Here is a 108671-nt window from a genome sequence, read left to right as displayed (position 1 = left end):
AAAGCTCCCGGAACCCAGTTCCGCTGCCCTGGCTCTTACTGTGTGGTCTCAGCCAGTTAACCGGAGGACCAGAGTCTCGTGGCTGCTCTTGGCTGGAAGGTCTAAGGGATCATCTTTCTCCTGCTCTAGACTTGCCTTCCTTCTGCAAAGGGTAGAGAAAGGCAGTGATGGCGGCCCTGGCGTCCGCCCGGGGCACAGGAAAACAACTAAGAATCCCTAGAACAGCTAAGCCGAGGGGACCCTGAATTCTGCCCCTTGTCAGGCGACCCCTCCGGCTCGCGACGCTCCTCCGGGCGCCGCATCCGGAGCGCCCGGGAGGTAGCAGCCGGCGGGCCGGGGCGAGGGTGCCGTCTTGCAGCAGCCGCAGGCCTTTGCCCGGCCCAGCCCGGCTGAGTGGGCTCGGGGAGGGACCAGCTTCTGTGCTCCTCCCCAGGCCTGCCCCGACCCGGCTCGGCGCGCCCCGGCGTGCGCCCTTTGCGTAAAGTCCTCCTCCCGGGCCAAGGTAGAGGAAGTTGGGCTCCCGCCTGGATGGGCGGGAGGGAGCCCAGCTCCTGTTGTTTTCCGCCAGCGGGAGTGGGTGGCGGGCGCAGGGGGCGGGGTGCGCCCTCCCACCCCGGGCCGGGCGCTCGGGAGAGAGAATCGCGCTCGGAGCCCAGCGCAGCTCCCAGACCCTGACATCGGGCTCACCCCAAGCATCCTTCCTGGGGGTTGCGGAAAGTGGAGTTACTCCGTCGTTCCGAGGACCTGGGAGGAGCACTCAGTACTACCCCAGGAGCAGGAGTCCTTGGGGGCGCACACCCAGCCAAGCCGGAGCCTGCGTTTCCCGAGGGGCCCCTGCCCGCATCTGGGGCGAGATGGCCGCAGGCGTCCGGGCGTCCGAGCCCCGGGTCCTCGTCTGCCTCGGGGCGCTACTGGCCCGCTGGGTCGCCGCAGGTAAGGGGCTGCGATCTGGAGGGAAAAGTTGAGTTTTGCCAGTCAACGGTGGGGAGGGAGAGCCGGGGACCGAGTTCCCTCCGACTCTGCCGGATCCAGTTGTGCCGCGGCCCCGAAGTCGCCCCGGGAGGATCTTGAGTTTCCTGCTTGCAGCTTGGCTTTTTGCAGGAAGGAATTTTCCCGGACGCTTGATAGAAGGCGAGACATCCCCACCCTTGGAGTGGGCAGCCGGCGAGGCTCGAGGGGCCTCCGGAGAGGTGATGGGAAAATTGGGGAAATCGAAGATGGGAGTTTTGAAGATGGGAAAATTGAAGAGGCGTAAAATATTTATTTTTATTTTTTTTAAGCGTCGGATGTAAATTCGCGTTCTGGTTTTACGTGCTGCGATGGTTCTCAAATTCGAGGCTCCTTTATTTTCCTCTCCTCCCTCTGCCCAAGGTTGAACTTGCACCTGTAACCTGTGAATTTCCCTACACACTCCTGCAAGCCGACCTGTGTGGACTGTCGCAAAGTTGTGCTTTTCTCCTTCACTTAAATAACAAAACAAAACAAAACTTTTACTTTGAAATAATTTCAGACTTACAGAAAACTTCCCCTACACTTGACATCACCTCTTACACTTGACATGATTGGCGAAAGGTCTTAAACGGTTCATCTCTGCTCTGCCTTGTAACAATAAAGAATAGAGGGTTGCTTACAAAAACACATAGAATTTTAAAAAGATTGAAAAATTACTTTTGAATTTAATTCACCAGCGAATGCATGTGAGAGGACTCGGGTTGAGGGAAAGGAGATGCAGTTTCCCAGAATACTTGCAGAGTCCTATTTTCAGGGTTACCCAGTCCACCACACCCAGCTGATCTCTTGTATGTTCCTAGAGGAATTGCCTGCCCTACCCCGAGCTTCCTAGCAGCAAGTGCCCAAACTTCCTAATTGTGAGGCTCTCCCATGTTTTTATTTTGCTTTGTTTTTAGCAATTATTTTGAAATAGTAAAATTTCTCATGAGCTAGATTTCTCGTTTAAATGGAAAACTCTGAGCATCTGGCAGCACATGGCCTGCTTTCCCACGTGGAACTGAGCAGTGGTTACCCATTTTCATCTAGGGCAGGTGACTGCAAATTGGTTCCCCCTCTCCCTGCTGCAGTACTTACCCCTGGCCCACTACAGCCATGGACATGACCTGCTGGCCCCTCCAGGCATATACTTAGTGGTCACTGTGCTGTGAGGAGGAGAAGCGGACACACGGCCTCCAACTGGCCGACCCTGAAAGTTAAAGGTGATTGTGTATTCCCTTTTCCCCAGCTGTGCGCAGCGTGTACCACACTGTGACTATCAAGGGCCTCGGGACATCAGAACCCTGAGCTGAAATCTGTACTGGAATGAACTGGCTGCAGCTCACCTCACAGGGAGGCTTCCTCCACTGCCATGCCCAGTTATTTTGATGCCCAGGCCAAGTTCACCTTTGTGTACAGTGCCAGGGGGCTTGCCTCGCTTGATGTATTTTTGGTTTTTTATTTATTTTATTTTTTAAACTTTTATTATTTTTTATTAATTTTTATTGGAGTATAGTTGCTTTACAACGTTGTGTTAGTTTCTGCTGTACAGCAAAGTGAATCAGCTCTAAGTATACACGTATCCACTCTTTTTTAGATTTCCTTCCCATTTAGGTCACCACAGATCATTGAGTAGAGACCCCTGTACTATACCTTTGTATTTTTGTTCTTTGTTTTTCAAGTCAGAAGTTGTCTGGGGGGAAAATATTGTCTTTCTCCTGTCACTTAACTCTGGACAATGTTCATGCCCCCCACTGTCACCTCAGGTTGTAAACCTGGGGTCATTCCTGGGGAAAGGTTGGTAGGGAAAAAAATAAATGTTTGAGTACAATGTCAACTCTGTAAATGATAATATGAAGGCAGCGCTGGGAAATGGTTGCTTCTATTGCCCCTTCCTTTGGTCCGTATTCTGCATCTAAGGTTGGGGGACCTTCGGGGACCCTCTGGGCACCTGGTGGATGACTTCTAGTAACACAAACTGTTACTGTGTCTTATTGTCTCACCCTTCTGGTTGGGAGACCAGAGTAAATTCCTGTGACCTGGAGCATTGAAGACCTGAATAGCAGTCCCAGCTCTCACAATGGCTTGTGTGGGACCTTAAGTAAATCACTTAATCTTTCTGAACCTCAATTTTCTCAACTGTAAAATGAGGGGGTTTAGGATGATCAATCATGGAACTAGTGCACCCTCAGGGACCACTCATTCCTTGTCCATGTCAGACATCACTAATTGATGACTGTAATTCTTCTCCACTGAGCCCTGACTCAGCCTGCCCTCACCTTTAACCCAGCCCTCAGGACTGAAGGATCTCTAAGGTCACTTTCAGTGGTTAAAAAGAATGGAGTGAGCAAAGCCAGGAGAAGTGAAATGCCTTAAAATGGTGTATTTTGTGGTTATGTCATTCTACTCCTTGGAGGAGAAGACGATGTTAGCTCAAGTTCCAAGACTAAAGTTTCGCCAGGGCTTTTGCCAAGGAGCCGGGGAAGGGACAGGTCTGCAGATCTCGTGAACACACGTTGCATCTGTAATTCTCCCGTACTTCTCTCCTCAGTGGGGATTGCCACTGAGAACTTGGGTCCCCAGGCCTAATTGTTTAAAAATAATTCTCACTTGCTTTTTAAAGTGATTGTTCAGAAGCGTTTCTTGCTTGTTTCAGAATCTCTAGCTTTAGGTGACATTTTCTGCCTTCCAGCAAGTGGCTTAGAATTTTTTTTTTTTCCATCTTGCCCTGGCTTTGGGGAATGGTGTGGCCAAAATGGGGAAGAAGTCAGAATGTCCTGTGGCTCCAGGCTGACTGATCTTTCAGAGGGAGCCCCTTCTAACCAGACAAAAGGCCAAATACAGATAACTGTTACTCTTTCTTTTATGAAAGGGAAGGTATTCCAAAGGCAGGTAGCAGTTAATTTTTTTATAACAACCTAATTGAGATATAATTTACATAGCATACACTTCACCCTTTTAAACTGTACAATTCAGTGGTGTTTAGTATATTCACAAGATTATGCAACCATTACCACTAATTCCAGAACACTAATTCATCACCGCAAAGAGAAGCCCACTACTTAAGTATTAACAGTCACTCGTCACTACCCGCCCCCATCCCCAGACAAGCCACTTCCCCAGCTCTAGACAATAGCTAATCTACTTTCTATCTCCATAGATTTGCCTATTTGGACATTTCATATAAGTGGAATCACACAATATGTTGTCTTTTATGACTGCCTTCTTTCACTTAGCATAGTGTTTTCAAGATTCATCCATGCTGTAGCATTCGGCCTTTTTATAGCCTAATAATATTCCCGTTGTATGGATATACCACATTTTATTTATCCATTCATCAGTTGATGGGCATTTGGGTTGTTTCCACCTTTTGGCTGTTATGAATAACTGTGAGCATGCATGTACAAGTTTTTGTGTAGATATGTTTTCATTTCTCTTGGATATACACCTAGGAGTGGAATTGCTGAGTCATATGATAATTTTAACCTTGTGAGGCATTTCCATGAGGAAATGCCAAACTCTTTACCAGTGTAGCTGCACCATTTAAAAATCCTATTAACAATGTATAATGGTTCCAGTTTCTCCACATCTTTGCCAACACTTGTTATTGTCATTGATTTTAGCCATTCTAGTGGGTGTGAAGTGTTAGGTATCTTACCATGGTTTTTTTTTTTTTTTTTTTGCTGTACGTGGGCCCCTCACCGCTGTGGCCTCTCCCGCTGTGGAGCACAGGCTCCGGATGCACAGGCCCAGCGGCCATGGCTCATGGGCCCAGCCGCTCCGCGGCATGTGGGATCTTCCCAGACCAGGGCACGAACCCGTGTCCCCTGCATCTGCAGGGGGACTCTCAACCACTGCGCCACCAGGGAAGCCCTTTACCGTGGTTTTGATTTGCCTTTCTCTAGTGACTAATGATGAGCATCTTTTCATGTGTGTATTGACCTTTTGTCTATCTTTTAGAGAAATGTCTATTCAAATCCTTTGCCCATTTTTAAAATGTATTATTTGTCTTCTTATTGTTGAGTTGTGAGAGTTCTTTATATATTCTGGATACAAATCCCTTCTCAGATGTGATTTGCAAATATTTTCTCCCAGTCTGTGGGTTATCTTTTCACTTTTTTTTTTTTGTATCCAAACTGTGTTTATTGGGATGGTTTCCCATTCATCTTGATTCAGGGCGCTTTTTTTTTTTTAATTAATTTATTTATTTTTAACATCTTTATTGGAGTATAATTGCTTTACAATGGTGTGTTAGTTTCTGCTTTATAACAAAGTGAATCAGCTATACATATACATATATCCCTATATCTCCTCCCTCAGGGCGCTTTTAATACTGCTTCCGTCTAAAGGAGCATCCTTCTGTAAGCCTTGCTTTTCCTCCTGTAGGCTGGCAGAGGACAGTGGAGGAGCCAAAACACAAAACTACTGTCTGTGCATATGGCTAAAGGTGGTGGTGATTTTATAGCACCCTGGACATTTCACGTCCATGAAATAGGAACTGGGACTCTGCACCAGGCGCTTCTTCTTGTGTTTCTTCTCTTCCAGAGAGGGATGAAGGAGATCCTTTGCGAGAAGCATGTTCTCATGGGTAGATCGTCACCGCTGGAAAGGTCTTTTCACTTTCTTGATGGTGTCCTTTGCAGCACAAAAGTTTTAATTTTGATGAAGTCCAGTTGATCTATTTTTCTTTTGTCACTTTACTTTTGGTATCATATCTAAGAAAACATCGCTTAACCCAAAATCACAGAGATTTATTCTTTTGTTTTTTTTTCTAAGAATTTTATAGTTTTAGCTCTTACATATAGATCTATGGTCTATTTTGAGTTAATTTTTTTTTTTTTTTGACCTTGCCACTCGGCTTGCGGGATCTTAGTTCCCTGACCAGGGACTGAACCTGGGCCATGGCAGTGAAAGTGCTGAGTCCTAACCACTGGACTGCCAGGGGACTCCTGATTTTCAGTTAATTTTTGTATATGATGTGAGGTAAGGGATCCAACGTCATTCTTTTGCATATGGAAATCTGATTGTCCCAATACCACTGTTGAAGGCAGTTTATTTTGTAATGAAATATCATCTTTCACAAAACCCCAATATATTCACGTACTTTGAAAACTTCTGATGTGGTGGGAAAAGAACTGAATGGAGAGATCTAGACTCTAGTTGCATGCTGCTCCCTTCTCATTGTAGGACTTTGGGCCAGCCCACTTCCCTTCTTTGCATCACACTTCTCTCATCTATTGAATGTGACAGCATGAGTAAGAGACCTTGTATTTGGGCACTGGTTGTGGAGGGAGCTGGAAAATTGTGACACTTCTCAGCAAAACTGGCTGCATTCGCTTCTGTTTACCTGGTGGCAGTCTTATGCCAAATCAATTGCCTTAGCATTTGTCAGTCTTTTTTTTTTAATTTTTAAAAAACGCTTATTCAGCTGTGCCAGGTCTTAGTTGCAGCACACGGGATCTTTTAGTTGTGGAATGTAGGATCTAGTTCCCTGATCAGGGATCAAACCCAGGCTCCCTGCACTGGGAGCGGGAGTCTTAACTGCTGGACCACCAGGGAAGTCCCAGCATTTGTCAGTCTTGAATGAGCATCAGAATCACCTGGAGGGCTTGTTAAAGTGCAGAGTTCTACCTTCCACCACCCACCCCTGGTTTGTTTCTGATTTAGATGTTCTGGGTGGGACCTGATAATCTGCATTTCTAACAGTGCTGCTGCTGATCCGGGCTTTTCCTTCTGCCTGGGAACCCCAGCTTCACCTTCACCTGGCTAATTCTTTCCTGTCCATCAGATCTCAGTATGGCTTCCTGGAGGAAGCTTCCCTGACAAAAACCACAGCTGGACTTAGGAGCCCCTTCTCTGAGCCACTGTTGTCTTATTTATCACACTGCATTGTAATTGCCAGTTTATTGTCTGTTTTCTCCACTAGACTGTGAGATCCTGGTGGTCTCTGTTTCGCCCACCATTAGCTCCCCAATGCCTGGCACAGAGCATGCCCCAAAGTCCTCACCGTGAGCTTGTTCTTGCCTGGAGCTGCTGAGAGGTCTTGCACTGGACTCGAGATGGAGAGAGACAGAGAGAGCAGCAGGAAAGAGGGAACAAAGCCAAAGCCCTCTTCCTTCCCCTCTTCTGGATTGCTAGGCAAATAAAACCACTGGGGTCCTGTATCAGTTATTTATTACCACAGCAATGCTGCATAACAAACAATGACAAAATGGCAATAAGTGCTTATTGCTCAAGGGTCTGTCATGGTTGGTCAGTTGGCTCTGCTGATCTTGCCTGGGCTCACTCACATGTCTGGGCGTCCACTGAGTGGCTGAAGACTGATCTAGAATGGCCACAGCTGGGAGGATTGAGACAACTGGGGACTGCACTATATAGTTGTCATCCTCCCCCTGGCACATAGCTAGGCATGTCCTTCTCAGGGTGGTGGCAGAAGGTGAGAGTGAGCAAGCCCAGTTACACCAGTGCTTTTTAAGCCTCTGCTTGAACCGCATTTACTAACACCCCTTTGACCAGAGCAAGTCACATGGCCCTGCCAGAGTCAGAGTGGGAGGGCACCACAGAGTGACATTGTGAAGGGCATGGATAGTGGGGAGAGGGGGTTATTAGGGCTGTTTGCAATTGTGATTCACCACAAGTTCATTACTGTCAGGTACTGGCCAATTATCCCGACAGGGTGGGGCTCTGTGTGTTATTGCATCTCAAAAACACATGCCTGATTTTTAAAAAATCTTAATGAAGAGGGACTGTGCAAAAAGGGAGATCAAGAAAGGTGGGGCTTCCCTGGTGGTGCAGTGGTTGAGAGTCCGCCTGCCATTGCAGGGGACACGGGTTCATGCCCTGGTCCAGGAAGATCCCACATGCCGCGGAGCGGCTGGGTCCGTGAGCCATGGCCGCTGAGCCTGCGCGTCCGGAGCCTGTGCTCCGCAACGGCAGAGGCCACAACAGTGAGAGGCCCGCGTACCGCAAAAAAAAAAAAAAAAGGTGGTAACAGCCTGACCTTTCCTCACTCAGGACTGGAGGCTGTCGTCATTGGAGAAGTTCACGAGAATATCACGCTGCGCTGTGGCAACATCTTGGGACCGAGGGGCCTCATAACCTGGTACCGCAATGACTCGGAGCCTGTCTTCCTCCTGTCCTCCAATTCCAGCCTCCCGCCAGCCCAGCCACGCTTCTCTCTGGTGAATGCCAGCTCCCTGCACATGGAGGCGCTGAGCCTGCAGGATGAAGGGAACTACACCTGCTGGGAGGTCCTGAACAAGACTCGGTGGTTCCAGGTGTGGCTGCAGGTGGCCAGTAAGTGGTGGGTGGGGACTGAGCCTGGCTGGCGTGGCGCTCAGAGCCTGGGACCCGAGGAGGCCTTTGGAGTCAATGGCCTGGGTTTCATTCTGGGCTCTGCTATCTGCAAGCTAAATGACATCTCATACCTGTTATTTCCTCATCAGTATAGTGGAGATAAAAGGGATTCTTGCCTCATAGAATTGCTGTGAGGAATAGATCCCAGTTTATCTATATACAGTGCTGTAAATGGCTCCTGGCATATTAGTTAGCTTGTTAATATCATCCTCACTATCAATCTCATTTTATTATGCAACAAAGTCAGAGTATAACATAATTAAGTCAGACTGACTGAGTTCCAATCCTAAGGCTAGGTCACCTTGAGTAAGTAAGTAGCTTAATAACTCTTTTTCAGTAGCTTTGGTTTTTCTTATTTGTTAATTGGGGACAATGCATTGCATACCTTATCAGGTATATGCTCTTATGCTGTAGCGCTAAATGCAGGGCTTGGTATGAGCTACTGTTACTACCGTCTTTCCTAAATCAGTCTGTCAATATATATGCATGAATTTAGAGCAAGGGTTGGCAAATCATAACCTGTGGACCATTTCTAGCCTGTTGCTATTTTTGCATGGCCTGCAAGTGACAAATTTTTTTTTACATTTTTAACGGTTGAAAAAAATCAAAAGAAGAATGATATTTGTGACATGTGAAAATTATATGAAATTCACATTTCGGTGTCCATAAATAAGGTCTTATTTGAACACAGCAACACTCATTCATTCCCATGTTATCTCTGACTGCCTTTAGTGCTACAACCTCAGAGCTGAGTGGCTGTGACACTGATTGTGTGTCCTGCAGGGCCTAAAATATTTACTCTCTGGCCCCTACGGAAAAATTTGTTGGTCACTGGTTTAGAGGGATATCCACATTCTATACCCAGGGTGTGTCATTGAGTAGAAATACCCATGTGATCACTATTACTCCCTGATTTTTCTCATCTATAAATTATTTACTCATTCCTTTAGTCAATATGTATTTATTGAGATCCCAATGCCAGGCACTATTCTAGGCACTGGGCCACAAGAATGGACAGGTCAGAGAAGGTCTATACCCGTGTGGAGCTGACATCCTAGTAGGAGAAGACAGACAATAAGCAGGTAAACAAATGCATCAGGCAGTTTCAGAGTGACAGGTGCTGTGCAGAGAATTGAGATGGGGTGATGCGATCAGATCCTCTGAAATATTTTACATTGGTGGGTCAGAGAGGAGCTTTTGGAAAGAGTGACATTGAAGCTGAATGATACATAGGAGCCAGTCACATGAAGATAAGAGAGAGGGATCCAGGCAGAAATTGAACTAGTGCAAGATGGGTTGAACATGGTGCATGTGTGGATGAGGAGAAGGCTGGTGTGGTGGGAACCCTGGGTGTGAGAGGGCAGGACGTGTGAGACATGGAAGGCAGGGCCAGACCATATGGGGCCGGGTAGGACTGGTGTTATGGGTTGAATTGTGTCCCCCAGACAGATAGGTTGAAATCCTAACCCTCGATACCTGTGAACGTGACCTTATTTGGAAATAGGGTCTTTGCAGATATAATCAACTTAAGATGAGGTCATTAGAGTGGACACTAATTAAAATTGACTGGTATCCTTATAAGAAGAGGAAAATGCATGCAAAGACAGAGACACAGGGAGAATGTCGTACTGTGGCAGAAGCAGAGATTGGAGTAATGTAGCTGCAAGCAAAGGAATGCCAAAGATGGACGGCCATAACCAGCAGCCAGGGAAGAGACAAGGAAGGGTTCTCTCCTAGAGCCTTCGGAGGAGTACAGCCCTCCTAGCACCTGATTTCATACTTCTGGCCTCCAGAACAGTGGTAGAATCAATTTCTGTTGTTTTAAGCCATCTGGTTTGACTTACTTTGTTAAGGCAGCCCCAGGACACTAATACACCTGGTCAAAAATTGGGATTTTATTCTGGGTGCAGGAGGAACTCCTGGAGCTGTAAGCAAGCAGGGATGTGGTATCATTTGAATTACACGTGGAGAATGGATGTGTGCGGTCTCAAGAAAGACTGGTAAAATAAGGAACAAGGAAACCAAAAGCAACTATACTCCATTAAGTTCTTTTAAAAGAACTTAAAGAAACTAAAAACAAAGAAACAAACAAAAAACCACACAAGGAAGCCAATCGGCAGTGTAAGATATTAGTGGCCAGAGTCAGGGTAGCAGCACTGACCTTGGTGAAAATGTACAGGTTCAGAAAATATTTTGGAGGTACACCTGCAAGATTTGCTGGTGGATTAGAAGTGGAGGATGAAGGAAAGAGAGGCTTCAAGGACACGTCTAGATTTTTGGATGGTTTGTATGTTTTCCACCAGCTCTTAAGGCTTATGGAATTTGCGAATGCAGTGTTTTTGGGTCTGGAGACGCCATGGATGAATTGCTGAATGGCCAGGAATGAATGTGGGTGTATCAAAAAATGTCACCCAATTTGGCCCAGTTCTGATTGGTTCTCACTGTGAGCCCATGGGCGGGTGCCAACAGGCCTCCCTCACTCCAGCTGTCAAACGGTAATTAATAATTCCTTCGGGAGAAGCCCTCCTGCAAGGCCACGAAGATGAGCCAGCTCTGCCTCTCTGCAGCCCTTCTAGTCTTCCTGGGCACCCTGGTGGCAGCACCTCAGGGGGTGAAAACAGCAACCAGGCCCAGGCCCTGCACCCTGCCTTCTGCCTGGAGCCTCCCTACATGGGTCTCTGCAGGGCCCTGTTCATTGGGTACTTCTACAATGCGAAGTCCAGGCTCTGCAAGACCTTTGCTTACGGCAGGGGCAGAAGGAAGCAGAACAACTTCCTGGATAAGGAGGACTGCATCAGCACCTGTGGTGGCCGCAACAGGGCTCAGGAGAGCCGGGCAACTGTGCTCCCCTGAGATGGCAGTCTTAGGAGGCCCCAGGGCTGGGCTGCTGCTGCTTCTGAAAGATTTGAGCCTCCTCCTCTACTTCCTTCTCAAACCTACCTTCCTCAGCAGGACGCTGCCTCTTTCCTCACTGCATCCTCACCTTCATACCCCTCTCCACCATTACTGCACTCCTTGGAGGGGGCAGCGATGGAATTTCTGGCATCCAGTTCTGAGCGTCAGTGGTGGCAGAGGTTTTTTTCAATAATGAACCCCCTTTCCCCCCCCCCACACACAAAAAATTCCTTCGGGACTTCCCTGGAGGTCCAGTGGTTAAGACTGTGCTCCCAACGCATGGGGCACGGGTTCGATCCTTGGTCAGGGAACTAAGATCCCGCGTGCTGCACGATGCGGCCAAAAATAATAATAATTCCTTCATGTCAGTCTTGTCAATAAGTGTCTTTGCTTTTGACCTCAGAGGAGTAAGGTGGCATTACAACTTTTGGGGCTTTTTTTTTTTATTATCACTCTCTGTGGTTTATGATGATTTTATCTGACACTGCCTTATTAATCATTGGCTAAGTTTATTGGAGGTTGGATTAGTTTCATTATTGCCCTGTAGGGAGATAAATGCAAGGTCTTCTTATGATGAAAGTGAATTTACATTAAAAAAATCACTAAACTCAAATGGTGTTTTGAGCTCCCTGAGTTACTGTGGTATGATTTGTGTTAAGGAAACTTCTTCATTTGGAAACATAGGGGGTCCCTGACTGGTGTAGGGCTTGTTCGTGAAAACAGGACACAGGCTGTCTTAGTCAGTTTGGGCTGCTATAACAAAAGTAGCATGGTCTGGGTGGTTTAACAACAAACATTTATTCCTCACAGTTCTGGAGGCAGGGAAGTCCAAGATCAAGGTGCCGGCAGATGCAGTGTCTGGTGAGGGCCTGCTTTCTGGTTGGCAGATGTGTGTCTTCTCTCCTTGGTGGAGAACAGAGAGGGAGGAAGCAAGCTCTGTGGGGTCTCTCCTTATAAGGGCACTCATCCCATTCATGAGGGCTCTGCTCTCATGACCTAATCCCCTCCCGAAGGCCCCACCTCCAGATGCCATCACACTGGGGACAGGCTTCAGCATGTGAATTTTGGGGGATACAAACGTTCGGTCCATAGCACAGGTGTCCTCCGGTTTCACAGACACCAGGGCCCTCTGGAACGTCAGGCCTCGTCCCCATTCCACGAGAGACCCCGGGCCAACACCAGACCCTTCTGGGCACCAAGGAGCCCCTTCTTGCTCCTCAGACAGTGGCAGAAGGGGAGGCCTTGGCATCTCAGATTGGAATTCAGCCCTCATTTCTGCATGGAAGATTTAGGAAAATGGATTAGGCTTGACCCAACCACTACTTCCGGGAGGGTGGTGATGTTGCTGAGTGGCTGAGGGCATACACTCTGAGGCCCAGCTGCCCGGGTTCAAACGCAGGTCCTGCTGGCTGTTGTCTTTGTGACCTTGGGGAAGTCGCTTGAACTCCTCCAACCTTAGTTTTATCATCTGTGAATTCAGGGGTAATGGTGGAAGCTAGGCACAGATTCCCTGCACACATTCATGAGATAAACACGCACAGACTTCAGCATAGAGTTGGGCACACGGTGTATATGCACTTGGTCCATGTTACCTCCATCAACTGGTTAAGGAGGTGACGGGATTCTTGTGGGAAAAATGCATCTCAAGTTCCCATCCGTGAGTACATCTGGGCTTTTCGAAGAAGACCTTCGTGCCTCTTGCTTTTCCCATCTTTCTACTGACATGGTTGATAACTTAGTCTCTTAAGGAGAAAAGTTTGGAAATATTCTAACATGGCCTTGGAAGCTAGGGGAAAAAAATCTGAGATGTGGCAAGTTGTTATCTGTACGTGACCTTGTTTTCTTGTTTTGTTAAAAAAATTTTTTTTCTTCCAGCTTTATTGAGGTACGATTGACATGCAGCACTGTATAAGTTTAAGGTGTCCAGCATAATGACTTGACTTACATACATCATGAAATGTTGACCGCAGTAGGTTTAGTGAACATCCATTGCCTCATATAGATACAAAATTAAACAGCAAACAATTATTTCCTGTGATGAGAACTCTTAAGATTTACTCTCTTAACTTTTATATATGACATACAGCAGTGTTAATTATATTTATCATGTTGTACATTACATCCCTAGTACTTATTTATCTTATAACTGGAAGTTTCTACCTTCATCCAAGTTCCCCTCCTACTCTTCACCTCTGATAACCACAAATCGGATCTCTTTTTATGAGTCTTTTTGTTTGTTTGTTTCTGAAGTATAAGCGACCTATAGCATTGTTAGTTCCTGTTACACAACACAGTGATTTGATATTTCTGTACTTTTCAAAATGATCACCACAATAACTCTAGTTATGACCTGGCTCCATACAGAGATATTACATAATTATTGACTATATTCCCTGCACTGGACGTTTCATACCCATGACTCATTTATTTTGTAACTGAAAATTTGTACCTCTTAATTTCCCTCACCTTCCTCCCCTCTGGCAACCAGCTGTTTGTTCTCTGTATCTATGACTCTGTTTCTGTTTTATGTTTTTTCATTTGTTTTATTTTTTAGATCCCACATATAAGTGAAATCATACACTTATGACTTTCTCCATCTGACTTATTTCACTTAGCATAATATCCTCTAGGTCCTCCATATTGTCACAAATGGCAAGATTTCATTCTTTTTATGGCTGAATAGTATTCCATTGTATATATGTACCACATCTTCTTTATGCATTCATCCGTTGATGGACACTTAAGTTGCTTCCATATCTTGGCTATTGTAAATAATGCTGCAGTGAGCATAAGGGTGCACATATCTTTTCTTTTTTCTTTTTTGGCCATGCCACATGGCATGTGGGATCTTAGTTCCCTGACCAGGGATGGAACCCATGACCCCTGCAGTGGAAGCATGGGGTCTTAACCACTGGACCACCAGGGAAGTCTCATATCTTTTCTAATTAGTGTTTTCATTTTCTTTGGATAAATACCCAGGAGTGGAATTGCTGGATTGTGTGATAGTTCTGTTTTTAATTTTTTGAGGAATCACCATACTGTTTTCCATAGTGGCTGCACCAGTTTACGTTCCAAAACCAACACCAACAGTGCACAAGGGTTCCCTTTTCTCCACACCCTCTCCAACACTTTGTCATTCATTGTCTTCTTAGTAATAGCCATTCTGACAGGTGTGAGGTGGTATCTCACTGTGGTTTTGATTTGCATTTCCCTGATGATCAGTGATGGTGAATATCTTTTCATGTGTCTGTTAGCCATCTGTATGTCTTCTTTGGAAAAATGTCTATTCAGTTTCTCTGCCCATTGTTTAATCTTTTTTATTATTTTGATATGGAGGTGTATGCATTAAAGACTTAAATGTGAGACCTGAAACCATAAAACTTCTAGAAGAAAACATAGGCAATATGCTCTTTGATATCGGCCTTAGTACTTTTTTTTTTTTGGATATGTCTTCTTAGGCAAGGGAAACAAGAGCAAAAATAAACAAATGAGACTACATCAAACTAAAAAGCTTTTTGCACAGTGAAAGAAACTGTCAACAAAACAAAAAGGCCAATTACTGAATGGGAGAAGATAGCTGCATATGATATATCTGATAAGGGGTTAATATCCAAGATATACAAAGAACTGTAAGTCACCTTGAATGTGTGAATGGACAGAGATGCTGCAGAAACATGAAGCTGGCTGTATGAGGGCTGGGAGCTTTCTCCCTCCTTACCACCTGGATCTCTGCTTATCCATCAGTGGGCATTTGGTGCCTCTGCCTTCTAGGGAGTGAGGTTTTCTATAGGCCTGGGGTGATACAACCTGTCTGGAATGGGCACTGCAATGTGACTTTGTCATTCATCTCAGGAGTAAGAACTCTGCACTGTTCCTTGTTAAGTTAATGATGCAGTTGAAGAGTCTTGCCATTGAGATTGGGACTGCTGCTTCTGAGGGTACAGAAATCCCTTAGTCCAGAGCAGTTCAGGATTGCCACAGCTGTTTATTTCACTGACTTACCTACCCATCCGCTCCTGCCTCCAAGTCAGGTGGATACAAGGTTAGAACCACTGTGTGTTTACCTGCAGAAAGCCTGGAGTGGGTGGAGTGGGTAGCACAGCCCTTAACATATTCCGGTAGAATTTGTGCTTCTTTCAAGAGATGATCCCTTAGCCACTGGGGAGCTGAGTGGTACACAATGCCAGACTCTCCCTGTGTCTATTTTTCTCAGGCCCAGCAAGTGTTGAGGGAGCATTTGAGTTGGTTGGCACATGGGCAATGAGGAAGCTGGTTTGTATCAACCTCCAAGAGCCCCTTTGGATTTGGGGTTTGGAGGATGGGAGTGCTCCTGTTTAGCTAGTAATGTGGCTGCCAGTCCCAACTTCCAGGAAAGGGAGTCTCAGGAAAGCCCCATGTTCCCCGACTAACTGGGCCCATCTGATTTGTACTCGTTCTGTGATGGTGATGGTGTCACTGTGCCCTATCACAACATAAGGTCCTAGGGAAAGGGGATGTTGGGCATACTGAAGAAAGATTGCTGGCCCCGTCAGAAGATGGGATGAACTTTGCCCAAAGATTGATTAACCTGAGTCTTGCCAAGCTCATCTGAAGCAGAGATGTATGCTTGTAAGAGGCTGAGGACCTCTGGGTTTTGGTCTTCTGGACAGAATCAGTGGTCACTAGGGAGGTGGGGAGGCAGTGGGGTTGTTATATTCACCTCTATGTTCCATCTCCTTCTTTTTTTTTTTTTTAATTTGGCTGCGCCACACGGCTTGGAGGATCTTAGTTCCCTGACCAGGGATTGAACCTGCGCCCTCGGCAGTGAAAGCGCAGAGTCCTAACCACTGGACCACCAGGGAATTCCTTATGTTCCATCTCTAAGTGATATCAAAACACTCTGTAAGTTTCCCCAAGGATCTTGTCCCACTGTGGAACAACAGGTACACCCACTGGTTAGCAGAGGCTAGTCAGTACATTCTTAGGTCATTTTCAAATAAAAATGCTGGTGTGAAGAATAAATGTAGGAAAATAACTTTTCGTCTTGTCAAAGAACCCAAGATACAAAGATGGGAATCTCCTATTTTGTGGGTCCCTGAGATGTAAATTAACTCTTTGAGACACTTGACTGGCCAACCTATAGTTATGGTGGGGAAGGAAAGAAGTGAGTTCTGATGTCAAGAATGACTACAGAGAACAGGAAGGCAGCAGCAGTAGTGGATTGTTGTAGAACAGGAATCAAACTTTTTCTGTAGCGGCCAGACGGTAAATACTCTAGTCTTTCTGAGTCAACAGGTAAAAACGAGGATATCATATAAGTACTTATATAACAAGAGAGAAAACAAATTTCCACATTTTTTTTGTTGACAAAATTCAAAATATAATAATAACTGAGTACATTTTTTTTTTCTTTTGGACGCGCCATGAGCCTTGCAGGATCTTAGTTCCCCAACTAGGGTTTGAACCCAGGCCATTGCAGTGAAAGCGCTGAGTCCTAACCAGTGGACTGCCAGGGAATTCCCATAACCTAGTACATTTTTTTGGTAGTGCAGGCCTACTAATGAGAAGAATGGGATTCTTTGGGCGGGGGAGGGATAACATTTCACTTAGTTGGGGTTCAAAGTTAGTGTTCTCTCTCATCAAATCGATTGTGGATGTTCATCTGTACATACCGTCTTAGCTTGTAGGCTGTACAAAAACAGACAGTGGGCCGTTTGCCGATGCATGTTCTAGAATCAATCTACAAGTATACTACTGTTAATAATGTCAGATAACATTCATAGAACATTGACCACATGTCAAACACCAGGCTAAGTGTTCTGCTTATATTCTCTCATTGGATACTTCAATAACCTGGTGATAGAAGTTACTCCTGTTCTTTTCATTTCATAGGAAGGACAGGAGGGTGAGAATAGGAGGGATGGACACTTGCTCAAGGTTGTCTGTCTAGAAGTGGCAGTAGAATTTACACCCAGGTCTGTCTGAATGCAGAGTCCAAGTTCATAACCACTAGGCTAAGGCATCCATCCAAGAAACTGACATGACCAAGGCCTCCATAAGATGCTGAACCTTTGTAAACACGCTGTATTTTTATTTATTTGCTGTTTTATTTTTGTTTCCTCTCCTACCTGTCTGTCTCTCCGAGTGATTGCTACTATCACCCTGCAAGCAAAAAGGGCTGGTGGTTTCTGTTTAGGAATATTAGCGGCGTGGAGAGAGAGGTGGGAGGGATGGAAATGGGTACCGCCTTCTTTTTAGTCAGAGTAAGGGAAGAACCCCAGGGATTTAAGAAGATGGTGTCAGCTTTAATTAAGAAAGCAGACTCAACCCAAAGGTTTATAAAAAAGCTGTAACCTATGAACACTTAATTCAGAAGGCACTTCAGGTTCTCTCATTTGATTTTTTTTTTTTTAACCCTTCCGCCTACAGCGTTCTCATCCATTCCCTTTATCCAAACCCATGTTTTGCTCAGCATTGTATTGGTCAAAAGCCCCTCCCAGGGAAGTCCTTGGTGGTCCAGTGGTCAGGACTCGGTGCTTTCACTGCCAAGGACGAGGGTTTGATACCTGGTTGGGGAACTAAAATCCCGCAAGTCACGTGGCGCAGTCCAAAAAAAAAAAAAAAAAAGCCCCATCCCAGCCAGTTTCTGGGGGTCTCATTGTTCGTGACAGGCCTCTGTGGCCCTTCAGACCACAATTTGGAAGACCCACATGGTCCAATCTAACACAGTACCTTTGCTGGCCCAGGTGTGGCTACCAATACCACAGAGGTACCCTGTGCTTGGCTGGGTGCTCGCCAGCTGTGGGCACTCCCTAGGACCTGCTGGTCCACATACCTACCCAACTAGTCAGCAACAGGCAATGGGATATTTGAGCACCTCCTAAACTACAGTATAATTTTTTCCCCAGACCCTCTGTGGGAGGTGACATGATTCCAGCAAATCATTGCAACTCTTAGGAGCCAGCCCTGATAGACAAGCATATTGTCAAGAATATTTTCCTCAGAAACCCACAATTTCTATCGTTATACAATGGCCCCAGAATAGGTGGAAGTAGCTTCTGTACTTTGAGGGGATCTGGCAAAGCCTTTCCTCCCCCTAATAATTTATCCCCTGGGCATATTTTTGTCCAAAATTCTTCAGTCATAGATTTATCCCTTTGGCCAAGCATTGCCCTTTCTGGACTCTTCTTAAGAGGAAGTCTCTGGTGGAGGCAACACACTACAGGACTTTAGTATATATAAGATCAAAGAGGATCTTAGATGCACTGGGTACCAATCGTGGGACGGCCTTTCTGACACTGTTCTGAGTGCTGTATGATACTAATTCATTTAATTGTCATGACAACTCCATAAAGTGGGTTCTAGCATCACCCCCATTTTAGAGATGAGGAAATGGAGGCTTAAGAGAAGTTAAATACTTTGCCCAAAGTCACACAGCTAGTAAGTGGAGTTAAAACTTGGGACTGGAACCAATGTTTCTTGTCTTTCAGTGTGAAATTGTGCCAGGGGTCCCCAAGACCACCCCCAGCTTCACTGATTCTCTAGGAGAACTCACAGGACAATGAGGACCACGCTCCCAAGAGTCCTCTCCCAGTGCAGTCCCGTGGGACACGCTTAATTCCTCCAGCAACAAGTTGTGGCAACACGTGTGGAATACCTACCAGGGACGCTCGATAGAGACTCCAGCGCCCTAGGTTTTCACTGGGGCTTGTCACATAGGCATCCTCTGCCTAGCACATACCAAAATTCCAGACTCTCAGCAGGAAAGCAGGTGTTCAGCATAAGCCACACTGTTTGTACAAACAGTTAAGGCCTGGTGAACCCCACTCTTACCAGTTCTGGGAACGGTGGGAACCCCCCTGAAATCCAAGTTCCTAGTTGCCAGCCCAGGCCAACCTTGCAGGCAGGCCTTTCTAAGGAAAGCACTCAGGCCTGCTACATTAACTCTTCTTTTTTCTTTTGTGGGATCTTAGTTCCCCAACCAGGGATTGAACCCAGACCCTTGGCAGTGAGAGTGCAGAATCCTAACCACTGGACCACCAGGGAAGTCCTGCTATATTAACTCTTTAAGGCACAGATATCCTTTCCACTCATCTGTGTTTTTGAAAAGGGGCGATTTGCATTTTCCGTCTTCTGTAAGGACTGATCCCCTCAGTAAATCTCACGGAATTGCTCAGGAGTAAATTAAAGCATGGCTAAGGGCACTTGGCAGTGTTTGTCACACAATAAGTGGTTGATATTGTCATCCTCACTGGCTGCTTCCTGATCATCTCTGTGTCTCTTAGAGCTGGTAAGGGGCTCCAGTTAACTCTTACGCCTTCCCCACCCGCTCTGTCGTTCCCAGGAGGCCCCTATCAGGTTGAGGTCAACATCTCCAGCACTGGCAGGCTCCCCAACGGCACGCTGTATGCGGCCAAGGGCTCCCAGGTGGATTTCTGCTGCAGCAGCAGCTCCTGGCCTCCGCCCATGGTTGAGTGGTGGTTCCGGGCCCCGGATTCTAGCACCGAGCCCTTCGGAAACAACCTGACGGCCAGCTGCTTCACGCTGTTACTGATGTCGCAGAACCTCCAAGGGAACTACAGCTGTTTGGCCACAAACATGCTTGGCGGGAGACATCGAAAGGTGACCACCGAGCTCCTGGTCTACTGTGCGTAAGAAGTGCTCCCCTCCCCCACTCCTTCACCTTGACCCTTTGTGAACTGCGTGTGTGTGCCTCCCCTTTGTATACAAAGACTTACCTGGTGCACAGGTTCCAACATGCTTCTGCAGCTCCCTCGACACACACGCACACGTGTCAGAGAGAGTGTTGCCTCTTCTGGAAGCTCACTGCTAACTAGGAGTACGGGAGAGTCCCTGTGAGTCATAGAGGGGAATGAATGCCAGGTCTAAAGTTTTTTTTTAATTGAGGTGAAAGTATATAACATAACATTAACCATTTTAAGATGTACAGTTCAGTGGCATTGAGTCTATCCACAGTGTTGTGCAACCATCCGTTTATCTAGTTCCAAAACATTTTCATCACCCCAAATTGGAAACCCCATATCCGTGAAGCAGTCACTCCCATACCCTCTTCCCCCAGCCCCTGACAACCACCAGTCTATGTTCTATCTCTATGCATTTGCCTCTTCTGGACATGTCATATAAATGGAATCAGACCCTATATGACCTTTGGGGACTGGCATCTTTCCCTTAGCATCATGTTTTCAAGGTTCATCTCGTTGTAGCTTGTGTCGGTACTTGCTTTCATTTCTTGGCCTAAGAGTATCTATTGTATGGTTCTACCACAATTTGTTTATCCATTCATCTGCTGTCACGCTCTCCGTGAACACAGGCCCTCTAGCGCTGTTAAGAACCAATAGTTCATGAATCTTTATTTTTCAGGTGAAGAAACAACAACCCAGTGCACCTATGCACACATTTAGTGGAGGAAAACCACTGTAGAAATAAACAGGGTGCACTCCTAATCCATGCTAACCAAAGGGAGCATGAGAATGACAGTTAGCAGGCAGGGCAATGACACACTTACTTTATACATTATTCAGAGCCTTTGTAAGTCTCAATGCTGTCTATCATAAATGACATTTATCGTATATAAAGTCATATGTGCTTGTTGTAGGAAACAGATGAGAAGAAAGAAGAAAATAATCACTTGTACTCTAACCATCATTTTGGTATATTTCCAATAATTTTTCTTTTAGATGCCACATATCTACAAATTAAGATCCAAATTTCTATTTATATGATATAAAATATATAAAGGTATATGACATACATAATATATATACTATCTACATACATATATAATATATATTATTTTATATATAATTATGAGCACATAGGTTACAACAGGTTTGTAATTTGTTAAATTTTTATATATTCTTTTAAGTGGTACTTGCACATAGCAAAAAAAAAGTGTGTGTTGAGGTTTGGGGATGAATAACTCTCCTTCCTGCAACTCCCTCTAGGGACCAGTAGCACCCAGTAGAACTTTCTGTGATGATGGAAGTGTTCTCTTCTGTATGGTCTAATAGCTACCATGTGTGATGACTAGGAAGTGTGAGTAGTCTGATGGAGGAAATAAATTTGTAATTAAATTAATGAAAATTTAAATAGCCACACGTGGCTAGTGAGAAATGCAAATCTCTTCCAAGATTTAACACCCAGCCGAGGAAACCCAACTTGTGTCAGGCACTAATTTGTGCTAGGAGCTATCTCAAAGTACACTAACTGGGGTTGACGTTTCTCTGATACCCTGGTTCTGTAACCCATAGGGTCAGCCCAGTGGCTCATCTTAGTCTGTGATTAAGGCCACGTCCTCTGGTGTTTTGCAGCGCCCCCTCCGTCAGCCCCTCAGTGCTGGGCAGAGCTGTCGCCAGGATTGTTCACGCTGCAGCTCAGCTGTCGCTGGGCCGGAGGATACCCAGACCCAGACCTCCTGTGGACAGAAGAGCCAGGAGGTGTGGTTATGGGGACGTCAAAGCTGGGGGTTGAGATGCTGAACCAGCACCAGCTGTTGGATGGCAAGAAGTTCAAGTGTGTCGGGAGCCACATAGTGGGGCCGGAGTTGGGAGCCAGCTGTGTGGTACAGATCAGTAAGTCTGCTTTGCCTTGTCCTGGGGTTCTGGGGTCCACTCACCTTCCTCTTTTCTGGGACAACCCTTTGAAAGAAGGTCTGGGAGAGAAATCCCAGGGTGTTGGAGTGAACTGAATTCCTTCCATTTCTTCCTTCCTTTTGCTTTTTTTTTTTAATTGAAGTATATTGGATTTACAATATTGTGTTAATTTCTGCAGCAGAGTGATTCAGTTACACACACACACAAATATATGTATACACACATTCTTTTTCATTCTGGTTTATCACAGGATATTGAGTATAGTTCCCTGTGCTATACAGTAGGACCTTGTTGTTTATCCATTCTATATATACTAGTTTGCATCTGCTAACCCCAAATGCCCTCTTCATCTGTTCCTTTCAAACTTTAAAGATGCTTAATGAAACTTCTTGGTTGTAGTCCAAGCTAGTTTTCCCTTGCAGTTTCTAAGTACCGAAGATGGAGCAGTGAACAAGACAGACAAGGTTCATTTACTAGTTATCTCCTGTTATGGAACACATTACCCCAGAACTTAATGGCTTCAAACAACAGTCATTATCTCACGATTTCTGTGGGCCAGGAATTCATAGAGGGCAAGGTGCTGACATCTTGATTTAGAACTTCAGACTTTCCGAACTGTGAGAATAAATATCTGTTGTTTTAAGCCACCCCGTTTGTGGTACTTTGTTACGGCAGCCTCAGGAAACCAATACAATGCGTAAGCCAGGGCCAGAGTGTGTTGGGTTGTGTTGGCCCTGGTGAGGTTGTCCTCACAGTTTACGAGGATAATCCTCAGAGGTGCAGCTGTGGAGAGCTGACATGCTGAGAAGTGAGCCCTGCTGTGTCAGCAGGTGCTTGTTTTCCCAGGCAAGTGGCATTCAGATGGTTCACCCTTCCCACTAACTCATTCAGCACACTGCTCCCGGGTGTCCCCTCTGTGTCAGGTACCATACCTGGCCTTGGGCAACAGAAGGGACCAAGACTCGCTTTCTGCCCTAGGACAGGGCTTGGTAAACTATGCCTCATGGGCCAAATCCGACCCAATTGGTTTGGGGACCATTTTTAAAAAATGAGATTTAAGTCACATAATATAAACGTCACTATTTTTTTTATTTTTAGTTTTTGGTCGCACCGTGCAGCTTGTGGGATCTTAGTTCCCTGACCAGGGATCGAACCTGCGCCCTCGGCAGTGAAAACTCAGAGTCCTAACCACTGGACTGCCAGGGAATTCCCTAAAATTCACTATTTTAGAGTTTATAATTCATTGTTGTTTTTTTTTTTAGTATGTTCACAATATTATACTACCATCACCATTCTAATCCAGAATATTTCCATCACCCCCAAAAGAAACCCTAGCAGTCACTCTCTCTCATTTCCCAGTACCTCCACCAACATCGAGTGTTATTAAATTTTTAGTTTTTTCCTGTTTGCTAGTTGGGATATGGCATATTGTTTTCATTTGGTTTTCTTTGATCACTGGTGGAGTTGATAGTTTTCATATGCGTACTGACTTCCTATATATTGTCTGTGAATTATCTGTTCATATTTTGTCCATTTTTCTATTGGCTTGTTCATCTTTTCTTATTATTCCATAAGAGTCAGTTAATTTCATAGAACTGTCATGCACGTTATAGATATTTTTCTGGCATATTTGGCTCCTAAACCACATTTCTGCTAGTGATGAGCAGTTTCTGATTTTGAAATGTTCACCTCTGTCAGTCCTGTTCTTTTTTTTTTTTTTTTTTTGCGGTACGCGGGCCTGTCACTGTTGTGGCCTCTCGCGTTGCGGAGCACAGGCTCCGGACGCGCATGCTCAGCGGTCATGGCTCACGGGCCCAGCCGCTCCGCGGCATGTGGGAGCTTCCCAGACCGGGGCACGAACCCCCGTGTCCCCTGCATCGGCAGGCGGACTCTCAGCCACTGCGCCACCAGGGAAGCCCGTTTTTTTTGTTTTTAATAAATATTTATTTATTTGGCTGCGCAGGGTCTTAGTTGTAGCGTGCAGGATCTATTGATAGTTGGTTGATCAGGGATCGAACCCGGACCCCTACATTGGGAGCACGGAGTCTTAACCACTGGACCACCAGGGAAGTCCCCTCTCAGTCCTGTTCTTTCAGATTGCTGCGCTCAGATGGTCTTTGACTCTTTCTTATTAACTTACTCTTTGTAATCCTCACAGTAGCCTGCAAATTAGAATGATTGGTAAATTGCAGATGATAACATGTGTGAACTAATTTACCCAAGATCAGTTGGCTCGTAAGTGACGGAGCCAACACATAGCCAGGCTGGTCTGACCCCAGCACCCTTGCTTTTATCCAGGTAGTGCTGACTGCTTTCCTGGTGACCTTCCACACATGATCTAGCAAATCTTTTTGGGTAGGATTTAGGTGCTCAGCATGGTTCCAGGTACTGTGGAGGAATACAAAGTCTTTGCCTTTAAGGGACTTAAACTTTATTGGAGAGAGAAGTCTGGCCAATGTGGAGCAGGAAATGACAATATCACAAATACAACTGACCCTTGAACACCACAGGTTTGAATTGCGCGGTTCCGCGTACATGTGAATTTTTTTCAATAAATGTTGTATCTGTATTTTCACTTAACAGATCTTTAAATTAACTCACTGTGGGGAAAAGTTTGTGTCTGATTAGAGATCACAGGATATAGAATCAAAAGAACTAGGGTTTGAGTCCTGATTCTATCCAAACTGTTTCAGCTTCCTGTCCTTGGGCGAGTCATTTATCAATTCCTTTGCTTCTGAGGCAGAGAGAGCAGGACGTGGATTTTTAGATTTCTCGCAGGTTGGTCCCCCAACCCCCATGTTGTTCAAGGGTCAACTGCGATGGTGACATTAACATTTACTGAGTGCAGATAGAGTGCAGGTGCCAAGTGTTTTGCACACAGTATCTCGTTCAGTCCTCAATCACCCTGTGAGCTGAGAGCTCGTATTATCCCTCAGAATTAGTTTCCTGGAGCTGCTGTAACAAAGTATCACGAACTTGGTGGCTTAAAACAACAGCCGTTTATTCTGTCTCAGTTCTGGAGGCTAGAAGTTTGAAATCAAGGTGTCGGCAGGGCCGTGCTCCCATCAGCGTCTTCATGGGAGAATCCTTCCTGGCCTCTTCCAGCTCCTCACGGCTCTATGTGTTCCTTGGCTTGTGGCTGCATCACTTTGTTCTCTGCATCTGTTTTCATGTGACCTTCCCCTCTGTGTGTATGTCTCCCTGTGGCCTCTCCTCTTCTTATAAGATACCAGTCCTTGGAGTTAGGGCCCACCCCCAATCCAGGATGATTTCATCTTGAGATCCTTACCTTAACTAGTTACATCTGCAAAGACTCCATTTCCGAATAAGATCACATTCCGGGTTCTAGGTGGACATGAGTTTGGGGAGGATGCTCCATTTTACTGATGGTGAAACAGAGGCAGCCGACTTGCCCAGACTGCAAATAGAAAGCAGTATACACACTCAGAGTGGTACATAATGAGGATGTCTGAAGTGTGTTATGGACAGTAAGTCCCAGGAAGTGAATAAATGATGGACCGATGCTGAGAGAGGGTGAAATCAGCAGAGGCAGCTGGTGGGGTTGTGTTATTTCGCCCTTACCCTTCCATTTTATTTGCAGATCTTGCCTAAGTCTTTATTCCTGTGACCCCTGAGACTTGACCAATAATTTGAATCTAAATATGTGCTCAGGGTTAAGAAATGTGTCTGGAGAAGGGAGCTGGCCAGAAGTTTTCCCAATTCCGGGAGCACAGGAAGCAAGCACAGAGCCCGGGCCCTTCTCGGACTCTGATGCCATCCAGTTCTCCCCGCCTCCCTCTTGGGCACTCGAGCCTGGATGTGCATACAAGTCACCTGGGGGGTCTGGTTAAAATGCAGGTTCTGACTCTCTCGGTGTGGGCGGACACAATATCTGCATTTCTAATGGCGTCCAGGAAGTGCTGATGCTGCTGGTCCGAAGACCACACCTTGAGTAGCAAGGCCCTTGCAGGCGAGGGGTGTCTGGATCATTCCACTTGAAAGGACTAGTACGACCCTGAAGCGTAATGCTAACATCCACCTCAGGGATCCAGGGCAGTGTAGCCCCCAAGCTGATGAAAAGTGATGCTTTTGGGGAATCCTGCTGCCCAGATCGATCGATCGATCGATCTATCTATCTATCTATCTATCTATCTATCTATCTATCTATCTTTTTTCTTTCTTTCATTTCTTTTCCTTCCTTCCTTCCTTTCTTTCTCTTTCTTCCTCCCTCCCTCCCTCCCCTTCCTTCCTTCCTTCCTTATTTCTCTCTTTCTCTCTCTCTCTCCCTCCCTCCCTCTCTCTCTCCCTCCCTCCCTCTCTCTCTCTTTCTCTCTTTCTTCCTCACTCCCTCCCTCCCTCTCTCTCTCTTTCTTCCTCCCTCCCTCCCTCCCCTTCCTTCCTTCTTTCTCTCTCTCTTCCTCCCTCCCTCCTTCCCTCTCTCTCTTTCTTTCTTTCCTTCAGCTGTGCCACGCAGTTTGTGGGATCTTAGTTTCCCGACCAGGGATTGAACCTGGGCCACCCGGCAGTGAGAGCACCAAGTCCTAACCACTGGACGACCAGGGAACTCCCCAGATCTCTCTTTATATGGTGTGTAGCCTCTAAACTGAAGACGCCAACTCAGCCTACGATAAGCTGCGGTGTTACTGTTATGGAGCCCCGCCCCAGCATGTGGTCCGCCTCTTGCAGATCTGTGAGGGCCCAGCAGCACCTGCCCCACCCCTGACGCAGTAACCCTTTAAGTGAAACTCGTTGAATTTATAGGTGCCACACTAGCTGGATGGTGACACAGCTGTCTGAGGGGTGAGTGCTGTGTCTGGCAAAAGTACATGATGTTTGTTTGGGGTTCAGGGGAGGTGCACTGGGGGAATTGTTTGTTTTGCTTTTAATAAAGGAGGAGGGGGCCATTTACCACACTTTGGTTTGGGACCCCCAAATACAGCCATACTGATGAGGCTTGTCACTGCTGCTGGCTTTGTGACCCTAAAGGAAATTCTGGTTAACCATAAAGCGGGGAAGGAGTGATTTAGCAACATGGGGGGAATCTGACAGTTGATCCAAGAAGGAGTGTCCGCAGGTGAGTTTTCTGAGCAAAACCAGGTTTGGGGTATTCTCTTCTGTTAACCTGACCTAGAGAGAGAGGCTTCTGGGTTGTTCCACCCCCATCCCCTTGCCCCTTGCCCCTTCCGCAGATGCCAGCAGTGAAACCCTAGTTTCTCTCTTGGAACAACGGCCAAGGGGAAGCGTGTAGTTTCACTCTCCAGGGCAGGAACCCAACATGCTGCTCTGTATCCCTCAGCTGCTGAAAATATGGATTTCATAAATCCTCCCAAGATGAATTTGCTACCCTTCCCAAGAGGGTGTACATTTTGGGAAAAGGCTTCTCTTGCAAAGTATACAAGTAGATAGCCATAGCTCCCTGTGTCCCACTTAAATCAGACCCCAAGGCCACAGGGACGCCATATTCTGAGTTTTCTAGGACAGACCTGTGCTAGACAGAAGAATGGCCCCCAAAAGATGTCCACATCCTAATCCCCAGAACCTGTGATAATGTTACCTTACATGGTAGAGGGGCTTTGCATCTGTGATTAAGAATTTTGAGATGGGGAGAGTGTCCTGGGTTATCTGGGTGGGCCCAGTGTGATCCCAAGGGTCCTTATAAGAGGGAGGCAGGAGGGTCACATGCAGTAGTGAAAAGTGATGACAGATGCAAGAGGTAGGAGTAATTCAAGGAAAGGACTGCAAGCCAAGGAATGCAGGTGGCTCCTTTCTAGAAGCTGAGAAAACAAGGAAATGGATGCTCACCTAGAGCCTCCAGAAGAGACCAGCTCTGGCCAACACCTTGATTTTAGTTCTGCAAGATTATTTCGGACTTCTGACCTCCAGAACTATAAAAGGATAAATTTGTGTTGTTTTAACTGCTAAGTTTGTGCAATTTGTTACAGCAGCAACAGGAAACTAATACAGCTGCCTTCTGTCCCCTGGAACACCCTTGTCAGGCTGTGTGCCCATATCTCATCTCATCAGTATGGTTATTATACATAGAAGCTTACAGCATAAGAAGTAAGGAGATGTGGACCACAAAAGCGTGACTCCTTGGGTTCCATTCTTACATAGAGTGACCAACTCATCTTGGTTTGCCCGGGACTTCACCAGTTTTAGCACTGAAAGCCCCCAGGTCCTGGGAACCCCCTCAGCCTTACGCAAACCAGGACATTTGTTCCCCCTGAATCCTAGCTGCTCACTTATTTAGTCATGTGACTTTGAGCAAGTTACTTAACTTTCTCTGTGCCACAGTTTCCCCATCTGCAAAATGGGGATAACAAGATTGTTGTGAGAATTATTAATTGGGTTAATAAGTAGAATGGTGCCTAGCCCATTGAATGTTCAGCAGATATTAGCTTTTATTATTATATGAGACCAGGTGCAGTACAGAAGTTCCTGGAGCTGCTTTGTTTGGAAGAAGTAATATTTTTGAAATTCTCAGACCACCGATTGAATCTCCTTCAACGTTTGTCTTTCTTTACCTTCTTCTGATGGTCAGGGAGCCCCTCCCTTCTCTCTGAGCCCATGAAGACTTGTTTCGTGGGAGGCAATGTGACGCTCACCTGTGAAGTGTCTGGAGCCTACCCCCCTGCCAAGATCCTGTGGCTGAGCAACCTCACCCAGCCGGAGGTCATCATCCAGCCCAGCAGCCACCACCTCATCACCCAGAGTGGCCAGAGCTCCACCCTCACCATCCGCAACTGCTCCCAGGACCTGGACGAGGGCTACTATGTCTGCCGGGCTGAGAACCCCGTGGGGGTGAGGGAGGTGGACATCTGGTTGAGCGTGAAAGGTGAGTGAAGTGGCCCCGGAGGAGGAGGAGGGCCGAGAGCTTGAGAGGACCTGGCATCATCATGGGGACAGCTTGGTGCCTCCCTACATGTGGGTCACTGCCATCTGGGAGAAGGCCTGTCTGCTTCCCTGTGGCTTGACAAGGTGGATGGGAGAATTATTGTCCAGTCCTAAATCTCTAACATTTGCATAGGGATAAAAAAGTTATTTAATATCTGTTACACCCTAAAGGAAAAAAAGTATATATATATTAAAATAAAATACATACATGTATAAAATAGATATAATTTATATATATATATATATATATATATATATATATATATATATATATAAAATGTAAGCTGAGAAACATAATAGCAAAATGAACACCCAGGAAACTAACATCCCACTTAAGATATAGAACAGTGCCAACACTGCTGGAATTACCTGCAGAGAGTGTGGCTAGTGTGGCCAGCTAAGAAAACAGGATGCTCACTTAAATTTGTATTTCAGAAAAACAAATAATAATTTTTTTTTAATGTACGTCCCCAGTATTGCTTGGGACATACTTATTCTAAAAAAAATATTCATTGTTTATCTGAAATCCAAATTTAAGTGAGCACGCAGTATTTTATCTGGCAACCCTACCTGTAGGCCCGTTTCCAGGCTTATCCTGGGCCTTCTGAAAAAGGTGACCACTATCCTGAGTTTCATGTTTTATTTAAGAAAAAATATGCTGCATACGTACACATGTCTACATAATATATTGTTTGTTTTAGAGTTTTGAAAAATGGCTGTTACCATACAAGTGTAGTCTTTTGTAATTTGCCTTTTTTATCCCACATTTTGTTTCCAGAATTTATTCCTGCTGATGTGTATAATTATACTTTGTACCTCTGTACTGCTGTATAATTTTCCATTGTATCACTACTCCACAACTAAGTTATTGATTTTCCTGCTGATGGATGTCTGTGCTGCTTCTGATTTTTTTGTTGCGATGAACAAACTGTGTTGCTATGGAAACCTTTTTACCAGCCCCTTGTGTACATATACCCAGGTCCCCAGGCAAATATTTCTCTAGAATATTTGTACAAGGAGTAGAAATGAAGGTTAGGTTATGTGCATTTTTATCTGTGAGATAGCATCAGATTATTTTCCAGAGTGGTTATACCAATTTCCATTTGCAACAGCAGTCATTCCACATTTTCACCCACAGACTTTGTGATTTTTGCCCATCAAGTAGGTGTAAAATGAAATCTCACTGTGGTTCTAATTTGAATGTCTCTGATTGCTAAGAAGGCTGAGCATTATTTCATATGTTTATTTGCTCTTTATGTTTCATCTGTGAAATACATAATTGTGTCTTTTGACGTTTTCCCCTTTCCTATAGATATATAGGAGTTCTTTAGAAATTCCATATGCTAATTGTTAGTTTTACATGCTACAAATATCTCCTTTCAGTTGTCTTTCTTGTTTTCTTTATGGTATCCTTCGATTTGCAGGCATTCTTACTTTAATGTTGTTGACTTTATGAATCTGTTCTTATATCATTAGCAATTTTTGTGTCTTAAGAAATCCTTATCTATCCTATGGTCATGAAAGTATTCTTCCATATTTTCTTAAAGTTTTAACACTTGCCTTTCATAGTTAACTCTTTAGTCCATCTAGAATTGATTTTTGTGAATGATGTGAGGTAGACATCAAGTTTCCTCCACCCCCCAATTTGGATAACTATTTGGTCTAGCACCACATCCTGAAGAGTTCCTCTTCTACTCACTAGTCTGTCTTATATCAAGTTTCCTTCTGTGTGTGGACCTGTTCTTGGATTCCCTATTCTGTTCTCTTTTTTTAAATATATATATATATTTTTGGCCGTCCCAAGCAGCATGCGGGATCTTAGTTTCCCCGACCAGGGATCAAACCCGTGCTCCTAGCAGTGGAAGCGCTGAGTCTTTCTTTTTTTTTTTTAATAAATTCATTTATTTATTTATTTTTTATTTTTGGCTGCATTGGGTCTTCGTTGCTGCGCACGGGCTTTTCTCTAGTCATGGCGAGCAGGCTTCTCACTGCGGTGGCTTCTCTTGTTGTGGAGCACGGGCTCTAGGCGCGCAGGCTTCAGTAGTTGTGACTTGCAGGCTCTAGAGCGCAGGGTCAGTAGTTGTGGCTCACGGGCTTAGTTGTGGCATATGGGCTCTTCCCCGACCAGGGATCGAACCCATGTCCCCTGCATTGGCAGGCGGATTCTTAACCACTGCGCCACCAGGGAAGTCCTGAAGCGCTGAGTCTTAGCCGCTGGACTGCCAGGGAAGACCCTCCCTATTGTGTTCTATTGATCACTTCGTTGTGGCACCAATAACTCACACTCTTAATTACTATGACCTTAACAGCAGTCTTGATGGGTGGAGACACAGAGATTTTAACTTTTCAATGTTCTTCTTTTTTTTTTTCTGTTTTTACTTTTTTTTTGAATTTTATATTTTTATATAAAATTATATTTTTATATAAAATTAGTTTTATATAACTAATTCTTATTAGTTATCTATTTTATACATATGAGTGTATATATGTCAATCCCAATCTCCCAGTTCATCCCACCACCACGCCTCCCTCCAGTATTCTTTTGCATCACAGGCTTTGTTTGATTCCCACAAACTGAAGTAGAAAAATGAGATCTTTATCTTGCTCTGCAGAGAGGTCATATGCCTTGCCCAAGGTCATGAAACCGAGATAAGAGTAGGATCCAGGCAGAGGAGGGGAGGTATTGCCCTCCTAGCTGTTTGTATCACGTGGCCGAGTCAAGGGTATGATTTGTCTTTGCAGAACCTGTAAACATCGGGGGAATTGTGGGCACCATCGTGAGCCTCCTTCTGCTGGGACTGGCCATTATCTCTGGGCTTCTGTTGTACTACAGCCCTGTGTTCTGCTGGAAAGGTAAGGGCTTCCCGGAACGGTAAGGGCTTCCTGGGTCCCTTTGCTTCTCTCTCAGGCTTCTTGAGAGGGTGTGGGTGGGGGAAGGTGGCCCCTGTTATGCTCCAACCGAAGCTCCATTCGAGAGGTTTCCAAATTGGGTTTAGATGTGCAATAATGAAGCACCTAAGAACCATGCCTGAACACCCTGTCATCTCTCGTGTTGGGTCAGTTTTCTCATTGTCCATTCTTTTGTAAATGTTAGATTGATTAGAAATTTCTGTGAGGCCGAAGTGGATATTATTGGATATTAATGTTTTTTCCTTTCTCCTTTCAGTAGGAAGCACTTTCAGGTGAGTGTTCCCTAGACTCAAATCAAAAATCTATTTCCATGATGTCTTCACTGACGTTTTGTTTATAACGTTTCATAAGAACAATAATGACCACCGCCACTGGGGACCTACCACAGGCCAGACACGGGGCTGGTGCTTCCTCAGGCATTATTACAACCCCGTCGTAAATTCTTCAGGGTGCTGCTCTTGTCTCCGTGTCCCAGACAAGTCGAGGGAGGCTCAGGGAAGCAAAAAGCCGCTTCTGCAAGCTCATCCAGGGAGTGAGCTGCCGTGCCTGCAGTCAGACCTGGGCCTGACCCGATTCCAAAGTCTGTGCTCTTTGTACAACGCCAGACCTCAGGGCCAGGCACATTGCTGGACTGTCACTGAGGCATAAAGACAGCATGTACATGTTGAGCCCAGTCATTCATGCATTTGTTTTACTTAGTTTTCCTTTTCTAAAAGGAAGAAGAAGTCATAGTCTCACAGCATGTTTTGGAAGACTAGTCTGAGCATGCCCAGAAGCCCCTCCCAAAAGGAAACCTCAGTAGGGGCAAAGCAACTAAATGGAACTTATGTATTAGCCTCCTAAGGAGATTCTGGGTGGGAGCAAAGAACTCTTCTCTTTGCTCCTCTTATCCGTTTATAACTATGGGGTATTATTGTTCTGGGACCATCGTTCATAATGAGGGGATTTTATTGTTCTGGGACGATCTTTCAACGGAAAGTGTTACCTTTACAGCCCTGTTTTTGAGGGTCATTCTGGAATGAATCTCTCATTCCCCAGGCTTATTTTTCACAGAAGGGAGCAGCTTGGCATAATGGGAAAAGGCTTTGGAATGAATGGACCTGGGTTCACATGGCAGCTCTGCCCTTCAAGCCCGTGGCTCCTGGAAAATCCCTGACCCTCTCTGAGCCTTTGTCTCCTCATCTGTTTCTCAGAGGCGGGCTGTAAGGATTAAATGAGAATGCGATGCTCCGAGGACTGTGACTGGCCCGTGAAATGTACAGTCTGGCTGGGCCGGCAGAACTAGCAACAAACTAGAGAACAACTCAGTGCCAAACCGCTGGCCGTGGACGCCAAATTCAGTCATAGTTCAAGGCTTCAGGGGGAGGCAGAGGATTTTACTTGGGCCTTGAATAATGACAAGGTGGAGAAATTTCAGTAAGTGCAGGAGAAATAAGGGCATTTCAGGAAAGGAACAGAGCGTCTGTGTACGTGCTGTGAGGGGAGCTGAAATGGTGGGTGCTTGGGACAATGAGGTCATCTGCCTGAGAAGCAGCAGGGTGGGGAGAGGTGGAGCGCTAAAACTCACCCAGCACAAGACACAATTATCTAGACAGACCTTCGGCAGCATCTCCCTGCGAGGTTACAGTCGCACTGTCATCTCACGACTCAACCAAGTTGAATACGTGAAGAATTTTCCATGTTACCAAAGGGGCTGCAAAGAACCAAGTGTTTCCTGTTCAGCGAGGGCTGAAGTTGGAGAAAACAGGGTATCTTCTTGATTATTTCTCCCCTTCTGGAAATTAGGAGGCAAGACATGGGTGATGTCATGGTTTTGGTGGATTCAGAAGAGGAAGAGGTGGAAGAAGAGGAAGATGCTGCAGAAGAGGAAGAGGAGGAAGCAAGTGAGAGGGAGGAGTCTCCAAAAGAAGTAACCAAGTACGGCCACATCCACAGAGTGACCGCACTGGTGAATGGGAATGTGGACCGGATGGCCAATGGACTCCAGGCTCTGCAGGGTAAGCTCTTTGTCCTTAGAAGCTCTCTGCGAGGTTGTGGGGGGCTTCCCTGGAAGAAATCTCCAAGGGTCTGTCTTTTAAAGGTTGGGAAAGACAGTTAAAGTTTAATCTAGAATCTGAGAATCTCCTATCAACTACCTACACGCTAATTAAATGGACAAATATTTATCAAGGGCCTGCTCTGGGAAAGGCACAGATTGGTACTGTCAGGCACTAGAAAAGAAAGACGGATGGTAAAGGGCTTTACGAGACCAGTTAGGGCGAACAGACTAAAACACGAGGGGGAAATGAAAACAGAAGGAAGATTTAACCAACCCTCTGCGAGAGCAGTAGAGGAGCTTTGGCAAGAAGGAATCTGATTCCTTGCCTGATGAATGGTACGTTTACAAATCACAGAACCTCAGGAGAAAGATGAGAGCCCTGAGGGGTGCACTGGTTGGGAGATGTTTCATGGAAGATGTGGACTATAAGGCACGTCTTTCAGGACAGCTAAGTTTGAATAAGCAGAAAGGAGGGGTGGTCCAGGCGAGGGGAATGGCAGAAACCAAGAGTGTGAAGGGTGGGCAGTGTCAAGCATGTCAGAGGATTTTGAGTGGAAAGAACAGGTAAAAGCGGGGATACACACCCTGCCCCACCTGCTCCTCCACCAAGTCATCAGTAAAGGTCTAGAAATAGAGGTAATTGAAAACTGATTGCAGGGGGGAGGAATTCCTGGCAGTCCAGTGGTTAGGGCTCTGCGCTACCACTGCAGGGGGGCATGGGTTCAATCCCTGGTCAGGGAACTAAGATCCCACGTGCCACATGGAGTGGCCAAAAGAAAAAAAAAAAAAAGAAAAGAAAACTGATACAGAAACAGAGTCGCCCCTATTGAGATTACTCAGAGTTGGGTCTACTTTTCCCTCCTGTACAGATGACAGCAGTGAGCAGCAGAGTGACATCATTCAAGAAGAAGACAGGCCAGTTTGAGGAAGACAACTGTCCTTTGTTATCCTGTCTCAAAAGCTTGGAAAGCTACGTCGAAGATGAGTTTTATATTGTGCTTCAGTTGACTTGCATCCCTGCCTGAGGGCTGAAAACGGTTTGTGGCTCTCAGCAAAAAAAAGGAAAACACACACACATCTTTCCTTCCCTTTTTCTTCTTTTTTCTAAATTGGTTTGATTTACTGTAAGTTTTCTCAACAATGCTGAAAAGCTTTGGAACGGGCAGTGTTGGGGGGAAAGCTGCATTTGGTATCTGAGGTGCCCCTGTCGCTGTGCCCCTGGCTTTCTCCAGGTTGACTGATGATGAGATGGGGGAGGCACTTGGCCTCGGCGCCCTTTGTCACTGTTAAAGTCTGTAACCAGCTCGCCCCAGCACACAAGGGAATACTGTGGGGTGATAAGGACACTTCCTTTTTCACTGCCCCGGTGAGCTGAGGAACCAGGCACACGTCAGCTCTCTGGAAAAGGTGAGGGGGGTCAGCTACTGATCCTAATCCGAGGGAGGCACTTTGGTTCGGGTTTTGAGTCGGAAACACCTGGTCTTGAATCTGGACTCTGCTCCTTACCTGTTTCATGGGCTTGGGCAGGTCCTGAGCCTCGATTTCTTCATCTGTGAAATGGGTGAAATCACACCTATCTTACAGGGCTATGGTGGGGACCAAGGTACTTCAGGGTGTGAGCGTGCCTCGGAGGTGCTCCGTAGATGTTAGTTATCTTCTCCTTTGCCTTCCTTAGCGGAAGAAGAAAAATGTCAACTGTTCAGTTACAAACTGCTGCCTGGGCCTTCCATTCTCTGTAGAATATTCCAGACCAGGGCATCATCAGAGCTCTCCTGGGGATTTTTGCCTCCCTGGAGATAGAATTCTTTTCAAAAGAGGTAGGGGCTGATAAGAGGAAGTGCCTTTCATTAGAATCTCGCATTTTCCAGAGCTTCGTGTTTAGAAAAGCCTCTTAGGTGATGCACTATTAGCTTTCAGACTTTCCCATCCTTCCTTTCTCCTGTGGCTTTGAAAAAGGCAAGGAGAAATGTTTTGTAACAGAGTAGATCAGTTCGTCTGGCCTCGGTTTCTTGATCTTGGAAATGGGAATGGGAAAGCTTGTTTCCTTCCTACTTCTTAAGGAAGATACGCTGCTCAATAATGCTAAGTTTTGAATGAAAATAACATATGATGAGTTTAAGCTGCTGCTGTTCCCTGTACAGTTTAGAGATTTTTTTTTCTTTCTAATTTCATCCTAATCTCTTAAATGTCAGGGACCTTCTAAGGGTGTAAAATATGTGTGCTAAACTTGAAAATCTGACTTGAATTTGCACTCTTCAATGTTGCATATCCTGCTCTGATGGGCACGACTTAAAGGAGAACTTCCCTCTCCAATAACAGGACTTGGGACTCCTAAGATGAGAAGTGTGTTGCCTGCAGGGTTACCTTGCAGGTGTGGTTGGAGCAGGTCCACTTTCTTGGATGAAGGAACTAAACTGAGGGAGTCACTAGAAGTGAACCCTGTCCCCAGCTCAGAACACTGGGGAGGTCAGAGGCTGGCTCCAATGTCTACCCGTTAGGGATAGCTGTGACCTGCAGTTCTCTTGTTGGGCTGGGTCTTTCGCTGCGTGGAACCTCACATTCTTTTTTTGCGTTATGGGGGCCTCTCACTGTTGTGGCCTCTCCCGCTGCGGAGCACAGGCTCTGGACGCGCAGGCTCAGCGGCCATGGCTCACAGGCCCAGCCGCTCCGCGGCATGTGGGATCTTCCCGGACCGGGACACGAACCCGTGTCCCCTGCATCAGCAGGCAGACTCTCAACCACTGCGCCACCAGGGAAGCCCGGAATCTCACATTCTTAACCACTCTAACCAGTCTAAGTTAGTGTCATTTCAGAACGGATAATTGACAGGTTGTGTTTAAACTCACTGCACACTGAGCTGGTCTCTGGATCCGACAGTCCACCCTGCAGAGGCGACCATACTTAAAAAGGGAAAAAGCAAAGAAACTATTGGGGGAAAAAAAAAAAATCCCTAGCTGGGAATGCAGAGAATGATTTGCAAGATCACTGAGATGCTTCCTGCGACTTCCTCTTCTCCTGCGTGCACACCTAATGATAGGGAAATCTTCGAGGCAGGATTTTTCCACTAGTAAATGGGAGCTTCAGGGTCTTGGTGCCAAACATTATTAACCCTTGTCCAGCTGAGCTGTGATTGTTGTCACTTATATCTGAGCCCTGTGTGCACAGATAACATTGCTGGGTCAGTTAAGAGCTGAGGTACTGGGGGGGTCTTCAAGCTTTAAGGATTTTAAAGAATTAGGGCTTTTTTTCTTTTCTTTAAGATGACCCATCCCCAACTCCACCAGTACGTTGACAGCAGGTTACAGACTTTCTGTGGCAAAGTCCAACTTGTTACATTGTGCTTTAAAATAAAATCTTATCTGAATGTATTGTGAACTGGAGATGAAGAGATATACTTACCAGAACCAGGAAGATAAATACTTCCAGGCCATTGCAACTGACATTCCTTTTCCTCAAAACCTGGTGGACATTGGGAAAGGGGCTGTCATAATCCTGTGGCTTTGATAGCAGCTCCCATTCTCACAAGCACACACCAACCCTATTACTGCAGCAGGAAAGCCCATGATGGAAAATTTCCCTAACGCAGGCACTGAGACCTGGAAAATCATCCTTGCTGGGTAAAGTTTATTATGATGCAGCATGTGCCAACCGGCATTTCTCACCATGGTCCTGGCCAGGAACTGCTGCAAAAAGAACGAGACAGATCTCTCTGCATTATTTACATTTTAATAATTGGTGTGGAGGCGAGGTTGGGAGAAATTCATTCTGAGGTTATAATATGGATTTTTTTAAGATAATGGAATAAAGTTATTTTTAAATAAATGCTTTAGTCATCTTCATTTAGACCTGATTAATAAACTGAAAGATTTGGGGAAGTGGATTTGCTGCCCCCAATTTTTGTTTTTTTAATTAGCTTTCCCAATATTGGTAACAATATTGTCTTCCTTGCCGTGTTATTCTTTTCCACGACTTGTAGATCCTACCCACCCTCTCATCTCTCCTAAACTCCTCAAGAAATTTGTTCTCCATTGTTTTCTTGCTACATACCCTCAAACACATGCCTCTTTTTGGTCAGATTGTTTTATTTATTTATTTATTTTTGGTGGCGTTGGGTCTTCGTTGCTGTGCGTGGGCTTCCTCTAGTTGTGGTGAGCAGGGGCTACTCTTTGTTGCAGTGCGCGGCCTTCTCACTGCCGTGGCTTCTTTTTGTTGCAGAGCACGGGCTCTAGGTGTGCGGGCTTCAGTAGTTGTGGTTCATGGGCTTAGTTGCTCCACGGCATGTGGGATCTTTCTGGACCAGGGCTCAAACCCATGTCCCCTGCACTGGCAGGCAGATTCTTAACCACTGCGCCGCCAGGGAAGTCCCTGGTCAGATTGTTTTTTGTTCTGTTTGCCATGCCCTGCGGCTTGCAGGATATTAGTTCCCTGACCAGGGATTGAACCCGTGCCCTTGGCAGTGAAAGCGCGAGGTCCTAACCCCTGGACCACCAGGGAATTCTTTGGTCAGATTGCATGCTTTCTAATATTAAAGGGCTAGGGTAGGAGTTGTCATGGAGCAGTAGACTGATGGGCTGTCTGAAAAGACAATTTATATCAGCTGTCGGGTCCTTGTAGCAGTTGGTGGTTTTGGAGTTTCTCACAGGGTTCAGCTAATTGTAGTCACCAGAATGTGTCACCTCACCTCCCACTTGAGGTGGCCCAACTCCACTCCCTGTTCCTGTTCTAGGCCTCTCTCTTGGGTCATTCATCTCTCCCGTTTCTTTACTTCATTCCAAGCTTCCTAAGCTCTAATCAAAGCTGTCCCATTTTCCAACTTCCTTCCTTTTTAACCAAACCCATGATTCCTACCTTCACCTCAGTTTCACGTTTGTTTATTTAAAATAAATTTATTTATTTAGGCTGCGTTTGGTCTTCGTTGCTGCGCACCGGCTTCTCATTGCAGTGGCTTCTCTTGTTGCAGAGCATGGGCTCTAGGTGCGTGGGCTTCGGTAGTTGCAGCACGCGGGCTCAGTAGTTGTGGCGCACAGGCTTAGCTGCTCCGCGGCATGTGGGATCTTCCCGGACCAGGGCTCAAACCCATGTTCCCTGCACTGGCAGGCATATTCTTAACCACTGTGCCACCAGGGAAGTCCCCCATGTTCTTTTTAACCCAGTCCCTCCATTTTCATGTCCCGTGTGTGTTTAATCCAAGTCTCTGTTTTCCCAGCCCCTCATTTTACCTTCGCCTGTTTTCACTTCTGTTCCGTGCTGTCCCTCAGGCTTCCTGGGTCGCACCCACGTTCACCCAGCTTGTCCATTTCTGGACCCTCCCACCACTTTTGACCCCTCTTTTTCTCTGGCTGGCTGCCCCTTGCTCTCCGCCCCTTTTAATCGCTGCACCTTCATGTTTTCACCCTCCATTTTCCGGTGGGCTTTTTTTTTCTGGTTCCCATTTTTTAAGCACGGCGGCTGACGCCTTCCTCTCATCCTACACTTTTACTCCTACTCAGCCCCTTCATTCCTCTACCGCGGCTCCCATTTAACCTGTGAGCTCCCCGCCGCCTCAGGTTGCCAGTTTTACTCCTCTGCCTCATTTCTTCTCTCCCGCCGGGGTTCCGGGACCCCATCCCCCCAGTTCTCTCCTCAGTCTTCGCTTTTCGTCTCCCCCATTCTCCTGACCGCCGGCGTCTTCAGGTCCCCCTTCCGCCCTGGTCCGCCCCCACCCCCGATTTTCCCCCTGTCCCATCTCCCCCCGTTTTCTCCTCAGCTCCCCGGTGCCTTTCCGTACCCCCTTCCTCGTTTTCCCCTCAGCTTCACCTCACCCCGTTTTAAACCCACACCTCCTCCCTCCATCCCCGATCATCGCCTGGCCCCCCCACTCCGTTCCTCCCATCCCCCCCATTCCCGCCTTTCCCCCTAAGCCCCGCTCCTCCCAGGTCTACCAGAGGCGCTCCATCTGTCCCCTGGTTCTCCCACCCCCATTTCCCCCTCCGGCCCCCGTTTCCCCTCGGCCCCGCTCCCCGACCCCCTCCCCGCGTTCACCTGCCTGCCTCCCACCCCGGTTTTTCCCTCAGCACCCCCCGCCCCAGGTTATAGTCTGTCCTCATAACCCCCCGTTCTCCTCTGAGCTCCGCTTCCCACCCCCGGGTTTTCACCTGCCCCCCCACTTTCCCCGGGCCCCGCTCCCCCAAACCCCAGGTTTTTCTCCTGCCCGCGTCCACCTGCCCCGCCCCCGCTTTTCCTTCGGCCCCGTTCCCCCCCCGCCACCCGCACCCCCAGGGCCGACCCTTTCCCGCCCGGCGTCCACCTGCCCGCCCCCCGCCGTTCCGCAGCCCGGCTCCCGGGTTCTCTCCAGCCCGCCCCGGCCCCGCCCCCCGCGCGTCCCCGCCCGCGCCCGTCGCCATGTGACGGGAAGCAGCTGATGGCCTCTCCGGGCGGCGGCGGCGGCGGGCGCGGCGGCGGCGGCGGCGGCGGCGGCGGGGCCGGGGCCGGGGCCGGGGCCGGGGCCGGGGCGGGGGCGGGCGGCGCGGGGGCGGCATGAGGGCCGGCGGCCCGGGGGGCTGAGGCGCCCGCCGCCTGCCGCGGGGCCGCGCGCGTCCTCCATGGAGGCCGGAGGTGAGTGGGGCCGTGGCGCGCGTTCCCCGCCGGCGGGGCCGGGCCCGTTCCCGGGGGGGTGGGGCGCGGCCTCGGCCGGGGCGGGGGATGGGGACGGCGGGGGCGCCGGACCTGGGCCGTCCGCGTCGGCCGGCGGCAGGGTGCGCCCCGGGCGACCAGCTTTGTTTCGCTTTCGCTGTCAGCGGCCGCCACCCCGCCTCCCGCCGCCGACTGGACCCGGCGAGGACGGGCCTCTGCGCGACGGGGATCCCCATCCCCGGGACAGTCAGGGGCGCCCGGGGCCCGTCGCCTCCGCCCGGGTGGGACACGACGGGCACCAGGCCCTCGGGCGGGGGGGGTGATACCCGAGAGGGTGGGTGCCCAGGTGCTGCACTCGAGGTCTGGGTGGGAGTCCGCTCTGCTCCTTACAGGCTGTGTGATCGTGGACGAACCGCTTAACCCAAGTCTGTTTTGTAGTTGCACAATGGGTTAATAATAGTATCTGCCTCAGCGGGTGGTTGGGAGCTTCCCAAACTTGTCTGTGCGTGAAAATGGGGTCTGGAATCCCTATTGAAAAAACATATTCCAAGCCTCTCCCAATAGAGACTGATTTGTAGAGCCGAGCTGCCGATCCCTGGTGACATGGATGAGGGGACAAGTTTAGGATACACCGATGAGTGAGGTACTTGCCTCTCTCCTTGTTAACAGCTGTCATCAGAAAACGGTGTGGAAGTCGGAGAGTATTGGAAGCACTTGGAGGGTCAGCCCAAATGACCATGCAGCCTCAGTGGGAATGGTGTGCTTGTTATGCAAAGGCCAAACCTCAAGACGCGTCCTTCAGGCTTCTTCTTTCCAACCACTTTGCCCCTAAACCCCACTAATAGAAGTTTGGGGTGGGCTTGTGATTTATTCTGGGAGTCCCAACTCTTGAATATACTCCCATGCTTAAAGGCGGTTTCCTGAGGGGAAATTTCTCAGAAGGGGTCAAGGCCTAGGCTCAGAATTTGTTCCAGAACCTCTTTGTATTCTTCCAGTGAAGTTCAGGCTTCATTCTGGTCAGGAGGATTCTGATCGTGGATGTTTTTGTGTTTCCCTGGCTTCTTTGAGGGAGCAGCGATTGTGGGTGGGTGGGTTGAAATCAGGGTTTTCCCTGGGGTGGTGTAACTTTTTAATTTGGGAAATGACATTTCTTTGTTTGCTGGAGTAAGGCATTCAGTACCAGGTGTAGAGGTAGCTCTCTCTGCCTTCCCATCTAGATAAGGGCTTTCTCTTCGGCGAGTTTGTTACCCATAGAACTGTTGTTAAATGGCCCCTACTGTTTGTCTGAAATCTTATGTGAATCTTTTTATAGCTTCCGCTGTCTATTCCATTGACTCCTTTTAGTTTATATCTGGAAGCGATCTGGAGCTAGCCTCCCTTTTTAGCAGGAATCTGTTTCCAGTTCTGGGTTTTTCCTAATGATTGACGACTGTGTTTTGGGGTGTGGGCTGAGCTGTTGAGAGCTGCCAAGCTACCGGTAAAAAAAAAAAAAAAAAAGGCCAGAGTTTTATTCTTTTGAAACTGAATAAAGACCATTGTAATGGGACTAATTGTAATGGACAGCAGTAGATATCTTCAGAGTAGTGGTTAGAATGTATTTATTCATTCAAATATTTATTGAGTGTGTACTATGGGCCAGGCACTCTCTAGGCCAGCACCGGCCAATAGAAATATAACGTGAGCCACATATGCAATTTGAAATGTTCTGGTAGTTGCGTTAAAAAAAAAAAAAAAAGTGAAACAGGTGAAAGTAATTTTAAAATTATATCTGTCAATCTCGCATATCTAAAATATTATCATTATAACGTAATCATGAATAATTATTGAAAATTTTTAGATTTTTGCTTTTGTACTGTCTTTGAAGTAAAGTATGTACCATGTACCTAATGGCCCATCGTAATTGGGACTTGCCACGTTTCAGAAGGTCAGTAGCCACGTGTGGCTAGCAGTTACTGTATTGGACAGCACAGCCCAATAGCAGTGAACAGTTCGGAATGAGGGTGGGGAAGAGAGAAACAACAGTTACATAAAAAGAAGCAAGCAATCAAGAGAAGTTGTGCGAGTGATAGTTATAAAGAAAATTCAGTGGAGTGAAAAGAAAGTGATTGGGCCACTTTGGATAGTGAGGCCAGGAAGGTCTCTGAGAAGGTGACACCAGCACTGAGGCCTGAAGGGTAGGCAGAGCAGCTGGGCGAGGATCTGGGGCCAGCCAGGCAGAGTTTTCTGAACGGATGGAACATCTCATGTAGAGATCTCAAGGCAGGACAAATCAACAAGCTTCCTGCCGGCTAGAGTCATTCATAGCTTCTCTCTCTCTGTGTTCAGGCAAATCTCCTTTCACAGAAGAGGCCCATGGTAAATGTCTTTCCACTCTGCCTGATTATCCAAACACATCCCAGTGTTTAATTAGAAAACTCAGATCCATAGGCCTTTTCAGCAAGAAGGGCCAGGGCAGGTACAATCCCAGATGAAGCTGGATCATCTTGCCTCTGGTTTTTTTTTTTTTTTTTTAAAGTTCTGCACTAATTATGGCTTTCTTTTCCAGCAGCCAAGTTTAGTTTGGGCCCAGCCTCCTCTTCAGAATCTCCGTAGTTCCTTCGTTTTTTTTCTTATTTTAGTTCTTGGATTCTTGAGCCTGAAATAGCAAGAGATTAAATCCCCAAATCACAGAAATAGAGTGTGAAATCTGGGTATGGCTTATGTTTAAGAAGCATTTCATGTAAAATGTTTGGCAAAGGCATCATAATAGTCTAAGGGGCTTCATTTCATTTATATTATAGAGAGATACCATGTATATTTATTCCACAAATATTTACTGAGTGCCTGCTCTCTGCCAGGAACTCTGCTAGGCACTGGGGATAAACATACAAGGTCCCTGCTCTGTCGGTGGCATTGATGTCCTAACTGGAGGGAGACGGATAATAATCATAATGGTGATTGTGATGTAAAGAAAATAAAGTGAGGAGTTATGAAGGACATTGACTTGGGATCAGAGCAGGGCTCTCTAAGGAGTTGTCATTTGAGCCGAGACCTGGATGAAGAGAAGGTGCCAGGCATGCAGGCATTCCAGTCTGGAATAGTCAGCTATTCCAGAGAATAGCTGGTGCAAAGGCCCTGAGGTCGGAACTAATTGCGCATAGTCGAGGGGTGAGAGAAGGCCAGTGTGCAGGACTTCTAGAGCAGGGTGAGGATTTTATTCTAAGAGTGATCGAAACTGATCACTCTGAAAGGTGAGGAGAATGGGTGGTGGGGGCCAGAGGGGGAGCCAGGAGAGCAGTCTCCTAGCAGAGGGAGCTAGGAGTCTGCTTAGTGAGAGATGATGTTGCATATATGAGCCAATGTTGATGAGACGATGTTGCATAGGTTAGAATAGCAGCCGTGAGATGGAGGAAAGTTAGGTTTGGCAAGTCTTTTGGAAGCAGATGCAGTAGAACTAGTTAATGGATTTGGTTTGGGAGGTAAAGAAAAGAGAGAAGTCAGGGGTGACCCCTTTTCATATTGTGTGGAGCCTCCATGGTGTCGAAAGGATGGATAACGTGCGTATTGTGGAGGAAGCGAACCAAATGTGAATATTACCAGGGTGGAATGAAGTCAGGTGATGAAAATGTACCTCCAGATCAGTCAGTGTCATTTAATATTTGACTCCATCTGGCTTCTCAACCTCAGCACCACTGACATTTTGAGCAAAATAATTCTTCGTTGTAGGGGCTGCCCTGTAGGATGTTGAGCAGCATCCCTGGCCTCCACCCATTAGATGCCAGTAGCACCCCCTCTGGTTACGACAACCAAAATGTGTCCAGACATTGCCACATGTCCCTGGGGGGCAAAAGTGCCCCTGGCTGAGAACCACTGGACCCCATGAGGAGGCATTAACAGAATAGGGCTCTTTTACCTTAAGAAGATATCTAGAAATAATGGGAATAAACGCCACGGGGTTGCTGCGTAACACTGAGTCTTGTTTTGGATTTACAGTATAAAGTAAGTTCTTACCATGCAGATAGTCACATCCAGAGGACTGTGCTCAGATACACAAGTAATTGTGTAAGTGAAAGGATCTCCTGTGCAAACACAGATTTCTAGGAGGAATTACCTGGGCGTATACAAATGCCAATTTAGACAGATCTGATATATTAAAACCTAGATTTAAGCATAGAACCTCAGGGAATTAATATTCTCTTTACAAAGGAAACTTCCTTAAATTTTCTTTAAATAACAAAGCCATAAAGGCTTAATATGATTTATTAAAATTCTATTTAAAGACAGAATTTTCAGCAATACATTTATTTCATGAAACAAGATATACCCATGTATTTTCCTATAATGCATGTCAGAAAAATATATATATATATACACGTATAAATATTATTTACATATATGCATGTTTACCGTCTGTTTCATTGAATCCAGGATATCATGGATTGTATTGCCAATATGTGTCACTGAAAAAAATACTGCCTATTTAACTATGAAAAGTCATCGCTTGACACATCCTGATTTTAACAAGGTCAAACTGAGAAGACTTATAAAGATGTGTCCTAAAATATACGAAATAGGGGCTGTTTAAATTAGTATCTATCTGGTAACAGCTATAAGAAGGTCAAAGTCTCAAAACTGCTAAAGTGGAACATACACATCAGACAGTGACCTCATTCAGGATGGAAGCCAGTTTTTATATTCCTATGTAACACAATTGTAGCGATCAAAAAATCAGTTCTGAAGGCCTTGAACTTACAAGCTTTGTCAGCCATTGAGAATCTTCCGCTGTAGGGGAGACTTGAACTGGGGACTGCCCTTCAGGTCGATGAAGAAGCACCAGTCCAGCCCCCGCCCTTCACAGGACGCTGTGCTAGCCTCCCCACTCCGCCCCCCCCCCCCACAAAAAAAGAAACAAGGATTGAATCGGCTTGGTGTTTGAAGGCGGCTGCGTAAATTCCCAGCTGGGGGTGGCGTCGGGGCAGAGGGAAACTTGTCACTACAGGAGAGAAAGAAATAAGGAGAGTGGGACTTCCTTCCGCTTTGATAGCGTGAGATCTGGGTATGCTTCTGGGTTGCTAATCTCAGTGGGATTCTCATAAGCAGAAAATGAGTCTAGGTGTGAACTCAGATGAGCTACTTGGGGCACGACAGGGAGGTGTGTGTGGCCGGCGTGTGGCGTGCAGGGAGACGACCGGAAAGGCAAGGCTGGGGCCGGTGGGGTGGGCTGGGAGGCCGGGTCTCAGCTGCCTTTATCTGGTAGGCAGGTGGGAGCTTTGGAATGTATTTGAAAGAACTGTCAAGATGTGATGTGCGTTTCAGCTTCAGCAGGGTCCCTGGGGGCAGGAGAAAATGCATCAGGAGAGTCTTGTAAAAGATCGGAGCAAGATGGGATGAAGGTTTAGGCCAGAACAGAGAGGAGATGGAAGTGGGAGACCAGATCAAGAAGTCTGAGTGACAGGAAGCAGGGCCAGTGCTGAACATTTTAGCCTTGATGATGGGGAGGATGACGGGGAGTGAGAGGGAGCCTGTGAGTTTCAGATATTCCTTCTTTCACCTGTTTCCCAGTAGCAGGTTCTTTTGGAGAGACCTTAAGTGCATGTGAAGGCTTCCTGATCAGCATCGTCTGATCCTTGCCTGGCCTGTCTCCTTTCTTTCTCTTCGGGCTTTCATAGGAAAACGAGGCCTCCCTTCACTGGATTCACTCTTACAAAGGTTACTCTGAGTCACGGTTAACCAGAAGTAAGGAGTGCCAGCACTGAGTAACCCCACTGGAATTCGGCCTGTGGCTACTGTTAGTGCCCCAGGTCATTTAAATGACAACTCCCTCCCAGAATCCGGACTGTCACTTTTTGCCATGGGGAGACCTTGGTGGCTTTCCAGTTTCTGAGTCAGCAAGGTGGTCAGGGGCCTGGTTCTGCCCTTACCCTCGAGGTGAGGGTGCCTGTTTGAAGCATGCTGTCTCCTGCCCCAGAGGAGCCACTGCTGCTGGCCGAACTCAAGCCCGGGCGCCCCCATCAGTTTGATTGGAAGTCAAGCTGTGAAACGTGGAGCGTTGCCTTCTCTCCGGACGGTTCCTGGTTCGCCTGGTCTCAAGGACACTGCATTGTCAAGCTGATCCCCTGGCCGCTGGAAGAGCAGTTGTAAGTTCTTTCACACCCAAGGGAGTGAGGGAGTCCTGGGGAACTGAGCGCTCTCCCAGATGGCTCCCTGCCCGAGAGCAGGAGAGGGAAGGTGGCCAAAACAGTTCAGCAATTGGATCAGTGAGGTTTCCAGGGTCCCACATTCTGTACCTGTGAAAACTAACTCCATCGAGATTATGTTAGCCCTGAGTTTCTTTTTTTTTAACAGCTTTACTGAGATATAATTTACACGCCGTACAGTTTGCCCATTTAAAGTGTGCAGCCAGAGGCCCAGCTGGGTAGTTAGGCTTGATTATCCGGCAGCTGCTGATGAGGGCTGACTCCCCCTTACCAACTAGCTGTATTTTAAATTTCTCTAAACTACCTGAGTCCTTTGGAGGCAAATAAACTTGTCTTTCACAAAATAAATAAATAAAGCATACAGCTAAGTGACTTGAGAATATTCACAGAGTTGTGCATCCACCACCATGATCAATCTTACAGCATTTTTGTCACCCCAAAAAGAAACCCTCTAATCCCCCTCTGCTCTCCAGCCCTGAGCAGCCTCTCATCTACTTTGTCTTTATAGATTTGCCTATTCTAGACATTTCGTACAAATCGAATCATACACTATGTAGTCAGTTGACTGGCTTCTTTCACTTAGGATACTGTTTTCATGGTTATCCGTGTTGTAGCATGCTTCATGACTTCATTCCCCTTTACTGCCAAATAATGCTCCATCTTATGGAGACACCACATTTTGTTTATAAGTTTATCCACTGGTGAACATTCAGGTTGTTTTCACTTTTTGGCTATTAGATAATGCTTCTGTGAACACTTATGTGAAGTTTTTGTGTGGATATATGTTTTTGTATATGTTTAACTGGTTGAGGAACTGTCAGACTGTTTTTCAAAGTGGTTCCAGCATTTTATAATCCCACCAGCAATGTTGGAGATTTCCAAATTTTCCACATCCTGACCAACACTTGTTATCGACTGTCTTTTTTTTTTTTTGCGGGCGCGGGCCTCTCACTGTTGTGGCCTCTCCCGCTGCGGAGCACAGGCTCCGGACGCGCAGGCTCAGCGGCCATGGCTCACGGGCCTAGCTGCCCGGCGGCATGTGGGATCTTCCCGGACCGGGGCATGAACCCGTGTCCCCTGCATCAGCAGGCGGACTCTCAACCACTGTGCCACCAGGGAAGCCCTCGACTGTCTTTTTGATTATAGTATAGCCATCCTAGTGGCAGCAAAGTGGCATCTCATTGTGGTTTTGATTTGCATTTCCTTGTTGGCTACTGATCTTGCCCACCTTTTCATGTGATTATTGGCCCTTTGCATGTCTTCTTTGGAGAAATGCCTATTCAGATCCTTGGTCCATTTTAAAATTGGCTAGTTGCCTTTTTTATTATCAACCAAGTTCAGTTCCTGATATTAACTAGCTTTTCTGTCTCTGGGCTGGACAAGTCCCAGTATCTGAATGCTGTGAGCTCCCAGTCAGATGGCCCAGCATCAGTATTTTTTTCATTTGTCATAGGGCAACTCTATGTCTGTATTTATTTACTCAGCCAACAGTTGTTGTAGTCTTCCTTGCGTGACCCAGAGCCAGAGGCTGAGAATCCTGAAATAAATCAAACATGGCCCATGCCCATGAGGGTCTCATTTGTTTTGCTTTTAAGCATTTCTTACAAGTAGCACGTTAGATTTAAGTTTTTTATAAGTTCAGTCTGAAACTTGTTGCCTTGATAATAGGTAACGCTGATGAAAATTTGCTGAGATGGGTACTCTGCACGCTGCTGCGGTTGAGGAGTATAAATTTGTGCACTTGCTGGAAGGAAGGCCATTTCGAGGACCTTAAAACTGCTCTTCCTGCGATTAGGAATCTCAGAAATGGGGTCATCTATTTATTTATTTAAAAACTTTTATTGGAGTACAGTTGATTTACAATGTTGTTATTTTCTGCTGTACAGCAAAATGAATCAATTATACATATACATATATCCACTCTCTTTTAGATTCTTTTCCCACATAGGTCATTACAGAATATTGAGTAGAGTTCCCTGTGCTATACAGTAGGTCCTTATTAGTTATCTATTTTATATATAGTAGTGTGTATATGTCGATCCCAATCTCCCAATTTATTCCTCCCGCCACTTCCCCCTGGTAACCATAAGATTGTGTTCTACATCTGTGACTCTATTTCTGTTTTGTAGATAAGTTCATTTGTACCATTTTTTTATAGTCCACATATAAGTGATATCACATGATATTTGTCTTTCACTGTCTGACTTACTTCACCTAGTATGACAATCTCTAGGTCCATCCATGTTGCTGCAAATGGGAGGTCATCCATTTACATACACTGATTTTCAACATGAAATTAATCATATGGTAGTTAAAAATCAGAAATAGCTTAAAATCTGGTGATGAGAGAATGCTTAAGGAAATTTTGGCATTGCTGTATATTTCTGTAGCCATCAAAGATTGTTGTGTGTGTTTTTTGTTTTTGTTTTTTTTAATCACAATTTTCAGTTCCTTCTATACTCAGTTTAATGGTAATGCCAAGATCATTATTTATTGGTTCCCCCAGTCTAAATACAAGGGACTCAACTTCATATCCAGACTTAAATCTGATATAGATTTATAGTCTGAAAAAGTATTTTTTAAAAAGCATAAAGTGGGAAATCTGTTACTTCCTTGAAAATCACTCTTGTATTCAAATATATATATTACTATACATAAATATATCTTTCCAATATTACGGAAAATGTAAATTTGAGCATTAACCCTTTATGTGTATCTTTTGTTTAATATAATGAGGGAAATATTGTTTAATATGTCAAATGAGCAGTTACTTGTTTTAGGGAAAAATCACACATTTTGAAGAATAATAACTTGAGGAAATGCTTACAGTACAAGGCTTACTGAAAAAAGCAAGCTATGAAACTGTATCTGCAGTATGATCCCAAATTTGTTTTTGAATAACATGTGAATGTACACATAAATTAAAAATTCATCATACAGTGTTTACTGTGGTTAGAGTGGTATTAGGATCTGGGTAATTTTTATAATTTTCTCATTTCCAAAATTTCCCCATGTTTCACTATTAATTTTATAATTTAAAATAATTGTTATTTTAAAAGTCCTTTAAAAGGGGAAATCTGGGGCCTTTATATTCTTGTTAGGGTTGTTATACATTTAAAAAATCATATAATGTAGCGCTTTTGATATTGAGCAAATAATTGATAATAACTAGATAAATGTACTACTACTTTTAATAAAATTTTCTGAAAATTCAGTTTTGGTGAAGTTAAATTCTCCTAATGACTGTCCCCGGCCCCGAGCGGCCCCCTCCCACAGTCGCGTCTGCCACCTCCCATGTAGCTCATCCCTTGAATTCATTGCAGACTCTGAAGTCCAGGGCATGTGCTGAACACTAGGCTAGGACACCCAAGACTTGACTACTAGTTCCTGTTCTGCCCCCAATTTTGTGACCCCAGGAAAGTTATCTCTACCCCTAACATGTTAAATTTATGATAGTAAAATGAATTACTATGCCAATGTGCCTTAATTCCTTTGGAATAAAGTAGCTACAGATGTATCCCTTAATTCAAATACAGAAATCAGGATTTTATAAAAAAAAAAAAGGTAACTTTGGAGGTTCTGAGCTGGCCTACAGAGCTCTCCCCATAGCTTGCCTTTTCTGTACTTCTCCCCTGGATGGCCAACTAAGGCCCCCGAGTCAGGGCTGGGCAGGTCTTCGAAGTGTATGTGTCGGCCTGGCTGGGGCCGGATGTGGATTGGGTGGGCTTCATTGAAAAGACATTCAGTGTCACATTTCAGATGTTCTGTCAGAACGACACATTTTCAGACCACGTTTGGCCATTTAGACCAGGGGTCGGCACATTTTTTCTATAAAGGCCCAGATAGTAAATATTTCTGGCTTTGGGGGCCGTATGTCTCTGTCAAGACAAGTCAGCTCTGCTGCTCGAGCGTGAACACGTCCCTAGGCGAGAGGTGGGCAGACGAGCCTGGTGGAGGTGGGAGACGGCTTCACGTACAGAACAGACTGCCATCCCGGGCACACTCCCGCAGCCTCTGCTTTAGAATGACAGACTTTCAGAGTCGAAGGAGCCACGTTTGCCGCAGTCTCTCCCTTCTAGTTCTGTAGGTGAGCTTGCTTAAAATTCTTTAATATATTTCGATGATGCGATTGGCAAAAATATGACTTACTTAACTTTTCGGGAATAGATGTAATACAGAAAGAGGTTCAGCTGCATGTATGTTGGCTACAGGATTTTTCATGGAAATGAGTCCCAGCTTTATCATCACTCTTTCCTCCAGTTCGATAAACCACGGAGTGTGGCCATGTAGCAAAGCAGGACTGAATACTTACAGTGATAAAGTGTACTGCAGATAAGTGTTCTGCGTTTGTGGGCCGAACCCCAGGACTGTTTAATTGCTCATGCCTTTGAGACATTGTCTGCGAGGCAGAGTGGTGGGCAGGGCCCTGTTTCTTAGGGACGGAGTCTTATTTAGCTTGTCTGGGCCTGTGTTTCAGCATAAGTTGAAGGTAAAAGGAAAGGCTTGGGCCACGAGATCTTTGAGGTCAGCGTGCCCCTGAACAGCTCTGTGAGTTCTTCCCTTCACTGCCCTGCTGGTTGGTTCCTGGACTGGATGTGCCATCAGAGAAGTAAATGAAAGAGCCTCATTCATTGATTGGAGCAAAGCGAGTGAAGGTGGAAATCGGCGTGTACCAAGCAAACTGTTGGCCCGAAAATTGGGTTTATTTTCCTGCTCCTTGGGGACTTTCTAAGCTAGAGATAAGGGGGGTATGAGGCAGAAGAGTGGCACATGGTTATACAGGCTCTAAGTTCTGTCCTAGTTCCAAACCTACAGCATGCTTTCTTTCTCATGAGAAACATGGAGTGCATCTTTCCTTCCACGCACCAAAACCCAGGAGAACTTTCTGAAGAAGCAAATGGCTCCCTGGAGCATCTGTGATCTAGTTATCCCACAAGGCAGGTCGCCCCACTGCAGGACTGTCACAGATGGGATGAGCCACGGCCAGTGAAGTCTCTGTTACACGAATTCTAAAAAAAAAACAAGAAGAAAGGTCGTACTAGAATTCACTGAAGGCCTATTTGTTTCTGGGATTTCAAAGGCTTAGGTACCCCAGAATGAAAAGTCGATTGACTTGGTGGCAATTTCAGACTCATTAAGAACTCTCTGCTTTTCCCAGCATCCCTAAAGGGTTCGAAGCCAAAAGCCGAAGCAGCAAAAATGATACAAAAGGGCGAGGCAGCCCAAAGGAGAAGACGCTGGACTGTGGGCAGATTGTCTGGGGCTTGGCTTTCAGCCCGTGGCCTTCTCCACCCAGCAGGAAGCTCTGGGCACGCCACCATCCCCAGGTGCCAGACGTCTCTTGCCTGATCCTTGCTACAGGGCTCAACGATGGGCAGATCAAGATTTGGGAGGTACAGACAGGTAGGTCATTTCTGGCTGGGATCAGGCCCCAGGGGGCTCTCGTGCACATTCCGATCAGGGACCAGAGGGGCCGCCAGTTGGCTGAGGGGTGTGGCTGTGACCTGTAGACCAGAGCTGCCTCTCCCCCTGATCGAGTGCCCCCCTCTCTCACGCTAGGACTCCTGCTTTTGAATCTGTCTGGCCACCAAGACGTCGTGAGAGATCTGAGCTTCACACCCAGTGGCAGTTTGATTTTGGTTTCTGCATCCCGAGATAAGACCCTTCGTATCTGGGACCTGAATAAACATGGTATGGAGGTGACGGAATGACTTGGCAACCCCAAAATACTGTATTTGCCCCTCTCTCTACTTGACCAGTGACATTTTATCCAGAACAGTGTTTCTCAACCTTTTTTTCTGTTATTGCCTCCTGAGGAGACTTTTTAGACATGTTTTTCCTAGTCACCCCCCCCCCCAGCCCCCTCACCACCTGGGAGATTTTCATGCCAAAAATACATTGACTATCTCTTCAGGTACTGGATGTGTATCTGTGCTTTGTACATAAAAAAGGTCAGATTTTTCTGGCCATCGAGAACCAGTTCTCACCCCTCTGGAAAATACATGGTGTAGAATAGGTTTTCTCAGCTGTGGCACTCTTGCCATACTGGGCTGGATGATTCTTTGTTACGGACCTTCCTGTGCATTCTGGCGTGGAGCAGCATCCTTGCCCTCTTAACCCGTGAGATGCCAGTAGCACCTTCTCTAGTTGTGACAACCAAAAATGTCTCCAGACAGAGCCCAGTGTCAACATAAAGGCCACAGCCTCCCCTGGTTGAGAACCACTGATCTGGAAGAAGTCATCCATGTTGGGTACTTCCTGTTAGAAGTAAAGTTTCTTTGTACAGTGGAATCTAGGTCTACAAGAATCCTCTCAGGCTGGGGTGGGGAGGGGGGCGGTCAGCCCTAGTGCAGTTCTGCTCTAAGCAGGACTGTATCCCGGAGCAGCCCGACGGAGAATTCCATACATCTGTGGTGTTTCTCCTCAGCTGGGAGGGTGACACAGGGAAGGGGAATTGGTTGCCGGGCCATTTCTCCCTCGCAGGCGTGGAGGGAGGTGGAAGGAGGAAATGGGGATGTGGGCGGTTCATGAAGAGCACCCTCGTCCCTGATGATGCAGAGTCCAAGCGGTGACTGTGCAGCTCTCCACACCACGAGAGGGGCCCCGTCCCTGCCCTCTCAGAAACGAGCCTGATAACTTGTCAGGCAACTAAGGAGGTGCTTGTGGTGTCCTCATCTGAAGGCATCGAGTCACACAGCGCGCCCTGGGTCCTGTCTGCCCGTTGCTGTGGAGCTTGTGGCTGTGTGGTCTGAGGTGGGCCTGCTGACTGGGAGGGTGCTCAGACGCAGTGCCTTTTTTTTTTTTTTTTGCGGTACGCGGGCCTCTCACTGCTGTGGCCTCTCCCGTTGCGGAGCACAGGCTCCGGACGCGCAGGCTCAGCGGCCATGGCTCACGGGCCCAGCTGCTCCGCGGCATGTGGGATCTTCTCGGACCGGGGCACGAACCCGTGTCCCCTGCATCGGCAGGCGGACTCTCAACCACTGCGCCACCAGGGAAGCCCCGCAGTGCCTTTTTTAATGAGTGTCGCAGGCACCTTGCCACCATCTGAGGCAGGGAGGGAGGACTCGCTGAAGGGGCTGAGAGTGGGCAGAATGGACTAGGCCAGTTACTAGGGCTTTTCAAGGAGAGGAGGGGACTCAAGTAGTGTCCCCAGGCACGGGGCCCTGCCCTCCCACCCTGCCTTGATTTATTCACTCACACCTACCCCGGGGGAGCAGGTACGCTTCTTACTTGAGAGCTGAAGAAACCATGACTGACTTTCATAAAATTTATTTCTGTATACCCGCACATACACGTGAATTCTTAAATGCATATGTATGACCATATACATTCTTCCCCCCTTTTTGGGGGCTTCTCCCCCCAAACTTTCTCATCCTCCCCTCCTTTGCATTCCTCCATAACCCCCCTGCAGTCCTGTCACCCATGCTAAATAAGACCCTTCCATATTGCCTTCCGTATTTTTCTCTATACTCGCATAATCCTATTCAGACACTCACTTTTTTTTAAATTATTTATTTCTGGCTGTGTTGGGTCTTCATTGCTGCACGCGGGCTTTCTCTGGTTGCGGTGAGCGGGGGCTACTCGCTACTCTTCGTTGCTGTGCGCAGCCTTCTTATCGCAGTGGTGTCTCTTGTTGCGGAGCATGGGCTCTAGGCGCGCTGGCACATGGGCTCAGTAGATGTGGCTCACAGGCTCTAGAGCGCAGGCTCGGTAGTTGTGGCGCACGGACTTAGTTGCTCCGTGGCGTGTGGGATCTTCCCGGACCAGGGCTCGAACCCGTGTCCCCTGCATGGGGGGGACACTTAACCACTGTGCCACCAGGGAAGTCCCAGACACTCACTTTTACATTTATGGATTTGGGGGTCATTGTTTCACAAAAATGGAATCATATTCTTCACATTTTTTCTGCATTTTTCTTTTTTATTAGACAGTACTCCATGGAAAATCTAGTTCCTTAATTTCATCTGACTTAACAGGTGGAATACTACCCTTTATTCATCCATTCCTCTGTTGATGGGCATTTAGCTTTTTCCCAGATGGAGATCTGAAGAGATGACGTGAGTGACCTAGGGTTATGCGCTGAGTAAACAGTGGAGCCAGGATTCAAGGCTGAGTTTACCTGCCTCCAGAGCATGTGGCCCTAATTATGCTGCACCACTGCTCATCCGGACATCCTGGCAAGGGTGGGAGGAGGGTGAGAGTGGGATCCTTGTGGCCAGGGGGAAACCATTACAGAGCATAAATGACAGAGAATTGAAGGTAAACACTTTCAAATTTGGAAGGATGCTTCAGAGTAACTGAGGTGGTTGGGGGACCTAAAAAGAATGTTCTCTGTTATCAAAGGAATGTATCAAACCTGATCTGTGGACAGCCTTTGTCCCACTGACCTTGTGGATTTTGGTGAAACAGTAGGTAATGATTTCCCTTGGGCATTATAACGTCATGTTAATAGATTTCAGGCATTTAAATGACAAATCCTGTCATATTTCTTTCTCTGCATTAAAAAAGGGGCCCGTGGGCTCAGCTGCTAGAGAACCGCTGGATATAGCGGGTGGGGCTGGGGGGAGGCACCACTGCCGGTTCTTCAGGCTTCCTGCTCTGTGGTTTTGGGAGTCGGCTCACCGTGTGCTCCATTTCTCTGACAGGTAAACAGATTCAGGTGTTATCGGGCCACCTGCAGTGGGTTTACTGCTGCTCCATCTCGCCAGACTGCAGCATGCTGTGTTCTGCAGCTGGGGAGAAGTCGGTGAGTCTCAAACTTGGGGTGCCCTTTGCTCTGTTGCTTCGGTTCAGGGAAGCGGCCTCATGCGTGAGAGGGTAAGTGAGCCAGTGTCCTTGAAAGCCGCCTGCAAATCAGCCCCAGCGGGAGGCACGCTGCCAGGCTGAGGCCCCTCCTTTTCTGATTTGCACTTTGACACAAACCAAAGGAGAGGAGGTGTTTGGAAGCAGATCGCTCCCGTCACGTCATGGGAGGGCTGTTTGCCTTCACAAGATGGGAAAGCCATGTTTTTTAAATTTCTTTCCCTGTTGGAGTCTACGATTTTAAAAGTTGCAACCCACATGTGTATCCAGATTTCCTTTGAACCATCTAATTTGAATCCACCTAATTAGGATTTCCATTCAAATCATAAAATGTACAGTAACTCGTTGAACTTTGTCCTGAAATCCTGTCTATTGTAACAAAAGTACTAGAAACCCAGGAACAGTTTGGGAACCGATTGTTTTTTACATCTGCATTGAGCTGTTGTTGGCTGTGACCGACTAGGGAAAGTTAAGAGTTCACTATTTGGTACAGCTCAGGTGGTTAATCATTGATTTGAGGCTTGGAACTATGTGAAAGTGAGAGTTTTCTTAAAGGAAAAAAAGAAAATACTTCTTTTAATGATTCTCAGAAAGGTTTCAAGTAAGGAGCTAGGTCAGACCTACAGCCGTGGGGCAGATTTCTGTGGTCCTGTAAACCAGAGGTGGGTGTCAGATGGCTCTGTTGGCTGACCAGGAATTCACCTCTGACCCCTATTTTTGGTTTCAAGTGAAAGGACAAGGTAGCCCTTGGCTTAGGTCTTCAGCATGCATTGCCCTATTTGCTAAGAGCGCTCAGAAGCAGGACCCAGAAGCTTCCCCTGAGCCATGCTGGCTGCTGTCTTCCTGAGGTCGGTTGGTTGATTCTCCCCTAAAGTAAGCTCCTTGAGCATGTCTGTTGGTTCTGTGCCTCAAGAATTCAGACCTGTCACTTTATTTAGGCCAGTATGACATGTTCTAGAAGAAACATAGAAAAGGGGCTGGAGCACTTAGCTTCCCCTGGCTGTGCGGCCTGGAGAGGCAAGGCTGTGCCTTCTCCTCACTGTTCACGTCTTGAGCACTGTTTCCGTCCTGACCAGGCACCTGTTCTTCCCACAGGTCTTCCTGTGGAGCATGCGGTCCTACACATTAATCCGGAAGCTGGAGGGCCACCAGAGCAGCGTGGTCTCTTGCGACTTCTCCCCCGACTCTGCCTTGCTCGTCACGGCTTCTTACGATACCAATGTGATCATGTGGGACCCCTACACTGGCGAGCGGCTGCGGTCACTCCAGTAAGGACTGCCTCCCCGCTTCCGCTTCCCGGTGGGGTGTTCGATGGGAAACCTGTCTTGGTCCAGGACACAGTGTGTTCGTGCTTATTCTGAGGCACTGGTGTGCAGCAGTGTTTCATTGTCAATTCTCAAATTAGCCCCGAGTGCCTTCAAGTCTCCTGCTATAGGAGGCTCTCTGTACTGCTTTGGATTCAGCATTATGAAACCTCACAGTGACTCTTTCTTTCCACTTACTAATAACTGTAGTAACAGGTTCAGAATGATCCTCTTATTGAAACTGTTATTTCCAAAGTGAATTTTCATGTTCTCACCAACTTGGTCTACTTTTCCCCTTTGTCTCTGTTGTTTTCTGAAGCAAATAATAGGTAGTCCTATAATTATCATGTATCTTAGCCTAAAAAAGACTTTCAGTTTGTACTGTGGCATTAAAGCGAGGGCTGACCTACTTTGCATAAGGAAATTAGCACAGGGAATATTAGTAATCCTTCAGCCCCCTCCACGAGACACTGGAGCTGTATGAAATGCACTTGTTTCCAGTCGTCTTTTCCAGTCTGCAAATCCCCAGGTTTTCCACATGGGGTACGAGACATCTCTGGAACCTTTTTGTGGCCATGGCACTTTGGCCTCCTGCCTGGGGATGAAAGGCGGAGGGCGGAGGGCAGCCATCACTCCAGGCCCACCTACTGTCCTGTGTCCTCCTCAGCCACACCCAGCTCAACCCCCCCATGGATGACAGCGATGTCCACATCAGCTCCCTGAGATCTGTGTGCTTCTCCCCCGAAGGCTTGTACCTCGCCACGGTAGCGGATGACAGGTAACGAAGAGGAGCCTCTTTCTGTGGCCTCAGAGCAAGTGTTGGAAAGGGCTTGTGGCATCACCCTTGGGGTCTGGCCCCAGGTCTGCTGACACGTCCCTTTCTCCTCCAGGCTCCTCAGGATCTGGGCCCTGGAACTGAAAACTCCAATTGCGTTTGCTCCTATGACCAATGGTCTCTGCTGCACATTTTTTCCACATGGTGGAGTTATTGCCACGGGGTACGTATCTGTTAGCCGAACAGATGGGTAGTGATTTCTGCTGAGTATTCCATGTAGCTTTTTAAGGAAAGAAAGCATCTAGAATTTTCTTGCCTGTGAGGAAGGCTTTAAGGAAATCTGAGATTACATAAAATTCTGATATTCTCTTCTAATAGAGTTTATCATTTACTCTTAATATTTAGCCTAAATGTCAACGTGAAAGATCTACAATTCATGCTATTAACAGGCCAAGTCTGCAAGGAAGCAGAAAGCAAGATGATGCAGCATTTATATAGGAAACCATTTAGGGCAGAGACCACCTTACAGGGAACATCTGTAATTCAACAGGTGGCACTCTTCCCTGTTACATTTGAACCCATAGTATGATCTATAAAGGGCTGTACTGACAGAGACAGCACTTTGGAACCAGAGGTGTCTTGAGTTCTCCTGCTGCCCTCAGCAGCCTTAATTACTCAGCACCACAGCCTTCATATCTATTTCCAAGGTCCAGGTTGCGTTTCACTCTCTAGAGTCTCCTGCCAGTGGAAGTGAGAGTAGAAACGTTGATATCTGTCCCAATGAAAACATACATTTCCAAGGTCTGCCGTAACGCACTGGTTTCCGTCTCATTTCAGGACAAGGGATGGCCACGTCCAGTTCTGGACGGCTCCTCGGGTCCTGTCATCACTGAAGCACTTATGCCGGAAAGCCCTGCGAAGTTTCCTAACAACGTACCAAGTGCTAGCGCTGCCAATCCCTAAGAAAATGAAAGAGTTCCTCACATACAGAACTTTTTAAGCCAGTCTCCATAGTCTTACTTGTTTCCTCTGTAGCAGGATAAATCTTCCTGACAAGTAGCTGGAGCAGTGGGCCAAACATCTGGTCTTGGATTGAAATAGAATCTCTCTTTGGGATTGTGAACAGAATGTAGCAAAACCAGATTCCAGTGGCCTCGCCAGGGCCAGGGGTCTCTTCCCCATGAGGTGTGAGGGTCAGTCGTAGAAGAGGGATTCCACTTCTGCAGTGACGGAGCCTGACCTTAACCTTCAGTCCACTTAATGGACAGCAGTGCTGGACCCTCTCTGGTCATTTTGATTCCAAGAAGTTTCCACTCCCTCGAATGGGAGTGTCCGTCGTTGATGCAGATGCAGAGGAGGTGTTGATGAAAGTTCTCTCCTGCTGGTCAGAGCCGCTTTGATGTGGACAAGGGCTTTCCTTCCTCTGACCCACGGGACAGTTTTCACAGAGCCGTCTAGGGTGAGATATTACTTAGCTTAACTAAAGTCCAGGTGACTCAGAGGCCATGCTCCTGATACAGACACTAGACTTGGCTTTTTTTTTTTTTTTTAAGAAACAATGGCGTGCATGTGCCGGAGGCCAGATTTGTGTGTCATGTTACATGGGACGTATTCCTCAACTGCATGACTGTATCAGTGGCTACTGAGTTATCTGTCAGTTGTTCACCAGTTAGCATATTTATTTGTATTTTCTCAACAGATGTTAAGGTACAACTGTGTTTTTCTCAATGGTATCTAAAAACCATAGTACTCAATTCCAACAGTTGTGAAGATGTCTCTTAATTGTGTGAAGAATTGGTGTCGTCATCATTTCAGCTGATTTTCTTCTGTACAAGATCTGACTTGACTGCTTCACCTCATTGGACTCATCAGCCAGTCTCAACTCTGCCCCTAAACACAACTAGCTCTTTCAAAGTACTGTTCTTCGTGGCGTATAGTTATCTAATGAAGACACCTCATTCAAACAAAATCTGCCTTTGGAAAATTTAATATATTTTAAATTATTTTAAAAGAAATGCAACATCTTATCCTTGGCTTTCTTACTAGGTGCTTTGTGGAGGCCTGTGTACCATGATAAAACGTGTTGAAAAAGCAGAGGAGTCTCTCCTCTGCTGCCTTTGTTGCTGAAAGAAAAACATTTCAAGATGAGAGGCTTTCATCGAAGGAAAGAAAGTTAAAAGCTTTTGGCTTGCCGTTTCATTTTTTCCATTAAGGAAAAAAAAAACCCACCTTTTAAAACTAGTGAGTACAACAAGACAGCTGGGAATGGATTGGGCAAAATTAAGTTTTGTGGTTATCTTGAAATATCGTGTACAGTGTAGTCTGAGAGGCTCTGGGCCGCCTCCTTGAGCCCCTCACCCCACACCCCCAGCCATTAGCTTCAGACTTTGCTTTTGTCCTTTGGCAGCGAGGCCTATGTGTGTGATGCACATAACCTTCTCCCTTTTGATAATATAAGAATTGGACACCTTTATAAAGAAGAGCCTCCAAAGAAAGTTGATTCTCTGATATCAGGGACGGAGGAGGCTTTCTCATATAAATGCAAGTGGAACAAGTCAGCGTCTGTGTAATTGGCTAAGGAAAGAGGAGTCACTTGTAACACAACAAGCAAGCTGCTTTATTTTTATTGTGCAGAACACTATCACACATGCAGCACAAATGCTCGCAGATAAACTGCATTACATTTAGATTAAATATGAAGAGTCTCAATCCTTTCAGCACTTGCAGGTTTAGAGTCAGGCTTAGTCTTATGTGCCCTGGGTTAAACAAGCCAGTGTTGAATGACCTCTGGCCCCAACAGCATCATTTAAAATGAATGTTTTCGCTACTGTCCACACCACAGTTGGGAACCTGCTAGCAACTCCTCTACTTCAAAAGGAGAAATAAAAAGGCCAGTTTTAAAGTAAGAAAGAAAACTGAGTCCACTTTATAAGAGTGTAATAGTTTGGGCCAGAAATCCATTAACACCTGTTTAAAGTAGCGCCACATCAGATTTACAAGCTTAACTCTGAAGATGTTCTTTTTACCTTGAGTTGGAAGACACTTGGACTGTATTAGATTTGAAAGCCTGATATTCCAAATGGGGTAGCCCATTTCCTATCACCCAGGCAACTGAAGGGTAAAAGCCTTAAGGCTAAAAAGGTTTTACTTCCCCCCCCCCTTATAAAACACAAATGGGCAGTGCAGTGAGAGAGCTGTACCTTAAAACTGCTTTGTACATCCCTGCTCCAACCAGCCACAAACACGGTACTTTGGGTACATGTCTGCCCACCCATGCCTGGAACAATTTTCCGAAAGTGGGGATGACTGTGTCCCCTGCTCTCCAGTCACTGCTGGGCCTGAGAATAGGCAGCAAGTGGTCCTCAGCATCTAGGCTTCCGTGACAATCAGGTCTCTGGTGACTTGAAAGGCGGCAATGAGGGAACTCAGCTGTATCTTCTCATTGGTGCCAACAGAAAGTCTGTACCTAAAAGAAATCAAACAAAAGGTAAGAAGAGAGAATATCACAACAGCTGCCTTTTGAAGAGAACAACAGCAGTCAGACTGAAAGTTGGCCAGAGAAGGATTGGAAAGAGGTGAGAGAAGTTCATTCTGGGCAGCAATCTCGTGTGTGTCCCCTAATGTTTTTGTTGCCTCAAACACTCCTTTATAAATTTGATTCAAACTGGGGGCGGGGGGGAATATTAAATTAAAAAAAAAATTGTTCCCAGTAGCAGTGTTCTGAACTTAACTTTGTTCAAGCTGTATACAGATATGCGAAATTTATGTGATTAGGCATTACTTCTTCACCTGCAAAATGCATCGAGAGGAATTATAATTAAGAATCCCTTCCTCGTAATTCACTGGGAAGTTTGGCTGCCGTATCTGTGGTTCTGTGGTCAATAAAGCAAGACACTGGTATTTCATCTTGCCACCTTTCAAGTGCCCAGCCATTGAAAGCAAAATCATGCTACTCACAGTGTAGTGATAAGAAGTGACCTAATTGGTACGTGTGAAAGCCAACGACGGCAAATTAGTTGGCTTACGTGGACATCTATTTTGAACCTAGTGCTTTTGTCTACTTAAATGATAGCTGCCAGCTTCACTGGGGGCTAATAACTGTGTTTACTGAAGCAGGCAAAGTGGAAAATTGAGTTTATGTTTACTTTCCCTGTAATATGCTTTCGTATGCCAGAAGGCCTTAATAACAGCTGGATAGCTGGCCGTCCCCAAACGACCTAGATGTCTGAACTGAAGCAGGCTTCCCACATAACAAGAGCATGTCTGGAACCAAGGTGGACCAGGCCTCTGAGGTCGAAGGAGAGGCCTTTATCTCAAATGCGTAACCGAGTTGTACCTGTCTTTGTGTTTATCCACGTTCTTCACATAAGCATCTCACACCCTTCCCTGTGCTTCGTTCAATAATTCAATTCCAGCAAAAACTAAACTCTACTGTATATGAATGATTTAGACAAAACAGTTGAAACCAAGCAAGGAGAAACAACTCACAATGGGGAAAAAGGAGGAAAAGAATTAAAACTGGGAAATAAATACTCACTCAATGTCTGCCATTTTGGTCAATAAATGTATTCGAATTGAAGATGGAAAGTCAACTGGGGGAAAAACAAAATCAAATGAGTGGGCTCTGTCATTACCTACTATATATATAAAAAAAAAATCATATAAGTATGAGTTTCCACATCAGATACGTAAGACTAACCTCTTGAGGCCACAGATCTCAAGATACCACACCTCTAGGAGGTAAAAATTGCATAGGTTTTCATAGTTTTTATTCATTTTAGTCTTCGTAGAGTAGCCGAAAAGAAAAATGAGCAGGTTCCAGAGTGATCATAAGATGGAAGAGCCATCCACACTGCCCTGTCAGCACTGGGCCGCTCTGTAAGTTACTGTGAAAGCGAAGTTCTCACTTGCTGTCCCAATTTTTTTTTTTTTGCGGTACGCGGGCCTCTCACTGTTGTGGCCTCTCCCGTTGCGGAGCACAGGCTCCGGACGCGCAGGCTCAGCGGCCATGGCTCACGGGCCCAGCTGCTCCGTGGCACGTGGGATCTTCCCAGACCGGGGCACGAACCCGTGTCCCCTGTATCGGCAGGCGGACTCTCAACCACTGCGCCACCAGGGAAGCCCTGCTGTCCCAATTTTAAAAACAAACATAACCACTGTAAAGCAATTATACTCCAATAAAGATGTTAAAAAACAAAAAACATAAATAATTGATTTTTCAAAGTCGATTCATGCTCAGCATCCACAAAGTGCAGAGCTGGGCCTGAGCCAACCATGTTCTCGGGCAGAATTTCACATGCCAGCCAGCCAGGGAGAGGCCTGGAAAGGCACTGGCAGAACAGTGTTCGTGGACCTAAGTGTCTGCAGGTGGCTGCCGGACAGGCAGAGCTTCTCCACAAGGCTGAAGAGCACATCACTTAGAGCTCAAAGACACACTCGTGTCTGGTTCTCCCCCAAAAGGGCCAACTGGATTGGTCTGGGGTGATTAACATGTGCTCTCAAGGTAGAGAAGCAATTCTCTGTACAGGACGTACGACCAAGTGTGGAACTAAAGATGGTTTAGTTGAGGCTGCTTTGGTTTTGTGAAGCTAGATCTTCCTCCTTCTTTCTCTTTGGGGAAAATAGCCTTTTAGAAATACAAACTCCAACATACTGCTGTAAAATACAGACCCTTGGAGGAAATAAGTTAGCCTTTAGGAGTTTCTTTCCTGTTTTTCCCCAGCATTCTAGAAGTCAAAAGAGTATTTGGGGGGCTTCCTTGGTAGCACAGTGATTAAGAATCCACCTGCCAATGTAGGGGACACAGGTTCGAGCCCTGGTCCGGGAAGATCCCACATGCTGTGAAGCAACTAAGCCCGTGTGCCACAACTACTGGGCCCGTGTGCTACAACTACACGCACCTAGAGCCCATGCTCTGCAACAAGAGAAGCCACTGCAATGAGAAGCCCGTGCACCGCAACGAAGAGTAGCCCCCACTGGGCACAACTAGAGAAAGCCCACGCACAGCAATGAAGACCCAATGCAGCCAAGAATAAAATAAAATGAATTTATGAAAAAAAAAGTATTTTTGGAACAAGGTTTTAAAAGCAAGACACAGACACACAGATATTGGGTTGGCCAAAAAGTTTATTCAGTTAGTGAATACGTTCAATAAAGTTCTTTGCGAAAATTAAAAATGTGTCTTAGTTTTATTTAAACCCGAATGAACTTTTTGGCCAATCCAATAAAAAAAATAAACAGCAAAACAAAACTGAAAATGAGGGGCCGGGTTTACACCTCTTCATTCCTGTTTCTGTTTCCAAAACGAAGCGTCACGTTCCCTCTCCAGCCACCCTCAACCCCAATGCATGCCACCTTCTGCATAGCTTCTGAACTGAGGAAGAACCTAGGTTACCTCTGTGCACGAACAGGTGTATCTCTGTCAGGATGTCATGTAATGCCAACCCCTTTAGAGTTTTCAACTCCATGATATCTAGAGAGGAGCAGTTAAGGCAAAGGGAACAAATTCCTGAACAAATACTGCAGAGAATGACTTGAAAGTAGGGCTTTTCATGCCAACACAGCTGTTTCCTTCACGCTGAAGTTGCACGTGTTGGACCCCAGTTCTTATTTTTCTGTTTTCACCTCCATTAAGGGAGATGAAAGATATCTCTGTCTAGTAGAGAACAGAACCAAATGCATTGCCCAAAAGGCTTTCCATCACTACAGCTAGATTTTAATTTCATAGCAAAACAAGAGTAACACTAACTGCTTGAAAATGACTGCACCTTCCACCCAAGGTCTAAGTGCTTCCCTCCCATCTGAGAGTTAAGCTGCTTCAAGCCATACCCAGCTCAGGGCCCTTCAGGAACAACTTGGGGCATGAAAGACAAGTACCCATCCCCCCCACAGACATCTTGCTCCCATGACAAGCTGAAAGGTGTCCCGTGCAGCCGCTTGTCTTGCCAGTAGGGTGTAGGTGCTGCCTGCAGCCTGAGCTTGTGAGGCCACGTTCAGGCCTTGGGCACCTAATGCACTGACTGAAGGACAAGAGAAAGGATACTCCTGTAGGCCGTGGTGAAGTCTTGATTCAACATCCAGTCCAGAATGTTGGCGATGTCTGACTTGAGTGGGTGCCCTGTGCAGGTGTAGACGGTCTCCTCTGTCACCTTCCCAAAGGCCATGTTGGTGCTCTGGGCAGACAGGGGGAGAGTCACCACGGCTGCTGCAGCCACTGAGCTGCAGGAGGGTCAGGAGGAAACTGCGGAGGCAGCAATGCGGGTGGGCACGGGAGAGCTCGAGCCCTGTACTTTTTACACTGCTAAGAGCTGGCCGCATCAGAGGAGGCCACTGCTTGTCGGCTACGTTACTTTGCAGAGTCCTTCCCTATCTTTCCCTTATTTGCAACAAATTATTCTTTCAATTAATCAAAACACAAAGGTGGGCATACATCTATGACATACTATGAGATGTCTTACCAGTTCCAGATTTCTGAATTAACACATCGGTCATGCTGTTGCTTATGCCTATCTTGAAAAAGTATTCTGAAGCGCCAACTCGAGATGTGCTAGGAGCGGTGCCCTACCTGCAAGATGTTCAGAGCCCTTCGCATGTCTCCACTGGAAAGAGTTACGAGCGCTTTCATCCCGTCTTCACTTATGTCAACTCTGCAAGGAAACAGGCAGGAGGGATATAGAGGCCCTGAGAGCACAAATGCTCCCCGAGGGGACAAGATGGACTGTGAAGATCAAGGCTTTGAAACAATGAAAGAGAAAAAAGGGAAGGACGGAGTCAACAATACTCTCCTGATTTACAGGCTCCAGAAATTGCTCTGGCTGCTGGGGACGTGGGCCTCACATGAGTAGTCACAGCCCAGTCCAAGTCTAGCAAGACCATCATTTGGGGCCAAGCATTGCTGTGTTGAGCAGGTAGCTTTGAATTCTGTTCTCTGGAGAGGAGAGGGTGCTGGCGAGATCTGCGCTCGCAGAGCCCAAGCACCTGTCGAATCAGCAGCAGCTCGGGCTGGCTACTTGCTTGGCATCTGATCACGCAGAATGTGATGTCTCAGGACCTTCCCTGCTAGTTGAGAAAGGCTACAGGCTTCTTAACGGGAGGGACATGGCAGTGTGCAGTTTCCAAAGACAAAGAGTAGGAGGAAAGTGGGACCGCTTCTAGGGGAGGATGATGGACTCCAGTAAGGAACCAAATGACCTTTATGAAGAATGTCTGTGAGCTACCAGGGCGGCCGACAGACAGTGAGGTTTACCCTGTGCCAGGCTCTCCCGAGTTGTTTACAAACGTTATCGCCTTCAGACGTACCAGTAGCTGCCTTACATGACACCCAGTCCCCAAGGCCCCCCTTTCCCTGCTTTTCAACATACTTACTTCTCTTCTTCTGCGACATGTTCCAGGCGGGGAACCATGAGTTCAGGGGTCAGGGGACCGAATCGGAACCTTGTACACCGGGACTGCAAGGCGGGGATGATCTTTGACAGATAGTTACAGATGAGGCAAAATCTGGTATTTTCAGTAAATTTCTCAATCACTGGCAAGGGAAAAGAGAACCACCTCACGTCCATCCTGATTCTTCCAGGGACCCAGAAACCCTGAACTTTCCTACGGTCACGTGAAGCGGGGAATCAAGAATGCAAACAAGTGGGAAAGCTACTGCAGCGAGAGAGGGTGAGCCTGGAGACCAACCACTCTCTCCCCAGAGCTGATGCACACGTCACGTCCACGGGACTGGACAAAATGCTTCCTTTTTCATGACTGGCTGTGATCCCGGCACTCTTGCCGTTCCATTCCACTAAGATATGAAATCCAGTACGCCTGCCCTTTTGCATAAAATCCTATTTGGCAAACGGATGATGTGCCACCTTCTACTGGGCGGGGGGGGGGGGTGGCTTTTTGCAGACTTTCCAGTGGACCTTGTCTAGAACCCTTAGAGCATTCGAGAAAGCATTAACCCGAATTCAGAGATGCCTATGACACCAGTTTCAACCTGTAGGTACCAACGTTCTCACGCTGGGATCTGCCCAGACTGACTCTACAGAATAAGATGCTGAAGAAAGGTGGCCAAAGCCTCTAGGACCAGAAGATATTCTGTCCTCCTCCTCCGCTTCTTAAACATGGGCTGCAATCCACCCCTCCCCAGAATTCCTAAAGATCATCTTCTCTCCTAGCTGTCTACCGCAGAATCTTAATGAGACAGATTAAGAATGTCCTTGCAAAGAAATTAACTGCACCTTTAAGACCAACAAATCACAGTATACTCTCCTTTCCTGGCCCAATCGTTCTCCTGGCAAGTAGGGAAGTCATGTCGGCTTTCTGAGTGCAACTAAATTTCCAGTGTTATTTTCCTGGCTATATTGTATCTAACGGTACCAACAGCAGAAAGACCTATCTAGCAGTTTAGAAATGAAGGACTTCCCATTCCCTCCCATCAAACAGTACAAATTCCCAACCCTGAAATTGAACCCAGCGGAAAAGTAGGATGAAACACCAGTGTCTGGTCATACCTAAAAGTCCCCAAAAGGCTAATGTCTTTACGCTATTAAAAGGGGTAACCACCGGTATAGAGATTTATGTCTAGGTCATCAGGTGGGATACACAGTGAAAGGTATATAGAGATTTCGCTGGGCCAGAAGATGAATGAAAATTGAAAAGAAGCCACGTCCTATCTCATGTCCAAAGTTGCTAACTCTCCTTCCAAAGCATTCCTCAGCCATACACACCGTACACGGCTGTGCTCCTTACCTCTCCGCAAGGCGTTCTGGGCGTCCTGAGTCATGGCATCAGCTTCATCCAAGATCACTAGTTTAAAGCCTTTCCTAGGAAAACAATTGGTACCACCTAAAAAGCCTTCTTCAATCTCCCTTTGACTTCCAGGCCCAAACCTACACCTTCACATTTGTGCCATCAGGCCCTGGCTCATGAAGTTCATTTCTCCTAGAACTCTGACCAAAGCAGGCATCTGTGGTCAAAGCACATGGAGGTCTAATTTCTGTATTTGTGTTAGATTATGTCCTCTGGCACCTTCATCTTTCTTCCACCCAGTAGCCTCTTATTCTATTCTAGTGCTGCTTTTTCCTCTTTTTCTTTTTTTACCACCATCCTAGTTATCCACCCTGATCTCAATTCATTTTTGTTTAAATTCAAACTAGCTCCTCCAGTCTTATGATGTAATGAAATTAATGCTTCCCCAGAGAACTTGCTAATATAGATTTAGATAATATTTTGTTTTAATATTTGCATTTTAATATGTCTTACCACCATTCCTGTACTTTATCTCTCTTTCATGACTGCTTTTGACAGAGCCTTTTTCTTTTCCCCTTACTTTTACAAACTAGCAAAGGAGAGGATTTAAGAAATTAAACTCTATCACCTCACTGATCAAAATCTTTAGGGAGAGAAATTATGCAAAGAATTCTTACTTAAATATTGTCCTTGTGCTAGCAAAGCTCAGGATTGGTCCCCGAACGATATCTATTCCTCGGTCATCTGAAGCATTCAGCTAAATGTGAAAGAGAGAAGCCAAAATAAATAGAAAACGTGTTGGTGTGCTAGCTGTGAATTAATGTGCCTTTTCATCAATCCTGCTCAGCAAGCTAGGTCTCTAGTTCTAAGGACAGATAAGAGATAATCATTAAAAATAAGATGACAGTTATATTTAAAACTTACAACTCACTAGATCATTCCATTATACTCTGAAAGGCCAATCAACGTGTGTGTTTCCTCCCCCTTCTGAGGACAAAATCACTGACGTGCTCCGGGGGATAATTAGCTGGTCTGCTCACGGTGAACAGCGCCTCTGGCACGAGCAGAATGATGCTAATTTTAGCTACCACAACCCAGAGCAACCCAGAAGTTACCAAGTCTTTAATACAATGAAGTAAGAACACTGGTGGCAGCAAGGTTCTATAATACAAAAGCAAGTTAAACAGTTTTTTTCTTACAATAGACAATATTTACAATTTCGTAAGCTAAGTTTATCGCTCGAGTCCTAGTAGTAAACAGATGGCATACTCAAATTCAGTAATTTGAAGAGAATTAAATGAAGAGATACTTTAAAAGGTGCCGGTAAGGTATGGGGAAACCACAAGGGCTATGCAAATACCTCAAGGCCTACTGGGGCCCATTATCACCCCCAAGTCTTAAGGGGTTGGTGGGGGAGTGGCACTGGTGGGGTGTGTGTGGGGGGGAAAGGCTGCGTGCTGTGCCCTGCGGGTGGGAAAGCTGTTGGCCTGTCGTGACCCCCAGGGCAGGACCAGGCATCCTTCTCCCTTCCCCAACCCCTTCCAGGCCCCTGCTGGCCAAACCCAACCAGGAGCCAGAGGGCAAGAGAGCTCGCAGCCTTCCGGGGCGGGGCAAGAAGAGCATGGAGCAACATGCAGAAGGGATCTGGGGGCACATGGGAGACAGCCATCAACCGAGCAACCACTGAGGATTTGGGTAAAAGTTGGCAACAGCAAAGAAAGACACCTAGTCCTACCACTGCCCTTTAGCTTGTACCAGTCCAGGCAAAAATGTCAATTATAGAAAAAAAGTGAATTAAAACATCTTATGTTTCCTTCTTTCCCAACCACCAGCAGGGCAACTAACTTGTAAAGTAAAACAAAACTAGCAGACCTAAAAGTAAGAGGCTGGAGTCGTTCGAGAGTAACAATAAACCTCCCATTTACCTCCAAGACCATGGAGCCAAATTCCTTATCTTTGTACAGCTGTTTAGCACAGGCCAGGATGGTGGATGTCTTTCCCGTCCCTGGAGGACCATAGAGAAGGAGGTGCGGCAGGCGGTCCTCACTGATAAACTTCTGAACTGAAGGTCAGGGGGAGAAAGAGAGAGGCCATCAGTCTCTGAGAGTTGCCTCATTCACTGCAGGCCCGAGTTGGGCTGAAGGTACTTCAACCATATGTTCAAATCTGGGTCAGATGCAGGAATGAAAAATCTGAAGGACTCAGCTCTTAAAGCCACATCCCATAAAGCTCAATCAGATCCTTCAAAATTATTACTCAGTAGAGACAACATTCCTAAGAAGTGTATTCAGGTCCTTTGACTAGGATACCAGCCGCTGACACATGGATACATACTGGTACTCAAGATGTCCTGATGAGAAATGAGATCATCCAGTGTCTGTGGCCGGTATTTTTCAACCCTGAAATACAATTTAGCATTGATTACAACATATATAAAGGCAAGAACATTTTGTTATGTGCAAAAGAATCCTTTCATATCCTAACTAAAACAGAAAGAGATACAAAACCCTTTAACAGTGGTTCTCAACCGGGGCCATTTTGTCCTCCAGTGAACTCTTGATAATATCTGGAGACATGTTCCACTGTCAAAGCTGAGTGGGGGGTACTACTGGCATCTAGCGGATAGGCACCAGGGATGCTGTTAAACATGCGGCAATGCACAGGACAACCCCCATGCCCTCCCGCGACACCCCACATATCTGGCCCCAAATATCAATAGTGCTGAAAAACTGCTCTCATTTCATCTTTCCAGCTGTCTGCCTATAATCTCAACCTGGATGGGCACCTAAGTTAATCCAAAATTGAACTCATATCCAAATATAAATTAACAGATGAATGGATAAATAAATGGTGGTATAGCCACACAAGGGAACGTTATTTGGCAATAAAAGGAAATCAGTTACTGATATAAGAAGCCAGTAACGGGACATCCCTGGTGGTCCAGTGGGTAAGACTCTGCACTCCCAATGCAGGGGGCCCAGGTTCGATCCCTGGCTGGGGGATTAGATCCCGCGTGCCTGCTGTAACTAAGAGTTCGAATGCCGCAATGAAAGATCCCACATGCCGCAACGAAGATCCTGTGTGCCACAACTAAGACCCGGTGCAGCCAAAATAAATAAATAAAAATTTCTTTTAAAAAAAGAAGCAGCCAGTCACAAAAGGCCACGTATCATATGACTCCATTTATATGAAATATCCAGAATAAGCAAATTCATAAGAAACAGAAAGTAGATTAGTGGTTGCCACGGGCTGAGGAAGGGGGGAATGGGGAGTTGCCAATGGGTACGGGGTTTCCATTTGGGATGATGAAAAATTTTGGAACTAGATAGTGGGATGGTTACATAACATTCTGAATGTACTTAATGCCACTGAATTGTACATTTTAAAATGGTTACAACTGTGAATTGTATGTTACGTATTTTTATTACGATAACAATAAACTGAAAAGAAACAACTTGGAGTTTTCAGAAATCAAGTCAAATCCATTCACTCTTTAAACCATCACTAAGACACAGTTGTGTGAGTAGGATGGTTAAGAGTGCAAGCTCTGAATCTGGACCAGCTGGGTTCAAATACAAACTTATTTTCCAACTCTGGACCTCTGGCAAGTCATTTAACCTTTTGGTAAAACTGGAATAACAGTACCTTCTTCCTAGTGTCTGTAAAATTCCAACATCTAATAGGGTGCCTGCTAATCTAATAGAAAGTCACTTAAATAAAAGTTAACTAGGGAGCGTTGTCATCATCATCATCATATTATTCTAGTTTAGAATCTGACCAATAATCGTACCGAGAGAAGAGAATATTTTGGCAAGAGAGAAGAATATTTTGCCACGGAGGTCAAGGTAGTGTCAGAAGACACGAGATCGAACCCCTGTGCCGATCGAACCCTGGGGCGGCGGGGCGAGGACGGGGTGGGGACCTGCCACTTGCCCACTCCGGCCACCACCTCCCCGCGCGGCCGACCCCCTTCCCCGCGGCTGCTGGGCCTCCTCCTACCAGGGCAGGTTCCTGATCTTGCCCCCTTCAGGCTGCTGCTGCTGCTGCTTGTGCGCTGAGGTCTCCATGACAGGGTGACGGAGGTCGCTGGGTCCGGTGGGTTTGTCGCCTCCCCCAGCTGCCTGCTCCGCGACCAGTCAAGACGTGACCCCGAGACCCACGTACTTACAGTTCGCGCGCAAACGCAACTCTCGCGATGTTTAGCTGCTGGCTTCCGACTTCCTCCCCTCCGGTCCCGCCCCCTCCCCGTTGCTAAGGCCTCTGTTGCCTGGTTACCGGGAGGCCCAGGCCATCAGCCTTGTTCCAACTCCGCCGTTCTAGCCGGGGCTGCCCTCTCTCTGGTGCGGCTTGGGCGTCCCGAGCCCAGCGAGCGCGGGAGCAGGAGAGGCAAGGCCACCCCTTACAGTTCTTGAATACAGTTGCCGTATGAAAAAAGGCTCCAAATACTTTGTTGGCCCCAAAGCTGGCAGGTGAGTACTTCAAATTGAAAAACAATTCCAAGCACAACTCCAACTCCAATCCGTCTCCCAAATCCATTTCCTTCACCCAACAAAATTTACAGAACCGACCGACCTCTAGAAACAACTCCAGAGCGAAAACAAATAAATAAGTAAGTAACTTCCATTTAGGTTAATATGTGTAACTGGAAAAGGCTAGTCAGTAAGCATAGAGGACAGGCTGCCTCTGATCTCAAGCTACTGAGGAGAATCGTTATCAAAATGTTAGCATTTTTTTCTGAGGTGAGGGGATTATGGACCACTTTTGTTTTCTTCTATTTTGCTGGTCTGTATTCCCAGCAATGAGTATGTATTACATCCATAATAAAGTTTTTTTTTGTTTCGTTTTTTGTTCTTTTGCGGTACGCGGGCCTCTCACTGTTGTGGCCTCTCCCGCTGCGGAGCACAGGCTCCGGACGCGCAGGCTCAGCGGCCATGGCTCACGGGCCCAGCCGCTCCGCGGCATGTGGGATCTTCCCGGACCGGGGCACGAACCTGTGTCCCCTGCATTGTCAGGCAGACTCTCAACCACTGCGCCACCAGGGAAGCCCTGTTTTGTTTTTTTGTTTTTTTTTTTTTGCGGTACGCGGGCCTCTCACTGCTGTGGCCTCTCCCGTTGCGGAGCACAGGCTCCAGACGCGCAGGCTCAGCGGCCATGGCTCAAGGGTCCAGCCGCTCCGCGGCATGTGGGATCTTCCCGGACCGGGGCACGAACCCGTGTCCCCTGCATTGGTAGGCAGACTCTCAACCACTGCGCCACCAGGGAAGCCCTGTTTTTTGTTTTTTAACATGCTGAGAAAGGCAACAACCCTGGGAGAAGATGAGGCTGGACCGGGATCAGAAGTGTTCTGATTCAGAAGTAGCTGCTCCTTGCATCTTATTACATCACCGTCGCCTGTTTTAGGAGCAGAGTAGAGGGACAGAGGACAAATACACGATGGCAGTTATGGCTTCACCCTCGCCCCTGCCTGGGGAGTCAGAAGAAGGGGGTCAGATGGGGCTTGTGATATGACAGTGCCCCTGCTCTCTGCTTCCTCCTGACACTGGTTGTGCAGGTCGCTAGGGTACCACTGTTCCCGCTCAGCTTTGGGCAGGTTACTTCTCTCCTCGTCCAACCATATCTACTCCAAGATGGCTGTGAGGATTAGATGAAATAACATAGGTAAAGCATCTGGTATATTCCACCCGCCTCTCTCTCTCTTCTAGAAATCTCTTCACCCATCCTGTACTTGGCACAAATGTTTCCTCTCAAACAAAACCTAAAGAATTGGCTGGTGTGACTATGCCGGGGAGGGTTAATTTTATGTGTCAACCTGACTGGGCCAAGTGATGCTGGGAGAGCTTGTAAACATTATTTTCGGGGAGCGTCTCTGAGGGTGTTTCTGGAAGAGATTGGCATCTGAAGTGGGAGAATGAGTAGAGCAGATAACTCCCATCAAGGCAGGTGGGCATGATCCGATCCACTAGGGTCCTGAATAGAACAAAAAAGGCAGAGGGAAGGTGAATTTGCTCTCGTTTCGAGCTGGGACATCCATCCTTTCCTGCCCCCTGGACATTGGCGCTTTTGATCCTCAGGCCTTTGGACCAACTCTCCTGGGTCTTCAGCTTGCAGACAGCAAATCATGGGACTTCTTGGCCTCCATAATCATGTGAGTCAATTCCTTTGATATCTATGTTATATAAATATCTATATACAAATATGAATATATCTAAAATATATTTTAAATAAAAAATATAGTATATATAATGTATAGTGATATATTAATATTTATTGTATGGTGTATAATATAAAAATATTTTAAAATCTACATAAATATAATACATAGTATAAATATAAATTATATTTAAATATACTTGTATTATAACATAAGTATAAATATAATATATATATGTAAATACTATTGGTTCTGTTTCTCTGGAGAACCTTACTATAAAAACCATAAACTGGGCTTTATTCAACTGCCATGGTAAGAGCCATGCTGCTAAGGGGCTTTTGCATTAGAAACATGATGTCACCACCTCCTTGAGATGGAAGATGCAAACAAAACTTGACCAAGTTCTCATAAAACTGTGTGCACTTGCTGTCCAGTTTGCCTGGAGTGCAAATTTCTTCTGTGTGACATTCTATCTTATATTCATGAGGTTATCTATTGTGGGCCCCCCCAGTGGATTGTAAGCTCATTTGAGTTCCTCACCACTGTACTCCTGGTGCCTGGAACAGTGCCCGTCTCAAAGGAAGCACTCAATTTATAATTGTTTGATGAAGGAATGAATGAATGCTTATAGCTAATGTTCATTAGGCAGTTACTATGGGCCAGACAGTGTTCTAAGTGCTTTTACATTCTGTATGCATATTCAGTTGTTGCCGTGAACCCAGGCCACTATCATTATCGGCCCCATTTCATAGGTGTGCTAAGTAACTTGCCCGTGTTCTGACTTGGTGTAAGAGGCAGAACTGGATCTCACCAAGATGGTGTGATTCTATAGCCCAAGCTCTTAGCCACTCTGGTGGTGGCTGGTGTGGTCGCTGGACCAGCAGCGGCAGCATCTCCTGGAAATTTGTTAGAAATGCTCATTATTCTTCCCCCCCACCCCAAAACCACTGAATCTGAAACTCTAGGGGTGGGCCCAGCTCTCCGTGTTGTAACAAGCCCTCTAGGGGATTCTGATGCGCTCAAGCTTGAAAACCACCGCCTTATATTCTACTGCTTCTTAGTCTTCGAGCGCCTCAGGACTTCACTTTCTAAGAAAAAGAATGGGTACTAAAATGAGTTTTCTGGAAAAACAAAGGTGTCCTAGTAAATGTTATTTGTGTGTGGTTTTGCTTCTGTCTGTTTTGCTATTAACTGAAGGTATAGTTCTTTAGGCAACTTAATATCTCTTTGGACCTCAGTATTGGCGTTCATAAAATGGGTGGGGCTGAACTAGAGAGAAGGTTAATGTTAAAAGCACCAGAGGATTTTTTAAAATTCCAGTGCCAGAAGTCCAGCCAGACCAATTAAATGTGGCCTGGGGGTGTGACCCGGCAGTTGGCATTATAAAAGGTTCTCAGTTGATTCTGATATTCAGCCAAAGTTGAACTACTGCCCTAGGCTAAGCCAATCACAGCAAACCTAGTCCCCTGATTGGCTTAAAGTGTGAGCCTGTGATCCAGTTCTGCCCAATGAGATGTAAGAGAGAGTGGTGGTGGAGGGAAGGGGCACCTGGGAAACTTTTCTCATTACTTTGCCGATCTTTGCACTAGATGATCTTTAGCTTTTCTCCCAGTGACAAAACTCTATCACTTTAAAGAGAAAGAGGGAGAGAAGACCTGAGTTCCAAGCTCACATGTCTTACAAGTAGCCTGAAGTTAATATATAAAGGAAGAGGGTTGGTTGGACACTATGCCCTGCCTCAAGGGGGCAGAGCTTATACATGAAAGATTTAAGCAGAAAAGGATTGTAGCAATGAAATATTGGCTAGCTCACAGTCAGTTAGAATTCTGGAGACCCCGGCTTGGAAAATGGAACAGAGACAGGCCGTGGAACTGAAACCATGGTCAAAATTACTCCATGGAACGATACTAGTAAGAAAATTGTTTTTGCTGCCGACTTTCAGAGGCTACTGCCCGCCCACCCCACGCTGACCCTACAAACTGGATGTTGCTTTAACCATGTCTGCTGTCAGAAAGAATTCAGTTCTCTCCTGTACTAGAGTCTTCCTAAAGCTAGTGCCACATTAGAAACCTGGGGAGGGACTTTCCTGGGGATCCAGCGGTTAAGACTCCACGCTTCCACTGCAGGGGGCGCGGGTCCGATCCCTGGTCTGGGAACTAAGATCCTGCATGCCGCGTGGTACAGCCAAAAATGAAAATAATAATATTAATAATAAAAAATAATAAAAATAAAAACCTGGGGAGACATGCCTAATTGGCCAGGCCTGGGTCACATGCTAGTAAGTACCAGGTATATAGCTTGAGTAGTGGGAAGTGACATCTGCCTGCCACCAAGACTTGTGAACTGGTGACATCCCTGAATATAGGAGAGGGATTGCAGCCATAAGGATCACAACTGTCCACTACACCAGTACTCAGCCGTGAGGGACAGCAACCAAATGGTGCCAGCTCTTCTGATTTTTCAAGAGAAACCAGAAACTGGGATTTGTATGTGAAATTCTTGTATGGTAAACATTGACAACTAATTAAAAAAAGTCTGCTGGCCAAGCAAAAACACCGTCAGAGCCCTTGTGACTTTTGATTTCTCAAGGACAGAGGATCAGGCAAAAGATATAGCGATTCCTTCTTACGCTCTGCCTAGATGTTAGACCTTCTGGAGGATTAAGGCAAATCAAGCTGCTCTCTCCATGTGAATTGTGACATTGATGAGCACAGGCACAAACTTTTCTTACATAATCAGAACCAGATTTGGAAATGCTTTAATAAAATATCAGGTCATGGAGATGGCAGGATCAGAGTTTGCAAACAAAATTAACAACAAAAGGCATTTTCTCTTAAAATTGGATTAGGGAAAGGGAACCCTGAATTTTATTATTCTCAGCTTTGGAACAAACTTGGCCTTGGACACAGCACTTACTGCCTTAGTTTATTTTTAAGACTTGTTCTTATGAGAGAATGGGATTCAGGCTATCTTTGGAAGAGGCTGGCAGAAGAAACTCAAACTGGGTCTTTCTCCTGAACATGTTTATACTGGTGAAATCATGTTTAAATGAAGAGCTAGGACTTGAAGGAGGGAAAAATCTCAAAGGGCAATTTGAAGAGTGTGTATAAGGGGAAGGGCCATCTTCTTTGGTGACCATGGCAAGATCATTGACTGACAAGGAATTTAAGTCCTCAGGTCTTTTGGGGGTACTTGTCCCCTACAACTAGTTTCTCTTGTCAGACGTCCAAAAATGCCCTACATCGGAACTTAGGGAAACTCATTCAGCATCCACTAAACATTTGTTGATTGAATAACTAATGAAATGGCTATTTACAGATTCCTGAATTTGATTCTCTTTGAGATTGAAAGGATAACTCACATGAATTTGCTCCATGCCACTTGTGCTCAAAATTTTCAGTTTTTCTACATTAAATATATCTGGCTCAAGGTCCTCTACTGCTCCTTCCACAGGCCAAGGCAGTTTGGAAATTCAGTCTATTGGGGGTTGGGAGTTGGGCTTCTTCCCTTCTGTAGGGTCATTCAAGAAGTCTAAGAGGTTGTGGGGAAACAGGCCAGAAAATTTGGGGAAGGGCTCTTGGTCTTCAGTTATTTTTTTTTTTTTTTTTTTTTGCGGTACGCGGGCCTCTCACTGTTGTGGCCTCTCCCGTTGCGGAGCACAGGCTCCGGACGCGCAGTCTCAGTGGCCATGGCTAGCCGCTCCGCGGCATGTGGGATCCTCCCGGACCGGGTCACGAAGCCGTGTCTCCTGCATCGGCAGGCGGACTCTCAACCACTGCGCCACTGCAATTTTATATGGCTTGACTTACTACATTTTCCCATCTCAGAATAAGTGCCGCGCTCCAGATGGAACCCATGCTCCCTGCAATGGAAGCGCAGAGTCCTAGCTGCTGGACGGGGGAAATTCCCATGGGTGATTACCTTTAGTTCCTTACCTCTGTGTGTGTCTTCTCCCTGGTGGTCACTTAGGAGTATGGGGAGACATGAATAAATTATCTTGTTTTCTTGTTCTGATGTACCATATTATAGGCTTGGAAGAACTTTCTAATCTCACTAATTGTTTTTAAGAAACAACGATTTTGATTTTGCAAATTTTACCACACCGAGTTCTCCACAATCGGGTACACCAAGATCTTACCACTGCAACCCTTCCTGGTGTTAAGCAGATGGATAATTTTGAAATATGTACGTATGGAATTAAGTTTTGTGACTATCCAAATACGCCAACCACTTCCACGGCATTTGGAATTATGCAGTGGAAAACATTTCCAATGATGCCCTTTTATGTGTTAATTTTGCAAAATTTATTCTCAATTATAATTTCAAATCACCTGAGCAACAGAAGAAAATCAGAAGTTGTATCAAAACCAAGAACTTATTTGAATTTAGCATTAAGAAAACATTTTTAATTAATTAATTGGCATAAGTTGAAGATAACCCGTATTTAACAAGCCAGTTCTGGTTGACATTTGCCAAAATATGACATATTGAATATGTTCTCTTTATTCAATACCCCTTAAATTAAATTGTGAAAAAAAATTAAAGCAAAGGGTATAAAATAATTTACTTCCATGAGACTCAGGAAAATTTAATTAGATACCCCTTTAACTAAGAAATTTAGTTCTGTAAAATGTTTTTTAAATCTGTACTTTAAATGACCTTTAAATTTCAAGACTTTTTCAAGATACAGTTGTCCAGTCCTCATATTCATGAACATGCCAGATATTTTAATTTCCTGCACATCTGCCAAGTCTCTTCAGTTTAGAACAAGATTTAATTCTAAGGTGCCTCCCTTTTTGAAAAACATACTTTCTCCTAAGTCAAAAGAATTTTTTTAAATATATTTTGAAGAAGCCCATAGGCTGCAACTAAGACCCAGCACAGCCAAAAAAAATAAATAAATAAGACTCTAAGGCATTGTCTAAAATAGTACAAAAGCCACTGGTTGAAAATGTTAAAAAAATTCATAATAAAAAGATACATTGTTTATATATATATTAACCATCTATATCTTTGAAACACTTAAAATATTTTCAGATTTAAAAATCCTCCTCCAGACTGACTTGGGGCAGCCTTGGCTCTTCAGTACTACTCTCTTGCTGTACTTTTCAACATTACATTGATTTTAAGTACACTTTTTTTTTTTAAATCACATTGCCATTGAACTCGGGCCAAATACTGTGAAAGAGTGAGTTTAGGGGCATTGGAGGAATGGGATGAAATGTCTATAAATAGCAGTTCTCTGTGTAGCATGCACTGTATAATAAAGCGTGTGTAACTCTGCCATGCCACGTAAATAATGACAGTGACTTGCATTTTCTTATTACTCTTCGTCCTCGAATTGAATCTGTGGTCTTCTGCCAGTATTAAGGTCTATTTCTCACTTCCTTACATCCCCCAGGGTCCCTACTATGATGGGAGTGGGTAGTCGACAGTCCCTTTGTTCGGCACACAGATCTTAACGACAGGTGCACACCCAGCTGCGTTTTTGCCTCTGCCTTTTCAGTCTCACAAACCCAAAGGCAGTATGGTTCACGGCTGGACCAATGCCGAACAGAGCCAGGCCAGTGTAACTACACTTCCGTCACCTCTTTATTAACACCCTTCTCTCTTTTTAAATCCCAATGACCCCGGAGATTCTAGCCCAAGGCAATGACGCTAGACTCCAAGTAGGGAGAATTAGGAAGGATTCCAGAAGAAGAAATATCTTTAAAATTTTACCAGCCTGGAGGGCCTATTATTAATGTGACATTGAGAATAAACTGGACTTATTTTCTACTCTAGACTCATCACAAATGACTAAGGGGGATGTTTTTCCCGCAAAGCAATTGCATCTTAGAGTCCTGGGGTGCTGAGCTTGCCTTGCTCAAGGGAGCTAGGATGCCTAGGACCTTAGGGACTTGAGTGAATGATCAAGATTCCACACCCTTAGAGGGGAAGGGGTGCGAGCGCGTGTGAGAGAGGAGGGGCCAGGCTCCCTGAAGGTCCACACTCGGCATGCAGAGCGGCGGTGGGGAGCAAGATGGCGGGAGAGAGATATACTATGCAAGCCGGCTTATCAACTGAAATGTGCACACAAACTGCCTGGAGAACTTGTTACAATGGAAGTCTGATTCAGGAGGTCTGGAGTGGGTCCAGAGACTCTGCTTTTCTAACAGGCTCCCTGCTAATGCCCATACTGTGGGTCCTGGGCCTCACGTGGAGCAGTAGTGGGTAAGGAGGAGGAGGCGGGAGGACTTGGAAGGAGGGGGCACAGGAAAGTCTAAACTTCATACTCTGTGGTGCTGGGAGGAACGACAAAATTTCTGGGTGGCTGAGTTGTACGCTGAGGGAAAGGACACTATTATCAACAGAACGGTCCATCTTCAAAGGGATCATTTCAGTCTGTACAAAGAGCATCTATTCCAACAGACTATGTAAAGAACTGAAGACTGGGGCTTCCCTGGTGGCGCAGTGGTTGAGAGTCCGCCTGCCGATGCAGGAGACGCGGGTTCGTGTCCCGGTCCGGGAGGATCCCACATGACACGGAGCGACTGGGCCCGTGAGCCATGGCCGCTGAGCCTGCGCATCCGGAGCCTGTGCTCCGTAACGGGAGAGGCCACAACAGTGAGAGGCCGCATACTGCAAAAATAAAAAATAAAAAAAAATAAATTGCTGTTTAGAAAATAAACAAGCAAATAAATAAATAAAGGTAATCCCCCAGATCCTAAGGGGAGTTGAATTTAACTTAAGCTTTAATGTTAATCAAGTGAAATTGTGCCTTCTCACTTGAAACTGTTAAGTGCTGAATAATGACAGTGACATTTAAACGCAGCCCTAAGCGTATTTATATTAGGAAAATACCTTGCCATCTTTAGTCTAAGTATTATAAACTATCCTAATACTAGTTATTAAGTTATCCTAAACTGTCGTTAATAAACTTCCCCGTTTGATTTGTAGCAACTTTATAAACAGAACGGGTGCTATGTATTTAGTTGGGTAAAGCAACTGCAGTAGATGGCCTGCAAAGATGGCTGCCAACAATTCCTCCTGTCCCTGTGGCTGGGGGCCTCTTCCCCTCTCAAGAGGTGGAATCTATTTCTTCACTCCTTGGAGGCTGGCCTTTGACTTGCTTTGACCAATGGAATGTGGCAGAATCTGGTGGAAATACTATTCTGGGACTTCCAAGCTGAGGCCTGGAAGTTTCCACTTTAACCAGAGTGGGACACCATCTGCCATGTCTAGAAGTCCAGGCTGTCCTGCTGGAGAAAGAGGCCAAGGCAGGGGGCTCCGGGAACTCAGCTGACAACTAGGAGGCCCCATGCACACTAGGGAGTCCAGCCAGCCCCACAAGGAAGGAGGCCCAGCCATGCAGTCCCCAGTCGTTCAAGCCATTCCAGCTGAAGCACCAGCCCTGTGAGTGAGACCAGCGTGGGTCCTCCAGCCCCACATGAATGCACCCCAGCCGGCACTGCAAGGAACACAGATGAACTGCCCCTCTGAGCCCTGACAGAGTTCCTGACCCACAGACTCAGGAACAAATTAAACGATTGTTATTTTAAGCCATTGCGTTTAGGTGTGGTCTGTCATGCAGCAATAGATAAGTGCTACAGTGACAATTCTCCAAATCCTTAAAATTGGGATTTACCAACTCTTTAAACTTCCTTGGAGGCTGAGAAGAAAAGCCAGGTAGAATATCCATTAACCAAAGCTGACATAACTAAGAGAATTTTTTTTTCTTTCTTTCTTTCTTTTTTTTTTTGACCGCAACCCAGCTTGCAGGATCTTAGTTCCCTGACCGGGGATCAAACCTGCACCCCCTGCATTGGAAGGGTGGGGTCTTAACCACTGGACTGCCAGGGAATTCCCTAAGAGAAATTTTAAAAGTCCTTTTGAAAAAGCTTTGTGACTGTGCTCATACACTATTTCAGTGGCTGATGTTTCTGTCACGGAGAGTGACTTATTTATAAGTTAGCTAACGTGTAACCTTGACTAGAGCAATGACAAAAGTAGTCACTTTAATACTTATCTAATTCTTACTTGGTATTACGTTAAGGAGAAGTTCCAAGTAAGCTATGAGTGAGGATGAACAGTATTACAAATACTGCTGCCGCATCCTAGGCTGCAAGTATTATCTGTATAAAGTACACAGTGTACTTGTGTAGCAATAGAATGTTTATATGCATATATTCCTAGATCTAAGACCAAAAGTAATTTATCTAGGCCTAAAATAAGTTTGAAGCAAGTTAGAATTTTCGTTCAAATTGTAGATGTGACTTGCATTACTAGCACTGAATTTTTAAAAACTTAGCTACCTAGTGTTACCAAGTTTGCCAGTCTTTTGACAACAGTTTTTATGGAAACATTGCTAGCAGTTTTGTCAACCTCAAGATTTTTTTTTATCTGCAAGACTGGGTTAGATTTTTTTTTTTTTTAAAGAAGAGCATTTAAATTAGCAGGTGACATATAGATCAAATACTAACTATATTTGGTGCCTGTTCACTAGGCAATTACAAAAAAAAGATAGTTAGGATAGGAGCTGAAAAAGAGCCAATAATAAGAGCCAAATACTAAGGGAAAAAAAGAATGTTTTATACTGAGAAATTATTAGCATAAGGCATCTTGCTCTGTAATGTAACTTGTAAATGTAAGAGAACAGGAGAGAGGTGGTAAATATACAGAAAATAAGAGGAGAACAAAGTGACTTAAAAAAATAGACTCATGCATACAGAATGAGGGAAAGATCTGAAAACTAGTCCACTGGGTTTCCATTTTGGGCAATATTCTGGACTAGATAATCTAAAAACTTTCCCACATTTGATAGTCAACTAGAAATACTGGAGAAAATAGAGATAATCTTCTGTAGTCAGAAAAAGAGGGTATGAAATCCACAGTAGTGGGAGGAGGTCTTTGATTTTTAAAGCTGCCAAAGGAAAGAGGGGGGAGTTCCCTGGCAGTCCAGTGGTTAGGACTCCGCACTCTCATTGCAGAGGACCCAGGTTCAATCCCTGGTTGGGGAACTAAGGTCCCACAAGACGTGCAGCACGGCCAAAAAAAAAAAAAAAAAGAAAAAAAACCCACCCCAAAACCAACCAGCCAAACAAACAAACCAAAGGACAGAGGGGACAAAGTTTGGGGGGAATTAGAACTATGGCCTCCACACAAACAAGGACCCTCAAAGAGCTCCACTATTATGGAAGGGAGTGGGTTTCTAGAAAAATCTGCCCAGCCAGCATAGGGCAATAACTCGGATGTTTATCTCTCCTTAGGTGGGCCTGGGTGGGCAAGAAATGTCCCCTCTGAATTTGTCACAATACGACTGTATTCACATAGGTTTGGGTTTTAATTTATACTGTGGGGAACCGCCAAGCGAAGAAAGTAGCTAAACACAAGCTCTGGAAGGACAAACCTTCAGCCTTGACATACAGAATTCCCACAAATAAAGATCAACTCGTTTGAAATTACAAAACACACAAGGAAACAATTCACCATGAGCAAGAGACAAAAGAAACAATAAACAGCAAGATAGGTTGCCAATTGCTTCAGATAATTATATTTTTAAAGATGTTAAAATAAATTGGATCACATCTATTTATACAGCACAGGGAAATATAGCCATTATTTGGTAGTAAGTTTAACTGGAGTATAATCTGCAAAAATATTGAATCACTGTGTTGTACAGCTGAAACTAATATAATATTGTAAATCAATTATATTTCAATAAAAATTAATTAGTAAAATAAAACTGACTAATTTTAAAATAAAATTTAAAAAAATAAATTGGATCACAGTGATTAAAGCCATAAATAAATGAATAAAAACCATGAGAAAAGAACGACTCTTAAAATAGATAAGGTACTTTTAAAAAAGAAAGTAGGGTGCCTGTATTTTGGTAAGCGATCTTTCTCTTTTTTTATCACTGTCAGTGGAACCAAATATTCAACATGAGACTGTACCTACGCATTTGTGTATTAACTAGAAGCAGTAAAATTTCCCCGTGAGTCATTCTTCATCACCCTTTCAGCAAACATTTATTGACAACTGCAGTGGGCCACCAACTGTGCTATGCCTTGGAGGTACAGCAGGTAAAGGAGAAAGACCCTCAAGTGGATGAGAGAGAAGGGCAGGCAACACAGACGCTGAGTAAGTTAATTACTAGTGTGATGCACGTCCCCAGGGTGAAAGAGAGTAAAGGGAGACCCCAGGCTGGGAGGAGCCAGGAAGGACCCTGAGGAAGTGATGTTTCAGCAGAAACTGAAGAATGAGTAAAATTTACCCAGATCCAGACAGGCTTGTGCAGTGGAGAGTCTGCAAGAAGACCACTAAGGCAGAATGAAGAAAGCCCATGGGGGTGTGGAATGTGTGTGTAGACCGTCACCACTCAAGGCTGATTCTGGACGAGGGGCCAGCTTCTGAAAATCTCCACGCTAGGCCAGGCAGTTGGGATTTGGATTTATCCTGCAGGGCCTTGGGGAAATTTGGGAGAGGAGAGATCATCAAACTCCTGCTTTGGAAAGATCACTCTGGGGACGAGGTGCCCAATGGTTTAGTAAAAGGTAGAGCTGTCATTCCTCAAGGTTGTAACCAGGACTTGAGCTGCAAAAGGAAGTTCCTATCCTGCAAGTTTGGGGAGGGGGGAACACTTGAAACAATTTTAACGAGCATCAATAGGGAAATGAAACAGTTAAGAGGAAGTGAGCTTGGCAATATATCTATTGTGCCTTCCTAAATGGAAAAGCAAGCATAAGAATAATCTGCAGACCATGCTCCCATTTTTTCAAAAAGGGAAACAAAACCTAAAACTGCCCCTGTACTTGTGTGCATAGTAAAAATATATATTAATGTGAAAAATAGTCTGAAAGAGCTACCAGCCTCCTCTTCTGGTGTTTCTGGTTTCTATCCTCGATAGGTGGGGGAAAACAATAACAATGATATCTCCTTTTTTCACATTCACCGCTAATTGTCTAAATTGATGAAAAGAGAGAAAAACTTAAAATTACTCCTAGGTCACTATCATGATCCCCTCACTGGAAAGTGAGCTCCCCGGAAGTAAACAACGTGTTCTATTTATCTTTGAATTTCTGCAGTGGGCAGCACATAAATGCCCAATAAAAGTGTATCGGAGGGTTTCCCTGGTGGCACAGTGGTTAAGAATCCGCCTGCCAATGCAGGGGACACGGGTTTGAGCCCTGGTCCGGGAAGATCCCACATGCTGTGCAGCAACTAAGCCTGTGCCCCACAACTACTGAGCCTGTGCTCTAGAGCCCGTGAGCTACAACTACTGAGCCCGCGTGCCACAACTACTGAAGCCCATGTGCCTAGAGCCTGTGCTCTGCAACAAGAGAAGCCACCGCAATGAGAAGCCCGTGCACTGCAGCGAAGAGTAGCCCCCGCTCGCCACAACTAGAGAAAGCCCGCGCGCAGCAACAAAGAACCAAAGCAGCCAAAAGTAAATAAATAAAATAAATAAATTATTTTTTTTTAAAAAGTGTATTGGGGACTTCCCTGGTGGTCCAGTGGTGAAGACTGTGTGCTTCCACTGCAGGGGGTGCAGGTTCGGTCCCTGGTTGTGGAACTAAAATCCCACATGCCGCGAGGTGTGGCCAAAACACACAAACCCCGCCCCCCCAAAAGTGTATTGGATGCAAGAAGGAGAATATGGGAATTGGGAATGCCCTAAAAGTTATGAGGAAACCAGCAAGAGATGACTTTTTTGGGAATTAAATTCAACAAATATTTATTGAGCCCTTGTCGTGTGCCACCCTGAGCTGGCACATAGGGTGAAGAGAGGCAGTTGTGTTTAGCAACCTAAAGACCTAAATTAGCAACAAGCAAAGAAGGATTAGAGAGACATGGTCAAGGGCACAAGCTTTGGAGTCAGGCAGACCCAGATTTGAATAAGGAGTCTTCCACTCACCGGCTGTTTGACCAGAGGCGAATAGCTCAATCTTTTTGGGCCTCTCGCTCATCTGCAAAATAAGGATTGTAAAAATAGTGCCTGCCTCAGAGAACCGTTGAGAGAAATAAATGAGATAATCATGTCAGGCACTTACCACAGTGCTTGGGATAGAGTAAGCTCTCCGTCCACGCGAGGTGTTACTGTACACAAATGTAGGCATCAAGTTCATTGTATCTGTTTGGTGTTAATCTCACCAGCTACTCTAGAATATCCGTCTCTTTGGTGACTTTGGTAGGCAGGATAATGGCCTCCCAAAGATGTCCACTTCCTAATCCCCGGAACCTGTGACTATGTTACCTGACATGGCAAGCGGGACTTCACAGATATGATTAAATTAAGGATCTTGCGATGCGGATATTATACTAGATTATCCCAGTGGGCCCAGTGTAATCACAAGAGTCCTTATAAGTGAGAGAGGGAGGCAGAGGAGTTAGAGAAGGATGTGACAATGGAAGCAGAGGGCAGAGTGATGTGATTGCTGGCCGGGGGCCACAAGCCAAGAATTGTGGGCAGTCTTTAGCAGGCAGAAAAGTCAAGGAAATGTATTCTCCTCTAGAATCTCCAGAAGGAGCAAAACCCTGCCAACACCTTCACTAGCTCAGCAAGATATTTTTGAACTTGCAGTCTTCTGAACTGTAAGATAATAAATTTGTGTTGTTTTTAGCCACTATGTTCTTGCTAATTTGTTATAGCAGCCATAGCAGACTCATACAGTAAGGATGGGCCCTGGAGATGGTCCAGACCCTCTTCAAGGAAGGACTTGCTGTCCAGCTGCTGGGAGCATGACCTGGAGACAGACTCTGCTTGTCAGCTTCTTTGGGATCAGCCTCAGCTACAGAGAGCCGCCTCTTCCAACTTCATGTCCTTTCTGGGGGAGCTCACACGTAGTAATTGAAGAAGGCAGGGATGAGAGAAACTATCCTTGAGGAGTGAGGTTAGAACAGTATTTTTGGGCATGCAGAGACTTGAAAAAAATTGCCTCCCATTTACCCTCTTTTCGTAAGCTTTTGGAAATGTGTTCCAACAAAATGATAGAGTAAAGTGAGAACGAGAAGGACAAGACTCCAGGGAAGGGGAGATTTTAAATGGGCGAAAATAAAGGGAATTCCAAGGACAATGGCCAAGAGATGATTCAAAATGACAGCTGTGTAACAGTCCCCAAAGAGCAACTTGTCCAGATTGGAGCAAGAAAACAGACTCTGGGAGGAGGTCTCTGGGAAATAGATGAAACTGATTCTTTGAATGTAGAGAACATTTTGTTGATAGGCCTATGGCAGAGATGTCAGAGCACTTGGAGAATTACTTAGAAACAAAAGTAAGAAAACCAGAGACATAAAAAAGCCAAGTTAGTTATTAATTCTAGGAAAAGCAAAGAGTCGTATAGGAAAGGAGGCATAGTCAGAGTGCATGTACTTGGTTTGGCAGTAAACAATATTTGTGTGGTTGTAAGAAAAACCTAACGCAAACATTTTCCACTCTCAAAGTGCTATGTAATGATGTCGGAGAGATAGGAGGAGGGTAATGGGGAGTGATGTTCGTGTGGGAGAAATGAGCCAATAAACATTCTAAACTTGATAAATCAAGAAATGTCAGTATAAGTTTCTCATTGAGAAGGGTGGTAGTAAGTACCAGGGGAAAAGATATAAGGGTTGAAGGTGGTTGCCTTTAACGAACAGGACCTGAAAGGTGAGATGGGGAAGGGTAGGATAGAGGGGTCTTTTAAATTAAGTGCCTTTCAAGTGTATTATTTCGTTTTTTTCTTTTTTTGGTTTTTTTTGGCTGCACCGCGTGGCCAGTGGGATCTTAGTTCCCCGACCAGGGATCAAACTCACGCCCCCTGTAGTGGAAGCGCCGATTCTTAACCACTGGACCACCAGGGAAGACCCTCAACTATATTATTTTGAATAAATCATATAATACTTCGAAGAAGTGATATGTACTATCATATATTTGACTACAATAATAAGTAAGTGAATGATATATATATATTTTTTGCGGTATGCTGGCCTCTCACTGTTGTGGCCTCTCCCGTTGCGGAGCACAGGTTCTGGACGCGCAGGCTCAGCGGCCATGGCTCACGGGCCCAGCCGCTCCGCGGCATGTGGGATCTTCCCGGACCAGGGCATGAACCCGCGTCCCCTGCATCGGCAGGCGGACTCTCAACCACTGCGCCACCAGGGAAGCCCGTGAATGATATTTTGAAATGTAAAAAATTAATTAAAACTTGCTTTGGTGCACTCTTAGGAACAATTAGAATTGTCTCATGAAACTGAAGGCTTGGCAAAGTATTCTCAGCATAGGGGTCAAGCACATAGACTTTGGTTTTTTGTTGTCTTTTTAAATTTTTATGGGAGTACAGTTGATTTACCATGTTGTGTTAGTTTCTACTGTACAGCAAAGTGAATCAGTTATACATATAAATATGTCCACTCTTTTTTAGATTCTTTTACCATATAGGTTATTACGGAGTACTGAATAGAGTTCCCTATGCTGTACAGTAGGTCTTTATTAGTTATCTATTTTATTTTTTTTGTTTTTGTTTTTGTTTTTGCGGTACGCGGGCCTCTCACTGTTGTGGCCTCTCCTGTTGCGGAGCACAGGCTCCGGACGCGCAGGCTCAGCGGCCATGTCTCACAGGCCCAGCCACTCCGGCAGCATGTGGGATCCTCCCGGACCGGGACACGAACCCGTGTCCCCTGCATTGGCAGGTGGACTCTCAACCACTGCGCCACCAGGGAAGCCCTAGTTATCTATTTTATATATAATAGTGTGTATATGTCATCCCAGTCTCCCAGTTTATTCCTCCCCCCTCTCTTTCCCCCTGGTAACCATAAGTTTGTTTTCTACCTCTGAAGTACATAGACTTTGGAGTCTGACAGTCACTTTTTAGCCTCAGCTCTGCCATGTGCTGTGTGACCTTGGACAAATCACTTAACTTCCCTGAGCCTTGGTTTTTCTTGGCTACAGAATGGGGATATCAATAATATCCAAGTCACATTAATGATTTGAGAATTAAATGAGACAAAAATAAGAACAATAATAACTAAGGAACTGTGCTAACCACTTTATACATGTTATCTCATTGAATCTTTATGACTTGCAAAATTTGTGAAGGGCATCATATCACAACGTCTAATTGTATAATTATTTTTTTTAATTAATTAATTTTTATTTTTATTTTTTTGGCTGCGTTGGGCCTTCATTGCTGCACGTGGGCTTTCTCTAGTTGCGGCGAGCAGGGGCTACTCTTCATTGCAGTGCGCGGACTTCTCATTGTGGTGGTTCCTCTTGTTGCAGAGCATGGGCTCTGGGCGCGCAGGCTTCAGTAGTTGTGGCGCACAGGCTCAGTAGTTGTGGCAGGCAGGCTCTAGAGCACAGGCTCGGTAGTTGTGGCACATGGGCTTAGCTGCTCCTTGGCATGTGGGATCTTCCCGAACCAGGGCTCAAACCTGTGTCCCCTGCATTGGCAGGCAGATTCTTAACCACTGTGCCACTAGGGAAGCCCAAATTGTGTAATTATTAATTGTTAAATGTTAGCAGTTTCCTGTTAGTATTTCAATGGGAATGAAGATGAATAGGAGATACAAAATGAAAAAAAGATAAACTCAGTAGCATTCTGCTTATTTTGAGACCAGATTTGCACTGTCCTCTGTCCTCCCATTACCCATAGTCTTGAACATGAAATAAAAAGAAAAATGTCCCCAGGGCATCAAAGTTCTGTTCAAAAGTATACCTTTTTGGTTTAGCACTGCATTCTTTTTTTAAATTGTGGTGAAATATACTTAACATAAAGTTTACCATTTTAACTGTCAGTGCACAGTCCAGTGACATAAGTACATTCGCATTGTCGTGCAACCATCACCACCATCCGTCTCCAGAACTTTTCACCTTCCCAAACTGAACCTCTGTACCCATTAAACAATAACTCCCCATTGCCCCTTCTCGCAGCCCCTGGTAACCATTATTCTACTTCTGTCTCTAGGAATTTGACTATTCTAGGTAATCAACATAAGTGCAATCATACAATAGTTGTCCTTTCATGTCTGGCTTATTTCACTGAGTATAATGTCTCCAAGGTTCACCCATGTTGTAGTATGTATCAGAATTTCATTCTTTTTTTTAAGGCTGAACAATGTTCCACTGTGTGAATAGACCACATTTTGTTTATCCATTCATCCACTGATGGACATTTGGGTTGTTTCTACCTTTTGACCACAGTGAATGATGCTGCTATGAACATTCATGTGCAAATATCTGTTTGAGTCCCTACTTTCAATTCTTTTGAGTTATGTGCTCAAAGTGCCATTCCTGGATCATACGGTAATTCTATGTTTGATTTTATGAGGACCCGTCATACTGTTTTTCCCAGTAGCTGTATCACTTTATATTCCCACCAGCAGTGCACCAGGGCTCCAACTTCTCCACATGTTCACCAATACTTGTTCTGCACATACATTCTTGTGCCTGTACGGAAGAGATTCTGTTGTATAGATTTTTAGAAATAGAATTGCTAGGTCAAATGCATATGCCTTCCAGAAGGTTGTACCAATTTACACTCCCACCATTAGTGTATAGAAGTTCTTATTTGCCATTTCCTCACCCACCTTAGATAATATTGTACTTAACATTTGCTATGCAGATGGACAAAAAATAGCTGAGTGCTTCAATTTGTATTTTTCTTATTGCTATGGGAGTATCTTTTTGCATTGTTATTGGCTACCCATGTAATTTCACTATGGTTCAATCAGTTTTCTATTGGTGGACACTTAGCTTTGTTACCAGCCCACTGCGTATATGAAATGACCAAAGAGGAGGGTGAATTTGGGAAGCTATTAGAAATGCGTCCAAAGACAATAAAATGACTACAGAGATACTCAAAATGATAACCCTGAGTCATCAAGTAGTTACACGGGATTTAGGAAGTAGAAAAGTGTTTGACAAAGAGTTCTATCAGAAGTGGTTTAAAATATGAAGGCTTGGTAATTTTTAAAAGCTACCATTTACTGAACATCAACCACGTGTCACCCTCTGTGTTAGGGGCTTTTCATACATCATTATGTCATCTTGGCTCGGACAGGCATCATCTCATTTTACAGTTGTGGAGATAGATTCTGGGGGTGTGCCCAAGGTCACAAAGCATAGTAGGTGAGTGGGTAGTGGATACCAACCCAAATCTATCTGTCGCCCTTGACAGTGACATCTGAAGTGGGTCCTGGAGCCTCGTGGAGATAGAAGTATGGACTGCCCGGACCATGACTCCCAGTGTCTTGAATATCCTGGGGCTTTTGATTTTGTTTTGTTCTTTTGTGAGTGTGTGTGCAAATCCAGAGTCAGTAAACTTTCAGACAAAGACCTGATTGCAGTTCTGCGCAAAGTGTGCTCCGTGACTTCACTAGGAGGGACTTAAGGGGCTGCTTAGATACAATATATGTATATATTTTAAAAGTGTAATGGAGATCACTTTTTTTTAAAATAAATTTATTTATTTTTGGCTGCGTTGGGTCTTCGTTGCTGCGAGCGGGCCTTCTCTAGTTGCGGCGAGCAGGCTTCTCATTGCGGTGGCTTCTCTTGTTGCAGAGCACAGGCTCTAGGTGCGGGGGCTTCAGTAGTTGTGACTCACGGGCTCTAGAGCGCAGGCTTAGTAGTTGTGGCGCACGGGCTTAGTTGTTCCGCAGCATGTGAGATCTTCCCTGACCAGGGCTCAAACCCGTGTCCCCTGCATTGGCAGGCAGATTCTTAACCACTGCGCCACCAGGGAAGTCCTAGATACAATATTAAATGGCACTGAATCCCCCAATGAGGAAGTTATTCCCCTCTCATTCCCTTGCAATCATTTCATGAAGGAGAAGGTCTCCACGTGATGCTAGAAAGACTGTAACACCTCTCCAACCCTTGCCGATTTTTTTTTCTTTTTTAAAGATGCTGCTGCAAATTCAGAGCTTCAGCTGGTAACAGTGTCTAGGTAGAATTTAATAACATTATTTTAAAAATTATATTTACTTTTATAGTTATCATCTAATTATGCAAGATACCTATTTTTTTCATTCACTCGAATGAAATAAATTTCCCTTTTAAAATAAATTCACAGGCTTCCGATTAAACTGATTTTTTAAAATCAATTAAAAAAATAATAAAATAAATTCACTTTTGTAAAAACCGTGAGTCACTTTATAGAAAACTATAAGCATATGCTGTGTCAGATTGTAAAATAATTGGGCAAAAATTGTGCATAAAGATAATATTCAAATGAAGTTTTGGAGGCACTACTTTAGTGGATCCGTAACAGCAGTATTTGGGCTTCACGGGTATTGTTATTTGTTAAGTCTGTTCATACTTTTCTAGCTTTAGGGTACATCACGGCCCCATGGGATGCTTGTTAAAATGCAGATCCCCAGGACCTTAACCCCAGAGAGCCTCAGTAAGTCCCAGGTGGGATCTGAGATTTTGCAATTTTTTTTTGGCCGTGCCGCACGGCTTGCAGGATCTCAGTTCCCCAACCAGGGAATGAACACTGGCCACGGCAGTGAAAGCCCGGAATCCTAACCACTAGGCCACCAGGGAACTCTCTGGGATTTTGCAGTTCTGATGTAACTGGTCAGCCTGGGGCACTTGCAGAAATTCTGAACTGGATCTTCCAATTTTAGCCCAATACAGATTTAAAAAAAAAAAAATGGGTTTGTGACAGTGCTACATGTGTGTAAACCTGCCATGCTACAAAAATGCTTTTGCCTTTGTGCTGCTATTGTGTTTCCAGGGGCAGAAGCAGTTATAACTAATGTTCAGGCAGCGTTCTAAGCACTTTACACAAGTTGAGTCACTGAATCCTCAGTGCCACCCCAGGAGGCAGACTATTATTACTCTTATTTTACAGGTGAGGAAACCCAGATCCAGAGAGCTGAAATCCCTTGAATAAGGTCACAGGGCCAGGAGGTGGCAGGGCTGGGATTTGAACCTGGCCATCCGGCTCCAGGTCAGTATTTTTCCCTGTAGGAGCCTCTTACCTCTCCTGGACCCCAGCTCTACTGTGTCATCCTATCAGGAAATCAGACTTTTTATTTAAAATCAGAAATATATTGATATTTGGATTGAATAAATAAACAAATTAATGACTAGGTGAATGTCCCAGGATTGAGGACGATTCCCCTTCTAGCTCATTTGAAACCGGGGACCGGGTCTGTCTTTAAAAACTAAAAGCCAACATTTGTACTTCTTTTGATGGAAAAAAAAAAGTGTTCTCAATTTACCAAGAAAACTAAACTGGTACCGATTCATCTGATTCTGTGCACAAAAAGCACAAGACAGGGGAAAACCTGTGATCTGTCCCACTCAACATTTCTAATTTTCTCCTCCATTTCTTCAGAGAAAAGGAAAGTCCAAAAATCGCAGACGAGACTTGTAAAGGACCTTCAGTTCCATTTTTCTGACTTGGGTACAAAGCGAGGCTCAATAAACTCCAGGTCTCTACCTTGCAGAAGGCAATCAAATACTGGATGACTTGAGGCTCATCCAGGATGACGTGGGCAATTTTGTTCCCTCACCACATGCATTTCTTTTTTCTTTTTCTTTTTTTTCCCCCAAGTCACAGATGGGTGCTGGAAGCTGAGCCAACACTGGGCCACCAGGCAAGTTGCAGACAGCTGTGGTGGGGTGTGAAGAGGAGGCATGTTCTGCTTTTATCGGTCAGACAGACAGCCCACGTGTGAACTGGAGGCGGTGGTGGGCTTCATCTCTGACCCGGGCACAACTGACCTCAGCAAAGGTCTGGTACCAAGGTAGGTAGCGTGCCTTGAATATGCACAGACTATGGAACAGGTTTTGTTTTTCCTGCCAGCAGATGCTTTTTTGCACCGTTGAATTGCTCTGGTGGAAGAGAGCTTTACAAGCAGGAGCACATGGAAAATGCATGGCCAGGATGTTAGCAATTGCGTCACAGTTGCACTTTGCAAAGGGGTGATCACTTTGAACAATGCACACACATTCACATGACAAACCATTAAGACTCCGGCCAGGGGAAACAGCATGTGTTCGTTATCAGATGGCTTCCTTAGGCCGAAGCACACTGTGGACTGGAGCCCTTCACACCCATTAAACAAACGTGCGGTTAATGTCTCGATTTTATGAGGCGCTTTAGATGTCCTTTTGATAATGAAGCAGTGGACTCCCCTCCAAAACAAAATAGATGATTTGCTCATGTGTTTCCAGCTGAGGAGAGCTTGTGTCTGTAGGGGTAGATATTGAGAACAACAAAAGACATGTTAGTAACAACTACAGAGATTTTCAACTTGTGTGCAGTTTGCTCTATGACATCTGAGGCCAAAAGGGGGCGATTCTCTAAAAGGCAGCTGTAAAGCGGTAATTCTCAACTTTGGCTGCATGTTAGAATTAGCTGGAGAGCTTTAAAAAATCCCAATGCCCAAGTTGTGCCCCAGACCAAAGAAGTGAGAATCTCTTGGGGGCGGGTAGGACCCAGGCATCAATACTTTAAAAAGTTTCCTGGGTGATTCCCATGTGCAGCAAAGGTTCTGAATCACTGCTTGACCTTTTCAAAAGTCATATAGCATTTTGGGGGAAATGATAGTCCACTGATATCTCATTTACAAGGGGATGAAAATGGAAGTCACCATGTAGCGTGCCTGATTTCCAGACTTTATCATCTGCCTCTTTTCTAATTGTTTTGTGCAAGTATTGGAAAGCCTGTGCTTAGGGCCTCCGTGGGCCAGGCAGGTACTGCACAGGAGGGAAGGAGCCCAGGTGAAGGCTGGGGGCAAGGGGACTGGAGGGGACTGGAAGGCCTCAGCCTCAGAGTAAAGCAGCCCCTCCGCCCTCCTCCTGACATTGCCAGGGGCAGATGCGGTCTCAGTGGGGCCAGGCTTTCGAATTTTTCCAAATAAATTGCTCCCCTTTTAGATCTGTTTGCCACAAATTCAAATTTTAAAACTCCCTGAAGCCAAATGAAACTCACTGCAGGCCAAATTTGGCCCAGTGGGCTGGCTTTTAGTTCACCTAGTTTATATACCTTTTGGGGATTCTTCTTTTTTTAATTGCAGTAAAATATACTTAACATAAAGTTTACCATTTCAGTCATTTTAAAGTGTACAATTCAGTGGCATTAAGTGCGTTCATGGTGTCGTACAACCATCAGCCCTATCTAGTTCTAGAACCTTTTCATTACCCCAAACAGGAACCCCATACTTTTAAACACTCGTTCCCCATTCTCCCCTCCCCCAGCCGCTGGCAACCACTAATCTGCTGTGTGTCTCTCTGGATTTGCCTTTTCTGGGTATTCCGTGTAAGTGGAATCATACAGATGTGACCTTTTGTGGCTGGCTTCCTTCCCTCAGCATCGCGTTTTCAAGTTCATCCGTGTTGGAGCCTGCGTCAGTGCCCCACTCCTTTTCATGGATGAATAAGATTCCATTGTATGGATAGACCACGTTTGTTTATCTGCTCTTTAGATGATGGATAGTTAGGTTGTTTCCACCTCTTGGCTCTCGTGAATAGTGCTGCTCTGAACATCTGTGTGCAAGTTGTGTTTCAACACAGGGCTCAGTCTTCCATAGCAACATATGCTCGCATAGCGCTGATCCCAACTCTGAGCACACTGTAGGTGCTCATGAATTGGGAACTTCACTCTAGGGTGACCAGGTTGTCCCAGTTTGCTTTAGACAGTCACGATTTAGGCACTGAAGGCCCCACATCCCAGGAAACCACTCAGTCCCCAGTAAATGAGGGTGGTTGGTCTTCCTATAGAGGCTGCTGAAGCCAAGCAGTAGAGGAGGGACTGATAGGACCGCTGTCACTCACCAGCATGAGCCTTCTCAAGGCCAGGCCACATGGCTTAGTATTTTCATTGTGACTTTAAAAACCATCATGACACGGCTTCCCTGGTGGCGCAGTGGTTGAGAGTCCGCCTGCCGGTGCAGGGGACACGGGTTCGTGTCCCGGTCCGGGAAGATCCCATATGCCGCGGAGCGGCTGGGCCTGTGAGCCATGGCTGCTGAGGCTGCGCGTCCGGAGCCTGTGCTCCGCAATGGGAGAGGGCACAACAGTGAGAGGCCCGTGTACCGCAAAAAAAAAAAAAAAAAAAAAAATTATCATGACAAGTACATGTTTCTTGCAGCTGTCTATAATCACCATTGATTTCAGACCTCTGTGCTTTGGCACAAGCCGGTACCTCTGTGTGCACCTGGAGGATTCCCATTCCTTCATTTATTTATTAAAATTTTTTTTTTGTATTGGAGTATAGTTGATTTACAATGTTGTCTTAGTTTCTGGTGGTCAGCAAAGTGATTCAGTTATACATATATATATATTATATATGTATTGTTTTTCATATTCTTTTCCATTAAGGTTTATTACAAGATACTGAATATGCTATACAGTAAGACCTTGTTTTTTATCCATTGTATATATAAGTTTGCATCTGCTAATCCCCATCTCCCAATCCATCCTTCCCCCGTCCCCTCTCCCCGCTGGCAGCCACAAGTCTGTTCTCTATGTCTGTGTGTCCGTTTCTGTTTCGTAGATAAGTTCATTTGTATCATGGTTTAGATTCTACATATAAGTGATGTCATATGGTATTTGTCTTTCTCATTCTGACTTACTTCTCTTAGTATGATAATCTCTAGGCCCATCCACATAGCTGCAAATGGCCCATTTCTTCTTTAGTCTCAGCCTCAGAATCTCAACTTCAACAGAGCCTTACCAGAGTCCCTCCCCTTTCCCTCGCAGGGGTCTAAAGGACTCTCCTCCTTTTTTTTCCAGAGCATATTATAATTACAGGATTTGTTTGCACGGGTCTCTTCACTAGTCTGTGACTTTCTCAAGGAGGGTGGAATGTTGCTGATCCTTTTGTCTGGCCAAATATACCCTCTCTTCTTCTGATAATAGCATTCCTCTTTCCCTTGGGGGACTAGCCCTCCCCTCATCTCATACCACGTGGTTTGGGTAGAGTTGATGCCACTTCCTACAACCCAGGCCTGGCCCATCCTCACATTCACCCCCTTGGCCAAGGTGACTGGCTTGGGAGTAGGTGGCCTAAACCAGGTTAGTGCACATTCAGTCCTGCAAATTATGTTGAAACCAGCTGGAACTAAGTTGCAATGAATTAGAACTTCGTTGGAACTAAGGAGAAAGGGACTCTTTTTCTCATGGAGTTGCTAAGCTCTCTGTTACCATCTTTGTCGCATCCTGGGGAAAAGCCACCTAAAAACGAAGCCAACACAGAAGAAAGCAGAGCTGAGCAATGGGGAGAGAAAAGGATGATGCCAGGCTAGAGCAAGATTCTTCCCCTTCACCTCCTGGTGACCTGAGTCACTTTTTTTGTCTAAACTGGTTTGTGTTGGGTTTTTGTCCCTTGTAACTAAGAGAAAACTGAAGAATGCACCGTCCCTTATTAATCTTTAAATCCTGTGCATGTAGCATTCTCCCAGCACATTGCAGGCACTCAAGAAATGAATGTGTCGATACTTTCCTAAGTACACCATTACGATAGTTTTTTTTTTTTTCCAATAATGAAATAACATCGATGCAAGGAGAGTCAGGAGGGGAGGATGTAGAAAAGTTGGAGCTAGTGGGAATGTAAAATGATGCAACCGCTATGGAAAGCAGTGACAGTGTCCCCAAAAGTTAAATGTAGAATGACCGTCTATGCTAATTCCGCTCCTGGATAGATAGCCAAAGAATCGAAAACCGGTGTTCAAACAAAAACCTGCACACAAATGTCCACAGCAGCACTATTCACAATAGCCAAAAGGTGGGGGAAAAAAATCCACCAAAAGATAAGTGGATCGATCAAATGCAGTCTATGCACACAGTGGAATATTATGCAACCACAAAGAGGAATGAAGGACTGCCACATGCAACAGCATGAATGAACCTTGAAAACATTATGCAGAGGGAAAGAAGCCAGACACAAAGGGCCACATACTGTATGGTTCCGCTTACATGGAATGCCCAGAATACGTAAATCCATAGGAACAGAAAGCAGATTTGTGGTTGCCCAAGGCTGGGGGGGGGGGGGCGGGGAATGTGGAGCGACTGCTAAACCTGTACGGGATTTCCTTCTGGGGTGAGGAAAACGTTCTGAAACTAGATGGTGGTGATGGTTGCACAACGTTGTGAAGGGACTACATGTCACTAGCGGTGAATTTCACGTTATGCATATTTTTCAACAGTAAAAACAAAAGAATTGGGAACTTCGTCAGGGCTGCTGCAGATGGATGCCATGCAGGTTGTTTCCTTCATAAGGTGCCCAGATCGGAGTAAGTCTGAAATCCAGACCGTGCTCTGCCCCACGAGCTGTGACCCCTGGTCCCCTTGCAGAGCAGATGCCTTTTTCTGATTCACACAAAGACACCATTTGGGCTAATGCAGAACTTCATAGACAAGATGGCATGAGAAGTAAGCAAGCTCGGTTGATGGCATCACTTTACTGCAATTTTCAGTATTCCTCGGCTGTGTATCTCCCAGTATCCGGAGAGTGCCACAGTCCGCATCCTTCTCCATCCTGAGGGTGCTGTGTCTGAAAATCCACAGTGCGTCGTTCAGTGCTTAATTTGTAAAACCAGCATAAATCACTGGCCTAATCATCCGTCCATTACGATGAGCTCAAATTGTCTCACCATCAAGAGAGTGATCTGGTTGTTTTGCTCACATTGGAAAATGAAGAGACAAAGAGGCAAAAGGCCGAGAGAAGAACTCTAGAACAAGTCAGTTTTCTGATGTTAGGACAAATCCACAAGGTTAAAGATAGGAACTTTCTGCCTGCACTCATCAAAGGTATTTTTTAAAAAGCCATTTATGTTTTGGGGATCAATGAGTTAGAACAGAGCAATAATAATCCTCTTGCAGCTATGAAGATTTGGTTGTGTCCTGGGGGTTAGTGTTCTGAGCTTTTGCCCCTCCTTGAAGAAGTCAGTAGGAAAAAAGGAAAAAAGAAAAGAAAGCAATGCCCTGGGAAAACAGTACATTGAACCTCTTTAAGGACAAGTCAATGGTAGTTTTTTTCAGTTCCAGGGTCATCGACCACCCCTCTACCTTTGAATCTGCTGTTTCCCAACTTGCGTCCCCATTCATAATGCAACTTAGAAAATATTGGGGGCAGGTCATTCCTAATACAACAGGATGTGGAATGAGACTCTTCCTGTCAACCCAGGACTACAGCTAAGGCTTCGAAGGGAGGGCAGTGGGTAACAATACTCCATCCTTCCATTAAGAGGCAGCCAGACTGGTCCTCTGACCATCAGTAACCATCAGCCTCCAGCCGATGTAAGACAAGTTCAAGATTTTATCCAGAGGAGGTTTTGCTGACAGGTCTTTGTAGGGGGTTTTCTTCTCCCCTGCCAACCCCCAAGCCAAGAGAGGAGAGTTCAAAGAAGAATCACCCATGAGACTCATGAGACTGGGCACACTGAGGGGGAGTGGCTGGCATCTCACTGCCCGCTGAAGGCTGCCTGGGGTGAGGAGAGAGGGCAGCAGGGCAAAGGTGCATCCTGTTTCTCATGAGCTAGAGCATATATTAGACTTGAGTCATCCTGAAAAACTCACCCAGCCTGCCAGGCAAGGGGCCCTCAGAGAATGTAGGGTACTTCCTGGGGTATGAGTGGAAAAGTGGTGTGCGAGAGGTCACAGCGTGTGCTTTGAGTCCCCACGTGGTCCCCACGGAGGTCTCTGAAGATACCCCAGTTCACCCCCATGTGAAAGAGCCAGCATGTGAGGGCTCATCAGGATGTGGCGGGGGCGGGATCTGACACTCAAGCGAGAACTACACCTGTTCTCGCCTGTTCCATCTGAGGGCCCTTGTCCACTCATTCCTTTGCTCCTGCACACCAGCAAGGGGAACTGGAGAGGAGGCAGGAAGGGACACGCCTGCCTAGTCTCCACACTGCAGATTCCTGAGCCATCTGTGGTCAGACCAGAGGGGCGGGGAAGAGGTACCACACTGGATGTGAGAATGAAGTTTTGGTTGGACTAGAATGGCCTTCTAATATTTAAATTTGAGACTGTTCTTATAGTTGAAACTAAAAGCTATGGGATCTAATGAAGTCTTGCCAACTTCAGCTCATTCAGTAGCCCAGTAACGATAATTTATTTCCACTGTTGAGGAAGCTGCTCTGAGACATTCGTCATTCAGAGCTAGAATGCAGTTTCTTTTGATTTATTTATTTACTGTGGGCTGCGTTGGGTCTTTGTTGCTGCATGTGGGCTTTCTCTAGTTGTGGCGAGCAGGGGCTACTCTTTGTTGTGATACACGAGCTTCTCTTGTTGTGGAGCACAGGCTCTAGTCTCACGAGCTTCAGTAGTTGTGGCACGCAGGTTCAGTAGTTGTGGCGCATGGGCTTAGTTGCTCCGCGGCATGTGGGATCTTCCCGGACAAGGGCTTGAATCTGTGTCCCCTGCATTGGCAGGCGGATTCTTAACCACTGCACCACCAGGGAAGCCCTAGAATGCAGTTTCTGAGATGAAATACAATTCTCATCAGTTCACTCCCAGGCAGGGAGCTGCTTCTGGGGGACAGAGAAACCACAGAACTCTCGGCAGTCTTCTAGGGCTGGAGAGACAATACCAGGGACTTGATAGGCTAATATCCCAGAGAGAAGGAGTGGGGGGACAGAAAAGTGAGCTTGATAGATGGCAACATCCCCCTTAAGACAGTCGGCAGATTCTGAAACAGTGCAGGCCAAGAAGCTAAGAAACCAAGCAAAAGGTTCCTGAAAAACAGAGCGGGGGAACTTCCCTGGCTGTCCAGTGGTTAAGACTCCGTGCTTCCAATGCAGGGGGCAGGGATTCGATCCCTGGTTGGGAAAGTTCTGCCTGCTGCACAGTGCGGCCAAACAAACAAACAAACAAAAACAGAGCAGAGTTTCCAGCAGTCTTGCCATTAGAACTCAGGACTGGCGGGAGGGGCCTCGGTGAACACCTAAACTTCTCAGTTGGAAATCCTGAAAGGCAAGGCCTTAGAAGTGAAGGCCAGAGTTAAATGGTGTCTTATCAAAACTGCAACCCAGCCTCCATCCAGCTCAGCCTCTGATTGGATTAAGATGGTCAGTCCTCATGCCATCTGTCTTGCAGAGAAAGGGTGAACCCCCTCCAGAGTTAGATAACATCACCTGGAGACTCTAGATATTTTTTTCATGCACAGACATTGTATGGCATTCCATAAAAATTACAAGGCCTGCCAAGAGACAGGACCAAATCACTGAAAACAAAGAGAAAAGTAGTCAGTAGAAATAGACCCCACAGGTGACCAAGGCATTGGAATTAGACAGGGGCTTTAAAATAACCATAATTAATATGTTCAAGAAAAACAAAGCAGAAGATGGAGAAAATGGATGAAAAGAGAATTTTACCAGAGAATTGGAATCTATAAACTTCATAGTCCAAAAGATTGAGAGCATAGAGAAGACACTTGGGCTCCTCATCGACAGGGGGATTTTGAAAATGCTGGTTCAGCTCTATACAAGCCATGAAACCCTACAACCCACAGTCTGAGAAAAAGTTTGCCACCATGGGTTGTCATTCTCTCTGCTTCTTAAGTGGCTTCCTTTAAGGAATACATATTGTACTCTGAACTCTTGAGTCTACTCTGCCCCATAAGCCCAATCCCTGGAATGGAGCTCTGTTAAAGAGGTGCCTTTTGCTAATTATCCTAAATACATCCTTTGGGCAATGTGTGATGCAAGTACTATTAGTTAAGATGGTCAGGGAGATGAAGCCTATTTGAGTTGACAGTAAGTGACAGGAGCCAAACAGGAGAGGATTAGGGGGAAATTTGACCTGGGCAGAGGGGACATAGAGTACATAGACCTCTGAGGCAAGACTGTGTTTGGCGACTTAACCTGGGGATAACAAACTTTTCTCTAAAGGGCTAGATAGTAAATATTTTAGCTGTTCCAAGTCATACAGTGTCTGCTGCAACTAAATTCTGCTGCTATAATGCAAAGGTACAGACACATAATAAATAAATGGGTGGTAGTGTCCCAATAAAACTTTATTTATGAACACTGAAATTAGAATTCCTTGTTAATTTTCACGTCACAAAATATCCTTTTGATTTTCCCCCAACCATTTAAAAACGTAAAATCCATTCTTTTCTTTTTTTTAATTTTTATTGGAGTATAGTTGATTTACAATGTTGTGTTAGTTTCTACTGTACGGCAAAGTGAATCAGTTATACATATACATATATGCACTTTTTTAGATTCTTTTCCCATATAGGTCATTTCAGAATATTGAGTAGAGTTCCCCGTGCTATACAGTAGGTCTTTATTAGTTATCTGTTTTACATATAGTAGTGTGTATATGTCAACTAAAATCTTCCAATTTTTCTCTCCCCTCCCTTTCCCCTTTGGTAACCATAAGTTTGTTTTCTACACCTGTGACTCTATTTCTGTTTCGTAAATAAGTTCATTTGTACCATTTTTTTAGATTCCACATGTAAGTGATATCATATGATCTTTGTCTTTGTCTGACTTCCTTCACTCAGTATGACAATCTCTAGGTCCATCCATGTTGCTGCAAATGTCACTATTTCCTTTTTCATGGCTGAGTAATATTCCATTGTATACATGTACCACATCTTCTTTATCCATTCCTCAGGTGATGGGCATTTAGGTTGCTTCCATGTCTGGCTATTGTAAACAGTGCTGCAGTGAACATTGGGGTGCATGTGTCTTTTCGAATTATGGTTTTCTCCGGATATATGCCCAGGAGTGGGATTGCTGGATCATATGGTAGCTCTATTTTTAGATCTTTCCGCAACCTCCATGCTGTTCTCCACAGCGGCTGCACCAGTTTACATGCCCACCAACAGTGCAGGAGGCTCCCTTTCCCCACACCTTCTCCAGCAGTTGTTTGTAGCGTAAAATCCATTCTTAACTCTGGGACCGTAATTTGCTGATATAAGGGGGGTTAGGTAGACGGGGATCAGACCATGCAGGACATGTAGGACATGGTAACAATCAGATTGAAGCAAAGCCCCTTTCACTCTCCAAATGTAAAGCCACCCCTCAGGGCAATTGCAGGCCGGGGTGACAGTTCTGGGAGGCAGCTTCCTACAGCTCATCGGAGATCACCAGGTTTGTTTCATTTTCCCCCAGTATCAAGAGACGACAAGCAAAAAGGCAGAAGCGCGCGCACCCGGCGCGCGCGCGCGCGCACACACACACACACACACACACACACACACTCACACACACACACACAGATACACACACATACACACACAGAGCTAGAAAGCCAGAGAGGACGTGCCCAGGTTCACGCTGACGTTTCTCCAGCATGCACTACGGGGTTTAAAGTTGGACGCACACCTGCTCCCTGCGGGAGTGCACCTGCTGAGCCGCGCTCCGTCCTCGTCTCGCGAGAGCGGTGCCGTAGTAGTGGCCCCCACCCCCACCCGGCCACCAAATCCCTCTCCCCGCCCCCTCGGCCCAGCCTCCGCGCTGTAGCACAGTCCCTGCCATCTCCACCGCCCCCGGGAGCAGCCTCGGCCCGCCGTGCGCGCTTCCCCCGCGCCCCCGCCCGCCGACTGCTCGCTCGCACGCCCGCCCGGTAGTAATTTCACTTTGCCACGCGAGCTCCGCATCGCCTAGAAATCCCGCCCCCCGCTCCCCCTGCAGCCGCCGGGAGTCGTCCCTTTTCCCGGCCAGGTGCGCGAGCCTGCGCGCTCCTCCTCCGCCTCCTTCGGCGGGTCCCTGGCGAGCCGGAGCCGGGGCCGGGGCCCGGCGGGGGCGGATGCGCGCACCGAGCCTCTCCACCAACCCGCTCCGCTGCAGGTCCCTTGCTCTCCATCCCTCGCCGGCGCTCCCTTGCCCCCCCACCCCCCTTGATTGACAGGCAAGATGTCGGAGTGGAGCGAGGCAGGAGCGAATGCAGCAGCCGTCACCCCCGGAGCCCGGCGGCGGCAGCAGCAGCAGCGCGACGACGAGCCAGCAACCAGCCGCAGTCGCCGCCGCAGCCGCGGGAGCAATGCAGACAGCATCTTGAGAACGCGCTAAAGCACCACAAACGGTGGACAATGCCGTGTCACTGCAACTGGGAGGGGGGCAAACCAGATTTTTTTTGACATAAAAGCCAGCCAGCCAAAAATATATAATTTTGTCCTTCACGGAGCCGGTGTGTAAAGAGTGAGCGCTGTTTTCCTTCTCTCCCTCCTCCTCTCCCTCCCCCTCCTCCTCTTTTTCCTCCTCCTCCTCCCTAAGTGTACAGACAGCATCACATCACCTGGTTTGCTTCTGAGAAACAGCATCTCTCCTTTTCAGGGACCAGAGACTCAGAGAGAGGAGACGTTCTAATGAAGTCTGCTTGATACCCCAAAATAAAATAATAAATTGTGGCTCTTGTCCCCTCCTCCCACCCCCACCCCCTCAACCCTGTGTGAGATGTTGGGTTTCTTCTTCATGAGACATTGTTGAGAAGTCGCAGTGGTTGGAGAGGCGTAGGGGGCAGACTACCTCTGCTCCCCCCACACCCCCCTTTTTTCTCTCCGGGAGGAGGAGGAGGGGAAGGGGGCTTGCAGAGCAAGCGATGGATGAGGAAAACATGACGAAAAGCGAGGAGCAGCAGCCTCTGAGTTTGCAAAAAGCCTTACAGCAGTGCGAGTTGGTCCAAAACATGATAGACCTGAGCATCTCCAACCTGGAAGGGCTTAGGACCAAATGTGCTACTTCCAACGACCTCACACAAAAAGAAATCCGGACCCTGGAGGTAGGTGTTGCCTATGGAAAGAAAGCCATCCTTCCTTCCCTCCCCCTTCTCCCCCACCATCCCCTTTCCCTTGATTCTGTTTGTTGGGGGTGGGGTGGGCGGGTGGGAGGGTAGCAAGGTGGGCACGATTTGGTCTCCTGTGATTTATCTTGCAAAGCCTGCACTGGGTGTCCCTTTACTGTACTGCTGTCGTCGGCGCTTGGCTGGGTGGTGGGAGGAGTAGTAGTAACTGTTATTCTTTATTATTATTCTTGCGGCTGTGGTTATCATTCGCTTCCTCTTTGAGGAGTGAGTTCTCCCTTTTTTCCGCTTGTGAATTTGTTTATATGCCACGGGGGCTTGCTTGTGTGCTGGGTAAGACATTAAGGCGCTGCAGAGAACCCACGTGACCTTGCGCATTCTGCAGGTGGTCAAAAGGTGCTTTTTGCTCGCAGAATGGGGCTGCCTGTAAAGATAGACCTCTTCTTTTTCGGCCTCCTTCCCAGCCCCCCTTTTGCTCCTTGGATTTGGTTTGTTTGTTTGCTTGTTTGTTTTCAGTAATGTACATGTCAGGAGGCAAGATGCATGAAAAAGAATTCCCCATTGAGCTACCCATTTCCAGTCAAATCATTTTGATGCAGGGAGCTGTTGCAGGCCTGTAACGTGTTAAAACACAAACAAACAAAAAACAAAAACAACCCTGGATCAGCACACACAGGTGGTGTGGGAAAATACTCTGAATCTCGGTAGGACCGTGCAAAAAGGGGTCAGCAGTTTTATCTTTGGCGTGTTGTAACATTCTCTCCAACAGAACTTGAGGGGGAGTTTGAAGCAATTTCGTGGGGGGGATGGGGGGGTGGATGCAAAGTTACTCAGAAAGAAGATGGCAGAAATTATTTCTTCCGAAGGCCATCTGGTCAAAGGAAGAAGGTTTCAAGAGCTTTAGAAAATGCCTGGCGTCCACGTAATCACTGAGCATCCACGTTGTTCGAAACATCTCTAGGGTTCGACTCACATCCCTCCCTCCAACCGGCCCCGTGCTACGCACGGCTTGATTAAATTTGGGAACTCCCATTAGCTGGCACCTGCTGAGGGTGGTGGCCATGGGGCTGGGAGGAAAGGAAGGTGGTTCTCCCTGTGGTGGCGCGGGCGTGTGCAGAGCTGGGATGGCCACTAGTTTCCAGCCCGTGTGTTTCCAAGGCCTGAACTCTTTAATCCCTACTGAATCTTTTAGCCCTTGTGCCCCCATTCTAGCCTGGATGAGCATCTATCTCTGGTTCACTTTCAAGTCTTCCTTTTTCCTCCGTGGTTTTAAATTTGGCTGCATGTCAGCAGGCAGGAAGGTCACCAGTTTGAAAGTGGAGTTAGTGTGTGTGTGTGTGTGTGTGTGTGTGTGTGTGTGTTGAGTATGCTATTTGCTCCCCTAGAATGCATCTCTGTGTGCACCTGTCATCTGGGAAAATGATCGTCAGAAATGAAATAACGTAAGTATCAAGGGGTAGCAAAGGCGTGGGAATTCTGTGGGGAGGCACACAGGTATTTTCTTTCTCGGAGCTTTGGAGAACCGTGTAGGCTAGGACTCCGCTGATGGAAGAAAAAGTGTGGGATGCCCTGGCCCAGCCTTCTGTCTCTGTCTGAGCAGTGCCCAAGAGAAGATTCTGTTCAGAATTGCATGTTGTAAATAAATAACCCAAAAGGGACACCGGAGGTCTCTTCTGTTCCTCTGAGTCAGGAGTCCCAAATGCTAGTTTGTGTATTACTCTGTAAGTTTCTCCAGTTTTCTTTTCCTCTTTCCAGCATGCTCCATCCTCTGAGAGCTCCCTGGATCATGGTGATCGTTGTAGTGGGCCACGGATTCCATTGCTTCTTTTCTGCATAGTGGTTTTCTTTTTAAACTGGGGGATGTGGGCATTGGTATGGTGGGAAGTGACAGTTACTGGGAATGCATCTGTTGTTAGTTTCCTAATCCCAGTATGCCACAGAGTGTGCCCACGACTTTATCCATATTGCCCAAGAAAGGATCTTGAGCAGTTATGCCAGTTGAGGCTTCCTAGGCCTCTAGGGCTAGGGTGGGGCCTCTGGGGAGGGGCTCATGCCTTAGGGTCCAGACGAGTGCTGCCAAAGCTCTCATAGGTTTTGGATCCACAGTTGTTGTTGTTTTTAAACCCCAGCAGTTGTCAAACTTCATATATCGGAACCACCTGAGGGAGCTTATTAAAAATGCAGATTCTCAGCCTCTAATCCCAGAGATTCTAATTCCGTTGGGATTGGAGGGGGCCTAGGGATCTGCATTTAGCAAACAGTCCAGGTGTTTCTGATGCATGTTTTCATATTGACACTTTGAGAAAGACTAATCTAATAGGAGATAGAGGCCATATTTCAGCTATTTGATGATGACATCTCCCTGCTCACAAACCCTAAAGAAAGTAGTAAATTGAACAGACCATCCCTGGAAACCTTGCCTATAACCCCTGTGGAAACAAAAAACATCTGACATGGACTTAGTCTCCAAGAAGCGTACTTTCATGGTGAGGGAGACAAGGCTAATAATGTGTATGTGAGATAATGATAAAGTCCAAACAGTAATATGGGAGACAGCATGTGGGTCCGTTAGGAATGTGTTCAGCTGCGTGAAATGGAAAATCCACCCAGCGTGGTTAAGCAATTAATGGTTTATTTTTCTCATGTAGCAAGAAGTCTGGAGGTCTGTAGCTGCTTGAGTTGGCTCAGTGAGTTAATAACATTGGGGCTGATGTCTTTGCGAATTCTCATGGCCTCTTCCTTATGGCCACAAGATGGCCCCTGAAGCTTTAACCATCACACCCAGGTTCAAGGTATGGAAGAGGGGGACCAGGTGAATAGGGAGGAATAAAGCCTTCATATCTCTGTTTGGTTTCCGCAGGACACCTCTGCCTTCCTACCCCTAAGGTGATGTTTCATTATGTCTTCTTTGCCAGAACTGGGTCAGATCACTTGTCCGAGCTGCAAGGCAGTGGGGATACCACCGTGACTGGTTTAGATAGTTGCAGTCCGTTTCCTGGTTTGACCTGTTGCTACTCCTTACAAAATCAGGGTTGTGCTAGCATGGAAGAAGGCATGAAGGGACATTGGGTGCACAGCCAGCAACGCTGGCCACAGTATGTTACCAGGAGGTACTTTGGCAGAGAAGAAAGGTCATGAGTTTTGGAGTTAGACCGATGTAGTTTGGCATTCTAGCTTTCCTACTTACTTTATCTTGGCCTAGTGATTTAAATTTTCTGACCCATGGTTTCATTTTTGGCAAAATGGCAGTGAAGGAATAACATTACTTACCTCAGAGGTGGTGGTAAGGATGAAAAGAGGTGAGATTTTCAAGGGTCTAATGCTATCTGTAGCCCAGTGCCTGCAGGTGCTAAATAAATGATAGCTTCTTTGATGGTGATGATTAGCATTACATGGTGTAGAGTAGATGACACGGAAGGGAACAGCTCAGACTGGAGGGAGAGAAGAAGGAGCTTAAGCAGCATTTCCAAAGTATGTTCTGTGGAACCCTAGCATTATCACTCTTTCAACAAATACTGAAGTCCTGGCACTGTACTAGATGCTGGTGGTCAGCAAGTATTCTGAAGGCAAAATAAATCCCATGGTTAACACATTTGGGAAAGGTTGAGGTAAGCAAAAGAGATAGGTATCTTGACTGCAGGACTTCTCAGAGCCTTTAATGTGCTGTATTTGTACATTGTGACTCCAAGAGAGGGTAGCGTCTGCGGTGTTTCCTTTTTCCAGAGATGTCTCTGGGACTTGATGTTCCATAGAATGCACCCAGGGAAACATGTGATGAAGTGGTTAGGGAAGCAGCCTTGACTGGGGAGCTGGGGACCCTGAGTGGAGTGAGGTATGGGGAGGGTTTAAATTGCAGCGTGTTGGGGGAGCTCTCTGGGCCAGAGCAACAAACCGGATGGAGGCATTCTCCTGCCTTCAAGGGGCAGCTTACAGACCGGCTGGCCCAGAATGGAGAGTACCTGGTAGAGTGTCATAGGAAACGAATTCAGGTTACAAACTCCTGGGGTGTAACTTAGGATCAGGAAGTCAGACAAACAAAGTTTCATCCCTTTGAGAGGGGAGATAGAAATCTTCAAAGGTTTTGGAGTGAGTACAATTAAAAAGTTATTTCAAGGTTAGTCTGATGGCAGCCTGCAGCAGGGACCAGCAAACCTTTTCTGTAACGGGGCAGATAGTAAATCGTTGAGGCTTTGTAGGCCGTGTGGTTTCCATCACAACCACTCAGCTCTGCTGTTGTAGCCTGAAGCAGCCACGGACAACCCAGAAATAAATGTTTTCTAATAAAACTTCATTTAGGGTCCCTGAAATCTGAATTTGATATAATTTTCACATGTCACGAAATAGTATTTTCCTTCTAATTTGTTTTTTACATTTAAAAATGTAAAAACTATTCTTTGGTTTCGGGCCTTAAAAAAACAAGTGGTGGGTCAGACTTGGCCCGTGGGCTGTAGTTTGCTGATCCCTGATTTATAGGGTGAGAAATGAACCTGGAGGCACAGAGGCCATCTGAAAGGTGAGTGAGTGGCACTAGGGCTGGTGGGCACTGGCCACGTGCAGCTGGTACTGAGTTGGGTTCTATTTCGGTTAAGTTACAAGTGGAGGTAAATATCAGGGATTGGGTTGGGGGATGGCTAAGTAACAGAATCTCCTATACAGCGAGGGTGTTCTAGCCGTCACATATCTATTATTTGTTCCTTATCTGTTCCATCGCAATGACTGATTATGGTTTGAGAGACCATACCTAGACTTAATTTAAGTTTGGGAAACTGGACCTCAG

General features: G+C 45.9%; 4 protein-coding genes and 1 pseudogene across 10 annotated transcripts in view; 3 read left to right on the top strand and 2 right to left on the bottom strand.

Annotated features, from left to right (window-relative positions):
- Positions 1–608: 608 nt before the first annotated feature.
- VSIG10 (V-set and immunoglobulin domain containing 10) lies at positions 609–37561 on the top strand. Its single transcript, XM_030860403.2, has 9 exons — positions 609–933; positions 8002–8283; positions 19562–19864; positions 21549–21809; positions 28372–28665; positions 31467–31577; positions 31891–31906; positions 33420–33631; positions 34542–37561. Exons 1-9 carry the CDS (start codon positions 855–857, stop codon positions 34595–34597), a joined length of 1614 nt encoding a protein of 537 aa, XP_030716263.1. The 5' UTR covers positions 609–854; the 3' UTR covers positions 34598–37561.
- LOC115855302 (small ribosomal subunit protein eS27-like) lies at positions 5315–5565 on the bottom strand (annotated as a pseudogene).
- A 2615-nt stretch (positions 37562–40176) lies between the features above and the next one.
- Positions 40177–59101, top strand: WSB2 (WD repeat and SOCS box containing 2). 4 transcript variants are annotated; one of them, XM_030860407.2, is made up of 9 exons: positions 40177–40266; positions 46232–46400; positions 51619–51863; positions 52020–52151; positions 55106–55206; positions 56358–56530; positions 57234–57344; positions 57457–57564; positions 58179–59101. In XM_030860407.2, the coding sequence occupies exons 1-9, from the start codon at positions 40254–40256 to the stop codon at positions 58339–58341; spliced, it is 1215 nt and encodes a 404-aa protein (XP_030716267.1). In that variant the 5' UTR covers positions 40177–40253; the 3' UTR covers positions 58342–59101. The 4 variants fall into 4 exon arrangements, with proteins under 4 accessions (XP_030716267.1, XP_030716266.1, XP_030716268.1 ...); XM_030860406.2 differs by lacking the exon at positions 40177–40266 and having other exon boundaries at positions 46198–46400; XM_030860408.2 differs by lacking the exons at positions 40177–40266; positions 46232–46400; positions 51619–51863 and adding an exon at positions 54437–54517 and having other exon boundaries at positions 52018–52151.
- Positions 59102–59934: 833 nt separating this feature from the next.
- On the bottom strand, positions 59935–71257 carry RFC5 (replication factor C subunit 5). The gene is made up of 11 exons (XM_030860409.3): positions 71076–71257; positions 69411–69475; positions 69002–69138; positions 67754–67833; positions 67077–67150; positions 65706–65865; positions 64906–64987; positions 64384–64513; positions 63736–63813; positions 61879–61933; positions 59935–60807 (listed from the first exon to the last, which is right to left on the bottom strand). The coding sequence occupies exons 1-11, from the start codon at positions 71141–71143 to the stop codon at positions 60711–60713; spliced, it is 1026 nt and encodes a 341-aa protein (XP_030716269.1). The 5' UTR covers positions 71144–71257; the 3' UTR covers positions 59935–60710.
- Positions 71258–102616: 31359 nt separating this feature from the next.
- The window catches only part of KSR2 (kinase suppressor of ras 2), a 404863-nt gene continuing 398808 nt past the window's right edge, over positions 102617–108671 (top strand). For 3 of the 4 annotated variants that reach the window (XM_060310063.1, XM_060310060.1, XM_060310062.1), the window contains exon 1: positions 102617–103873. In XM_060310063.1, the coding sequence (XP_060166046.1) occupies positions 103694–103873 (180 nt within the window). In that variant the 5' untranslated portion in view covers positions 102617–103693. The remainder of the gene's footprint in view (positions 103874–108671) is intronic. The other variant, XM_060310061.1, reaches the window with a different exon arrangement.

Source organism: Globicephala melas, chromosome 13 (assembly GCF_963455315.2).
Source record: "Globicephala melas chromosome 13, mGloMel1.2, whole genome shotgun sequence".
Classification (NCBI taxonomy): domain Eukaryota; kingdom Metazoa; phylum Chordata; class Mammalia; order Artiodactyla; family Delphinidae; genus Globicephala; species Globicephala melas.
This window is presented reverse-complemented; position numbering and strand designations above follow the sequence as displayed.

Coding starts and splice junctions, on each gene's coding strand:
- VSIG10 (XM_030860403.2), top strand. CDS start 855: ATGGCCGCAGGCGTCCGGGCGTCCGAGCCCCGGGTCCTCGTCTGCCTC. Junction 8,284..19,561: donor GGTGTGGCTGCAGGTGGCCA/GTAAGTGGTGGG, acceptor TGTCGTTCCCAG/GAGGCCCCTATCAGGTTGAG. Junction 21,810..28,371: donor CAGCTGTGTGGTACAGATCA/GTAAGTCTGCTT, acceptor TCTGATGGTCAG/GGAGCCCCTCCCTTCTCTCT.
- RFC5 (XM_030860409.3), bottom strand. CDS start 71,143: ATGGAGACCTCAGCGCACAAGCAGCAGCAGCAGCAGCCTGAAGGGGGC. Junction 64,988..65,705: donor CATGTCGCAGAAGAAGAGAA/GTAAGTATGTTG, acceptor GTTTCCTTGCAG/AGTTGACATAAGTGAAGACG. Junction 64,514..64,905: donor GGGCTCTGAACATCTTGCAG/GTAGGGCACCGC, acceptor CTGTCTGCCCAG/AGCACCAACATGGCCTTTGG.
- WSB2 (XM_030860406.2), top strand. CDS start 46,213: ATGCTGTCTCCTGCCCCAGAGGAGCCACTGCTGCTGGCCGAACTCAAG. Junction 51,864..52,019: donor GATTTGGGAGGTACAGACAG/GTAGGTCATTTC, acceptor CTCTCACGCTAG/GACTCCTGCTTTTGAATCTG. Junction 57,565..58,178: donor GGTGGAGTTATTGCCACGGG/GTACGTATCTGT, acceptor GTCTCATTTCAG/GACAAGGGATGGCCACGTCC.